This window comes from Haliotis asinina, chromosome 6 (assembly GCF_037392515.1).
Source record: "Haliotis asinina isolate JCU_RB_2024 chromosome 6, JCU_Hal_asi_v2, whole genome shotgun sequence".
In the NCBI taxonomy this organism is placed as follows: Eukaryota; Metazoa; Mollusca; class Gastropoda; order Lepetellida; family Haliotidae; genus Haliotis; species Haliotis asinina.
Genome location: NC_090285.1, coordinates 1,040,142 through 1,184,182, shown reverse-complemented (window position 1 = coordinate 1,184,182; position 144,041 = coordinate 1,040,142). Strand labels below are relative to the sequence as shown.

The following is a 144,041-nucleotide window of genomic DNA, read 5'->3' as shown; positions in this document are numbered from 1 at the left end:
GTAAGTACACATTCTAGTAATTTTGTTGGCTTGAGTCCCATCTGGGGCAGATTCATAGAGGAGGAATTTGTACATCTAAGACAGTTTGCATTCCGATAAAATTTGTTAGGGTGATGCCATTCGTCAGTTAGTTGGACGAGAGTCTAATGCATTCATTTCCAACACTCGAATCGGTGGGCTCTTTCTCTCGTCTCTCAGTGATAAGAACAACCATCCTTCCTGAAACTGTTCCCTACCCAAATGCGGCTTGAATTGTTCGTACATAACATCTCAAGCGTCGACAACGCTTATTTCACTAGCACTTCAGTCTGACATCCAGTACAGGTTCCTCCACTTGCACACTGAAATATAGCACTTCCCTGCTATACTCACCCGTATGCTAATTATATAGCTTTACTAAAACACTGCAAGGCATGTAGTCTTAATGTAAATCAACTGTACCAGCAGAAACCATCTATACATGTATTGCTAAGACACATGTTACAGTGCGTCTGTATGAAAGGTTGTTTAATTCCTCTTCTACATGTTTAGGTGCGTTTTTTTAAAGACCATAACACTTGCTGTCCTGCACAGATTCATGATAACATACATAACATCAGTATCGTGTATCAAGTCAAATTCCCGTAGGATGATTTTATGACTGGTCTGAACAACATAACTCTCATATGATGTTTAACACAGGAGATACATATTTGTGAACAACCCTTATTTCATCAAAATGTTCAGAAAGGGTGAGTCAGTAATTGCGATCTTCTTGTGACTGGTTGATTCAAACGTCAGTCAACTGTCTACACGACAACTGATGTCTTCTGTGCACCTGTCAACCAGATGTGATGAGAGTGCTGGGAAATGGTCCTATCGATATCCCCCAAACCCCAGGGGCCATGGTACTTGTACCCCGACTGCTATGGTACGTGTACCCCGAGTACCGTGGTACTGGTACAGGACCTCATTATCCTTACAAGACTTGGCCTTTTGTTCCCCGTTTTTATGCTTGGAATGAAGATTTTCATAGCACTGCTACTCTTATGTTGTGTGAGGTGAACGATAACAACTATTTTTCATCACTGACTCATGGAGTGATAGTAGGATTTAGTAGAACTACAAGTGGCAGAATCATTTCACTCTATCAACAGTATGATATCTATGCTGAAAGGATGTATCTTGAAGTAGCTTAAATGTCAAATTTAGGAGATTGACTGAGGAACTAGTTGTTGTAATTGCGGTAATGCGATAACACCTTAGACGGGAATGATAACAGTATACAGATGAAAGACTTCTTTATTACAGTGAGAGCGACGTTTCGGTGTAGGTTCTAACACCGTTACCAGGCACACAATGAACCTACATCGAAACAACACGCTTATTGTCTGTCCTCACTGCTTCAGGTGGTGGGGTAGCCTGGTGATTAAAGCGCTAGCTTGTCACACGTAAGACCTGGGTCCGATATCGTACATGGGTATAATGTGTGAATCCCATTTCTTGTCTAACTCGCCGTTATATTGTTGGAATAGCGGCGTAAAACCATACCCACTCACTCGCCCCTTACTGATCCAACTTCCTAATGCCTCAAACAGTACAATGTCATAAACGTCAGAAATAACAGATGTAAGTCTCTAGTTGGATTACTGTAACACCCACAGCACTGTTATTCACACCTCCAATGTACCCTTACGTTATGAATGAGGAGACAAGTCTATGATAGCTGTTGACACGGGCCTCTTTATTTTCTAGTTCGGAAAGCAGACTGCGAACCAGTCACCGGGGTCGATGTTACAGAAATAGTGCATTGGGCATCTCACACTATTGGGACCACGCCCACAGAACAGGTTGGACCCATGTTCGTCAGTCAATGGCGTCCCGTTATCCGGACACAGCTGAAGGCCAGAAAGATGGCCAAATCAGGACAAGTTGTCAAGATGTCTTCCTCTGACCATGTGCAGACAAGTCTTGTATTTGACATGACGATGGAAGTTTCGGGCTACTACATAGAGTTGTGTCCAGTCTCCATTTTATCATGTGTTCTTCAGTACTGCCACGATTAGTAATACCTCTCGCATTTAGTCGCGATACATGCGACCTTGAACGACTTTCTGAGAAAACATAAAACAAATCTCACTTCCAGCAGGTTTTACAAGTACTGAGTACCTCTCAAAGACTCCTTTCCAACATCATGTCAATTGCAACTCAGGGGACAAAAGATATACATTTGTATTTCTGCGAATATGTCTGTCATTACAGCTGTAACACTGCTATATGTTTCAATAAACAGAGCTGACCTTGTTTTTAGGCATCTGTGCTCCGTCAGTAGACACGTCAGCAAATGTGGGTCATAAAACAACATTCAGTAACACTTAACAGAGAGTAATCTAAGGTGTAGTCAAAAAGGTTTGTTTGTAACAAAAGGCTAAGTGACACAGCGCACACCTGGACCTGCACCTCCAGCGTTCAGAAAGGAGCTCAGTTTGAATCCACGTATATGTATTCAACAACATGACAACTGTTGCTACATACAAAGTGTCTTCATGCGATGTGTTTTATTTATACGTCAGTGTTTCTATTTGACTGGTTATGTGAGTTGGTCCACGTGGGGCTGTAGTTTGAGAGAGAGATGTGATGTGGTTTTGCAGTCTATGAGGCAGATAGTCGATGCAATAAACAAATAACCTGTACATGCAAAACACTCGACGCTAATCACATCACATGTCCATAGGACAGCTGTGGGTATTGTTCTCCTCCGATAGTATAACCGCATAAACCGTACCCAGACCACCAACACACGAGATTTCTGGTCTCAGAATTAAACAAAACAAAACAAAAACAAAAACAAACAAAGCAACAAACAAAAAAACCAACAAACAATCCCCCACCAAAGAAAAAAACCAACAAAAGCACCCCCCCCCCATGAAAAATATAAAATAAAACAAAAAATTAGAAACAAAAAGAAATAAAGAATGAATGATAAAATAAAAGGAGAAAAATATCGACTTTCATTATCCACAAGGCTCTACACGAATCACGAGTGAAACTCACACATACCAGCATAAGTACATGATTATTGCAACGCACAAGAAACTTCACAAATTAATACAACCCGAATAAGCTAAAAGAACAGAAACTCATCTAGTATATTCACACCTACCAACATTAAACCGTCAAGTCTCCTCCAGAATAAAGGCACAAACTAGTCAGACTAGGGCTGGGACGGGTAACCCGGATACCCGAGATAGTAAGGTAATGAGTTGAAGCCGGGTACCCATCTTAGTACCCGGATCCGTTATGGTCATGTGACTAATAGATTCAACAATGTAATATTTTATTCTTTCATGATTAAAGAGTTGTATTGTCTTTGGCGATTTAGACATAATTTACAGCCGTCGATGTTGAACATATTACATGGTTAAGATATTGAAAAGTTGGAAACTTTAGTCTCCGAACTGAAGAACATATTGTCATTTCTTACAAATTTGATGTCCGGAATTAGCGTAACGGCTGTCCGGGTAGAGTCGGGTTGTAGGGAGTGGGGTACCTGTGTAGAAACTGTGAACCCGTCCCAGCCGTAGATCAGACCAGTGCCAAAGTGAAAAGACTATATGCATAAACATAAGTCAAACTGGTGTTACATTTACACTGGTGTCGGCCCATACAGGATCCAACCCACCAGTCACACTAACCAACATTCACGGCAGAATAATGGACATTGCATGTTTAGTCTAGGTATATATAATACATCGGTGACGTTATACCGAACTTTGAGGAGAGAGTGTTTTCATAATAAGGGGTTCCCTTTGAGGAATCGGGTTGCTTGTGGTGCTTCAGTGTTTTTAATCACTATGCTGTTGTATTTATTTAAACATGTTGTAAGCAGTGTTGTTTTAAACTTCTAATTATTATTAGAAAAGCGCGACATCAAAGTGAACAATGGCCTTCTAAAGTGGTATGAACCGGAATATAGAGTCAACCCTTCCTGGACAATGTGAGTGTACATCAGTACAGGTTGAAGCATTTATCCGTTTCCACGCGTATTTCGTTTCACAATTCATCCTTTATAAGTAACCTAGCTCCTCCACGTAGACAAGCCACCCATATTTCTGAGTGTATAAGCGATATACTGGCATTAACAGCATTTATATGCCGGAAGTTTGTGTTTTGTTGTGCGATTGTCCATTATTGCCATGTGTGTCGTGGAATCACGTATTGTACGCATGGGTTTTTCATAACGGTGTTAATAGGCGGAAATAATTTGGCATGGCCCGGGGCTGGTGCTTGTGTCATCACGAGAGAAGGTGTTACGCACACATTCAGAAAAAAACAACATTGCAGCAAGAGACTAATTTGCATATCACATGATCGGAGTGGAGTTGTTTGTGAACCAGCTGACACAGTGCAAACCTTTCAGTGCGTTACTGTTTGGCTTAGCTCCGATATGTTTCTGCAAGTGCAATATTGAGGCGTGTGGCATCGCACAGTTATTCATTAAAGTGACTGCATCAAAATAGTGTTTCAACGACTGCATACGCTACCCTACAACAGATGTAAACAAAGTATAGCTTTAACACGATGTGTGGTCTCAACGAAACTGAAACAGCTAAACCATAATTATATATACCACAGAATGGACTCAAAGATGTGAAGAATCGTCAAATGGCGGCTGTCAAGGCAGGGTAATATGTTTCCCGTATTACTTGTCCGAAGGTGGTGTTATAATTTTAGACCGACGTGGACCAACAGTAGATCTATGAGCGGCCAACACATTTATTTGACTGAATATGAATCAGGAAGTATTATATGGTCAAAATGAACTGCTTAGATAACATAAAGGAGTAAGCGGGGTAGTGCGTTGAGCTTCTCGCGGCATTTAACATTAATACTGCAATATCACTGCGGAGGACGCTGGAAATGGGTTTCACACATTGTACCAATGTGGGGAATCGAACCCGGGCTCTCGGAGTGACTACTAGGTTACCCGTCACCCATCCAAGGACCCCCGTGACCAGCGCTGTAACTGTATGACTTGTGACCAGCACTGTAAGTCCATCAATAAAACACGCTGCCACATGGTCATTCCATGTCTCCATAGGTCAACATGACGAACCGTTAAAATAATCGAAACTACACAACAAAATCTATCTATATGAGTGTCTGTCTAAATTACATCACATTTTCCAGATGAGAAAAAACTACCCGCCCAGGCGCTGCATGGACCCAATCATGACATTGGGTCCAAAAATGTTACCGTATAAAACACACAATCAAATACAAGCACAGGACATTTCAGATTAAGTCTGACGTTGTTATGCATTGTAGTAGATTTCGTTCAACATTTACGTACGATTCTAAACTGCACTGGCTACATTTAGGAGAGACTGTCTTGCCAGCGATAAGACATTCAGCACACAGTGTCCTATCATGCAGTTAAAGTTGTCTCCCCTGCATTGTTATGAATGGTCGTCTGCTTCTGTATCAGAAGGGCCAAGAGGCTGAAGTGCTGAGATGTTTGTGAGATGTGTTCAGGTAAATGATGCCATTTCTTAGCGTTTTTTCCCTCAGCATCCCGTGTTTATCTTTTGGGGAGTTGATATGGTGCCCGAACTCTAAGACTTCATACTATGTCTCGCATCCAATGGCAGCTGCTGCGTGGACACCTTTGTTCGCAATCGTTGAATCACCTGCTCCAGTCTCGATTATTTACAGACCACGACACTGAATAAGATCGAAACCAAACCAAACTATACCAGTTTAGCATCCTGGTATAGATTATGTGCAATACTGTATTCAAGGACCTTTTCCTTCTTGCAGTTCAGAGTACATTTCATTTCATAAGTAGAGAATGTCAAATTACGACTACAGAATGCTGGATACCAACCAGCCATTCTAGTGCCTTGTGCAGTACGTATTATAGCTAAATGATCACAAATATAAAACTTACACGCCTTTGAAAACACGGAGCTTCGGTATTTTGGGAGTTGGAAGGAATGAGATTGCCAACCCTTACCCTAGCCTTAAACCTAGCTTTAACTATATTCGTTAAAGTAACCCTAAAGAAAAAGACGATAGAAAAAGATATCCAAAGGCTACAAAGTAAGCTACTCTACGAGTGGAGTTCACGTATTGAGTACTGCGTTATTGCTAAGACCTCCTTTCGATTCACCTCTTCCATCAGCTGGTGAAACTGTGAAATCCTCATTTATGAGATGTCTAGGCTTACAGAAGTTTTAGGTATTTTCACATGTGTATCTTGTATGGGTACTGAGGAAAACATAATTTTAAAAACATAATAATAAGAAGTCATGACATTCAGGGAGCAGTTGACCAGGGCGTGACAAGTGAAACATTTTATTACTGCGGTTGAAATGTAGCAATGTCAGCGTTGACGTTCTTATGAACTATTGCAGTCATTGGCAGTTGTTACGAACGTTCGTCTTGCACTACAAATACCGACGCAGTCATAGGTCTTCCTGGATCTTCCCGGATCTTCCACCACATATTACCTAACATATTGGCCAAAGAACCACGTGTCAAATATTGAAGTAGAACCGATGTTGCACCAGGATATGTCTGCCTCGTGCAAACCAATGATTTGGCATCATGTATTTTCTGAAAGTCTACCTCTCCCGACGTGTTAAAAGATGATATTTTATTACACGCGTCGGTATAGAAAACTGTCGCGCACATACTGTACGCAATCTTTTCGTGCTTGGCAGCCTTGCAGGACATTAACATGCCACCCAGAACTTTTGATATATTGTGTGAAGCACGTGAAGCACCCGTGCATTTCAGTGTGCTAGGGTATGATTGTCTGTTTGGACCAGACTTCTACAAGACTTCCCTTTGATTCAGGTCATGCATGATTCATGCTCATGTATACAGCCGTGCATTAAATGAGCACCACCCCATATTTTTAACAATTAATTTTCTCTGAAATGCAATTCTAAACGCTTTCCGAAAAATAACTGTCATTATTAGAGAGAGCAAACATTAACATTTCAAGAGCGAAAACCTCGTTGAAATTACCAATACGATAGTTGCCTATTTTGAAAAAAGGTGTGTTTTTTTGTCCTAAAACGAGATACCATATTTTGAACAGAGAAAGTAATATACTGAGTCAAAAACGATTCTTCCATCAGGGAAGTATAAAGGAACAAGAGATGATGAGATGGTTACATTCTTATTATTGTATTGCTGAGATCTGTGTGATGTACTCTGTGTGATGTACTCTGTGTGATGTACTCTGTGTGATGTACTCGATACAATGACACTGGCACAATCAGTTCCATTAGGATACACCGCCGTTCCAAAACATAGGAATACATAATGTCAAGTCACAAGAATAAAAATTCAAATGGAGATTGGCAGCACGCAACCGATTCCGAATGGTCAGTGAGGACAGTCGAACTCTAAACATCTCAGCCCTGGTTCGTATAGCCGGCAGAAATCTGTCACGTAGGTGAAAGTTTGTAAACGAAGATTTTAGAAAATCAAACTGAAGAGTGAAAAGAGTGAAATTTTAAAATGCACCAGAAAGTAAAAGTTTTACAAACAAAACAAATTGATTTTAGCTGTCATTGTCCGTATCCGGCGAGGAGAAGTGTTTAATTTCCATTCAATAAACTCCAAATGATAAAAGGTTTATTCTAGAATCTTATTAATGTTGATAATTATAGATATGAATTATTGGAAAAAGTCTTTGGCATTCGGTTTCGTCTTGATTATGCATAATTACAGATTACATTTTGGATATGTGTTATGTTGGTAAATAACAGAATTGTTATTTGTGGTTAAAGACCTTGTCTGATTGTGTATACGTAGTTTCAGTAGCGGAGGAATACTAGTAGTTATTTGGGCAAAACTTTCAGCCCCATCACATTTTCATCAACATGTTCTTTCATAAGGAAAAGAAATGGTTATGGCATTTACTACGCTGTCAGATGATACAGCTTCTTTAACTACAGGATGATTAAAGTGCTATTTATACCTTAATATTTCTGTATCATCACATTTTATATTACAAATTGGCTGATACTTAATTAACGTACGTGTATATACCTACACCATATAGCGTAGCTGATACACCCACCCAGTGTGATTCAGATTTGAGCACAGGTCGGTACTAGGGGTGACAAACAGGTTTTAGGGTTTAGACTGTATTGAAGAGACCATACAACGTACTGAAGACATGTGCATTCTTGATGAGACCCTAAATGCTACATGTGTGTCAAACATAGAAATTGGTTGTTAAGCTGCCAGGTGTTGACATGCGTTTCTTTGTAACATCTGTTAAATGAAACTGTCTCTCGCTTTGACATAAAAGTCATGATAAATGTGCGTCTATATATGTATACTGTTTCTACATTTAAAACACGGAACACCTCGCCATATCGGCAACCTCCCAGCATTCCTTACTCTTGTCTCTGGCTACATAGTGTTACAATGCAGACAACAATTTTTAGCAATATTTCAGGATTATATGTTTTTGGAAATTGGAAACGAGCCAAGGTGCAATGTATTTATCTGTCTGCGTTATCTATTATCACTGGAATAGGTAAATAATACAGACGACGATCACAATTAATCCCGTGCCTCTCTAGTAAACTGGGCGCTGGGGCAGTCTCGTGGTTACAGCGTGTGCTCGTCATGCCCGGGTTTATAATTCCCCACATGAGTACAGTGTGTGAAGCTCATTTCCGGTGTCACCCGCCCTGATTTTCCCAGAATTTTGCTAAAAGCGGCGTAAAACCGCTCTCACTTACTCACTTACTCACTGTTTAATAAACATACGTTATTGACTCAGGCTCGTTTTGTGGGTCCTCATGAGTGAGTTGATTCCCAAACTTCACGGAAGACCAAAAGCAGTCATGGCCATACACCAACCCACAAGGATTACAACACCCTGACAGAAGACTAAGTTGATCCATCTAAACATGACCTCAGACTCCACCACAGAATCTCAAGGCCTTCGCGATCCACTGGATAGGATCCTACAAACTCATAAGCATTCCTCCAGTCAGCAGTCATGAAGTCATGAACCAGCACTCGTGACAAAATCACTGATAACACCATCTCGACCTGATTACGAGCAGATGAGTGACCAACGTTGAAAGTTATATATATGTTATATATATGTGTGTGTTTTACCTTTGAAAAGACCATTACAATGAACTAATAATTACCCACATATTCTTGTTAAATGTCGTGAAAATATCATTCACGAACATTGGCTCTCACACCAGTACATGTAAGTGAGGACTGTTTATGTTATTAAACCTCTTTCGGGAACATATCTGCACATGCACTCACATGCACAAGTCTAGTATAAAATGTGCATGTGCTTGTTTTTAACAGTATATAATACAAATATCAACATCGTCAGATATACAGAAATTCGATCAAAAACACATTATATTGGCAGCAAAAGATGATGTCATTACATTTTGTGACTGCAAAAGAGTTACTCAGATTCAAGTCAGCTGCCATAACGTCATTCAATACCTTGTGTGGCCACCATTAGCATTGATCACTGCAACGCATCTCCTGCACATGGCGTGGATCAGACGACTAGTACAGGCCTTGGGGATCTGTCGACACACATCCAGGACAGCTGTACGAAGGTCATCAGCAGTTGTAGGCTCTTGTTTCAGGCGCCTTTGAACCTCATCCCACAAATGTTAGATGGGGTTCAGATCAGGTCTGAGAGCTGGCCAATGTTTTGTTTCTGAAAGTCCATGGTAACTCTCGCAACATGTAGACGAGCGTTATCATCCTGGTAAATGTGGTTACGATGTTGGGCAAAAAATGGAACAACATGGGGTCTGATGACTTGGTCAATGCAACGCTGAGGTGTGACCGTATGTCTTCGACCTTGACCAACATTCTGGAAGCACATTGGTCCAAGTCTCGCATTACGGTCAATTCCTCCCCAAAGCATGACACGGGCCCACCTCATGAATCCCTTTGGAAAACGATCTCCTTGACGTCGCCAAATTCTGACCTTTCCATCTGCATGTTACACACAAAACCGACGCTCATTACAGAATATGACACGTCTCCATTCACGTTGACGCCAGTTTTGATCACCATGTGCCCACTGAAGTCGTGCTTGTCGCTGCCGTGGTTGGAGGCTGCGTCCCTGTGGTGTCTCTAGCAATCTGGGTTGTGTCAAGAAAAACGTGTAATGTGTCGATCTTGTCGAGTAATGGTTATCCTAGGTCGGCCGCTTCGGGGAAGGTCATCTGTAGTCTGCGTTGTGTCGTATCGATGCTTGACACGGTAGATCGTGGTTATGTTGACATAAAAGTGACGGGCAACATCTTGGACAGACTCTCCACGCTTCCGATAGCCTGGTTCACCTTAAGCTGTTTTATAGGTGATATTGTTGAACAAAAAATTACTGGCCAATAATTTTGACCTAGTTTTATACCCAATGCAGATGGCGACAACTCGTGTACGTTTGATTGCATGATGAAACGGTGCTTTCTGGGTATTCGTTTTGTTCTGTTCCCACACTGGCTTTGCAAGACGCAACAGAAAATGTTAACGTCACCATCAACCATCATTATTTTCCAAGGTTGTTATAATTTTAGAGGTCTGAGTATAATTCTTCCTTAGAGTATGTACCACTTTCCTGCTGTATCCAGAGTGAAGGCTGTGGAATAAGTCACTTACCCTCTACAATATAGGCTAATATATAGAGTATATAGCGTTCACCCTGTCCTTTCGTCCCAAAACGTTGTCTGTAGCGTGAATGTACATTTTTACATGCCAGGTTGATACAGGAGTTCATCATGACCACTGATGGTAGGGCTTTTTCAAAACTGTGATATTCTTGACCTACCTCATGAGGCAGTCAAGTTCGATAGTATGTCAGGTTTCCGCGAAAAATGCACAAAATAATATTTCCATAAGTTATTAATGTAATTAGCAAATGGCAAGGCTACTATATAAAATATATATGCAGTTTGATTGAGTCAACCGCCATATAGCTGGAATATTGCTGAGTGCAGCGTAAAACTACACTCACTGGATTGAGTCAAAGTGAGCTCGTTATCCTTGTCACATTATATATGGGGCGGTGGGATAGACCAGTGGTTAAGGCGTTCGCTCGTTCCGTCAAAAACCCAGGTTTGATTCCTCACATGTGTACAACATGGGAAGTCCATTTCTGGTGTTCCCAGCCGTGATATTGCTAGAATATTGCTAAATGCATTTTCATGTCCCAAAGTGGAAAGCGGGGATATCACTTCTACACTTATAACATGTTGTACATGAGCTGCATTTTGTCCCAGTGCGATTAGACCCGTGAAGATCCGCGATAGAATAGGCCTTCAGCAACCCACGCTTGCCATGAAAGGCGACTATGCTTGTCGTAAGAGGCGACTAACGGGATCGGGTGGTCAGACTCGCTGACTTGCTTGACACATGTCATCGGTTCCCACTCGATGCTCATGTTGCTGATCACTGGATTGTCTGATCCAGACTCGATTATTCACAGACCGCCGCTGACTGCGGCGTAAAACTAAACTCACTCACTCACTCACTCCCCTGTGCGATTACATCCACACAGGAGTGGTGCTTTACATGCTGATTAGAATCGTTTAAATGTCCCCACTAATGTACACTCTGATAAGAGATCTATTTCAGTCTTCATTCTTTCCCACTCTTTTTCATTCCCTCTTACGAAATAATTGGTAAAAGACATGCACTGCTACTTGGCATATGTTTGCCAACATTTTCCTTTGTAAATGCCTCAAACTGCTCATTTCCCGCTCATTGCTCGGTCCCATTTTCACATGATGCGATGGTCCCGAGCAAACTGGATTATAAAATTTCAAAATTTCACAATGTGTGAAATGTTAGTGACGTAATTTCCTGAAATGTTTCAAAATACGACAATACTAAAACGGAACGTTTTGACAATTCTATGCAATGACATAATAAACCTGTATTGTGACACAGGGCATATTTGTACAAAGGCACACGTGATTGCTGATACATTCGTACACGTTACAAGTGTTCTCGAAGGTTTATCGTTCTGAGATGGGGGACGTTATGACCTGTGATGGCGTGCTAGTTGCACCAGTCGCGTATCATTCAGATCCTGGACACCTTGAAAGTTGTGGAGTACAGAGAGGAGATTTGTATATATTATGGTTCTGTCTACAGCCGTAGAGGGGCCTTTCAAAGGAGGAACGACAGGCCAAGCTCGAGTTGTTGGGGAAAACAATGTTAATGTGTCTTCCTGGCCCGCAAGATCACCTGACTTGTCATCGGGAGAACAGGTCTGGGATGAAATGAAGCTACGTGTACGGCGTTATCAAATCCTGCTGTAAACCAGGTGGACACACGCTCTGGTGAGTGTGAATCCTTTCAAACGTTGTGGCTCATATGCACGCCGACCTGTTCCTATGGACTGATGATCAGAACCTCAAATGCATGTCTTTCCAGGTGATAATATTCTATTCGCGTCAGTAAAAGTCTAACGTTGATTCTGCATTTCCGGTACAATCTTTTTAAGCATACACACGCAAGTTGCTGATCCCGTTAGACCGTCCTGAGAACACGAAGCGATAATTTTAGAGGTAACTTCATGCATTGTAAACATGCAAGTGAGTGCTTGACTATACGATCGTGGGAAAGTTAGGTAAACAACGAAGTGGGGCGTCTACTGAACAACCCAGCTAGACAACTGCATGTATGTTCTTTGATTAATAATCACTTGGGCACTATTTATGTTGAGGAAACTGCCAATATCAAGACTGCACTCTTGAATTTGACTTTGGTATGTCCTGATTGATAATGTCCTGATATGTATTGGGAAATTGGAAGTAAGTAATTAATATATGGCTCAGCCATAATGTTAGGGCGTTGTCATCAGCTCTCATCAGCTGAAAAGTAAATGTGACGCTTTATGATCAATCACAGAAAAAGTCACATCGCCGGCCATATCCTGACTGATAGAGGGCTTTGCTGAGATGCACCTGAAGTGCGTATCGGCGCTGTTCCATCAGCCGTTGGTCACTCCTTGGTGTGAAGAGGGAAAATGGGCTTACAGATGAAAGTAAAAATGTTGGGTACAAAGGTTCCAGGACCATGTGTCATATTTATGTCTTATTTATCCCATGATATACTGTTGTCCCATGTATGTTTTCAGGAAATTAGTCATATCGATGGTCGTTCGCCATTTTAACAAATCATGTAAGTAATGTATGAGAATGAGAATTGGTGAGTTTATTTATCAAGAATCGGTCTCAGCTAGGAGAGAAATTATAAAGATAACATATGCATGCCGAGATATCAACAAATTTGTTCTCTCCCTCTTTCTATGGTTACATTCAGTCATAGCATGGCTTCTCACAGAGCCTAGGACAGCCTCCACAGCACTTCTTGTCGCCAGGGCAGTCGAAATCACCATCACAGTACACGACGCAGGGCCCAGCCTCATACTTTCTGGCTGGACACGATCCAGGCTTTTCTGGTCTGTAGCATCTCTTACATCCTGGCTTTCCACAGCACTTCCGGTTTCCGGGGCAGTCTTGGTCGTTGTTACACACATTGCCACGGCATGGGCTTTGTGTTATCGAGGGACAAAGCCCTAAAAATACAAACAGAAAATGATAATTAATTGGCACTTTTCGGTTTTCAACTGATTTGTTATGTACTAAATAGTGGAAAGCAAAAATATACAGGTTCTGTAACAAAAGTGGTTCTTTGTCAAATCTAGTGTCCCTTGGAGTTACCTGGATCAGGAGCACCAGGGACGTGATGATTGCTTTGTCCCCACATTTGCCCCAGTTTTAACTACAGTTCAGTGGAGCGTGCATGCTGTGATTGATATGGAATACTCACAATTTGGTACATGTCGGCCACTTCGGACCAAATCCACTTTACACACCTTTTTCACGCATTAAAGATACCATACATCGCCTTGAAAATGTCAGAGAGAAGCACACTTTCACTTCAAACTGAGAGCCATTAGACACACCGGAGTTTTTACAGGATATTCTGCCTTTATAAGCGATTCATTTGACTATATCCCGCTTTTATTTACCTGGTTTGGGTTTCGGTACACATATGTTCAAGCAACCTGTATTGCAGCAGTAGTATCCAGATGCACAGTCACGGTCGCTGTAGCAGTACCGGGCGCAGATAGCAGGGTACGCACCGGGCGGACAGCCTGTAATCGACAAAGGGAATCGAAATATGCACTGTAAACATGCCCTTCTCAAAGCCATATTTAGCTGCACTGAACATGTGAACATGCACATCACACAGCACAGTTTAGAAAGAGAGTAGCTGATACAAAAATTGTTGCCCAACCACAGTGGTTTTGATCACTGGCCAGTGATTTCACCAAATGAAATACACGTATATTTCTAGCGCAATAGTCAGACACGTAGAAACAGACCACCAAGAACCGTTTTCTGTTCCAAGTCATTCAGAGATTTTACGGAACCTGGAGATGTTTACCGAAGAGAGGCCAGACATTTGTTCAAAGCAGTGTGCAGTGCTAATGTGAGGGTCACTTAGACAAATTGAATATGATGAGCAGAAAAGTAAAATCATAACCTACACACTCAACACAAAAGATAAAGTGTGGGTGATAGTCGGTCTGTCCGGTTTTCGAGCAGGTTTTCAGCATTGAGAGTATCACCCCTTGTATATGAGTGTACCATTAGTTCTAACATATTAATTTGTCCACCGATTTCATGCAAATTTGAAATATATGTTAATTATAAGATATAAAAACAATAAATGACAGCGAAAGTCTAGATTTGTATTTTGCAAACATATTGTCCAATGACTGATTCTAACGTTTGTGGTCCAGACCATCCCAGACACATTGGGATGACGCTTATTTTATTTTCCAGTACGGTTAATAACAGAATCTCACGTTGCTGGATTGAAAGGATGTATTTGTTTTTCATCAAAACGCTGATTTGTTTTTATAAAGAAAACATGATTTGCTTTACCTGGGAGCTGTGACTCATATCCAGCGGCAGTTCCCAAAACAGCGGCAGTGCAAACAACCTGTAGAAGTCAGACATATGGAATATCTACCTACAAATTCAATCAGCATGAGAACATGTTCGCCATAGAAAGATGTACCATCAACCAAATTGCATCACTAAGAAAGATTATAAAAAACCGTAGCAACATACAACAAGGGAACTAGGGTAAACCCAACTGGTAATAGTGTGACAGATGTACATACCACGCAGAGTATGAGATGCATGTTGTTGATGACGATGTCGTAGGCAGCAGTTTGCTTATATAGTTGTCTGGAATTGAAGGTGTCATGTTCTGACAGGTGTCATAGATGTCAGAACTCAGTCGTGAGATTGCTTTGTGTGTTTTTGAATTGTTTTTCGTTTTCTGCCAAATGTGCACTTTTTGATTAGTCATACAATCCCTCGGGACAAAGCAAGAGATTTAAAAACATGTGTGTGCACTGCATTGTGACGGCGTTACCGCAGGTATATAGCGCCATAATATCATTACACAAAATGGTAGCTTTGTACGTATTTCCTATTCCATTAGTCATTTCAGAATGGTAGCTTCACCAGTAGTTGTTGCATTGTGCTTAGAAATATGACTGACGGTATCAAGAGGCAATTCGGACAAGTAATATATGAAGTAACACTCGGCCATGATCACATCCTAAACTATAGAAATAAAAAACAAGAACAGCAACAACAAAAACACCACAAAACAACAACAAAACAAACAAAGAACAACAAAACCAACAAACCTGTAACAAACGGAAAAAACCCAGCCAAACAGGGTACCATATTTACATAACGTCTAATATGCTTTAGATATACTACTGTGGAGGAATTTGTAATTGGCGGGTTTGTTCAGTCCTCTTGTCATACCATTTTAATTTGTCTTGAAATCATAAAAATACATTGTATGACATAAAATCTTTGAGTATAAAAAAGGTCGAAAGCAGTCAGTACTTGTGCCACTATACGAAACTTGTGACACAAAAAGCACGAAACATTATCTCATTGTGTTTTAAGCATCGTTGGTACAAACTTAAATACCTATTTAGTTTTCTGGTCAGATGGTTTGTCAATGATATACAAAGAATAACAAACAGTATATTTACACTTCCAGCAGTTACTCGTAGTACAGCGTTAAACAACGAACAAACAAAGCAAAATCTTTGCATGCATGTTCTGAAGATTCCTTATGAGTGTCCGATTCAGTACCGACACGCAAGCTGTGGTTTCTAACTGTGTATTCCCAGTGGGACAGTATTATCAAACGACCTGTCGATATATCAGTGCTTCACTTACCAACATAAATCACGCAGTATCACACTGCCGTATGTTGCATCGGGCAATTCAGGCATTAACTGACGCCCTTCAGCAGCTCATCCCCAACGTGTCCAGGTGTAGGTCAAGCGTTGTAGAAGAGACAGACAGATGCAGATAGGCCGAACGATGATACAACTCCAGTATTACTCTGAGTATAAGTCCCCTTGTGTGTGTCCGTCAACACAACGAGTCTGATATACACAGTCACTGAGTCTTGAGCATTCCAGCGAAGTATTGAACATTTGCGATCGGCCTCGTGTTTACCAACAGTCAAAACCCACCAAAGGGAGGCAACGCTAAGGCGCTACCTTGCAGGCCTGCTGCTAAAATGCCATTACCGATGATACGAAATGTGACCCACAATAACTATCACTCAATACTCTAAACATTGTGACCCAGTAATAACTATTACCTAATAATATTACACATTACAGAAAATGCTCTCTCGTAACAGCTATGTTCACGCTAATTGAGCTAATTGAGTTATGTGTCCAGTTTCGGTATGAAGCATTCGTAAGGTGTTTAGTGGTTATGTGCATTCTTTAGCGGGCACAGGTGTGTTTGTCGTTTTGTTTGTGTGTCCAGGAGCACATTCCTGTGTTGTTGGTAGTGTATGCGCTCCTGTTTCGCTGCAATGTGTCCATTTGTTGGTTTGGTGTTTCATTTTTTTTCGGGATGGTGGTGGTGCGGGGGGGGGGGGAGGGGGGGGGGGGAGAGTGGGTTTAATTTTGTGTGACCCTTTGTTATTTGAATTTTAGCATTTACTTTGTCACCTTAGGACCTTTCTTTTTAACTAATGATAGGCTATTTGCTTTGTTGTGTTTTCAGACATGGGTATTCTTACAGTTACGGATTTACCGTGACAAGCGGTGTAAGAAATCCCCCTGTAAACCAGCAAAACAGAACAAAGACAAGTCATAAACGTTCAAATTATGTATCATTATGCAACGAGAGCAAGGTATACAAGGTCACAAGTCAATTTCACAATTCAGATTTCAAATACTACAGAGTACAATATAAGTGAGACAAAATCTAAAGCAATGGGTTACAAAATATATTTAGTAGCAAACTCACCAAAGTCTCCGTACGAGAGATAATCAACAATGTAGAATGTAAACACAGCGATCCGTCTGACAGCAGATAATGTAGATTCAGGCCTTGACGGGTTTTGGTGATCAAGCGTTGGCCGTGATGCATATCCTCCAGTTATGTGAATGTGTGTCACCCTCAACACGGCAACCAACCTTTATATATATACTCAATCAGTTCCCTAAAGTTGAATGCCCTCGAATAACTCTCCCGGAAGTAAACACATAGAAAACTAAGAGGAGACAATTTTCGGAAAACCAGAATCCTAAAAATGCTGACCATCTATTAAAACGAAATGTGACCCATCATAATTATTATTCTAAACACTAAATGTTGTGACCCAATAATAATTATTACTGAATTAATAACACAATATACAGAAAATACACACTCGCAACAATATACACACTTACTCTGATAACTAGAGATTATAAACTAATATCATACATTAGGAATACAACACCCATGGCTCGCATAATACATATATGTTATTCTAAATACGTGGTGTTAATTATATGGAAACTGCCAAACACACCACCAAGGACAGGGATTCATATGAACTCTCCCTTCTTGCTTAAGCCATGTAGATCCTGTGTGGTTTTTAGTATCTCATTTATTACAGTATTTTGTGATATTTGTTTTCTTGCTTGGAGACCAATGGGTGAGTTGTTAGAATTTAAATGTTATTGTGTTGTTTGAAGGGCGAAGTAAATATCGCCTTTTGCTTCTTGTAGGTATCTTTTTCATAAACTGATATGAATGTGGACACTGTGCATTTTGGTACATGTTTTGAAAACATCTGTAATGATTAAGTGGTAGTCACCATAATTTTTGTCTCATGATGTTACTTGGAGTTATGGCAGCAATCCCCTCTTGCAGATTCCGGGGAAGAACCCAGAGAAGACTTTTCTTGTATTTCTGACTTGACCAAGCGCTTCAAAGCAATAACAGGAAATATATTCCCTAGTTGATACTTTGTATATTTACTTTATGTTGGTATCTATGAACACAACTTTCTTTCAGTGAGTCTTCTTTTGAGTACAGTCTTCTTTTCACTTTGTTTGTTTTGCTGTTGTACGTTTCCCGACCCGTTCTCCATAATATTTATTATGTCTTTTATACATCGCAACTGGCAAACCAATGGCAAATGTGTGTTCAGTATATGGCGTGTTTTGTTTGACAGAATAAGTTTCAAATGCTCTTGTGCAGTATGTTTTATCTGTAAAGTTAGGTTTGAATTCACGATCTGTTATCAAAACAGGACTGGTTTTGCAATTATTGCGTGTCACATGAAGATATACTGCATAGAGATTGATTCAAAAGAAAACTAATCCTCCTGGTTTATCGAGCATCTGTAGCAGTTATAAATGACTCTTCGGTTTTGAAATAGAAGTTGCCTTCATGCTAAACATATGTTGATTTCATGATGTCCAGAAGGGGCACACGAGGATTGCAATCCAAATTGGTGAGAGTAGTCAGGATCACTGACTTGGCTGACACATGTCATCGCATCGCAATTCTTGCTGGCATATAGCTGAGTGAGACGTTAAATACCATCCAGTCAGCCAATTAAACTGTTGAAGCAGTCCCCTCTCAAGGTCACGTTTTGTCTCGGTGCAGACAGTTCTGTTCTGTCAACAGTTTCTCTGTGTGAAATGCGATAAAGTCAGTGATGTTGCGCTCATATTTGATATCTTATAATGATCTTTTTCTCTGTTTTATTATGAAGACGGAAATTGTTTTTATAAACTTTAATGGACTTCAATACTGATGTATGTAATTCGTATTCATTTACCATACAATGGAGGTTGTTATCGGGACAATACAGCAATCTGATAAACTAGGTAACCCATATCATAAATGTGCAATGTGCATGACACGTAGTACTTCCATTAAACTTCATTCACGCCATGCGAATCCTAAAACGTTTAACATGACATTAATGACGTTGTCGCGAGTTTATTCACAGATTTTTGTCCCAATACGTAATGAACGACCTTCACCTTGGTGTACTGCTATGTATTCTCGATTCTCTTCTAATACATTTACTTACGATTTGCTTCTGGGTTAGGAGCGATATTAATAATGCCATTGCATGATAAAGAGATTATTAACCTCTCGAGTTTCCATATAATTAACACCACGTATTTAGAATAACATATATGTATTATGCGAGCCATGGGTGTTGTATTCCTAATGTATGATATTAGTTTATAATCTCTAGTTATCAGAGTAAGTGTGTATATTGTTGCGAGTGTGTATTTTCTGTATATTGTGTTATTAATTCAGTAATAATTATTATTGGGTCACAACATTTAGTGTTTAGAATAATAATTATGATGGGTCACATTTCGTTTTAATAGATGGTCAGCACTTTTAGGATTCTGGTTTTCCGAAAATTATCTCCTCTTAGTTTTCTATGTGTTTACTTCCGGGAGAGTTATTCGAGGGCATTCAACTTTCGGGAAATGACTGAGTATATGTATAAAGGTTGGTTGCCGTGTTGAGGGTGACACACATTCACATAACTGGAGGATATGCATCACGGCCAACGCTTGATCACCAAAACCCGTCAAGGCCTGAATCTACATTATCTGCTGTCAGACGGATCGCTGTGTTTACATTCTGCATTGTTGATTATCTCTCGTACGGTGACTTTGGTGAGTTTGCTATATTATATGCTGTGACCCATTGCCTTAGATTTTGTCTCATTTGTATTGAATTTGTAATCAGCATTGTGACTATTGACTTGTGACTTTGTATACCTTGTTCTCGTTGAATAATAATACATAATTTATGACTTGTCTTTGTTCTGTTTTGCTGGTTCACAGGGGGAATTTCTTACATTGTTTGTCACAGTAAATTGTTAACCGTAACAATATTGAATCGTCTCTATTATATAATAAAGAAGTCGATCATCCATGGCTCACAACTTCTAGAAAGCCTCTCAAACAGTTCCCTGACTATCTCTTTTCTTGTCATTAATGTGCATTGGAAGTCGTCACACGTATTCGCATGCTGCATGGAAAGATAGAAGCTTATCATTACACTGCAAAAGAAACTGCAAAAATCACCTGCTCCGCAAATTCGAGAGGCCATGTTTATCTTACCATGTTATGAGATGACATGTGACGTATACAGGAAGACTCTTACAGAGCCCTACTCAGCACCAATTTGTCTCCAGATAAGGCACACATGCCACCTGCCGTGTCAAATAGAAGGTTGACAATGAAATATCTATACGTTTTAATGATAGGTCAATCCTGTATTATGTCATTCACTAAATGCATTCCCAGCGAGGGTATTTTTGCCGAATGAGGTTATCTGTCTATGAATCCTTCGCACATCTTTGTACAGTGGTTCAGGCGACAACGTCAACATCAACGAAGCGTCTTCTTTAACTACCTTCCTTTCGCACATACATTGATATAAACTAAACGTCGTCTTGAATAACGTTCCCCGTGTTGGGTCAAGTCCGTGTTTTCTATGTCCAAAGATGATCACTCCGTGTCTACTTACGACAGTTGATGGAAGCTCAGAGAGAAGTATGTTTTATTTTGTGTGCTACTGATACACCGCATCGTGGGCATTAAAGTTGTCAGTGACATTTGTTGAAAGTAGCAATCAGTCATATTCAGAGAAATCAGCGCTATTATCTCAGCGAAACATTTGTATGCAACTGGAACCAAGAGAAGCATTAACCTTGTCACCAAGAGAAGCATTAATCTTGTCACAGACACTCGACTAAGTGTGGTAGTAATATATAAGGTGTGAACTGAGGACGTAACCAGTTCCAAATTTATCATACTCATATATAGTGCCCATAGCCAAATGCGCCTAATTCTTGGCATTCTCGAAAACATGCGAATCCACGGAAGAACACATGTTCTCTTACCAAGATGTGTCGACTGTGTTACGTCGTAATAAGGTTGTTCAACGTATTGTGTTAAAAAAGTTAAGTATTGTTTTTCATTGAAATCCATTTTAACGAATTGTGTATAGGTGGACTTGTTCATAGTTCTGAGATCTCGCCATATGTAGCGCCGAATCACAGGCTGGTCTGATGACAGTGAAGCAAATACGTCTCAGACTCATGCTAGTTGCCGTATCCGTTGCAGATATCAAGTTGTGCTTTGACGGCAGGGAGCCTCTGAAGAGTAGTGATGGACAAACCCTATTGTTCTGTGGGCGTGGTCCCTCCAGGGTGAACTGTCCTGTGCAAAGTTTCTGTAACATCGACCCCGCTGACAGGTTTGCGGTCTGTTGTCTGAACTAGTAAAACACACAGGCTTATGCTCACATCTGTTATGTCAGTTTCTTTTCTTTCGTGACTGTTGCCTACAGTCAGGATTTTACATTATCCATGATTTATGTTGTGCATGGTGACTTCAATAATTAGGAAGAATAGCCCATATCTATTAAAGACGTTTTTTTCATAAATAAAATAACTATTTCATATGTTTATATATTAACTCAGAGCTACACATGGATCGACTCGAGTAAAACTGCTACAAGAGGCGTACATCAGACTGTATCAGCCGTGATATTTTCACTTACGTCTAAATTGCTGAAACATCCTATCGTCTGCCTTGCACCGACCGGCGTTAAACATGTCTAGATAAGCAGCTTTACACACTGTAATGTTTTATAACAACAGAGGATGTTACTTTTCTGCTCGGAAACCTGTAAACAATCAGCGATAAGCATTGTTGAGAGGGGGCTGGCAGTTGACATTTGTCACGAAACACAGACACGTCACATCTGTAGCTGATTAGATATGCTCAAATTGTAACACCTATATAATCACCATGCATAATGCATCAGGTTGATGAACGCCAAGTGTGTCTCCCTGTCGTCTCATCATGCTGTTAGTGCACAATATCATCGTGGGGATGACGAGTACACGACGGGGTGTTCCGCGAGTAAGAAATGTTAGAAAATAGGAAAGATGGCAACTTTGCAAACCGATGTTGTGTCGTGTAATCGATTTGTCCTCAAACCATGTTGGAGAAAAGATCCTGTAACCTTAACATGACGGTATGTATTTCTGAAAATTCGTAGTGTCTGCGTGCGATAGTCCTACAGAATACGGAGGCGATGGCACGCATTATGCAGCTCGTTGAAAGGTAACTCATTGATCATCGTGCTGTGTGGCGATAAGTAAATATATTCCCAGGTACATTAGTATACATCCCTTTCCATCATTGCAAATATCTACAAGAAGCACATTGTACGTTATGGATCTGTCATAAGCATGTCATTCTATGAATATGTCAGCCTATTCTGCGCAACCAGTGTCACCCTCAAAAACACGTGCAGGGGCAAGTCAAGCGTTGAAGATAGAGATGGCAACCTTAGTGAAATAACAAATACTGGTTTGTCTGGTCCAGACTCGATCATTTACTGGACTCTCACGAAACATGGTCCATTAATATATATCTCACAGTTTACCTCGTCAGTCCGGGCGATACTCTTCCCGGTGTGTTGACAGTGATATTACTGTCATATCTCCTATTATATTCCTATTATATGGAAGGACAGGTATAAATGCTGCTACAGCCTATTGTCAGGGGTTGTTCATACTTGGACCCATTCATCAGGCTTGGTGTAAAGGCTTTTACCTACTGGTGCTGTCCCATATTGGACTAAGTGTACTGACACTTAGACTATAAACCTAAGACTGTATGTAAAATCATGAATTGAATGTTCATTGTTTGTTTGTTTGAAACATTTAATGATTCACATTAAAGAACAGTATTTACTGATGTCTGCCAACTGTTGTCTCCATATGAGATTGCACAACGCGTCGTTAAAAATGGTAGAGGATATGCTAGGTTGTGGTTGAGGGAGGAAAATATATCTTCGCTAACAAAGACACGTTCCCACCCACAAAACTCAGAAGACTGGATTCCCGATCTAACCGTCTGTTCCGTCAAGTTACAGAAGCCTTGAAAACAACATTCCTGTTGTCCATTACAGATGGGGTCCGTCATAACACACCAACGTAACTTTGTACGGCGCATTTCGGGTACATATTGTTATACAGATTAGTGATAGTCATTTGTAACGTGGGTACATTTACCGTCACATCGGCCAGGGTAATGCTAGTTACAGGAGGCTACTAGACAAGACAAAGATCGAGTACAAGCCAAGCTGTCACCTTAAACCTCCAGATCATCTTATAGTATTATGAACGTTTCAGAATAGAACATGAGACGCATGGCTGTAGCCCATGTCCAAGGTGTCGTGAGTACACCTCTGTCTTGTATGACAATAACAGTACCATCAATACACATGTGAATGTTTACTTCTAATGTGGACATTAACAAGCAAACCACTGCAAACATAAGTGCTGATAGTTTGATAAGTAAAGATAGCTATAATAAACGTTCCCCATGATGGTTATTCAAAGCAGGGCTTTTTACACGTGCGACCACACCCATTGCTGCAGCATTTCAGATTCCCATTACAGTCGTTGTCACAGAAACACTGGTTAACACATACTCCAGCCCATCCTGATGTCACGGCGGGGCAACTGCCAGGCTTCTCAACACGTTTGTCTGCAGAAAGGAAATATGATCAGTCTGATTAGACTCGGACAATTAGATAAGTGCCACAGTAAAAAAAGTCATTTTCCACTTTTACGTGACACTTCCATCAATTTCGAAACAACACATGCCATTACAAGATGATTAGATGACACATAAGTGTGTCTGGAAAACACACAAGGATTATTAGACAGCAAACCAAGACGATTAGATGACACGCACGAATGATAAGAATGCATGAAAGGATGGTAAGATGACATGCAAAGATGACTGGATTACACACTAGAATGATAACACAGCACACGAAGATGATTAGAGGATACACAAGAATCGTTACACGTAACACAAAGCAGACGGGTTGACATTAAAAGAATGATAATATCGCGTAAGAATATTATCAGAGCACACCAAAAGACCGTAACACTGCACAGAAAGGTGACTGGAAGACACATACTGATAATACGGTTGCAATCAATAATGTTCCTGTTATACACAAGAGTGCTGTTAACACAAGCAAGGATGAACTGATAACACAAATCACAAGATACGATTGTACAGAAGGATGACAAGATAACACACCATGATGATGCGATGACACACAAGGATGACGACATGACAAATAAGGATGACATGAAACCACTAAAGGATAATTACATAACACGCAAGGATGGTTAGATAACACCCAAGGTACACCAGATAATACAAATGAATGACGAGATTACATACAAGGATGATTAGACAACACATAAGGATAATTAGATGGCATACAAGATAACGCAACAAGATGGTGACATGACACAAACGGATGACTAGATAAAATATAATGATAATTTCATGACACATGGATGATGAGATGACATAGTGGTGATTAGATGACACATGGATGATGAGATGACACAGTGGTGATTAGATGACACATGGATGATGAGATGACACAGTGGTGATTAGATGACATATGGATGATGAGATGACACAGTGGTGATTAGATGACACAGTGGTGATTAGATGACACATAGATGATGAGATGACACAGTGGTGATTAGATGACACAGTGGTGATTAGATGACACATGGATGATGAGATGACACAGTGGTGATTAGATGACACATGGATGATGCGATGACACAGCGGTGATTAGATGACACATGGATGATGAGATGACACAGTGGTGATTAGATGACACAGTGGTGATTAGATGACACAAGGATGATGAGATGACACAGTGGTGATTAGATGGATGGATGATGAGATGACACAGTGGTGATTAGATGACACATGGATGATGAGATGACACAGTGGTGATTAGATGACACAAGGATGATGAGATGACACAGTGGTGATTAGATGACACAAGGATGATGAGATGACACAGTGGTGATTAGATGGATGGATGATGAGATGACACAGTGGTGATTAGATGACACATGGATGATGAGATGACACAGTGGTGATTAGATGACACATGGATGATGAGATGACACGGTGGTGATTAGATGACACAAGGATGATGCGATGACACAGTGGTGATTAGATGACACATGGATGATGAGATGACACAGTGGTGATTAGATGGATGGATGATGAGATGACACAGTGGTGATTAGATGACACATGGATGATGAGATGACACAGTGGTGATTAGATGACACAAGGATGATGAAATGACACAGTGGTGATTAGATGGATGGATGATTGGATGACACAGTGGTGATTAGATGACACATGGATGATGAGATGACACAGTGGTGATTAGATGACACATGGATGATGAGATGACACAGTGGTGATTAGATGACACAAGGATGATGAGATGACACAGTGGTGATTAGATGGATGGATGATGAGATGACACAGTGGTGATTAGATGACACATGGATGATGAGATGACACAGTGGTGATTAGATGGATGGATGATTGGATGACACATAATAATGATTACCTGAGCGCCCTCGTTTGAGATATTTGACCCAGAATCTTGAAATTCGAGGATCAGCTATTGGTCCTCGGTAGCAGCAGATACCAGGGCTTTTACAGTAGGTGTTACTGGGGCACTGGAAGTTGGTTCTACAGGATACCTCGTTACCAAAGTAGTTCAGGGCTGGCAGGCCAACTGGACATGTCCCAGACGGTGCAGGAGAGTCACCTGTTGATATTTTAAACCATAAAAGTCTATCACATTCATTCAAAACGCAGGTGATATTCAATAAATGATATTGTATGTCCTTTTGTAACTTTGCTGCATGTTGTTTACCATGAAAAGTTAAACTGACTCCACCTCTGTTCTCAAAACAATCCCAGACTTTCTTTACCTAGGTTTATCTTTTCTACTGCCTCTAGACCCATGTTCTCTTCTTCTTATCAGATTTATATACATGAACAATCTATACGTAAAAACTAAATCGGTAAAGGGATGGCGTGTTGTACTTACTAACACAGGTTGGCACTGCCGGACAAAAGTTGTATAAACACCATGCCAGTAGTCGACAAACGCCTGCGGTGCAGTTGACATTCAACTGCACAGAAAACATAGTACATTATCGCAAAAAGGCATAAAATGACTCCAGGGTTCAATGAGCAGGGCATTGGTGTTACTTGAGATATGGACGCACACACAGGTTCATGTGGAACGTATGTGGAGGTCTATGCATTGCATAGGAAATTCTTCTAGAGGTCTGTGCATTGCATATGGATGGAGTGTTTGTGGAGGACTGTGGATCGTATATGGAGTGTTTGTGGAGGACTGTGGGTCGTACATGGAGTGTTTGTGGAGGACTGTGGATCGTACATGGAGTGTTTGTGGAGGACTGTGGATCGTACATGGAGTGTTTATGGAAGTATGAGCATTGAATATGGACTACCCGTGAGTGCCTGGACATTGTATAGGGTTAGTTTGTGGAGGGCTGTGCATTATATAGGGAGTGTTTTAGAGGTATGTGCATTGTGTAGGGAGTGCGTGCGTTCGTGCGTTATATAGGGAGTGTTAGTGCATGTATGCGTGGCGTGTGTGTGGTGTACATGAGATGATTGAGCTGTATGTGTGGAGTACATATAGGCCTTATGCGCATTGTAGGTGGAGCGGGGTTTTGGTGGAGCCTGCGTTGAGCAGGGAGTAAGTTCAAATGCATTCATGCTGTTAGCAAATCATAATAGAAGTGAAGTATTCCATGTTTGTGTATCATAGTACTTAGACACATGGACACGGAATGCATGCAGGTGTCGCCACAGCTATAAAACAACCCGACTGCTGCATTGTCCTACTTACCCCGGGGGTACAGGGGTCTTGCAGCAGACTGCCAAGGGATCCATCTGGAGAAATACCAACTGTAAAGCCAAACTATTTGATTTATGTTTAAAGAAAACGAATTTGGCTTAGTACTTTTACTTTAAATCAAACGCATTCTTGACATGCGCCTTTGCTTAAAACAGGATGTATGCGCTTTTGGAAAAGCATGCTTTTTGTTTTGCTAAAAAATGTTACCTATTTTGAGAGGTGAAAATCAGAAATGACTGTTATATGGTCGCATGACTGTCAATTTTTTGCCAAGAGAAACCTATGTTTGATATTGTTGTATAAGCAGGATTGGAAGAGATATTTTGTTTTGAAGTACAGTACTTTCATATCTGTAGCAATAATTCCTGTATTTGTAAATACAAGTTATTACGATACCTCTAAACCGTCTGAAGCTTTTCCAAATATATATTGGTGTTCCCAATTATTTTCGCCTAACATTTCCGCAGCATCATATCATATATTTTTATATCATACATTTTATACTTGGTATGTATATAAATCTCATGTAATATTCGACAGAGAAATGTGTATACGGCACCTTATGTTCAAGTAGCCATCTTTGAAGCAGATGTACTCAGCATAACTATACGAGTGCAGCGAGAGTCCAAAGACCATGGACCATGTTTCATCTGATACGAAGATGGACCCCTTGCCCAGATTTATTATATCACCATCTCTGGGTATCCCAGTACAGTACACATACAATAACAGCACGTCTTTGCCAATACTTTAGCCATTCTCAGGCACAAATTTACTGGAACCCTCCGTCAACACATGCAGGCTGTTTTTTTTTCACCTGTGGTGGAAGATGTGATTTTCAGATGACTCTTTAAGTTTAACTAATCACACGAGATATTTGCTAATACCTGAGCCTGAATCAGTGTCATAACGCGCTCCTCTTCCTGTTCCTGACCCCAAACCTGAAACTGGTCCTGATCCTGTGTTTAAGAGTGAACTTGAGAAGGAGTCTTGGTCTGAATCTCGGTCTGATCCTGAACTTGAGTCTGCGCCCAAATCTGAACTTGAGCCTGAGTCTGAGCTAAAGATTGAGCCCGAGCTGAAGCTTGAACCTGCGTTTAAGCCTGATCCTGAACTTGAGTCTGAGCCCGAAGCTGAGCTTGTGCCTGAGCCTGAACTAAAGCTTGAACCCGAGCCTGAGCTAAAGCTTGACGCTATGTCTGAGCTGAAGCTTGTGCCTGAGCTAGAGCTTGAACCTGAACTTGATCCTGAACTTAAGCTTGAGCCCGAGCCTGAGCTTGTGCTTGAGCCTGAGCTAAAGGTGGGGCTTGAACCTGAACCTGAACCTGAACTTGAGCCTGAGCCTGAACTTGAGGATGAGGTCGAACCTGAGCCTGAACTAAAGACTGATGCTAAGCCCGAGCTGAAACTTGTGCCAGCGCTTGAACTTGGTCCTGAGCTTGATCCTGAACTTAAGCCTGAGCCCGAACCTGAGTTTGTGCTTGAGTCTGAGGTGAAGGTGGAGCTTGTACCCGAACCTGAGCTAAGGCTTGAGCCTGAGCGTAAGCTTGAGCTAGAGCCTGAGCCTGAGTCTGAGCCTGAACCCGAGCTGAAACTTGAACCTGCGCTTGAGCCTGAGCCTGAGCCTGAGCCTGCACTTGAGCTTGAGCCCGAACCTGAGCCTGAACTAAAGCTGGTGCCCGATCCTGATCCTGAGCCTGAGCTAAAGATTGATGCTAAGCCCGAGCTGAAACTTGCGCCTGCGCTTGAGCTTGGTCCTGAGCTTGATCCTGAACTTAAGCCTGAGCCCGAACCTGAGTTTGTGCTTGAGCCTGAGGTGAAGGTGGAGCTTGTACCCGAACCTGAGCTAAGGCTTGAGCCTGAGCTTAAGCTTGAGCTAGAGCTAGAGCTAGACCTAGAGCTAGTGCTAGTGCTAGAGCCTGAGTCTAAGCCTGAGCCTGAGCCTGAACCCGAGCTGAAACTTGAACCTGTGCTTGAGCCTGAGTCTGAGTCTGAACTTGAGCCTGAGCCCGAACCTGAGCCTGAACTAAAGCTGGTGCCCGATCCTGAGCCTGAGCCTGAGTCTGAGCTAAAGATTGATGCTACGCCAGAGCTGAAACTTGCGCCTGCGCTTGAGCTTGGTTCTGAGCCTGAGCCTGAGCCCGAGCTGAAGCTTGATCCTGCGCTTGAGCCTAATCCTGAACTTGATCCTGAACTTGAGTCTGAGTCCGAACCTGAGCCTGAGCTAAAGCTGGAGCTTGAACCCGAACCTGAGCTAAAGCTTGAACCAGAGCTAAAGGTTGATCCTGAGCCTGAGCCAGAGGTAGAGATTGCTCCTGAGCCTAGTCCTGAACCAAATCCTGAGCCAGAGCCTGAGTCTGAGCCTGAACTTGAACTTGGACCTGAGGGGAAGTGATGTGAACTGTGATTAATAATTGCTATAGGATGAATAAGTCTTTATGACGTTCTGCTGATTATCTAGAACTCCAATCTATTATATCTACTTTAAATGAAATACATTTTCTAATGTAAAACACAAAACATGAAAATGGCGAATGACATCGGCTATGCAAACCATGTACGAGAGATCTGTTACCGGGCGACATAGATAATCTCAACCAAGCGTCTTCCGATATCAATTGCAACATCAAAAGTTGATAAAGTTACTAATAGGATATTTTCACCTTTCTTCAGCGAGTGTTGATATAACTGATACCAGTAGACACGAGAGTGAGATTCCATTTATCATAAGAAAAGCCCATTCTTTATTAGTTTTCAGTGAAAAATGTGCACCTCTCAACTCTCTACTACCATCAGACTTGCAGTGCCGCGATGTCATAGCATTGTGACTTTATCGAGTTCAGGACGTCAAAGCATTGTCAGGACATTGTATAAAATCCACTCACAAAATCATAACTCCTAGGAGATATCAAATGATCTCACATGATATCTCCCGTCGAACACAGTTTTGGTAGAAGAGCATACTAATGATACTTTGCCAGAAGAACATTCTGATACCCAGGAAAGGAGCATACGTATTCCTCGTAGACAAATGGACCGATAACTTGAACAATAACATGCTTGTAGACAAGTGGTCGGAAATCTAGTAGAAAAATATACTGGTAGGCAAAATGGCTATTACCTAACTGTCAGGAGAATATATTGATGTTTGTTTGAAGAACACACCTGGACCAGAGCCAAAACAGCATACGGCGTATTCACGTCCAGACCCTTGGACACAGTAAGTATTTAGTGGACATCTTCTCCCTCCTCGACCACAATACAGCTGCTGAAGGTCTCTGTCTAGTGCAGGTGTACCCACAGGGCAGACGTCAGGATACGGTGGAGGCGGGTCTGAGAGATGAGAAACTGTCATGAACTGGATACCAACATTTTGGATGTAATGGTTTCTGCGTGTCACATGGGCGAGGGGAAATGTTAAAGAATCATTTTTCATTGAAAGTATTTCTAAATCTCTCTAAAGACAATATTAGCTATCTAGAAATTTAACGTTTTTGGTTTGCAAACAATGATACATTGAAAAGTCTCTTATTTCTCGTTTGTTTCAATTAGACTTCATATTAGATATTCTTGATTTTTCCTTAGTAAGCCTAGACATCTGTTTTGTCCTTATTGATTTCGACAACACAAAAAGTAAAAATAACCCAAAAATAAACAAACAACCGAACAAACTATGTCACCGTGAATTAGTGTTAGTCGGGACCTACCAATGCAAGTTGGAACTACCGGACAACTAGGTAGTCGACAGTCCTCAACAAGTCGACAGACACCTCTTGTGCAGTTGACATTCACCTGGACACAATAAACAAACCTCGTTGCAATTGTGTTGTTGACCACTAGATTATATGTTACAGTATTTTAAAAAGATGAAAATGCCAGAGAAATAAGGAAAGGTATGTTAAGAAAGAAGTCCTGATATAAACGTTGTATAACGTACACCTGGAGTGCAGGGATCCACCAGGACTGGGGGCCGGGGACGTGCTGCAGAGAGAGAGAGAGAGAGAGAGAGAGAGAGAGAGAGAGAGAGAGAGAGAGAGAGAGTTACTGTCTGCTGATCATGAAGTATACATTTACATGTGTACAGTAGAATGAGTTACCTTTACATAAGATTGTCACAGAACCTACTAGAAATTGAGATTGTCTATGTTTACAGTCAATCTTTCTCTGATCATTGTACTCGCAATTGCATCTTTATTATGTCTGAATCATGAGGTGTCTTACATTACATTAAATCTAACACCTGAAATAGGAACACCTTCTGCAGTTTCATACTGATAAGACAAAGTTAACATCAAACATGGCTGTGGCACCAAACAAGTTGATTGAGAAGCAACAGGTCAACACACCTGGTGGGCTGATTCCTGGCACTCGGACACAACAGACAGCTCCTCTAAAACAATCAGTATTGAAGGGGCATGCATACCCGTCTCTGCACGAGATTTCAACAAGCGAACCATTCAGCGCAGGCTTTCCCACAGGACACTGAAGTAGGGGTGCTGGAGATGGATCTGCAAAAGGAGAAACAAGCTCGACAATTTATACTTGTATCGGAAACCATCACATCACAACCTTCTCCCAAAAGTCTATCTCTGTATATGAAACTGTTTTGACAAGGCCAGTTACCTGAATAAATCAAACATGTAACTGCATTCATCTTTGGAGGCTGATGCTACTATGACTACGACAGGAATGACATGTACTCTTATTTCCTGCTAATGTACAGGCTTGTCTTGTATGTCATTGAGCCATCATGTAAGAAATGTGTCTTTGAAAACCCCAAACCTAGCTTTGTGAAGATATTTTCTTAAAAACTCATAAGACGTTTCATTACATGAGTTAAGTTCTTTATTAAACGCTGAAATGCTCAAGAATCAATGACTGTGCATAATAAGGTTGGTTGCCCTGTTGACGGACCACACACACAGACTCGCAGTTATACTGGAGTTGTGTCATCATTCGGCTTATCTACATCTGTCTGCCTGTTCGTGTGTTTGTCAACATCGACCTACATTCACGACTGACCGCTCGCCGTGTAATATTCAATACAACTGTTCCTCACTCTCAAACCAAGATTTTGGTGAGTTGATATTATATCTGTGACCCATTACGTTAGATTTGATTCAGTTGCATTGTACTAGAAACCTCTGTTGTGAATCATTGTATCTTGTTCTTTCGTTAATACATAATATTGAATATTTTAGACTTGTATGTTTTATATTGTCCTGGTTCGTATACCGTTATGTCATAAAAGACGTGTGGTTTCATTTCCTGCTTGTGTATATGCCTGTTCTGTTTTTCACTGACCCATAATATAAGAAAGGTGTATTTGAAATTCACAAACCCAGATCTGGCCACCTATTTTCTTAAAAACACATAGAACTTTTGATTAAAGGGAATAAATTCTTTTTGAATGAAACATTCCCAATGCAGTAGCATTTCCATAAGGTTGTATCAGAAGCATTTATGTTATAAGTTATTGGAAACGTCCAGACACCTTATCGCAAAACTGAAATGGCTGCGTGAAGTATAAACATATGCTTATGGTAGTGCAATGAAAGGTCGGTGATTGTAAAATCATGCTTCAAGCCTTCAAATCACGATTAGTATCACAATCAAGCAAAAGTAAGAAATGCACGACCCAAATATAAAAAAGTGGGGATTATCATTGTGCATCGACCAAGGAATATCAAGGCATATACCGTACCAACACATTCTGGGCGCGCAAAACACGGCCAGTAGTCGCAGTCAGCTACCAGTCGGCACTCGCTTCTTGTACAGTTCACATTTACCTGCGTACAGAGAAACATTGTGCACCAACACGTGTCGAATGAATTACACAGGATTACATAAATCCAAAATATATCAGTAATTCTTATCAATCCTTCTCAGGATGATATTCTTGGGTATGATTGTCTGACAAATCCGTGTGTACTTACCCCAGGTTCACATGGATCTCCAGTGCTTGAGCTTGGTATTGGCAATGGAGCTGGTCTAGGTGTGGCTGGTGTTGGTGAAACTGGTAAGGGGAAACGAAGTTGAATTCATTTTTGTATAAAAAGGGCACTTTTTGTTTGCGATAAATGTCCCTTAATATTAGAACAGATTGTCGTTATTGTTGAAGATCATATTCATACCCGGTAGAATAACATTCTGATATGGCGTTGAGGAACGCACCGTTTGTTTGTTGTTTAACGACACACTCTGCAATATTCCAGCTATATGGGGCCGGTCAGTAAATAATCGAGGCTCAAACTAGCAATCTTTTGCTCAACACCATGGACATCGATCTGCGCAATTAACCTGCATCAGTCAGGACAGCGAGCATCCGTTAGAAGAGGATACAAAATACAAACAGGACCTAGGTCAACAGCTGAAAGTACATCACAGTACATGGTGCCAGCATGGACCTTAGTTGCATCTACACGATCCATCAACCCCCAGCGATTTTAGGGACATTTAGCCATAATTTAAAGGCATAAAAATACTACACATAAAAGATCTGGTATGTTTAAGTTTCCTTCGATATTTGGGGGACTTACGTATCATCAGTACTTTAACCTCTAACAATACAACCACTAACAATCTCACCTGTTGGAGGAAGCCAAATTTGTACTTGCTAGAGAAACATACATAGTCGTGGTAAAGGAAAATGCCGGTAGATGAACTGATTTCAAAAGGGAGGGTTTAGCAAAACATAATTATTAATGTTTGTTTGAAGAACACACCTGGACGAGAACTAAAACAGCAGACAGCATATTCATCCCCACGACCAATGACACAATAAGTATTTGGTGGACATCTTCTCCCTCCTCGACCACAATACAGCTGCTGGAGGTATCTGTCTAGTGCAGGTGTACCCACAGGGCAGACGTCAGGATATGGTGGAGACGGGTCTGAGAGATGAGAAACAGCCATGAACTGGATACCAACACTGTTGATATGTGTATGTCTTTGTGCGTGCAGCTTTGGCGGGGAGAAATGATGAATAACCATATTTCAGTAAAAGTATTTCTAAATCCATCGAAAGACAATTTAACTAATCATCTTGAACTCTTTTATGGTGCAAATAATGATAAACTGAAGAGAGTTTCTATACTACTAAAAGAAAGAAACTCATAGCTGAAAATTGTTATCGGTTTATACACTTAAGGTTCAGTAATTCAGGGCAGTCGTGAAGAAAACCTGAATGAACATTAACGGTCCAATGCTGCAAGAAACTGCACGTCACAAATAACAAGTGTCCAAAGTCCAGGTCGCAGAGCAGTCAGTATCTTGTGTGGCCACCATTAACATCAATGGTTGTCTGGCATCGGCATCCCATAGACTGGACCAGATTCCGGATGAAGTGCCTGGGAAGGACTTGGTACTCTTCCCTCAAGGCCACAAACAGAGTAGGTAACGTCTGTGGCTGAGGGTCACGCTGTCGCACACGACGATCCAATTCGTCCCACAGATGTTAAATAGGGTTAAGATCTGGTGATCGTGAGAACCTATCAAGAACCTGAACGTTGTTCTGTGCAAGGAAACCTCTGGTTATTCTTGTGGTATGCGGCCGAACGTTATCATGTTGAAAAATGACTTTCTGGTGATTCATGAAAGGAAGGACATGAGGCGTGATAATTTCACCACGGTAAGGTCGAGCTGTCAAATTGCCCTGGACGTGAATATGATCTGACCTGCCACTGTATGAGATTCAAGCCCCAACCATGACACTGTCACCACCAAATCTGTCCACTTCTTGTACACAATTTGTAGCGTGGCGTTCGTTACGATAAACACGTGCTCTTCCGTCGGGATGTCGTAACATGTTACGTGACTCATCACTGAAGATAAGAGTTCTCCACATTTGCAATGGCTATGGGAGATGTTGTCGACACCACTGTCTGCGTTGTTGCCGATGTTGACGTGTAAGGACAGGTCCTCGCAAAGGTCTTCTGGAACGAATACCAGCCTCACGTAAGCGGTTCCTCACAGTCTGATCAGAAATTGTACTGAGTCCTGGCACTACCGATGTTGTGGAGGACGCTGTGGTGAACACATGTAGTTGCCTTGCAATCGCAGACTGAGACTCCCCAGCCTCCAAATGACCAAGGCATGACTTTAACACCACATTTAAGATTGTCAACTGTCGCAAGAGCCTTGAAACCTCTCTCTCTCCCCCAACCGACTTTTATTGGAAGTGATGTATGGAATGTCCGTGCAAACGGTAACGAATGAATTTCTTCCCGTGCACAATTTATTGCATGCATTGAGGAAAACAATGTTTGTTGTGGTTTGGCGAGTTGTCCTCAATGATAATGTATTCAAACTCGGGAATGTTTGCAGACAGCGCTCACTATAGATATACTAAATTACATAGACATCAATGATTCAAATCCGGAAAGTTACATGGAAAGATACTACCTATGCGTTTCTATTTTTTGTGCAGTTTAGTTCTCTGTCGTTTCAATGTGACGTTATGATAGATATGCAATAACAGCTTTTGAGATTTGTTTGTCTTGCAAACATTGATACACTGATAGTTGTTTTAGAATAGTATCATGGCGCACATACAAAAACATCTGTGAAGTAATTCCACACATCTGTACTGCCGTCAGGTATTTCTACAGCTTCCAAACTGTCATTTATAGAGATGCCATCGCGCATTAGTTAGTCAGGACCTACCAATGCAAGTTGGAACTACCGGACAACTAGGTAGTCGACAGTCCTGAACAAGTCGACAGACACCTCTTGTGCAGTTGACATTCACCTGGACACAATAAACAAACGTCATGACAATTGTATTGTTGTCTACTAGAGTATATGTTACAGTATTTTAAAAAGATGAAAATGCCAGAGAAATGAGGAAAGGTATGTTAAGAAAGAAGTCCTGATATAAACGTTGTATAACTTACACCTGGAGTGCAGGGATCCACCAGGACTGGGGGCCGGGGACGTGCTGCAGACAGAGAGAGGGAGACAGTTAGATACTTACTGTCTGCTGAAGTATACATTTACATTCCACAGTAGAATGATGTGACTTTACATAAGATTGTCACAGAACCTACTAGAAATTGACACAGCGTATGTTTACAGTCAATACTTCATTAATCCTTCTTCACGCTAGTGTACCTTTTCCAGGCCCAAATTATGAGGTGTGTTATGTTACATAAAACTCCAAGAGCTGAAATGCGATCATCTTATGCAATCTCATAATAAGACAATGTTAACATCGAACATAGCTGTGGCACCAAACAATCTAATTGAGAAAGAACTTGGGTACCCAATAGAAACACACACCTGGTGGGCTGATTCCTGGCACTCGGATACAGCAGACAGCTCCTCTAAAACACTCAGTATTGAATGGGCATGTATTTCCCTCTCTACATGAGATTTCGTCGCCAGAGGCATTAAGCGCAGGCTTTCCCACAGGGCACTGTACTGATGGTGCTGGAGATGGATCTGTGACAGGAAGAAACATACGGCAACTGGCATGTGTATTTATGGCCACCTTTATCTGTACATAAAACTATCTGGACATGACCAACCACTGATGACCACCTGTATCTGTACATGAAACTACCTGGACATGACCAAGCATTGATAAACCTGTGTCTGTACATGAAACTATCTGAACATGACCAACCACTGATGACCACCTGTATCTGTACATGAAACTACCTGGACATGACCAAGCATTGATAAACCTGTGTCTGTACATGAAACTATCTGGACATGACCAACCACTGATGACCACCTGTATCTGTACATGAAACTACCTGGACATGACCAAGCATTGATAAACCTGTGTCTGTACATGAAACTATCTGGACATGACCAACCACTGATGACCACCTGTATCTGTACATGAAACTACCTGGACATGACCAAGCATTGATAAACCTGTGTCTGTACATGAAACTATCTGAACATGACCAACCACTGATGACCACCTGTATCTGTACATGAAACTACCTGGACATGACCAAGCATTGATAAACCTGTGTCTGTACATGAAACTATCTGGACATGACCAACCACTGATGACCACCTGTATCTGTACATGAAACTACCTGGACATGACCAAGCATTGATAAACCTGTGTCTGTACATGAAACTATCTGGACATGACCAACCACTGATGACCACCTGTATCTGTACATGAAACTACCTGGACATGACCAAGCATTGATAAACCTGTGTCTGTACATGAAACTATCTGGACATGACCAACCACTGATGACCACCTGTATCTGTACATGAAACTACCTGGACATGACCAAGCATTGATAAACCTGTGTCTGTACATGAAACTATCTGGACATGACCAACCACTGATGACCACCTGTATCTGTACATGAAACTACCTGGACATGACCAAGCATTGATAAACCTGTGTCTGTACATGAAACTATCTGGACATGACCAACCACTGATGACCACCTGTATCTGTACATGAAACTACCTGGACATGACCAAGCATTGATAAACCTGTGTCTGTACATGAAACTATCTGGACATGACCAACCACTGATGACCACCTGTATCTGTACATGAAACTACCTGGACATGACCAAGCATTGATAAACCTGTCTGTACATGAAACTATCTGGACATGACCAACCACTGATGACCACCTGTATCTGTACATGAAACTACCTGGACATGACCAAGCATTGATAAACCTGTGTCTGTACATGAAACTATCTGGACATGACCAACCACTGATGACCACCTGTATCTGTACATGAAACTACCTGGACATGACCAAGCATTGATAAACCTGTGTCTGTACATGAAACTATCTGGACATGACCAACCACTGATGACCACCTGTATCTGCACATGAAACTACTTGGACATGACCATCCACTGATGACCACCTGTTCAGTTTAACATAGTGGAAGATTCACCGCAACATTTTGTCCTGAATCTTGTCGTGGCAGAATCCCGACATAGAGGAAGTTGGAATAACCACTGGAATGGTGTTCACTGTGATGAAAACGCCTCTGATGACTAATGCCTGTGCTTCACAAAACGAGTCATAAGAGTAATGCCTGTCTTTCTAAAGGTCAGTCACATGAGCCATGCCTGTGTTTCTCAAAGTCAGTCAGATGTGCAATGCCTGTGTTTCTTAAGGTCAGTCAGATGAGCAATGCCTGTATTTCTCAAGGTCAGGCAGATGAGCAATGCCTGTGTTTAACAAGGCTAGTCACATGGCCAATGTCTGTATTTCTCACTAGTCGCATGACTAATGGCTGCGCTTCTCAAGACCAGACAGATGAATGATGTCGTTTTTATCAAGACTAATCAAATGAATGGTGTCTGTATTTCTCCAGGCTAGTAAGATGATTACTGAATGTATTTTTCAAAGCTTTGAGGTTCAATACTGGTGCCATCATAGATACGAAATCTCTTTACAACACGCTTCCCGGATGAAACTATCTTTATGTATGCATACACTTGGACGCAGCTGACTGCGAGAGCACCAGTCTGTGTTCTGACGCAGGTTAACATTCAATTTATGTGGCCATAAGTCAGATAACACGCCAACTGGGTCAAGAAAGGCGATTCAATCCTTAAGTTTAACCTTTCTTCGTTTGTACCTTTTACCGTTAAGTATCTACCACGCCCACATACATACATATACACACTTACACGCCCTCTCACTCTTACACATACGCACGCACACACAGACATACATATACATCAAACAAAGAATAGCAAGGCAAAAGATCGTACCAACACAGGTTGGGAGCGCAAAACACGGCCAGCGGTCACAGTCAGCTACCAGTCGGCACTTGCCTGCTGTACAGTTCACATTTAGCTGCATACAGAGAAAGATGATGAAATATTTACTCATTAGAAGGCATATTATCATTAATTTCCTTAAGACATGATTATCACTTTCTCGAAAGCGATATGGCATTGATGCTTGGTAAATGTACTTACACCAGGTTTACACGGATCGACTGACCCTGCTCCTCTTGTAGGACCTGGTGTAGGACTTGGTGTAGGACCTGGTGTTGGCACTGGAAGACAAAACGCAGTTGCGTATACTATTCATCATGAATACATTATTTGTGTGTTTCGTAACTGTCCCCTGAAGTTAATCCCATTGGAATAGCGTTTTTTTTTAAAGCCTGTAATATTTATGTAGGAGGCTTGAATCTAAGGTGGATTTCCATTCGTGATTTAACACATCTATTGATCTAACAAGAAATTCATTAATAGATCTATTCACATCGCCAACTGTCAGGCACAACAATATGAAACCGAAACCGTGAGAGAATAATACATATCTGACATCAGTTGACCAAGAATGTTTTCCCATACTATCTACTTTTAAGAATATATTGCAATCTGTTGTCAGGCAGATTCCGCAGAGCTGCCTCCCTTCCCTTGAAGGAAATCTCTAGTCAACGTAGGTTGACAAGTTGTTCTTGTCTGGTGCTAAATGTTTAATAAGTTTGAATTACACCTGTTTAGTTCAGTTGTTACTGTATGAGAATTGGCCTAATTCTGTATGTTTATGTATGGCGGTACGTAGCATTGGATTGTGAACATAAGGCATTGTTCAAACTAGAAGTGCTTTATGGTTCAACTACTTTATTATACAAGGTCACAACGTTTCGAGACAGATTCTAGTCTCTTCTTCAGGTGAGGTGAGGAAAAAAAACTGAAGGGTTGTAGTATTTATACACATAACAGTAGACCGATAACAATGGGTAACAAGATATACAGGTTTGTATTGATTGATGTACAGGCTTCGATTGTACTAGTCGACCACTGACTATCAGGTTAAAAGAGCACAAAACATCAGTTCAAAATTTGGATCAGAAGTCTGCCGCATGTGAACACATCATGCACAACCCCAATCACAAGATTGTTTGGGACAACACCAGGATATTAGTTAGGAACGCCAGTGACTTCAAAAAACGGAAGCTCCTAGAAGCCATTGCAATCAAGCGGAAAAAGCCCTCAATCAACAGAGACGGAGGTGTTTACTTACCCAATGCATGGAACCACCTTATCCTCAGTGACTAATCTTTATCCAAACATCTTTACCTGTAACTCGTTAACCTAATCAACACAAGCCGGTACACCAATCAGTTGAAGCCTGTACATAAGTTGAAGCCTGTACATCAATCAATCGAAGCCTGTACATCAATCAATACAAACCTGTATATCTTGTTACCCATTGTTATCGGTCTACTGTTATGTGTATAAATACTACAACCCTTCAGTTTTTTTTTCCTCACCTCACCTGAAGAAGAGACTAGAATCTGTCTCGAAACGTTGTGACCTTGTATAATAAAGAAGTTGAACCATAAAGCACTTCTAGTTTGATTCCTCCAACTTCTAAAATGCCTTTGAAACAACTTATAAGGCATTGTTGTTTTAATTTTCAGTTGTAATCAAGTTTTGGCAGAGGTTGTTAGTGTATATTAAGAATCTTAAATCAATATTTTAAATATCATATTTGAGAATTAATACACACAGGACATTTGCGACATTCACCATGTGCCACGCAGTTAGGTGTGTTCAGGCTTACATTGTGGTACATTTACAGGCTAAATGATGAACTCTTTCCATACAAAAGAAAACACCAGATCCATATAATCAAATGTCTTGAATCTGAGTATTAAATATCTTAAAAATCACATTGGGTGACATGGTTCTAACTTAACCAATTACACCTGTATTTGAAACCTTTTTTCCACGTAAAGCTAGGTTCTGGATGTATTTAGTCAAATTCATTCTGTTTGAAAACAAAAAGCCTTTACAGATTCATTAATCAATTGACCATCATAAAACCAGTGTTTGCTTGTGGCCACAGGACCACCCCTAAAAATTATTGTAATTTCCGTCTTGTTTGAATTAACTGCTAACTTCCATTCTTTAGTACAGCTTTCTAAGACTTTTAATTGATTTTGTGAACCGACCACAGTATCCGAAACTAAAATAACGTCACACAGGACACATTTAATGGATTGCAATTTCTTGAGTTTATTTTACGACGTTTCGGGGCTTATCCTAGCCCCCTCATCAGGTTGAGCTGAACTGAACAGTAAGGCTTAACTGTTAACTCTGCCCATGACCTCACAATGCTTATGACGTCACAATGATATGACAACATAATACCAGTAGCTAACATGAATACTTAAACATAATAGAATTAGTAGTGAATGGTTACAGCTAATAGGACTCATAGAATGAATCTTTTTAAGAGTTAATAAGGCCTTGATAAGGATCTATGATTTCTAATTTAATCCAAGTTCGCCAGCTTCTAAATGCCTTTGAAGAATAAAATAACGTCATCAGTAAACAGGAGAGTAAGGACTTCTACAACATCCGGGTACATTTGAATATTATGCTTTCCACCTAAAATGATATCATGATATTAATCACCAATGAAGAAGGAAAATTACCGTGTACTTAAAAACGGACATTGTCTTAAACCAAGTGAGCAACCGAAAAAATCTGCAACCCCGTCTTTGCGACGCGCACAAGAACGAAGATCAGAATCCACTGATTTCAGAATGATTATCATTTTCCATTGTAAACCCGTTTAGGACGATTGACCAAGTCGAATGTTTCTTTGTGAAATCTACCAAATCTTTGTACAACTTATGCTTCTTTTTGATAATGTTTCTTAGAGCAGTGCGTACACAGTAAACATGTGATCCGTAGTAGAATATCCCTTTTCAAATCCTGGGTGGGATTCAGGAATCTTATCACGCATATTCGCCCAGTTTAAAATTGTATTGGCCATTATCAAAGTAAACACTTTCCTCAATATATTTTCTTTAGTGATATATACCGATAATTATCTGGATCGTTTCTGTTCCCCCTTTTATGAAGTGGAATTATGATAGAGCTTGACCAGCTGCTGGGAAACATTCCATGTTCAAACAGTTTATTGAAACATTTCGTAGGGAAAGGCATAATTCCGAATTTAGAACAATTTCTTATTTCCAGTATAATATCGTCAGGTCCAGCAGCATTCCTAGCTTTAAGATGATTGCCCCTTATAATATTTCCCATTCAGCAACAGAGCTCTCTGGCAGAAACTGATCTTCTTTTGTATAACAATTATAGTTGGAATCAACAGTATTCATTACATCATGGGATGTCGAGGCTAACATCTAACCATCTGAATATACACACACCCTTGAAGTGATTGAACCTTGGAGTTTTACAAATGCATTTTCTCCACGTATTTCTTTTTTTCTTATATGACGGATATGTTTCCAATATGCAGACGGGCTGTTTTAAGATCTTTCTAACCTTTCTTGTCTGCACATTCTACTATCAAACTTATATTTTCGACAACGATCTATATATTTATTTCTATTTTCGCAATGTTTCCTTCTATCATAATTGCTACGAAAAACTCTACGAAGGCGTTTACGAGCAATGCATGACGAGCATTTCTACAATCTGTTCGGTGTTAGTGATTGACGTCTTCAAGCAAACAATTATCTGAAGTAAAATGAAGGTCTACACAGTCATTTATGGCTCCATGTACATCTGTACCAATTGTTTCGAGTACAATTCCTCTCAAAGACATTGTGAGTTACCTTTTGCGAAATTATCGTAAAGTATCTTTCCACATTTAATACTTGTATACCCATTACCATCTTTCATGCTGTGATTAATACGGGGAAATTGCAAGTTAATTCAAGAGGTAAATGGTCAAAGTAATGCCAATCCCCAATATTTAACAAGCCGATGTACTGGAAGACATCATGCGAGCACATAATATGGTCATTGACACTAGCACCTTGATTCGCACACTATATATATATTTCCTTTGTAAATCGCCATATACAATCGCCATATACAATCGCCATAAACTCTTCCATTAACGATAAACAGTTGAAATGCGTAACATATGTCTAAACGTTTCTGGACAAATCTGTTTCAGTTGAATTGTGAGACTTCTGTGAATCAACATTCACATCATCGTCTTCATGAAATGTATAGTATCTATGTAACATAACATCATCTTCATGAAATGTATAGTATCTATATAACATAGCATCGTCTTCATGAAATGTATAGTATCTATATAACATAGCATCGTCTTCATGAAATGTATAGTATCTATATAACATAGCATCGTCTTCATGAAATGTATAGTATCTATATAACATAGCATCGTCTTCATGAAATGTATAGTATCTATGTAACATAACATCATCTTCGTGAAATGTATAGTATCTCTGTAACATAACATCATCTTGGTGATATGTATAGTATCTATATAACATAGCATCGTCTTCGTGAAATGTATAGTATCTATATAACATAGCATCGTCTTCATGAAATGTATAGTATCTATATAACATAGCATCGTCTTCATGAAATGTATAGTATCTATATAACATAGCATCGTCTTCATGAAATGTATAGTATCTATATAACATAGCATCGTCTTCATGAAATGTATAGTATCTATGTAACATAACATCATCTTCGTGAAATGTATAGTATCTCTGTAACATAACATCATCTTGGTGATATGTATAGTATCTATGTAACATAACATCATCTTCGTGAAATGTATAGTATCTATGTAACAAAACATCATCTTCGTGAAATGTATAGTATCTATATAACATAGCATCGTCTTCATGAAATGTATAGTATCTATATAACATAGCATCGTCTTCATGAAATGTATAGTATCTATATAACATAGCATCGTCTTCATGAAATGTATAGTATCTATATAACATAGCATCGTCTTCATGAAATGTATAGTATCTATATAACATAGCATCGTCTTCATGAAATGTATAGTATCTATATAACATAGCATCGTCTTCATGAAATGTATAGTATCTATATAACATAGCATCGTCTTCATGAAATGTATAGTATCTATGTAACATAACATCATCTTCGTGAAATGTATAGTATCTCTGTAACATAACATCATCTTGGTGATATGTATAGTATCTATGTAACATAACATCATCTTCGTGAAATGTATAGTATCTATGTAACAAAACATCATCTTCGTGAAATGTATAGTATCTATATAACATAGCATCGTCTTCATGAAATGTATAGTATCTATATAACATAGCATCGTCTTCATGAAATGTATAGTATCTATATAACATAGCATCGTCTTCATGAAATGTATAGTATCTATATAACATAGCATCGTCTTCATGAAATGTATAGTATCTATATAACATAGCATCGTCTTCATGAAATGTATAGTATCTATGTAACATAACATCATCTTCGTGAAATGTATAGTATCTCTGTAACATAACATCATCTTGGTGATATGTATAGTATCTATGTAACATAACATCATCTTCGTGAAATGTATAGTATCTATGTAACAAAACATCATCTTCGTGAAATGTATAGTATCTATATAACATAGCATCGTCTTCATGAAATGTATAGTATCTATGTAACATAACATCATCTTCGTGAAATGTATAGTATCTCTGTAACATAACATCATCTTGGTGATATGTATAGTATCTATGTAACATAACATCATCTTCGTGAAATGTATAGTATCTCTGTAACATAACATCATCTTGGTGATATGTATAGTATCTATGTAACATAACATCATCTTCGTGAAATGTATAGTATCTATGTAACATAACATCATCTTCGTGAAATGTATTAGTATCTCTGTAACATAACATCATCTTCGTGAAATGTATTAATATCTCTGTAACATAACATCATCTTCGTGAAATGTATTAGTATCTCTGTAACATAACATCATCTTCATGAAATGTATTAGTATCTCTGTAACATATCATCATTTGAGGATGTTGAAGGGTCATTTGCATTACTAGTTCTAAAGGTTAGAATGTGAAACACTATCTGATATGGTCTATAAGGTGATCATCTGCTGATTTGTTATATTCCAACACAGAACTTACAGAGTTCCCTTGAACATGCTGTGTTCAGTGGGCGTAGTACCGGTGTCACTGTCAGCAGTGCCCTGTAAGATACGAACTGGCATCTCGCCCGAATCCCGACCTCGCTTGCCGTTTCCGCTTTTGGGTATGAACTCCAGTGTCTGGTAAGTTGATCCGGTTGCTACATTGATTGAATGGGGTACTGTCACCAGCTGGCCATCCTTTAAGTAGCCGAATACTTACCACCTTCAAAGCCTGAAGTTGCTGACGTTGATACCCGGGAAAGCCGGTATTGCCTTCAGGGCGCACACGCTATGGTCAGACATGTGCATCTTTACAATCTTTGGCCGAGGTCTGGTGGCATTAACCCTCTTAACGCCAGGTCTTTGTGAGTGGATTACGCAAGACGTTCCCCACGTTTTGAAAGTAGTGCGCTCGTTAAGGGTGGACAACGCTGTAAGCCTGCCATAGACTTCTCGCTGTCAACCTCGAGTGTACCATGTATTAAAATACTGTCACGTCTGCTGTAAGAATCCAGCCGGTCTAATTCGATATCTACGTTAGACATGTTTTCAGTCACCGAATCGACTTTCTTCCTAAGGGCATCGATGTTATCGTTTAGAATATCATGATTTTTTTATGATATCTATGTCTCCACGAATATCCGTTACAGAATGTTCGAGCTGTTCACACTTGGTACTAGTAGCACTAACGTCTTTCCAAAGAGAGGAGATCTGTGAACTTAGGCCATTTTTGACGGTAGCTAATTCTGCTTTCATGTTTTCAATTGCACGGAGTAAATTCTCTTGAACCCGTTTAAGTGTGACGGGTCCCGGGTTTGCCTCTACATCTTTCAACAGACGCTGAATGACGAATCGCACGGGAAGCGTGTCGTCCCCAAGAAGACACAAAGCACGCGCATGGGCAGCATGTGTGGCGTGCTGGGCTAGGCCACAGTTCGAGTTGGTGACATCACACGTAACTAACTGAAATGTTGTTTCTTTCAGCAACAAATGATCAAATGAGTAACTGATGATAAACGTTTGGTTACATATACCTAGGGCAGAAAGTGACAAATGTACTGGGAAGATCAGAGCGCATGTCATATCATTCCATAAGGAATAACGTCAATATCACGATGGAGTGAGTGAATGGCGGTTATCTGAGTGAATGGCGGTTACCCGAGTGAATGGCGAAAGCTCCTGTTCTGGCTCTGTGTGCGACCAGATCCTCCATAATGTGACCTCAGCACACCCATGTGTGTAGACCTTTGGTCACACACATTCACTTCAAGTTACAGTTTGTGGTGTGACTTTTCAGAAAAAAAACATATTCAGAGCCTTTTCAAGGATTCCTTATCAAATGATCTTTAACATATTTCTTTCGAAGGTCACTATAAAATGGACATAAGAACACAAAGTGAATTTCACTGTCTATTTCTATATGCATAATTGACAGATTCCTTTCAATTGTCAGTGGAAAGTTTTCTACCTTCAGTTTCAAGAAAGCTCTGATAAACTTAGACGTTATTTAGTGACCCCTTACATATTACGTCATGGGTATTGATAAATAAATTTCTGGCTTAAATAAGGTCTTGAAAGTTTTGTATTAGGTAATGTTCTTAAGTTGAATGCTATTCCTGGTAAGGATTCCTGAAGCTTATATGCGATACCCAGGTAATTTTCTCCTCGTTATCTAAATATAAAAGATGTTGCAAGACAGTTGAGGAAGATGTTGTTCGTTCACATGAAGAAGTATTTCAAACCACTAATTTGGAAATAAACATATAAGGGATATCTACCACATTCGCCATATATCGTACAATTTGGTGTAGAGGATCCAACACAAAGAACTGTTTACGTGCTAATAAGTGGACCTTCTCCAAACACCCATACGGCTGAAATCTCCATACTTCAGAGCCATATAATAAAATTGATTGCACCTGGGTATCACCTAATAAGAACATATTAATTAGTGGCATGGTTCCAACTTTGTGGACAATAAACATTACACTCATTAAGACTTTCTTTGCACGCAATGATAAAACTTCAGTGTATTTTTTAAAATGCCATTGCTTGCCAAAACCAGATTCCTAAATATGAATAATGATCCACTGCATTGACTAGCTGGCCTTGAAATACCATCTTTTATTCAGCGTGCTCTACTGGACCACCTCTCCTAAAGATCAAAATTTGTATTTTTGTCTAGATCCACTGATAATTTCCATTTCTTTTTGTATGAATTCAGAATATTTAGTTGCCTTTGGAGACCACCCGCAGTACCTGAACCTAGAATCAGACATCGTATGCAAAAAGTAACATCAAAACTTCTATGACCTCATATCACAATGTATTGCTTGACTCTATAATAGCAAACATTTCCCCCAGTAATACAACTTTCCGAAGACAATTCCATACCTTAGAGCGTTCAACTGAATCAAAAACGTTTTGGAAATCTACAAATGCTACAAACAATTTATGCTTTCGTCGTGACAGGCATTTGGGTAAGTAAGGGGTAAGTACATTATGAGTAATATATGCTCTGATGTAGGATAATCCTTTCCAACGCCAGCTTGATATTCAGGAATTTTATCACGCATGTTCACCAGTTTACAAATTCTATTAATTAGTATTGCTGTAAACACTATTCCTAAAATGTGTGTCAACGAAATACTCCTGTAGTTGTGTAGTCACATTTTTTATGCAGAAAATTATTATGGATCATGACCAACTGTTTAGGAACAAACCTTTTTTCAAATAGCTAATATAAAAGCATTTGCATAGAAAACGCATGACTACAAACCTAGAACACTTTAACAACACTACAATAATGATATCATCCCTGCCAGCTGCTTTCCCCTCTATTGCACCAAACATTTCGCTTTCCAGCGAACACAACATAACATTCCGTTAACACATGTACACTTTGCATGTCATCACCTAATATTGTTTCATTTGACCAAAGAAATGACTAAGCCACTGTATTTTAATATGTTATCTTTAGCATGAGATCTACATTTGAAGGATCATATTTCTTTCAAAAATGATGAAGCGTTGATCATAGAATTTACCAGTTTGTCTTGTTTACACCCACGCAAACGACTGTGAATGTGAACACACAATTCTGAATTTATGCCTACTTATATAATATTTATTTGGGTCACGACTAGCACGAGTTATTGTAAATCTTTGTAGTGCCTTAAGGGCGTTCCGTCTGGCAGCTCTACGTTCAGCATTAAGCGGGGATTTTTTTATCAATATCATGGTTGAATTCCTTTCAGATACAAGATGATGAATCAACGGCATTTGAACAAGCCATCAGTTGCCTCCTCAGTGTCATTATCCAGTTTACCGAAGAACAGTAGTATACTAGACTTAATACTCTCACGAAGCAGATAATTGTCACATAATTCTCAGTTCCATATTAATTTCCTCATAGTGCACAAGGGCTTGCATCGCTAGAAATAATGTTAAAAAGACATATACGTGTAAAGACCCTATCATAGTACTACATAAAAGGAAAGGAATGTAACGACGAAACCACCCTCCACCCCCTCCATCCCCAACGAATGTGGTAGACGGAACAACATTAATGTGATCAACTAGTGTCGAGCTAAACCCGTAGAGTAACACACATCTCAATAACACCCGGTGTTTCACCTGTACGTACCCGATGAGCCAGACTGCTTGTAGCAGCAGACTGCTGGTGATCCTGACGGGGCGGCAAGACACCCTGTATTGACGGGACATGGGCCTCCCCCCACACACGAGATTTCCTGTAAGTCTGGGTCCAGTGCCGAGTCCCCTATCGGACAGTCCAGTGACGGTGTAGGGGAGGGATCTATAACAAGGTTTTAATTTATACAATTAACGTTGATTATGCCTTTTTAGAGATCACCATCTTGGAAGTGTAAAAAGGTATATCAGCCCAGTTTCAAGCATGTCTGTGCATCACCCTAAAAGGTTTTTGTCGTCGTTAACGACGTGTCAGACTTTGAGAGTATTTGATGTTTTCGGTCCGTAGCTACAATTGAGGTTGTGCTCTGGCGGAGATGGGCAACGATTCCTTTGTGATACCACAGTGCACGTCCTCGGTGCATTATGAAATTGAGGCCTGATGTGATTTACCCAGACCTTGTGTGCATACATAAATGTATATCCGTATTTATTTGTTGGATGGTTGCTTTGCCATGATCATCATTATATTCTCATAAAGCATTGTCAAATTACACAAAGTCATACTTTGCTTATAACCAACAAAATCTTTTGTTCGCCCAAAAACCCGCCCAACATACCGACACACGTGGGAACAGCCGGGCAGCCGCGGATCCTGCAGTTAACCACCAGCCTACAGACACCTCTCGTGCAGTTAACATTTACCTGCAGACAACAATTTGTGACAGACGAGTGAGGTCTCGTGTGTGGTGTATCATCGTGAACTTTCTTTAGTGTTTGAAGCCAGTCGACAATTCTATGTTCTATGCCCAAAAGTTGATATGACAAGAGGTCGTATACTCACGTTTAAAGTATGCGCAGCATTAACCAACATCAAAGACGTCAGTACAGGCTGCTGAATACCTCCAACAACAGTGTACCTTGTACAGGCTGCTGAATACCTCCAACAACAGTGTACCTTGTACAGGCTGCTGAATACCTCCAACAACAGTGTACCTTGTACAGGCTGCTGAATACCTCCAACAACAGTGTACCTTGTACAGGCTGCTGAATACCTCCAACAACAGTGTACCTTGTACAGGCTATATGACGTAGGACAATACTTCGTGCTGTTTCACACAATGTATATTTTAGTTGTATTGTGGCAGGTATTGACCAGTATCTCATTTGGCGAATTAGTTTTAGAATAAGAATAATCACATCGGTGAGTAATCCTGCTTTTACACAAAATTAAATGAAAATATGAGTAAGTTACACAGTCAAGGTCAACATATAGACTCACAAAGACTCACCCCTGGCTCACAAGGATCGATTATGGATGATGACGGGGTTGTCGGTGGTTCTTGTGTTATTTGTATGGGAGATGTCTGGGCTGAAGAAAATAGTTGACATGTTACAGCGGTATCTCACGGGTGCCCCAAGGGGTAACAGTATATATCCCAGTATCCCAGTATCCGTGTGTGTCCCATGTCTTACAGCAGGACAAATATAGGGGATAAAGACGTCATCCTATAAAGACACTGATATTAGTGGTCAGGTCCACACTACTTGTAATTGTCATAAACAAGCACGACCAGGAGCCACGGAATCAGAATCAACCGTTGGGAACCTAGCATCAGTATAAGAGTAACTGGTGTCATTTTCTAAACAACATTATATATAACACAACGAGATATCATACCATGTATGTGCTGTAGCTCTTACCTTCAAGCGTGAAGCAACAGACAGCAGGGACAGATGTGGAATGAGCCACACAGCGAGTGTTGATTGGACAGGACCCCCCTCCTGCACAGGATATTTCATTACCGTAGGAATTCAGAGCAGGCTTGCCTATGGGACATTGTAGAGAGGGTGCAGGGGAAGGGTCTGTGGAAAGAGAAAAGGGAAACATTATTGCAGTAATGTAATTCGTGTAATGATTTATGAACATACTCAGAAGCTTGCAGTTCACAAACTGTTTAAGTTCTGTTAACATATGTATCCTTAAGAAGACTGTCAGTATGTGATGTCCGGTCTGTTGAAGACTGTATTAGTCAGTCTCCTGACAACTGAAATAGAAGCCTGAAGACTAGTATCCAGTTCTTGGGGTCTTAGTCAGTTTAGGCAGAGACATGTCAATACCCACTTACACCGGGTTTATCTTTTTGCAGTTGACTAATACCTTGGCAGATGTCCACTGCCTACAAGAACGCCATTCATCAAAGACATACCAACACAGGTGGGTACGGCAGGGCATCCTTGGATGTTGCAGTCAGCGACTAATCTACATGTACCGGCCGTGCAATTGACAAATTTCTGAAAGGAAATTGAAAGGTTCGGTTTTGATTTATCATTTGAAGTATTATCATTTGGGCACAGAGCATTTAACACTAAACGACAGGTAATTACATGTGTATAAGTAATTGAAGGGGAGATAACTGCAGGTGCCTTGTCACATGTTTCGAGGGTCTCGCGTGGTCGTCAGGTTCATGTGTCCGTCTACATGAGAGCATATATCAAACGGTAAGGAAACATCATGAACTGGCATGTTTGCAATGACTTGCTAATTATAAGCTAGTGTAAGTAAACCAATGAAGCCTATGCAGTTCGTAATACGTATGGCTAAGTTATATACTGTTGTAAACATTTGACTTTACTGCTATATGGGAATCTAAATAGTTTTGCTGATTGTTACAAGCCTATATAAAGTCAACTCAAGAATAAAGATATGACGTAGCAGTTGTATTAGTTGTAGAGAGACAGACATTTGGAGGGGGTAGAGAGTTAGAAAGGGGTAGAGAGTTAGAGAGGGGTAGAGAGTTAGAGAGAGGTGGAAAAAGAGAGGCAGAGATATGAGAGGGGTAGAGAGTTAGAAAGGGGTAGAGAGTTAGAGAGGGGTAGAGAGTTAGAGAGAGGTGGAAAAAGAGAGGCAGAGATATGAGAGGGGTAGAGAGTTAGAAAGGGGTAGAGAGTTAGAGAGGGGTAGAGAGTTAGAGAGAGGTGGAAAAAGAGAGGCAGAGATATGAGAGGGGTAGAGAGTTAGAGAGGGCTAGAGAGTTAGAGGTGGAGAGAGAGAGGCAGAGAGTAAGAGAGAGGTGGAAAAAGAGAGGCAGAGTTAGAGAGACAGACAATAAGAGAGAGGTGGAGAGAGGTGGAGAGAGAGAGGCAGTGAGTTAGAGAGAGACAGACAATTAGAGAGGGGTAGAGAGTGAGAGAGAGGTGGAGAAAGAGATGCAGGGAGTTAGAGAGAGATAGATAATTATAGGGGATAGAGAGTTAGAGAAAGCTGGAGAGAGAGAGGCAGAGAGTTAGAGAGGGCTCAAAAGTTAGAGAGAGGTGGAAAAAGAGAGACAAACAATTAGAGAAGGGTAGAGAGTTAGAGAGAGGTGGAAAAAGAGAGACAACCAATTAGAGAAGGGTAGAGAGTTAGAGAGAGGTGGAAAAAGAGAGACAAACAATTAGAGAAGGGTAGAGAGTTAGAGAGATAGTCGGTTGACACAATATTTGACAATTAGACTCACGCCAGGGAAGCAGGGATCAAGAGGATTTGGATCTGTTGGTAATGGCCCTATGGAGAAGAAACAGAGACAAAGTTAAAATAATTGCATACTGAATTTCAATCGTCAAACTGGTAATACGTTGTGATAGAGTTAGTCATTTAAATTGAATGAAAACGTGAATTCCAGAATATAGGTAGCCTCGAGTGTCTGTCGAAACATTCAAATGAAGCTATAGAAGCAAAATAGTTGTCTAAAGAGTGTGAATGGATCTATCAAATTTCTATTTTAATGTAGTGATGGTTTATTTGTTCCCTACCGGTTAGTGTTGGTGGTAAGACTTCGGTATCTTCCTCGTTGCAGAGTCGGTCAATGAAACATTAGTCTAAACACACATATTTACTATACATGTGTCCGTAACATGATGATAAGCATACTGTTGCTGGTTCTCTTTTACCCGTTTTTTTTCTACTATTGTGTTTAGTGATTTGTTTTTATGATATCGTACAAGTTTTAAGGATATATCGGACGTACTGAGGTATTTGTCCTTCGATGATTCGCTTTAACGTTCTATATTTGTTAACATTAATACTGATATACATTATATTGGTTTCGTCACGATATCACTGAACTATTGCCGATGTGACGATATATATTAATTCTCTTAATACTGTAATGTTTTGGTAACTATTCTAGACGAAAACAATCTGAGACATATAACGGAAATGTCTGTTGGATATAAAACCATACTATATATCATCCCTTCTTCACACTGGTCTGTTCTTACAATGTTCATTGGTCTTTAACGTCTATGCCTTGACACTCTATAACCATGTTACAGTCAAGTGACCAACTGCTTATTTCAGGACCTGTTATAACAGGACTAACTCGTAGGTACCTGACATATAGTAGATAAACTAAAGTTGATGTAAGCACATATGAGCATGTCAATGACATTAGTATGGAACAGTACATGAGTACGTCAGTGACATCAGTATGGAACAGTACATGAGTACGTCAATCAACAGGAGGGTCTTCACGCCATTACAACAGAAATCTTAACAAATGTTACATTTGGGATTACACTTTGTCAGAAAGGAGCGATTGTAGTAACTGTATTGCTTGATTCAAATCTCGGATTCGAACACACGCACTCAGAGTGAGACCAGCTACACCAAGTCTGGTAGACTAGATCATGTACTCCGTGGATCTGTCTGACTATGAGAACACGCAATACAACCCTCTTACAAAGTGTTCGAAAGGTGTCAAACACAACGAAAATCACAACAAACAGGGCCTGAGTGAGTGAGTGAGTTTAGTTTTACGTCGCACTTAGCAATATTCTAGCTATATGGCGGCGGTCTGTAAATAATCGAGTCTGGACCAGACAATCCAGTGATCAACAACATGAGCATCGATCTGCGCAATGGGGAACCGATGACATGTGTCAACCAAGTCAGCTAGTCTGACCACCCGATCCCGTTAGTCGCCTCTTACGACAAGCATAGTCACCTTTTATGGCAAGCATGGGTTGCTGAAGGCCTATTCTACCCCGGGACCTTCACAGGTCAACAGGGCCTGAAGTTCACGCCAGTGAACACAACAATGCGACTGACCACCAGGAGGTGCTGGCTGGGCTGGTGGAGCTGGTGGAGCTGGTGGAGCTGGTGGAGCTGAGGTTCCCCCTGTGGGTCTAAAACAACACACTCCTGGCCTTGCTGGGGGGCCTCGGACGCAGGCCGTGCTTTCTGGACACGAGCCATCCGGTGCACAGGATATTTCCTGAAGGCTGGTATCGATGACAGGCTTTCCAATTGGACACATAATTGATGGCTTCGGTGAAGGATCTGTTAGAAATTACACAGAACAATTTTATCTCCATAGCAAGATGAAACCATAAACATCCATGAACATCGGGTGCCACCGAGATATGGACTCGTTTCTATCTAGCAAACTTACACTATTGCAAATATAGTAGGCAGAAATATTTAGGGATATTTGTAAATTTTGAAATTACGAATAATGAAGTATTTATTCATTGGTAAAATATCTGTCATAAAAATATCAATATCCCTAACTTATTTTGTACAGTATAGAATGGATAATCTGAAACATATGCATGTATCCCCTTACCTACACATTCTGGACGCACTCCACAAGCCTGTTGTCTGCAGCCGAAGACTAACCGACATTCTCCACGTGTACAATTCACATTTAACTGGAACAGACAGACACACTCGTCTTAGAGTCGTCTCAGCAGTCGTCTAACTTTTGTTGTTCTGCTGGTGTTGTCCAGTCTGAACATGGTCCAAATTTGCTCTTGCCAAACAAACACTAAATAATGTTTGTTCTGTAACATGACATAATGGCATTTCATGTCAACAAACGCACAATATATACGTGCTGTCAATGCTTTACGAACTGATATTGTAAGCGTAAATATACAATAAATGAATTTATACATAAACCTAATCGTGAATTCACAGAATATCTTTGTTTTACACCAATGTATTTCATGATAAATGTGCGTGCCTACCCAGGTAATGATCCCGTGTCACATGCCCGTGTTCTGATCAGTTCACATTTCTGTCTGCTGTTAGGGGTTATGGCCAGTGAGGTTGTATAGGGACTGTAATGAGACCTGCATTGATCGTTGACAGTCCTTGAATATATTAGACAGCACACAATTAATGAAAGCCACTCTTTCTAAGGAGATACCACATGGTCCATGAAATCAACTGTAACCCTAACCGTACTGTCCATCAAAGTGCCTGCTGTCATAGAGATATGACATAGTGCATGAAAGCGACTGTAGCCATAGAGATATCACACGGTGCACAAAAGCAACAGTAGTCATATGGATACCACAGGGTCCATGTAAGTGATTGTAGCACTCGGTTTGTGAAAGCGATTGTAGATTCTATGAAAAACCAAAAAGCCCATTTAAATGACACATAGCCACAGAGAAACCACACAGTCCATGAAAGCGACTGTAGCCACAGAAGTACCACATGGTCCCTGAAAGTGCTTGTTACCACAGAGGTACCATATGGTCCCTGAAAGTGCCTGTAGCCACAGAGGTACCACAGGGCCCATGAAAGTGACTGCAGCCACAGAGTCACCACATGGCTCATGTAACCAGACACTGTGTATGAAAGTGACCGTGGCCCAAGCTATACCTCACTGGCCATGAAAGCGATTGTAGCCATAGAGATAATACATGGTCCGTGAAAGTGACTGCAGCCACAGTGAAACCACAGGGCCCATTACAGAAACTGCAGCCATAGATATACAGCAAGGTCCATGAAAGCGATTACATCCAGTCAGATATCACACAGTCCACGAAAGTGACCTCACCCAAAGAGATACCTTACGGTCCATGAAAGCACTTACATCCACAGAGATATCACATGGTCCATGAAAGCATATGTAGCCACAAAGATACCACAGGGTCCATTTAAGCAATTGCAGCACGTGGTGTCTGAAACGACCGTAGCTTTCATGGAGTAATAAACGGCCCATGAAACCGACTACATCCACAGAGATACGACACGGTCCGTTCATTCGACTTAAGCCACATGGATACCACACGACCCATGAAAGCAACTACTTATAGGATATTAAACGAGCTTCCCCTTTCATATCAAGTTTATTTCAAGAGGGACATAAACTTCGTAACTAACCAAAATTATTTCACTTGGGACATAAACTTGATATGAAGGGGAACGAGTTTTGGATCTTATTTATTACCCACGTTCTAAAAAGTGAAAATATCGTTAAAATAAAATAATATTTTGCTTTCCTATATAGAACCATGTATCGAGGATTAATACATCATATTGGTGATTGGAATGTCAACCGCTTCACTCCAGGAAAACGTACGCTGCGTAGAGGCAATGTATTTCCGATACGGCGCCAAATCACAAGGAAATAAACACAATGTCATTAAGACAGAATCAAGTCGTAATCAAAATTTAATTCTTTTCAGTTGAGGATTTGGTTTCAAAAGCAGTAATATAATTCATCAAAACACTTGCGAAGTGTAAATATTTTGAACTTGACTACGTGACCTAACTCTTGCCTGAACGTCAGTCGGCCATCACTGTCGGGCTAGTCGTCATGTTGAGAAGTTTTCACAAAGAAGGTTCTAGGGAGCATTTAATTAGGAGCGACAAACACAACAGCAAAGATGAATGTGAATCACAGGGAACTGTGTGTCTCAAATAGTTGAGCTTAATGTTCTTCATCGGCGGACGAATTACTAATAATAATTCGGCGACGCTTTGCGCAGGATGCCAGTGACGCCTTCTCATCGCGGCTTGGAATTCCCACTTGTCGAGATTCGATGTTTATGTTGAAGACTCCACCGAAAGGTGGGTCTGAAAACACAGCCTACAACCTCGAACGAAGACGATTTCAAGCCTATTGTGTTACGATTCTGGGACGTGCTTTTGAACCGCTAAAATGAGAAACCACGGGAGGCATGGCAGTGACAATATGTTTGTGCGGAAGGACTCGAATGGATGCGGCTGACAGTGGCAGTGATAGAGATACAAGAGCACCGCTTATCTTTTGATGTGTGTTACTGTGCAGTCCTGACAACATACACGCAGAAGGTATTCGATCTCTTGATAACATTCACAACTCTTCCAACGGTAATGGCGACGGCAAGAGGTGTTGTGCAACATGGGGATAGATATTGAAGTGTGGCGCGCGCGTATTGGGTGTTTCACTCAAAGGGACCAAAAGTGAGTTAATACATGACATTAAACTATGCGGGGGCTTACTAACTCGACAGCTGCACATTTTGTTAATTGCGGCACTTCTTCTCCTACTGAGTGGAAATGTGGAGAGGAATCCGGGTCCGAGGGCCACGCGTCAGAGTCAGCTGCATGGCTGTGTCCGCTTCAGGTGTGCAAGGTAGCTGCGACTATGGAGATATCCTTCGAGGTATAGAAGAGCAATTAAAGTCCTTGAACTCGAGGTTTACCAATTTCGAAACATCCCTACAAACAATTCGTCACGAGCAGAGCGAGATGTGGCGAGAGGTGGACAAACTTACAGACGCAAACGCAGTATTATCACGTAAGGTGGAGCAGCTAGAATCCCAGTCAAGGAGAAAAATCTGCTTCTCTTCGGTATACCAGATGATGGGGGAAAGGAAAACTGGAATGACTCTGAAAACAAGGTGACAGACTTTCTGAAAACTAAACTTGAAGTAGAGTCAAGCCGTGCCGATGGCATACCCATCGAACGTGCCCATCGCCTACCCACCAAGCGACACCCGCGGCCCATAATTGTGAAATTCTCTGCTTTTAAAGATAGAGAATATGTTAGTAAAATAGCCAGGGAAAGACTTAGGGGTCACAGTGCGGTACGGGTATCCCCCGACTTCACCCAGGCCGTAAGGGACACACGCAGAAAACTGGGAACGTTTCTGCAAACATACAGAGAAAAGAGGGAGGATTGCCACATATCTTATGACAAACTCGTGGTTAATAACACGGTCTTCACATATGACTGGGATAAGGACACATTGTGTGAGATGGGAAGACGGCGGACCTCCGCAGGCATCCAAGCCCCGCCCGCACCACCGCCCCCTGCATCACCCCCACCAGCATCACCCCCACCCTCCAGTCCACGGGACCGGACTAGCCGGCGACGAGACTCGCCGAGACAACAAAGCAGACGACGTGAGTCTCCGGACAACTCGCAGCACCGCTAGCAATGTGGCCGAGGCCAGGTACCAGCAGCCTGTACGAAGCTAAGTACACATTCTTTTATAGACGGAAATCTCAACAAAACGACAAAGTTTACAGTTAATGGCAGTGATAACGATAACAACGATGACAACAGTAAATATAATTCATGTCTGTGTTGGAATATAAATGGCCTTTATTCTAAATTAAGTCAACTGGCTAACCTCACAAGGCCATGCCAAACATTTGACGTCATCGCCTTTGTAGAGACATGGGCAAAAACCCCTACAGATGTCGCTACTCTGTTTCCAGGGTATATCTCCTACCAGTGTGTGCGAGAACGCACCCACCCTGTCGGACGATTCAGTGGCGGCATTGCTGTGTATGTGAGACAGTCCATTGCTTCAAGTTTAACCCGTATGCACGATGAGTGGTCAGACTGTATACTTTTTCGAAGTGAAATTAAGAACGACCCCGCCAATAAACCCATGTTATGTGGATTCATATATGTGACTGACACAGAGATCTCCGCTGATGAAGGATCGGAGTGAGTGAGTGAGTGAGTTAATATTTAACGTCACATCGGCAATATCTCAGCCATATCGTGACGAGAACATTTAATACTAAAATGAAATATATGTCTATTATAAAACCTGTCAGCGAAGGACAGTAAAACAACTAGAATATCACAGAGTAGAATATAAAACTAGTAACTATACCTAAAACAATTTATCTATACAGGACAATACAATGTAAAAATGGGCTATAGATTGCTAACAACTGAAGGTAGATCACCATACTAGGGACCATGGGGACTTACAGTACCTTTGCTACCTGCATGGACCCTAGCTGGATTTACATCATTCCCTCAGCCGTCAGCAATTTGTGAAATCTAGCCATACAATAAAAAGACGCATATTCTACGATTAAAAACCTGGAAATTTAGAATTGACTTTGACTGTTTGTGGACTTACGTACCCTCTCAGGAGGACAATAATTTTACAATACTTCAACCCCCTTTGAGGGTACAGCCACTAACAATTCTAGTTACAAATCTAAACAACCAATAATTAAAATACATCTATTTACAGAACACGTTATTCAAACTTCTACCAAAAAATCAATTTCTTTTAAAAAACCAACGATTAAATGAGAATTAATGTTAGTAAAAAGATCCTTTACAGTTTTGACATTGAAATATTTATCCCTTGTGATGGAGAATTCGACACAGTCAAGCAGAATATGCTTGACCGTGACTCTCTCATCACAAGGGATACAAAACGGAGGATCCTCACCTTTCAATAGGTATGCATGAGTATATCGTGTGTGGCCAATACGACATCGTCTTAAAATAACCTCTTCAAATCTGGACTGACAGCCCAAGTAGGTGTAACCAATATACGGTTTTATTTCATGTAAATGAAGGATCGGACTCCTTGAGAGTAGGCTATATATTCTAACCCGAGAATACCCCGATGCATCGCTTGTTTTATTTGGAGACTTTAATGCTCGTATAGGCGATAAATAGAACACGACTCCACGAATTATTTACCTATTGCAGATATAGATTACGAGAGTGATCCATTTAACATCCCTAGATCATCAAAAGACAAAATAGTCAATTCAGAGGGACTAAAACTCCGAGATATATGCCGCAAGTTTAACATGCATGTTCTAAATGGGAGAAATGGGAATGATAAAAATGGAGAATTCACATTCATTGGACACCAAGGTAACAGTGTTGTAGACTATTGTTTGGTTTCCTCGTGTGTATATAGATATTTCGAAAGCTTTGATGTTCTAGCCAATTTTCATAACCAATTTTGCTGTATGGTTCTGAAATATGGGGTACTAAGATAAATAAATATATTGAAAAGGTACATTCAAAGTTCTGTAAGTTCCTGTTACGTGTTGGTTACAGAACCGCGAACAAGGTTATTTTAGCTGAATGTGGACGTTTTCCATTATTTATTAACGCCAGCTGTCGGATTATATCATATTGGCTAAGATTGATGAGACAACCAATTTCACGATATTCACAATGCAGTTATGAAAAGCTTAAAGCATTAGATGATACAAGAGATACCAATTGGGTTTCCTTCGTCAGAACTACTCTTTTTAGTCATGGTTTTGGAAATGTATGGCTCGCTCAAAATGTAAGCAATGCAAAATATTTCATCAAAGTATTCAGACAGAGATGCAAAGATATTTATCAACAAGACTGGTACAATGAAATAACTTCATCTACGTCTGTAAACTTTTATACAGAATATGAATACTGTATTAATACAGAAATTTACTTTTCAAAGATTAAATCACCACAATTTAAGCGTGCGCTCACTAAATTTAGATGTAATGCCCACAATTTCCATGTCCAAGCTGCCTAATTTCTTTCATAACCAACGCTCGAGACAAAAATTCTGTATGCTGCTCCGCACAGAAGATACGGACCTATCGTTTAAGGTAGCTCTTGCTTTGTACCACATGCTTAGGTTCAGAGAAAGCAATGTAAATTATAAATGAGTGTCTAGAGATGTTTTTCATGTAACAGCAACACACGAAATTACAGGTTGCGCATATATGCATTGTAAAGATTTTTCTCAGATGTACTATTGGCCTTAGGACCACATATACAAATAAACTGTCTGTCTGTCTGTCTGTCACAACTCTTCCAACCAATTGTCCGTCAATTTGGACGAAATCAATAACTTTTTCGGGCGACGCCATATTTGTTTACACTCATGAGACGTATTTGTTTACGTATTTTTATAGAATGTTTTATTTTCGTTTTTATTACAGAAACTTGAGTTATCATAGAATTGAAAATAATGCTAGTAACCACACTAAATGAAATAAAATTTATCTAATTCCATAGAAGTGTTTTCGTTTTACATGCTCTCAGGTGTGAAAACGTGAATGAAAATCATGAATGGAATTAGTGATACTCTATAACAGGGATAGGTCACTCGCTTGCTTTCTTTACCATTTGTACTAATTAACGTGTGCCTCGTCATGCTCCAACGCACACAGTGACTTTGCTCGTTCCCAGTGCAACTTCAGTTGTGTTTAACCAGGGAGACTAGAGAGAGTATATACGTTGTAGATTATCCCTGGTTGAACAGAACTTAAGCCAGTTTATTGTATCAGTCGGAATGTTACAATGAATGAATGAATTATAGTAAGAATTAAGAGCAAGAATTGTGTGAATGAATGAACGAAATAGAGAAAAAAGAATAAAAGAAAGAAGTACATGCATACTAGTACGTGAAAGAATTAAAGAATAAATGATACAGCGCGGCCTTCCCTCAAAAACATATTAAAGAACGCAAAAGTATCGCGAGAACGCGGGTTAACGTCAGCTGTCCTTTTAACAAATCTACTTTGAAACATTTTTGTTTACTTTAATAATTAATTCAGATATCTTATTGCATGTGGGGAATGGAATGAACATTAACAAAATGTTAACTGACACTGTCACACTGCCCTCAAAAATAACGTGTAAAACTCCCACAAAGTGTTCTAAAACACCTTTCCAGTTTTGTCAAATAATAAGATCAACAGGAAAGAAAGAAGTTATGGAACTATAACCCTCAAGCATCAATGGCGAATCAGATCAGATCAGCAATATGTCACATTTTTCACACACCTCCAATACACCCTAACATTTTGTTTTAGATTATGAAACTATCACAGTTACTTGCAAAGACATTTCACCCGATAGTATATTCCCCTCATATGAATTAAAGGTGTATGTGAAAGATGTTTTTAAGGAAGTAACTAGGAATACTCAAACAAAGCCGTATAGCATTTCAATGGCGAAATGTCATATTTTTGACACACCTCAATTACACCCTAACAATTTTAAGTCATGAAACTGTCACTATTAATTGAAAATACCTTTCAACTAAAGGTATGTTCTATTGCAAGAAATTAAACGAATGTGTGAAAGAAGTTTTTATCGGCACAATTTAGTCTATCTTCGCGGGGAATCGAGAATAGAAGCCAGTGAGCTATAGCATACTGACTTGAAACTGTACTACAAATCTACTGTCCTAATACGGACACTAATACCATTTATTTGACTTAAACTGAAGTGACAAAATAGTTAATCTATCTTCTACTTGTTGGATTTCAGTTGTTACAACACTCAGCGAACTTAATCAGCTGTTGAAAATAAACCTGGCTCAGTCTTAAATACTACACTGCCACCATATTGGCTACACTGGTTACATAACGACCCGAGACATACATTCAGCGGCTTTTCGAGGAGTTTCTTCTCCCCCTCTATATAGGCTCCCTGATGGAATGAGTGATGAAAGTAGTACCAGTAATGTCAACGTTCACGTATTAGCCAGTCAAATCACTCGAAGGTGTTATGACACGTATGTGTCATAACACTTTGTTGTGAAACACATTTACGAAGTACCACGTGGGTAATAAATAGAGATATCACACAGTCCGCGAAGGCGACTAAATCCCCAGGGTTACCACGTGGTCCATGAAGCGACTGTAGCCACAGAGATCCCACATGGTCCATGTACGAGATTGTAACAGCGACTGTACGGCCCATTAAAGCAACTACATCCACTGAGACACCGCATGAAAGCGACTACAACAACAGAGGTATCACCCGGTCCAAGAAGGTGATTGTGTCCACACAGCACCCTCGCGGTTCTTGAAAGCAGCTGTATCCACACATATAACACACCTTCATGGACGCTATCCTAATGTATCACCCGGTCCAAGAAAGTGGTTCCTTCCACAGTGATACCATACAGTCCGCGACGTGTCCACTGTAGTTTTCAGGAGACATCACAAGGTCCGTGACACCCACTTTATCCACTGGGATACCACGCAGATTGTGTCAAAAACACATATACTGTAGCTTCCGATCTAAAGCACTGCATGTACTTCTCTGAATCAGACACGTGTCTTCAAAGATCCTAGTGTTGAAGCACTTACCCCTGGTGTGCACGGATATTCCTCCACAACATGCGCATCTGAAGGAGAGACACGTGTGGTCAAAATAATCATTGTAACATGGTGAAAGTAAAAAAAAAAACAGTCAACGAATCCTGATGATATCTAATTGGATACATACAAAGTATTGTAAATCCCGAAAGTGTCAGTCCTGATTGTTCGAAACGTCCAAACTGATATCAAAGGACAGGTCAAAATTACTGTCTCAATGCATATACGATATACAACTTTTGCTTACGGCTATTATCACTCTGTTGACTATATACGATACATAAAGAGACTGTCATGAATGTTACAATATTGTAATGAAAGTAGGTTAATGCTCCTTATATAAACGCTCGAACTGTATGAGTCAAACACAATGTACATATCAAACGGTGACACTTGAAGACCCGAGTAGATTTGGTTTTGGTTGTAACAGGCGACACGGGATATGGTGGTTGGTTGATGCACGTAAGGGTATCCCAATCGATGTCCATGATGTCATTCACTGGATTGTCTGGTCTCGACACGATTACATACACACTACCAACACAATATGTTGCTCAGTGCGGGGTTAGACAAAAGACAAGTACAACAACCAAACAGAGCTGTACTTACAGGTGACAGAAAATCCAGCAGCTATACACAGGACCTTTCGAAATATGGCAAAATAAAACAAAGCACACAGTCAGACACGTCTCATCGAATTAAACTATGTCGTTCGTGATAGACATTTAATCTTGATATTTTTATGAGTTTTGCAATCAAACAATTTTGGAAGAATGATCATCAGTTACCTATGAGTCAATACGTTAAGCATCAGAGTAACGTGGTACATACCCAGAGGAAACTCTCCATGACTTTCAGTGTACAATCCGCACTGATTCAGCCCGGGAATGGCTTATATATCACCCGTGCAGTCCTTAATCTGCCAGAGTGTGGCAAGTGTCAGTCTAACGGCACTTCAAGCAAACCCTTTAAATTTATTTACCAAATGTCACCTGGGTCAGTTTTCGAAACTAAATGCAAAAGATTTATCTCAAGGAAAACTGCCCGGGAGGCTTTCTTGCAGAACAACACCTTAAAACCAGATGCCACAGAGTAGACCTGGAGGGTCCAGCAACATCCTCATCACAGATAATTATCTGGCGTGTATAATAATTACAGATTGCAGAGTGGTCTGAAACACGGATTGTCGAGTAACACACACAACGAAGAGTTGATCTGAAGCCGGCAAAAACATCCACACCAAGAGCAACTTTAGTTTGTCTTGTTACACTCACAAACAGAAGAACTTTAGATTGTTTTCTGACAACACACCAAGAGGAACTTTAGATTTTCTTCTTCCACCTGACGAAGGGGCAAGAATTAGCCTTGAAACGTCGTGTTAAAAGAATTAAAGAAGTTGTCATCCATAACAGTGTCTTGCATTTAGATTTTCTTGTTACACCCACTCCAAGAGGAACTTTAGATTGTCTCTTGACACCACACCCAAAGGAATTTTAGATTGTCTCTTGACACCACACCCATTTGTCTTATGTGTGTTAATGATTTTACAGTGTCCCATAAGCCGACCATTTATGTAAGTCAAAAAACATTTCAAGTAAACTGAACACTAATCGTTGAAAGTGTGTTCTTTTTCATGCATGTCTAGAACTGGTGGGGATGGAAGGACGACTCCCGCTGGTTTAGCAGGTGTACATCAGAAAATGTGCTAATTAGTGTGGGGCAGATGGACAAAAATGCATCTGTTCTTAACAACACGCTAAGGGTGACATAGAGGTAACAGAACAATGCTGTGTTTCATCTAATTTCAGCCAACAGAAAATACATTAAGAGACAATTAGGAGAAATTTCATTATTACAGTTTGGACCTCTCAGTTTTCGATTTGAGGTTTGGAACGTTTGCATAATTCATTTTGTGGTGAACGGCAGCAAGGAACTCTAGCTAGACAGCGGTTAGCATTTCACAGTCAGCAGAATACATGGCTTGGATGTAAACTGTCAAGCGAGAGAAAGTACACGCCCATATGTGGTGGTTGCTTAAATGACACAAACTATAAATGGTTATGTCACAGGAGAAAATGTTGTGTTTTTTTGCGATTAACCTTTCCGGCACACTTCAGAGCTTATGGCTAAGGAGTCCACTTTATTTATTGTCTGAAAGGTACAGGCGATTTCACATCCAGTGCTAGACTAACATCTACATTTTTGGAAGTATTATTGAACTGAAGCTTCCACATGTTCATGACTTTACGAGCTTCTACAACATGTCTGTTTGGTCGCTGTTTTTTAAACAATAAAGTTGTTCCCGCGTCGTATTTTTTCCGTTCAGCTTAAAGATTCTCAGTTCACATTGTTCCGATAAATACCCATTAAGCTGACATTTATACTTTGGCGATGCAGTTCGTAAATGCCAGAAAAACATGTCTTTGTGAAGTTTGCATTTATTCACAATCAGTTGCAGCACATGTTCCCTTATTCTGGGTGAAATCATACTGGATATATCCGGTTTCAGACTTGAACAACAGTCTCTTCCTTGACTTTCTGAAAGCAGACACGTTTGTTGGCACCGTGCCCTCCCCTCTGAACAAACGCTTTGCTGGACATTTTATTTCAAGAATCTTCAAGCCGTTCTGTGCCGCCGTACTCTGACACGTTTTGTGCGCATGCAAAGACGAAACAAGACAAAACAAGACGAAACAAGACGAGACGAGACAGATTTTCCAATAAATGTTCTTTATATCGCGAATGTACGTACAACATAAACCATAACAACACAATGAACGTATGAGATAAACTACATGAACACGATGAACGATATTTATGAAAGAAGATAAGCATGTTAAGTTTTGTTCACATCCTAACTTTAACCGAAGTATAATCACTAGTGAAGTCATGTTTGTTCAAACATCAATCTGCTTAAGAGAAAATGGCAAATTTCCGCCCCCTTCCAACAAAGTAGACCCACGAGACTTGTTTAGTATGGAAAACCAATGACTTCACGAGTTGTGTTTAGAAACTATAATATTTAGATTATGTTTCTTGAAGAGAGCGACTGCTGGACAAACAGAGAAGAAATACAGTCGGTATTCTGTGAATGAAATTTGGTCAAAAATGTCCAGTTAACCTAGAATCAATGATACATGTATTTTTAACAATTTTAATTTCTGCAATTTGAATTGAAAGCAGGTCAGTTGATGATTCAGGCCTTAATAATTAACATTTGGAATATGCTCTGTAGGCATTCTGGCGTCCCCAGTTTACCTCATGCATCGAATGCTGTGTATTTGTCAGATTAAGTCTCGTTATGCCTTCAGGGTAGTTGAACACGTGAGACTGCACATAGAGACATATAACTTTGGAATGGACTTTTAGTTGTGTCCAAGAAGACATTTTCTCCTGTCAGCTTTCAATAGGCTTTCTCTCAGATACAGGCCAGTAGATCCCTTAGACTTCAACATAGCCTGCTTATAGTGTAGCTTAGAGCGTCCCGCTTAGTGAAGCCCTGTTAATGGAACTGCTTCGGGTGGGACCCGGGTGGAACAACATACCATATGGCTACAGGTGATGAAACACACGTGTCAAACATGCACCAGACTAAGTCACGAAACATCCAACCTTCCGAGTTAGTTGCACTACTGAATAACATATAAGTAGCGTCAGCTATAGGCTTCGAGCGAAGTCACGTGAAATGACCTCGCAATTCAGAAGAATATGGCAGCGGAAGGTTAACTGTGACAGGCTGCGTTATTTCAGTCTAGTATTGATATATCCGTAACTATTTTACCTTCTCACCGTATCCAGGGACAGAATGTGTTTTGTTAGCCTCATCGTCGATCACATGTACTTGCGTCTTTCTGCTGTGGCAGGAATGATAAAACGTGTTACCAAGCTGTCATTACATCTTCAGGGGTAGGGAACTGATACAAGCACATGACGTGAGACCACTTTACGAGAACATAAATGTACCATACCGCACGAGCTGCTATCGGCGCCTTAAACGTAAATTTAAGCGTATTGTAAGCTGCGTATTCCGTATGCGCGAACACTATGTATTGTCTCATGTTTTGTAGCCCCTCATGGGAAACATAACGTCTCCAAGAAAAACCGCAAAAGTAAGTAAAATGTGGAGAAAAACAATGACTAGCAGTGTAAAGGATTATATTTATTAACCATCAGCCAGTGTCACGTGACTAACACTATCTCAGCACCAGTATGTTTCAGACGTTGAACACCGGGTTTATGTGCTTGCTCTGACTGATTACACAAAGTTTTGCACATTTGACCCAACTCCTCCTAAGCCGGTGTACATGGCGACTTCCGTGTGAAGCACGCCTTCTCTGACAACAGAATATAACCAGGTAACGCAATCAACCTGCCACGTTATGACAAGCGACAGCAAAGTCTGACAATTAACTCTCATTACCTCACCTTGTCTGGTTGCAACAAACCTCCATTATCATTTAAGGCAACGTATGTTATACTGAAGATTGCTCTTTCTCAGCGAATACGAGATTCCACAAATATTAGGGAATTGCCTCACACTGTCGGCTATCTAACCCACCCAGCCACCGTGACTTCCACAAAGGGATGGTATCCAAATGACATACCTCATGCACCCTCCGGCAAGTGTAGATCGACACCTCTCACATGGCAGATGCTATGAATACAACAGTAGTAGAATACAAACATTGCTAAGGAAGTGTAATCCTACATTTAAGATGCTTCATTTGATCACTTTCTAAGAGGTAGTCACATCATCTGACATGTAAGACTAGCGACTACACAACTAACCACATGACTACCCTACATACACTGAATGGTAGTTGCCAAACTGAGACCACCCATGGCTGGAGTACTACTACAAGTACTCACACATCATCAGACTATATTTGCATTCTTGCAGGAACTAGGTTCGTTTTCGCACTCGTGTGATTGTAGATAACGGAATGTGATAACGGTAAACGCGACCATACCACACGGGCACTTGGTGCGAACACGGGAAACTGCTGGTGTTAAACATCAGCTACATTCTTTTACAGAATAGGTTCCTGTTATAGGTTCCAGACATTTGTTATAGATTCTAGATGTGTGCTATAGATTCCAAACGTTTGTTACATACACTAGGTGTCTGTTATAGGCTCCAGACATCAGTTATAGATTCCAGAGATTTGCAATAGGTTCCAGACACATTTTGTAGGTTCCATATTCTGTTATAGGTTCCAGTAATCTGTTTTGAGTTCCAGACATCTGTTATAGGTGCCAGACACCAGTCATGGGTTATAGGTGCTTGACACCTGTGCTAGGTTCATACATCTGTTATAGGTGCCACACACGCTTTAGAGGTGCCAGACACCCGTTATAGGTTCTAGACATCTGTGATAGGAGTCTGACACCCGTTATAGGTTCTAGACATCTGTGATAGGAGCCTGACACCCGTTATAGGTTCCAGGCATCTGTGATAGGAGCCTGACACCCGTTATAGGTTCTAGACATCTGTGATAGGAGCCTGACACCCGTTATAGGTTCTAGACATCTGTGATAGGAGCCTGACACCCGTTATAGGTTCTAGACATCTGTGATAGGAGTCTGACACCCGTTATAGGTTCTAGACATCTGTGATAGGAGTCTGACACCAGTTATAGGTTCTAGACATCTGTGATAGGAGTCTGACACCCGTTATAGGTTCTAGACATCTGTGATAGGAGTCTGACACCCGTTATAGGTTCTAGACATCTGTGATAGGAGTCTGACACCCGTTATAGGTTCTAGACATCTGTGATAGGAGTCTGACACCCGTTATAGGTTCTAGACATCTGTTATAAGTGCCATACATCCGTTATAGGAGCCAGACACCAGCTATAGGTTCGAAAAATTCATTTGAATAACTGAAGTTTTGAAACTGGGTGTGTAACATGATTTGTTGAATAATCTTTTGAAAAAATCCAAAATACCCTCCCCAAATCTAAAGATTCCCTCATTCTTGACATTTCAAAACATGACATGTTCGTCATTTAAGCTTCGCAAATAGTGTATTTATACTCTACCATCATTCTTGGCAAAGTTGGGGTGAATTAAGTTCTAAATGCCAAATATGAACTTCAGATTGCTACGAACGTGTACGTGTACAAAAAATACGCTCATGGAGCTATCTTTTGAGAAATCGCATTTTCTAACCTTACAAACACAATAATCTTTCATATCAGTTTATTAATATGCGTACATCCACATTGTGATTTGACATTACAAGGGCACAGGAATCCTAAAATAGATCAGAATAGCTTCTGTGACAAACAATTGATACTGAAATAAATAGTTATTGAAACGCCTGTATCGGTTCAAAGGTAATTTTCTTCGTATTCCCATAAACCATTGCAACTTCTACCATGGCATTCTCTGCATGTGCTGGTGCAACGCAGACCATACATCGATCACATTCAGAATAGGCTGTACCAGACAGTCACACGGTGCTCGTCAGCTCTGCACCCTCTACCGTCGGATGTTCCTGCAAGACAACAAATACATAATACACAAATGTATCGGTAAAGAAAACACGATTACATGACTAATATACAATACAGGATATGGTACATGTGATTCCGTGGAGTGGATGTACAATTAACGTATGTAGTAGCAAGGTGTTCCTTTGATGCAGTATATTGTATAACTGTTGTATATGTACAGCGATGTAGTATATTGTATAGCTGTTATACAGCCATACAGTATATGTATAGCTGTTGTACATTGACGTAGTGTATTGTATAACTGTTGCATAGTGTAGTGTATTGTACAACTGCTGTACAGTGATGCATATTGTATAACTATTGTACAGTTATGTAGTATATTGTATAGCTGTTGTACTGTGATGTAGTATATTGTGTAGCTGTTGTACAGTGGTGTAGTATACTGTAGAGCATTTGCACAGTGATGTAGAATACTGTATAGCTGTTGTACATTGATGTAGTATATTGTATAACCGTTGTCCAGTAAAATAGTACATTGTATGACTGTTGTACATTGATGTAGTATATTGTATACCTGTTGTAAATTAATGTAGTATATTGTATGGCTGGCGTACATTGATGTAGTATACTGTGTAACTATTGTGCATTGATGTAGTATATTGGATAGCTGTTGTACATGGACGTAGTATAGTGTATATCTATTGTACATTGATGTAGTATATTGTATAGCTGTTGTACATTGATATAGTATATTGTATAGCTGTTGTACATTGGTGTAGTACATTGTGTAACTGATTATAGTGATGAAGTATATTGTATAATTGTTGTATATGTACAGGGATTAATATGTTGTATAAGTATTTTACAGTGATGCAGTACATTGATGTAGTATAGTGTATAGCTGTTGTACATTGATGTAGTATAGTGTATAGCTACTGTACATTGATGTAGTATATCGTATATCTGTTGTACATTGATGTACTATAGTGTATATCTATTTACATTGATGTATATTGTATAGCTGTTGTACATTGACGTAGTATACTGTGTAGCTATTGTACATTGCTGTAGTATAGTGTATAGCTGTTGTACATTGTTGTAGTATACTGTGTAGATGACGTACATTGACGTAGTATATTAAATAAATGTTGTACATTATGATGAGAACCTACTAGGAACAAACTGCACTGTTGATGAAACGTACCCTGGGTGTATAGGTACACGTCTCCTTCACGTTCCTCGGTAGACATGGAAATAGTGTCTTCATGACTGGTATGATCAAACTGGGGTCGACTGTAACGTCTTTCCCATAACCTGTGGACGTAAGGGACGGTTCAGTGAGATACTGAATGACAACCAGTCATCAACTTTTAGTTGTCCTTGCATTAATAACGTTTATGGAAGCATAATATTTATCTGTCTGTCTGTCTGTCTGTCTGTACTCCTAAGGGAACTGTACTTACAATTGTCGAAACTGGGAGATATATGGGATTGAATCAGTGTTGATACAATAATAATGGATGTTTTGAGAATGCATCACCACATGGATTTCATTCAAAGCAAAGCTGTTCGTGCAGTTATCATCCTTGTTAGGTGACTCGGGTATGACATGAAAATTTCAAGTGTACAGTTTTCAGTCAGGAGTGTGTGATTTGACCTTGAAATCCCAGGCCATGCACAGATGCAAGAGAATTATAAAAAAAATGGTCCACAGTGATTTATCAACCGGCCTGAAAACGTCAAAAAAAATATAAAAAAATAATGACACCCTATGCACGTGTAGAAGGTCCCCACGTTGCGCGCGTGCTTCCCATGCATTGTGTTTGGTGATAACGTGAAATAATACGGCATAAAGATGAATGACATTGTAACGTTCCTCAATGGGTTTTCTTTCTACCAGACTTCAAGGTTCAGGTTCCCCTACCTTTATATATATAAACGTAGAGGAACCTGAACTTTCAATATAACATGAAGATTTGGGTACTGTGTGTGGCTAAGCTCCATCTGGGATTTGAACCTTCGTCAGATCACTGAATGTATTTCTTTTTATAGTTGTTTCAAATCCAGAACAAAAGATAACTGTCTTCAGGTTTAGACTGAGAATGATGAGCTAACTGTGATGAGAATGATGAGTTACCTATGATGAGAATGATGAGTTACCTGTGATGAGACTGATGAGTTACCTGTTATAAGGCTAATGGTGATACCGACAATAACGTTGATAAAAGCCCCTGTCGCTGAGTAGTAGAGAAAGGAGAGCTGGTAGACGGCGAGAGCGTCGTTTCTAGAAGCAAGTATTACATAGTCGTCAACTGAGATACACCGCTGGTTCAGCGGCATACATTCTTCCTGGACGCCAAAGGCGGTCGAATGTTCAGAAGCACAACCTCTAATTGATAAAAAAACAAACCACATTGCTTGACAAAACAGATGAGGCCCTATAATGTGATAGGCATCGCCATTATACGCGCACGGCCACGCTGTATTGGTTACCCAGGGAAATATACAAAAAAATGTCAACCTACACTTCTGTTGACGTGTTGTCATTCACTGAAGAGGTTGGTGGTGGCACGGTGGAGTTGGTAGCGGTCCAGTTGCAACCCTGTACCGAAAACTGCGACATGGGCGCGGCGATGCCGCGGACTAAAGCTCCCACCGCGATCCATACCAAGACGACGACGCCAGTCAGATAGCCGCACAGAGCACCCTGTCATTGGTGAAACAATTACTTACACCATTTCCACGACCTCATAACAGGGAAATATCGGTTTGAGGGCAATACCAGTGGAAGCACGACCTGATATCAGTGCTATATAAATACATGGACGATACAGCAATCACGAGGCTGTAAATAGGCCTGCCAAGACATCTGACTGAGTGTGGTTTTACGCCGCTTTTAGCAATATTCCAGCAATATCGCGACGAAGATACCAGAGGAGTGTTAGTGTATCTGTGCGTGTTTTGTGTGTGTGTGTTGGTGTGTGTGTGTTAGTAGGTGAGAGTGAGTGAGTGAGTGAGTGAGTGAGGTAGTGACTGGGGGAATGTGTGTGTGTGTGTGTTTTATGTTCTATGTGTCTATAAGGACCCCCGAGGTAAAAGCGTAACACTTGTCGAGATCGTGCGGTCAAAGTTCTTTCATTTCGCTGTACATGTGTTGTCACAAGAGTCACGAAATGTTCTTCATTATCTATAAGAGATTTGCAAGCACCTACAGGTATATCTTAATCCTACATGTCGTGTTGTACTGATGTTTACTGAGCTATCTAAGATTCATGAATATATTTAACAGCAGTGACACATCGCTACGTACGTGTGGATGACTCACCCATTTATTAGCTTGGGGAAAGAACATCCCAAGTATGAAAACTCCAAACAACGGCCCATCAATGACACTTGTGATGTAAGAGAGCTGGACAAAGTTGTAAACATACAATTAGACGGTGAATAACACAGGTCCTTTTCTGTTTACGAGAATCTCAACCCACTGTTGACATATTGATGTCAACCAAGGACAGATCAGAACCACAACTACCCTAACACGAGATTTCTCAGGTGGACAGTGATGGAGGCTAGGAAGTTATTTCCCTGACACTAAACCATGACATATCAGTGGTGTGTTAGCTGGTTGCCAGTTCCATCATCTCACGGCAAGATGCAGTTTGTAACCTGTGTAAGTCATGGAAGTCATCATGCTTGATTATCTATTGGAAAGAACGCCATCGTCAAATTTATTAAAGAGCTTAAAATTACTCATACATGTTTCTGTGCCTGGTGTCAAGAAACAGTAGCTTAGAATGCCTTGATCAACGATCATAATTTCAGAGAAATAATTGCTTTGTGTCTTGATTACATGAACCATAAATGTTTTCCATTTCACAGCTCTGTGGAAGATCATACCGACTTGATCTCGAAGTTGAAAGTCCAAATACAATCTCCACAACTCCAGTTTGTTTGAAACTACAGAGGCAGATATATAATTGAAGTTCATCATTAAGAATGAATATAAATGTGATTTATTGCAAGTTTGAATTGACATCACATAGATATGCCCCTAAAATCTTGAGTTAGTTGAAGACTCGTTTACATTGTTATTTAACATTGTTTGGGTGTGTGTTTGGTGGTTTTTTTTGCATACCTCAAGCAAATTACTGACTCCTGAAGCAAGAAACGCGATGCCAACACACAGGGCTCCACATCCTACAGCTGAAATCAAGCGTCACGTTTATCTGTTTGCCATATCTAATGACCGACCTTGATGGTAACTACTTCTAAAAAACATACACACACTGAACATGTTAACAAACAATACACACACTGAACATGTTAACAAACAATACACACACTGAACATGTAACAAACAATACACACACTGAACATGTTAACAAACAATACACACACTGAACATGTTAACAAACAATACACACACTGAACATGTTAAGAAACAGTTGCTCCATGGATCTGTTGCTGGGTGAGCTTAACCGCTCAGCAGAAATTAATATTCTCACGTTTATAAATAAAACCGTGCATACTAATTTGACGAAGAGGTTTTATCTTGAATTTATATCAATTCCTTTATACAATATATGTATATGACTTTTATAGAAATCAATTTCCAAAATGTGATACGACTGGTTGCCTAATATAATTCACCTCTGTTTCTCTTTTAACTATTTATTTCCAATTTCCTCTCTCAGAGTGTGAGTTGACTAGTGCACGTTTTGGAATGTTTATGTTTCAGCCACCCTGGCCTGCTTCATATCCAAATCGCGTAGTTTCCCCTTCATCGGATATCCCCCACTACGTGTATGACAGTCCATAGGAATGAGTATTTAGGTACATCAGATGTGTTTCCTTTCATTTCCTGCTACAAAAATATGAAACGGTATCACAGGCCTGTTAATATGTTGTGACTGACAGAAACGAAACTGTTCCATTGTTTCCGCCATGATGATGCCCACGACCTACTTGTAACCTTGGTGATGACAGTTGCTGTGAAGTTGTTGATGCTACAGCTGCAGAAAGGTCGGAAGTAGTCCTCTAGCACCACCGCCGACACAGCATTCATCCCGGATGAGAGAGTGCTGGAAGTGATGACATGAGGCAACAGGTGATAACAGAAGACTTCAGGGTGTCAAGAAGCTGTTAGACTAAATTGTATGATAACACCTGGTGAGAGAGCGCTGGAAGTAATGACAGGGGATAACGGGCTGTTATTGCATGTTTCATATGCACACGATATTGCATGTTGGATACTGTTGTACCTGAGTAAGTGAGTGATTTTAGCCATATCGTGACGAGAACATGTTTGATATTGAAATGAAATGTGCATACGCTATAAAAACCTGTCGTCAGAGGACAGTAAAACAACTAGAATATCACAGTTACAATTTAAAACTAGTGTGGAAAGTTAAAACTAATATCACAATTTGGACAATATAAAATACGGGCTATGTATCACCAACAACAGAAGGCAGATCACCACACTAGGATTCATGGGGACTTACAGTACATTTGCTTGTTGCATGGACCCTAGCTGGATTTAGATCATCCTTTCAGCTGTTATCAATTTAGGAAATCTAGCCATACATCAAAGAGACACATATTGTTGTACCTGAGGTTGTCATTGTATGTTGTATATACATATGATATTGTTGCACCTGAGACTGTCACTGTAATTTGTACATACACACGTGATATTGTTGTATCTGGGACTGTCATTGTATCTTGTATATGCACATATGATACTTTTGTACCTGAGGCTGCCACTGAAGATACAGGAGAGGAAGATTCCAGGTAGACCTGGCAGATGTCCCAAGATGTCCATCACGAACAGAGGCAGTAACTGCAATTTTCATTATATCACATTTCAGTCACTTTTTAATAGTTTCGTTTCCATATAGACTGGATAATTACTTTCATGAACATAAGCTTAAGCGAAACGTGAAATCAAACCAATTTGAGGTGACGGTTGCAGAACAGACACACACACGTGCTCAGCTTGAAGACATCAGTAACAATGTCTAGTGGGAGAACACGACATAACGTGACATAACATTAAGAAATACACCCTGACGGGGACGACACTGCCATAAGTCAAAACACAAATCCTCCCTCAGTTATAGCTATATAACAGTTGAGTCTACAATCAGACAGGTTGGCCAGCAATCTGAGGATGATATGAAAATTGACATCCAAGAACGAATTTTTGGATAACAACCGCATAGTGGGTGAGACTTATGCATGTTACCAACACTGCATTTAGTAAATTATATCGCAGGCTTAGTTCACCTCGTCCGTGTTGCTGACGAGGTTGTAGTGGAGGGGGTTGCAGTCTTTGTAGAAGGCGAACAGTAACACCCCGACCAGACAACACAGACTGACAATCACGACCATCTGGAGGCCGCTCAACCACATGGCTCTGGAAGACACAGTAGGATGTAAATGAAACATTGCTCGGAGTCGTCCGAATCACCCAAAATTGAAATTATTGTGGTACTTCCACGTCAGCTTGTCTTTCAAACATGAACACGAACTGAAGTTGATATTATACCGTGTTTCAGCGTGACAATTTCTGGTGTGAATGAGTCCAGATCTGTACTGGTCGTTGGCCGGTATACAGAGTCGGGTGTGTGACTGTCAGAATTGTGTATCTTTATAACGTATCATGACGTGGGGTGTTGTCTAATAGTGATACGAAGACAATGATTAATGGAAGTATATTGTTGCCTGACGGTGATACGTTGAAAAGTATTACAGAATAAATACAGTGCCCAGATTGGTCATGTACGAATATAGCGACGTCTGGTCGGGTGATTGACAAGGATGTAAATGTGTTTTAATCCGAGTTGTCGCTATCATTACAGCGTTAATTCGTACATAAACGCATCTTTACAATATCCCTAAAATATAATTGACATTGGATAGTAGAGACGGCGTTTTGCATTGTGTATATAAAGCGGTTGTATTTCCATGTACACTAACACAAAACAGTTACAATTAATGCACGAGTTTGTTTACACCTCCAATAGGTATTGGTGCAAACATACTACTGGTGATCGGCCATTCGGATATACGAGACAAAGCTTTAACGTTTTGTATGTGAAAATGACCGTCCGAATGCAGAAACTGGATTTCCGAATAAATGAGAAATGTACAAAATTGTGCATTCGTTTTAAGGAATTTTTGTTCGGAAAACGACTTTTCTGGATATCTGAGGTTCGGATAAACGGGGCACGACTGTATATATCATACGTTCCATTCGTTGAGACTTACATCTGAGCTTTCCTTTGTGTCGGGCAGGCGAACAGGCGTTGTACCTGACACTGGTTGACCGATAAGAAGGACATCCACATTATTCCCCCTCCCACCACCGCAGACCACACAGACACCCGGGTGCCAGGATCTACACTGAAACTGAGCAACAGCCGAATCAGTTAGATATCCCAGGTTGGTGTCCCATGCACAGAAACATCACAGCTAAAGATACGCGAGAACGTAAGGCTGAGAGTGTCCTGGTTAACAAATCCGAATAGTGTCGAGTATACTGCGACCTGATTACAATGAGCCCGTGTATGTTTCTGCAGCAATAAGCTGTTTGTGGGATATAGACAAGCAACAGAATTATTGCTTTAACATTCAGTTAAGAAATAACAATAAATACTGAAATTCAAACTGAGCATAACTGTTCTCGTTAGGTTGAGTAGCAGATCCAACAGGAACGATCCTAATGTTATTTCATTGTCTTTGCTGACAAATGATCTGTTTGAATACCAACCAATGAATACCAACATTGTTTATTATATGTCTCTAGTATATACACACACACACACACACACACACACACACACATATATATATATATATATGTATATATGTATATATGTATATATATGTATGTGTGTGTGTGTATATATATGTATGTATGTCGACTAGAACTCATATATGTGTGTGTGTGTGTGTGTATGTGTGTAACGTATGATATATTCTAACACGTCACAATTTAATTCTGGACTCACAAAAGTCCAGAAACTCTCAGCACTGTGGCCACTCTCTCACAAGGGATTTCGCAAAATTAAACAGGCAGCTGTTATGTATATGTGCTAAGGATGAAAAAATGAAAAAAAAATTTTTCAAAAACTCAAAATTTAAACTCGCTCGCCCATGGGCACGCCCATGGGCGAACAGTGGCCAATGGGTAGGCACATGGGCAGGCCCATGGGCGAAAGTGTTTAATTTCATCCAGAATAAATGTTTTGGAGGTTGTAAATGAATGAAAAAATGTTAATAAGTATCATGACACAAATGTCAGCTTGTTGTGACTTGACTCTGCTAACTGACAGCGATTTTAAAAAATCTCGCCCATGGGTGAAAAACATATTGGCCCATGGACGAGAATAATTAATTTCATTGAAACTACATGGTTTTTTTCCAGGCTTTGCAGTTTTTCAATAAATGAACGTGTATTTATTATTGTCGTGACACGAAATTAAGCTTAGTTTGACTTAATTCGGCTAATTTAAAGTGATTTTTCAAAAAGTCTCGCCCATGGGCGAAAACCATTTGGCCCATGGGTGAGAATATTTACTTTTACTCAAAATACACCTTTTCCCATGTTTTGGAGGTTGTGAATGGATGAAAGTATGTTCGTAAGTATCATGTCACAAAATTCAACTCATTTTGGATTAATTCCGTTAATTTAGAGCTATTTAACAAAATCTCACCCATGGGCGAAAAACATTTTGGCCCATGGGCGAGAATATTTCCTTTTACCCCAAACACATCTTTTCCAATATTTGGAGGATGTAAATGAATGAAAGTACATTTATGAGTATCATGACAGAAATTTCAACTCATTTTGACTTAATTCCTCTAAATGAGAGCAATTTTGAAAACTCTCGCCCATGGGAGAAAGACAGTTTGGCCCATGGGCGAGAATATTTGCCTTCACTCAAAATACATCTTTTCCTGTGGTTTTGAGGTTGTAAATGAATGAGGATATATTTGTAAGTATCATGGCACAAAATCCAACTCATTATGACTTAATTCTGCTAATTGAGACCGATTTTCAAAAACATCTCGCCCATGGGCGAAAAACATTGGGCCCATGTGCGAAAATATTTCCTTTTCACTTTTTTCTAATGTTTTGGAGGATGTAAATGAATGAAAGTGCCATTATGAGTATCATGACACAAAATTCAACTGATTTTGACTTAATTTTGCGAGATCAGGAAGATTTTTAAAAATATGCCAGAATAATTACTTTTACTCAAAATACATCTTTTCCTGTGTTTTGGAGGTTGTAAATGAATGAGGATACATTTGTATGTATCATGGCACAAAATTCAACTCATTTTGACTTAATTCTGCTAATTTGTAACAAGTACAAGAATCTGGACTTCCACTTAAATTTTCATAGTTTTTTTTATTGTCTTGGGGGTTGTAAATATATGAATGAAAGTGTGTTTATAAGTATCATGACCAAAAAAATGAAATCATTCCGGTCTTAATTCGACTAATCTCGCTCGTGGACGAAAATATTTTCGTTTGCTTGTTTTCTTTATTTTGCAAACATGTGGTTTAAAAATAGATGAAATTCTAATGACAATTCAGTGTAATTTCGTGAGATTAGTTTTATGTCGCACTCAGTAATATCCCAGCAATATGGCGGCGGTTTCTAGATAATCGAGTTTGGATCAGACAATCCAGTGATCAACAGCATGAGCATCGACCTGCACAATTGGGAACTGATGACATGTGTCAACCAAGTCAGCGAGCCTGACCACCCCATCCCGTTACTCGCCTCTTACGACACGCATAGTCGCCTTTTATGGCAAGCATGGGCTGTTGAAGCTCTTTACTTCCAGCAACATATACAGTACACTTAGAATACTAAGCCTTGAGATTCTTTTGAATTTAGGTATTCAACCTATATCTATGAAGTTGAAGTTATTTGTGAAAGCCCTAATCAAGAGTGACCAAACTCCAGTGACTATGCTGGGACCTAGCAGTTTTAAGTGTACCTACCCAGTTTAGCATGTTTCGTTTTAATAGTGTGGTCTCCATTTTAGTAATTCCCGTTTGCCAGTCCCGGCTTTTCTTCGTCCGAGGTTTTATGGGGTATTCTCCTATTTGTCAGACCAGAAATTATCTACAACAGGGGTAGGTCACTCGCTTGTTTTCTTTACCATTTGTACTAATTAGTATGCGCCTCCTCGTGCTCCAATGCACACAGTGACCTGATTCGTCTCCATCGCAACTTAGGCTGCGTTTAACAGTACTTCAGCCAGTTTACTGTATCAGTCGAAATCTTACAATGAATGAATGAATGAATGAATAGCAAGAAGTATATGTGAATGAATGAAAGAAATGATAAAAGAAAGAAGTACATATGTGAATGAATGAGAAAGATATAATAAAAGAAAGAAGTACATATGTGAATGAATGAAAGAATAAATGATACACCACGGCCATCCCTTCCAAAAGAACGCAAAACTATCGTTAGATCACATGTGTTAACATCAGCTTGTTATTGTCTTCCTGGTCAGACGTAGCAATTGTCAGACAGGTTAAAACAACAAACTATCTGGTTGACTGCACAGCTGCCTGTTGACGTAGTATACCCACATCACCTACTTTTCCTGCGTAACCTTCATCTACATCACCACCCTTAATATATTGAGCAGAGAGCACAGAAGGCCCTATAGCTGTAACCACTGAACCGTGGCGTCTCTCTGCTCCCAAGTTCCCAAGTGGGGGTGTCCTTCTCTACCTCTTCCATTAATCTTAAAACATCTAACAAGCTCAACGCATGCATCTTTTTATTAAAATGTGATGTTATACATAATCATAAGAGTATTTTTATGTATTATTCAGTTGATAAATTATATATATGACACGCTGGACAGGTTTAGGGCATTTTGCGTTAATTTACCATTACCATTTTCATAATGCTTAAAAAAGACACTCATTAATCTATCACAGAGTTTTGTCATTCCTTCACTCCAACATGGTTGCTAAATCCCTATGATCATAGTATATCGTCTCTACCATACCCAATTCACCTAATCCTGAGAAATCAACCAGTCATGACATACCCACATCGCCTAATTAATTTTCCGTACCTATCGAGTTAAAAATACATAAAATGGGAGGACTCCTTGTTAACTAATGGGAGTGAGCCTTGTAGGGAGTACCCTCACTCTCACAAACCCACATATTGAGGAGAAGCGGCCGTGTTTGTCGGGGATTTTTCTAGCTTTGCTAAATAAATCGTACATAAACATGTAAAATATTTTGCTTTGATTCTGTAACTACCCACATAATGACATTGAGACCATTTTGATTTATCGAGTAAAATACGATTGAATAGTTTTGAGTTTGAATCTTGCCACTTTAGCGCTCTATCTTTTTAAATGATGCATGCATGTTAATATTTAGGTGGTTTTTAGTATTCCATCCATTTGTTTAAATTAATTGATTTATCTGTTTTTGCTTTGTTTGGTTTTTTTATTGCTAGTGGCCCAGCGAGTGAGTCTGCCTTGGTACCTGTAAATTTATTCTGACGTTTGACGAGCGGGAAGTAAACAAGAACATATATAATGAGCCCCTGCATCAATACGTATTAAAGCGTTTGAAACATTATTCTAGACCAGTATTTGTACACAACTGATGAGATGTACCTGAAAGATCAAGGTTCATAAGAACGTACAGGGCACATTTCTCCTACCCCATTTAAGAATGTCCATTTCTGATTGGTTCACGTGGCCTTGCGAGGGATAATAGATCATTAAGTTTTACCCCGCCACGTGGGAAAAGCCTGCATACACGGCAGTCAGTGAACTGTAAAGCAGTGGTTCGAATCGAGTATAGTTAGTACCATCTTAATATAATACATGGTTCCAGCTTGTTTTGATGCTCTATTTACATAAAGTGATATTTAAACATTCGTTATGGTAAATACTGTGTAGCAATGTGATGAAGAGTATGCGGGTTTTCTTCATCCCATTTCATCCACCGATGAGAATGGTGGTATCCTCTTTTGGTTCACACCCGGATTGTCGATTGTTTTATCAAATACACAACAGGACTGTCGAAAAGCAGTGGAGTGTGACAGTGCTCAACACTGTTCTAATGACACCCGGAGCGTCGACTGCCTTGGAGAACTTGTGCCCGAGAATAGCAGAAGACTCGTCTCTACGCTAATTAACGAACTAAAACACATACACGAAGACATCGGTGAAAGAATGAGCTGTGGAACCAATTCCTGAAAGATAGTCGTCGCACGAACAGTAGTCGAGAAAGTTGGCGTCATCGTGAATCGAGGGTCTGTGAGCATTGTAAACAGCATATTGTGACACAGTGGCCACAATAAAGAATAAAGAAGAACTTGACAGAAGGCTTCAGCGTCTCAACGAGCAGCTCCAAAGACAAGAGATTTCCGTAATGAGCTGTGCTCATCAGACCGTCTGCCTCGCTCATAGTGACCACATTACTGTACTTTATAACGTATTTGGTTTTCCTTCATGTCCGGAACGTCGAACGCCATAGTGTTGACACCTGATTATCTCCTCACGTAATACCCGAAACATCGAATTTACAAAAAATTCAATTCAATTTTAGACAGCCCAGGCAAGTCGTTTGTTTAAGGAGTAAGAGGATTAGGAGACATGGTCGACTAGATTTCTTTGTTTAACTAATCCCACACGGCCTTCACCAATAGAGGGAATGATTTCTGTTCAGTTATGACATTGCTGTTCTCCATATGTCTCTATTTTCTCCACACATCTCCATGTTGTTGTATATTTGTGTGTTTTGGAACTCTGATTGGGACTGGTGAACAAGCTTTACAGTACCTCACCCATACAGCATATAATACAAAATATAAATGCAGCATGTGTCGTCATCCATATGAACTATCATATAATAACATATGCATACATATCATTACATAAAATACAACTATCATATAAGTAAACATGAAAAATAGAGTTATGGTTTGTTGTGTCTGACTAGCTCTTTGTAGAAACACTGAACATTTGTGAGAAGGTTTTTGACAAGTTAATTAGTTTCCTCTTAAAAAATTAAAAATCAAGCTTTGTGTTTTATGATAAAATCGTGGACGGATTCAACTATTTTCTGGTTTTCACAGTGAATAAGTTCTTTTCCGTTCACCGAAGTCATCATAGACCACTGTGAGAAAAGGTCGATCTTCAAGCAGTAAGGAAGACCATGATAGCGTATGGAGTACGTGTTTCTTGGTCATCTCCTCCGTTACCCCCTCCCCCGAATCCACACCCCACCAGGGCGTGTAGGACTTGTCTCGGTGGATAAAAAGGGACTCCTATAACCCCATATACCCCTAATAACAATGCTATAATTTGTCGTGTTTGTGTATCCGGTTTTGTGTATTCTGTAATATTGCATAGTACTGGTGAAGTGTTAATCAAAGCAATATTTTACTTGCTAAACGAACCACGTTCTTTGAGAATCAAAATATGTTTTAAGCACATTTCCAAAACTGAAATGCAGCATGCACACAATAACTAAATTGGAAGGAATATCGTGCCGGACAAGGTTTTCCAGAGCACATGCACATAAATGTCAATGTCTTTCAAACACTAATATGTGCAGGTCTTGCAAAAGGACAAAGCAGGTATGCTTGACAAAGTTCTTGCAAAGGAGGTTTATACACAACACCAAAACCAACTGGTCAGCTCGACACCTTATAAAACAATCAATTCGAGATTTCCTTTGAATGTGAGATATTTGGCTGCGCGTCTTGCGCAATCAGACTTTTTCATCCATATACATTCACGAACACCTGTTCATTTCAAAGCTGGTGTCCCCTAATGACCTAATGTGATCCATGGATGAATTTTGTATATGACAAGTAAAATACACTTGAAAGCGGCAGCTGTTTTACTCCAATAAACAAACCAGCGGACGAGACATGACTTTCGGTGGAAATTGTCGTAGGCGCTTTGCGGAAATTACGTAAGTGAACGCGGAAGAAACAGAAAGCGTCATCGTTCCGCTCTGTTTCCACTGTTTTTGCGAGTTATGCTGAGATACTCAACAAACTGAGATAAAAGTCAAAATGATGAAAAAGTGGAAATCAGTGTGTGGATTAGAACTTGAAAATCACTCATGAAGTCTTTGACAAAGTAATATCTGTTCAGGCCATGATCATTTGGAAAAAAAAACGAAAGTTCTATGGATATACAACTTCTTATAAGGTAAGCAGCATTTCGGCGTAGCTGTTAAACTCGTTATCAAGAAAGGGATATCTTACAGGTAGTCCTGTCAGTTAAAACTTTGTTTTAGGTCGAGGTCAAAATCGTTTGGTGTAGTGACAACGGTGTTGTTTTATGGGATTAGACACGGATTTTCTATAAAAAAAAGTAAAATGTGTGTCCTCAGGAAACGAAATAAGACACGTGTACCAGAATGTAAGTGAATCGATGTTAACGAGTTCAACCAGTGACTTCAGTTAATAAAATGGGCTTTCAGTTCACTCCTTCCATTAGTAATGAGTTATTTAGTTTCTTGATAAAATTGCTTGCAAGGTGAATGTTGAAAATGACAGTTTTCAGGATCATTTTAACAACTTCATTTATGGCAAATGCGCTGCTATGCTATGTCCTACTTATTTTACGGGAAGATACCTTTGTGTAAACAGCTATATGTTCTTTTTGAGAACTGGTAAAAAGGGAGAATATATCTCGTGAAAATGAATTTTGAAAGACTGCAGATCAACAGTTCTAGTTGTCTCAACAACATAATTTCTGAAATACTTAGAGACCACAATCACGAAAGCCAAAGTAAATCTTTTCGAGTGTTTTGCTAATTTAAATTTGAAAATTTATTTAAAGAATAGAAAAGTAAACGCAAAGTCAATCTTGATTACATTACGTATTCCTCATAGCCCGATATAATGATTACACATTAATAGTATGGATACGGTAATCTATAGTTTAAATTAATCTCCTCAAGTAATCGGGACTGGATTGGCAAGCATAAACATACATATCAATGCCGCTCCATACCAATAATATAATTACATAACATACATGATAACAACACTTCATGTTTCGCTCGTCAAACGTCAGAATAAATTTACAGTTATCAAAGCAGACTAACAGGCCCACTAGCAGTAAAAAACAAAACAAAACAAAACAAAAACAAATAAATTAATAAATCCAAATGAATAGATGGAATGCTAAAAACCACCAACATATGCACGCCCCCTTTAAAAGGGCAGAGTGCAAAAGTGGCAAACCGGTAAAATATGCCAAGATTCAAACTCAAAACTATACAATCGTATTTTACTCGATAAATCAGAATGGTCTCAATGTCATAATGTGGGTAGTTACAAAATCGAAGCAAAATATTGTACATATATGTATCATGAAATAATAATTTATCAACTGAATAATGCATAAAAAAATACTCTTATGATATGTATAACATCACATTTGAGTAAAAAAATGCATGCGTTGAGCTTGTTAGATGTTTTAAAGATTAATGGAAGAGGTAGAGAAGGACACCCCCACTTGGGAACTTGGGAGCAGAGAGACGCCACGGTTCAGTGGTTACAGCTATAGGGCCTTCTGTGCTCTCTGCTCAATATATTAAGGGTGGTGATGTAGATGAAGGTTACGCAGGAAAAGTAGGTGATGTGGGTATACTACGTCAACAGGCAGCTGTGCAGTCAACCAGATAGTTTGTTGTTTTAGCCTGTCTGACAATTGTTACGTCTGACCAGGAAGACAATAACAAGCTGATGTTAAAACATGTGATCTAACGATAGTTTTGCGTTCTTTAGCATGTTTTTATTCTTTCATTCATTCACATATGTACTTCTTTCTTTTATTATATCTTTCTCATTCATTCACATATGTACTTCTTTCTTTTATCATTTCTTTCATTCATTCACATATACTTCTTGCTCTTCATTCATTCATTCATTCATTCATTCATTGTAAGATTTCGACTGATACAGTAAACTGGCTGAAGTACTGTTAAACGCAGCCTAAGTTGCGATGGAGACGAATCAGGTCACTGTGTGCATTGGAGCACGAGGAGGCGCATACTAATTAGTACAAATAGTAACGAAAACAAGCGAGTGACCTACCCCTGCGAGTGACCTACCCACGAATAGGAGAATACCCCACAAAACCTCGGACGAAAAAAAGCCGGGACTGGCAAACGGGAATTACTAAAAATGGAGACCACACTATTAAAACGAAACATGCTAAACTGGGTAGGTACACTTAAAACTACTAGGTAGGTACATTTGGCGAATGTCAGTGGAATTGACAAGACATATTTCAATACAGTTTAAAGATCTCACAACACCGTTTTTTAATGTGTCCCAGCATAGTCACTGGAGTTTGGGCACTCTTGATTAGGGCTTTCACAAATAACTTCAACTTCATAGATATAGGTTGAATTTTGTTATATTTATAGAATACCTAAATTCAAAAGAAGGCTAGGTATTCTAAGTGTACTGTATATGTTGCTGGAAGTAAAGCTCATAAAACTAAACTCACGAAATTAAACTGAATTGTCATCAGAATTTCATCTATTTTTAAACCACATGTTTGCAAAATAAAGAAAACAAGCAAACGAAAATATTTTCGTCCACGAGCGAGATTAGTTGAATTAAGACCGGAATGATTTCATTTTTTTTGTCGTGATACTTATAAACACACTTTCATTTATAAATTTACAACCCCCAAGACAATAAAAAAAACTATGAAAATTTAAGTGGAAGTCCAGATTCTTGTACTTGTTACAAATTAGCAGAATTAAGTCAAAATGAGTTGAATTTTGTGCCATGATACTTACAAATATATCCTCATTCATTTACAACCTCCAAAACACAGGAAACGATGTATTTTGAGTAAAAGTAATTATTCTGGCATATTTTTTAAAAATCTTCCTGATCTCGCAAAATTAAGTCAAAATCAGTTGAATTTTGTGTCATGATACTCATAATGGCACTTTCATTCATTTACATCCTCCAAAACATTAGAAAAGATGTATTTGGAGTGAAAAGGAAATATTCTTGCTCATGGGCCTAATGTTTTTCGCCCATGGGCGAGATGTTTTTGAAAATCGGTCTCAATTAGCAGAATTAAGTCATAATGAGTTGGATTTTGTGCCATGATACTTACAAATATATCCTCATTCATTAACACCTCCAAGCCACAGGAAAAGATGTATTTTGAGTGAAGGCAAATATTCTCGCCCATGGGCCAACTGTCTTTCTCCCATGGGCGAGAGTTTTCAAAATTGCTCTCATTTAGAGGAATTAAGTCAAAATGAGTTGACATTTCTGTCATGATACTCATAAATGTACTTTCATTCATTTACATCCTCCAAATATTGGAAAAGATGTGTTTGGGGTAAAAGGAAATATTCTCGCCCATGGGCCAAAATGTTTTTCGCCCATGGGTGAGATTTTGTTAAATAGCTCTAAATTAACGGAATTAATTCAAAATGAGTTGAATTTTGTGACATGATACTTATGAACATACTTTCATCCGTTCACAACCTCCAAAACATGGGAAAAGGTGTATTTTGAGTAAAAGTAAATATTCTCACCCATGGGCCAAATGGTTTTCGCCCATGGGCGAGACTTTTTGAAAAATCACTTTAAATTAGCCGAATTAAGTCAAACTAAGCTTAATTTCGTGTCAAGACAATAATAAATACACGTTCATTTATTGAAAAACTGCAAAGCCTGGAAAAAAACCATGTAGTTTCAATGAAATTAATTATTCTCGTCCATGGGCCAATATGTTTTTCACCCATGGGCGAGATTTTTTAAAATCGCTGTCAGTTAGCAGAGTCAAGTCACAACAAGCTGACATTTGTGTCATGATACTTATTAACATTTTTTCATTCATTTACAACCTCCAAAACATATATTCTGGATGAAATTAAACATTTTCGCCCATGGGCCTGCCCATGTGCCTACCCATTGGCCACTGTTCACCCATGGGCGTGCCCATGGGCGAGCGAGTTTAAATTTTGAGTTTTCGAAAAATTTTTTTTTCATTTTTTCATCATTAACACATATACATAACAGCTGCCTGTTTAATTTTGCGAAATCCCTTGTGAGAGAGTGGCCACAGTGCTGAGAGTTTCTGGACTTTTGTGAGTCCAGAATTAAATTGTGACGTGTTTTCTATTGTTAGAGAAATGCTTGAGACTACCAGTATATATTTTGCCATACTCATCAAAGTAGATCCTGGAGTGTGTACTTGCTATCTGCCAGGCATTCCCAAGTCCTCCCATGACAATGGAGCCTTGTATGAGTACTAACAGTAGGCCAATGATGATCAGTCCAGCCTGGAAGCTGTCAGTCCACAGAACAGCCTTCATACCACCCTGAACACAACACAGACGTACCATCCTGTACTATAACACACACATACAACCCTGTACACAACACAGACATACCACTATATAAAGTTTAGTTGCCGTTTTGTCGACACGGATACAGATTAACTGAAGTACAATTCTACCAATCTCCGCCAGCGCTTGATCTACATAACCGCTGCCTGGCCAATGGCTGTGTTACATTCTGCATAACTGTTTCTCACTCTCCCACCAAGAACTCGGTGAGTTGACATTGTATTTGTAACCCAGAATTAAAGTTCTATTGTACTTGTAAAAAGAATATTGATATTCTTAGACTTGTCAATGTTATTTTTTGCTTGTTCTGTGGGGATTTCTTACACCTTTTGTCACGGCAAATCTTTAACCGTAACAACAGTGTCACCGTGATATGTCATCTGGAACTCACCAGTGTTGTATACAGTGTCACCAAACACCCTATGGTGACAATAGATATCCACAGCTCCATGCCTGTAACTGGAAGTTGAAGCATGACATTAGTAAAATCAGTATATACATTGATCTCTACACTGGTATACAACAAGCGGAATTCAGAGCTCAGTGCTCGTTTTTACCTTTGACATAATCAGTAAACACGCACTTGTAAACACGCAAGTTTGCATGGTGGGAGTACCTCTTTGATGAGATAAATACTATAGAAATTGCAAAAGATGTTTTAATGTTTTAACATCATCGCTTTCACTCTGAGAGTGGCACGTTCCGGTATTACCTGCCTTCAGCGCCAAGGCTGGTCCATACAACACAGTTCCCATGTAGAATATCTGCAAGGAAAGCAACACTCTAAACTCTGAAGACGTTTAGGTGCATATAGTGCTAAACTGCACACCTGCCAAATTACGAAGGCACTCATTTTGTGTCGCCCTCATCCATTGAGTTAACTTTTGATAATCTTTAATGTGCATCACAAGTGGCGACAGAAGATTATGTGCCCCTGAATACATGACAAGGTGCTAGAAAGTGCCTCATCTCTGTAATGTCCTTAGAATACATATGCCATACAGAAATCTTACCTCAGCTTCGTAAGTGGAGCATATATGCATATTTTCGCGTGCCTTACAGTACCAGCAGGAAAACCTGGTGTAGGAAACTGACGAATTGTATCCTCGCATACTAAGGATGACTGGTGAAGTAAATCTTACTATTATCAGCACGAACGATTTCGAAATGAGTCATGTCATGGAAATAAGCGCCTATGGTCACTATTGCGTCATTAGATGGAGACGGGTCACATACTGACCATGTACATACAAACACTCGCCCAGGACTCCAGACCTGCATACACAGCATAGACAAACATCGAAATTGCTAATATCTAAACTATCGCAAATTCCATTTTTGCACGATAAGGTCCATTTTACATTTTAAACAATAAAATTATATATGGTATTCATATCGCTGGATAGACATTGCTGTTGAACAAATAACGAAACATGCGACTTTATGGAGGACAGCTTCGTATTCATTGCCGAGAGCCTGACTGACTCATGGCATGTTAAAGGTACTTTTCCTGAAAACTGGTCTGTCGGTATAATTGTTCCCATACATAAGAAAGGTGACGTAAATGATGTCTCCATTTATAGAGGTATCACTGTTCTCAGTGTTTTTAGTAAGTTATACATTTCAATCATTAAGGAAAGGCTGCAAATTTGGTCTGATGCTTTTGGTAACATTTCTGAGTCGCAAGCTGGATTTAGAGCTGGGTATTCCACTGTTGACAATGTTTATATTTTATATAATATTGCAGAAAGAATTCTTTCCAAAAAACAAAAAATGTATGTATTTTTCGTAGACTTTTCCAAGGCTTTTGATTTGATTAATAGGTCAAAGTTATGGTTGATTTTGAATAAAAAGGGTCTGTCTCCTAAAATGGCGAGGTCTATTAAGTCTATTCATTATAGCGTCAAATCTTGTGTCAAAGCAAATAATATGTTTACAGAAAGGTTTCAGTGTAACATTGGTGTACGTCAAGGTTGTGTGCTAAGCTTATTTCTTTTTTCCATATTCATTAACGAGTTGGTAGAAAATATTGAAGCCGTGTGTTATCCAGGCATCCAAATGCACCCCGAGTTGACACAGTTATTACTCCTACTTTTTGCTGATGATGTTGTCCTCTTCTCTGACACAATATATGGTCTACAAAAGCGTATAAATGTTTTAAATCAGCATTGTATTGATAATGACCTTACTATAAATTTAGATAAATCAAACATCTTAGTATTTAGACACGGTGGCAAGCTTTCAAAAAACGAAAAATGGTTTCTTGGAGATATCCACATTGATTGTGTATCTTCTTACAAGTATTTGGGTATTCAATTTTCGCAAACATTAGTTTGGTATAAACATTTTGATAACTCAGCTTTACAAGCTACACAGGCTTTGTTTATTATACTCAGATCTATTTCCAAATTGCAATCTTCGAATAGTCACTTCTTTGTAAAAATCTTTGATTCTAAAGTTATGTTTATTCTGCTTTATGGCGCTGAGGTATGGGGTCTAGACTGTGATCTCAGTTCTCCCATTGAGACTGTCCATACTTTGGCTTGTAAAAAAGTATTAGGTGTTAAAACTACCACCTCTAACCAGGTTGCTAGGGGGGAATGTGGAAGATTTCCTGTATATATTCTTGCGTATAAGCGCTGTATTAAATTTTGGCACAAGTTGTTGGAAACGCCATCATCACGTTTTCCCAGAAAATGTTATAATTTAATGTTATTGGATGTATCCAATGGTAAAACTAACTGGGCTGCAAAACTTAGAATGTTGTTATATAAGATGGGGTTTGGGTATGTGTGGGAAAGACAATGCATTAATAATATTGATGCATTTTTATCAGAATTCGTGATGAGGGTGGAGAATATGTACATCCAGGGTTGGTATGAATCTCTGTCATCAAGTTCTAAAAGTTATTCTTATTCACTATATAAACAAGTATTTAGACAAGAACTTTATTTACAGTGTATACAGGTGAAGAAATTCCGTTTTGCTCTTGCTCGCTTTCGTTGCAGTTCTCACCAGTTAGCCATTGAAAATGGTAGATATCATAATATACCTAGATATTTCAGATATTGTAATATGTGCTCAGGTAACCATATTGAAAATGAATACCACTTTCTCTTAATTTGTCCAGGATATAATCATCTACGCACTCTTTATATTCCTCAATATTATTATAACCCTCCTACTCTGTTTAAATTCAATGCATTGATGTCTGTAGACAACCCAGTGGGATTAAGATATCTTGCAGTGTATGTCTTACAGGCAAATGAACTGCATAAAAGCCGTTTGTTGGCTGCAAAATAACTCAAACAATGCTGTGTATTATGGGCCGATGGCCTACATACTCCTGAATAAAAAGAGAGAAAGAGAGGCTACGAACAATGAGATAAAGGGGTTGCTTGTCTATTAATTATTTAATCAATGAGCATGTGCACAACGGGGTGATTTGGTTGATCTGTGTTTTGTTTATTTGTTTATTTTTTGTTGTTTCTTTTTCTTCTTTTTTTTTTGTTTGTTTTGTTTCTGCTTTTTTATGGGACTCAACTTACCACAAAGAATCTGTACTTAGGTGGGACAGTGTAATTCCAAATATAGAATGTGTAAATGAATATGTTATTTCAAAAGGAGGCGGAACAAATACAGATCTAAGTTGAGAGTGAGTAGTATCTACATGTTGATGACGTCATTCCTTGACGTGCTGAAACTGATCTACAAGTGTACACTGAACGTGTTTGATTCCTTCTCGATGTGGGAGGAACACTTTCGGAATGTCATTTATAAGACAACCCAGCATTTTGAAGGATACTGTCTACTACATTTAAGAGATCCAACTGAAAACCCAAACAAGTGGACACATTAGCCATTACATTATATACTATATGAGGTAATGGCTTTACACCAGTAACATATTGTTGTTATTCTCACCATTGCTTCACAGACCGTGGGTCGATATCTTTAGGGCCTCTAGACATAGGAGAGTGTATATATACTTGGTGAATACAAGAACCATAATTACTCAATGTACTATAATTGCTACTTTATTAAGAAAGCGTAATCCCAAATATGACATATGTTAGAGGAACAATATACCAAAATGATCACCAGGACGTGCTCTTATGAATCAAAGACCCGTGAGGGTCCCGAGATAGAATAGGCCTTCAGCAACCCATGCTTGCCATAAAAGGCGACAATGCTTGTCGTATATGGCGGTGGTCTGTAAATAATCGAGTCTGGACCAGACAATCCAGTGATCAACAACATGAGCATCGATCTGTGTAACCGATGAAATGTGTCAACCAAGTCAGCGAGCTTGACCATCCGATCCCGTTAGTCGCCCCTTACGACAAGCACAGTCGCCTTTTATGGCAAGCATGGGTTGCTGAAGGCCTATTCTACCCCGGGACATTCACGGGTCATTTCCTAAAGGATTAACTGACTAAAATATATTAAGTGTAAGACTTTTTAACAAAGTTTGTAATCTACCCCTCTCTCAGTTGTGAGTAAGATTCAGAAATACACAATACATGGAATTCATCTTCAATATAGGTTAGATGTGTGTCACAACGGCTGATGTGATGTGATGGCAATCGCAGCGATCGTGCTTGCATCCTTTCGGTTTCAGCTAACACCCCTGATAAGCAATTTGACTGTGGAAAGGGAGCCGAGTACGTAAGACTTCCTTGCCAGAATAGAGCCTCTCCATCAGCAAGTCTCATGTGGTGCCTCCCCGTGGCGACACAGGGGATAAACCTGCGGCCTTAGGATAAACCTACAAGGGCCTACGGAGGAAGTGTGGCTCCCAAACATGCGGCATGCAGGCCCACGGGTACATGGATATGCCCTGATGGCCATAAACCAAACCTCAGCTATGGGTCGAATAGATCCACTGCCTTGTGGACGTCGTTGACCGGGCAAAGGGTAAGGGAGTATATCCCGACAGAATATCGGGGATGGAGGATCTAAGGCTCATGGCCATGCACTGCGACACCTTCCGCAACTCCTGTAGCTGTGCTTGCACCGTCGGACCCTGTCAGTAATGCCGAGAGGGGAATTCTGTGCACCACAGCATCTCCATACTACCCGCCCAGGCTTGCACCCGGAGAGGCCATTCAAGTTTCGCTGCACCAGACACAACACGGGGAGCAGGAGTCTCACAGTTATCAGCTCAGACTCGTTTGGCGTAGACCGGGCGCTAGGGTCTGTTCCTGACAGTGGGAGAAATCCTCGTATTCCACCGGGCAGTTACCGTCCGCTTTATCCCGGGGCAGCTCCCGAGCAGTTAGGTACTACCCCGCCACAACCTGCTTACTCCAGGCAGGCCGATTGTAAAACCAAACACCAGGCAACAACCAAAAGACAAAGAAACCAACAGCCATGCGGCTGGCACCCTGAAATGTCACAACAATGTGTTCTGGTCTCTCTGAGGACCTCCAGAAAGTGGACGACATCCGACAACTGCCATCATGGACCGCAAGCTTCCCAGGCTTAACACTGACATCATTGTCCTTCAGGAGACACGCCTCACTTCCATTGGAAGCCTTAAGGAGAAGGACTTCTGGAACCAGACGAGATCCGACTTCATGGGATCGGGTTTGTAGTCCGAAACCCACTCCGGTCATCAGTAGAGTCTCCCAAGGGGTTACATCCTTTCTGTCCATCTTACAACATCCTTAGGGCCCAACACATCTTCAGCATCTACACTTTGCTCCACGGGTGAAACCAAAGACACATTCCATGACGAGCTTCAGGCCAGGGGCAATGAGATTTCGCCAAAAGAACACCTGCTCGGAGCCTACTGACTACAGACTTCACCTCTTGGTCACGCTACATGTGACATTTCCGCGTCAGCAGGCTCAGGGGCCTTGAACTTTGCTCTCATCACGACCTGAAGAGGGAGGATTAATTCAAGGCGGGGATCGAATAGATGAAACCCACAACAATACAAAGAGGATCGCCCGCAAGTGCGTCACTGACTACCGGATGAAGCTATGCACGGACATCCAGACTGCGGAAACATCCGGGCCATGTACGAGGTCACGAAGAAAGCATTTGGCTCCAGCACCATCACGACCATCGCCCGGGACATCATCACAGACCATGGCAAGCAGATGGAGAGAGGGGCCGAGCAATACCAGGAACTATTCTCACGAGAAAATGTCGTCACTGACACAGTCATTGAGAACACCACACCTTTCCCTGTCATGGAGGAGCTCAGGAAAGCCATCGACTCTCTCTTCAGTGGAAATGCACCAAGCAGTGATGGAATTCCACCAGAGATTGTGAAGGCAGGGAAAGAGAGTTCCCTCCTGAGCCACTTCCATGATCTCCTCCTCCTATTCTGGGTACAAGGCACAATGCCAAAGAACACGTGGGACGTAAAGATCGTGACGCTACAATACCAAGTGCTACAGCAGCGATTGTATCAACTATCACGTATCCCTCCTCAATATAATGGGTAAAGCATTCACCCGAGTCGTCCTCAACCACCTCCACCTACTCGCCAAGCACGTTTACCCTGAGTTGCAATGTGGGGTTAAGCAAAACGGTCAAAAATTGACATGGTGGTCTCCCTCAGGCAGCTACAGGAGAAGTACCGTGAAAGGAGACGCCCCTTGGTCATCATCGCCATCGATCTGATCAAGGCATTCAGCCTAGTCAGCCCGACAGGCCTCTTCGCCCTCCTACACAGGATTGTATGTTACAACTTCTTCGAGTCTGAAAACGGCATCCTCCTCCACACAAGGACTGACGGAATCCTCTACAACCTCTGACGCCTCAGTTCACTGGGTCCTCATAGGGAGCTTTTTGCAGGTGCTGGTGCGATCTGTGTACACCCCGAGAAGGCCCTCCAGTGACTTATCACCTACTTTGCGGTGGCAAGCACAGAGTTGGTCCTCACCATCTGCCTCAAGAAGACTACACATTCAATCACCAATGGAGGTGGTGGATAATTTCACCTATCTCGGCTCCACTATCTCCAAAAAGCTATCCCCAGATTCCAAGCTGAATGTGAGGATTAACAAAGCAGCGACTGCAATGGCCCGCTTAGCAAAGAGGGTTTGGGACAACACAATGCTGATGCTCAACACAGAAATGAAAGTAGGCACCCTTATCCATGGCAGCGAAGCATGGACTCCTTACTATTATTAAGCGCAGGGGCCGAACGTCTTCCATATGCGCTGCCTGAGGCAACTCCTAGGCATCAACTGGTCGGATCACGTCACAAACGCAAGCGTCTTGTCCAAGGCAGGCGTACCAAGCATGTTCACCGTTCTCACCCAGAGACGCCTGTACTGGCTTGGCCACGTCTACAGAATGGATGACTGTCACATTCCAAAAGGCATTCTTTATGGAGAGCTCGCCACCGGAACGCACCTAGCTGGACGTCCCATACTGCGATACAAAGACACCTGCAACTGCGACTTGAAAACTTGAAACAGTCCAGCATACCTGGAAGCAGCGGAATGATCGCACAAGCTGGCGATCCACCGTCAAGGCTGACATTCAGTTAGCCGAGGACAGGAGGAAGAAGCGGTGGGAGGAGAAGATGACAACCATCGACAGAGGCTCCAGCACTACCCCGCCCCTCCCACCACAGACTACGCCTGCAACAGAGAAAGCTGCCGAAGCCGCATGGGACTTTACTTTACAGCAACAGTCGGCGCTGCAACACAACACCGAACGGACCTGGGTGCAGATTCGCCATTGTGTCGCCAGACAGAAGGACGCCAACAACAGGTTAGATCTTTGACCACACATGATGTACAGAATCTTTGATTACAGTCATTGTAGATATAATGCCCTGTTTCTACAACCATCTTAAAATTACTTCACCTAAATTGTGCTAAAACTGCTCATAAATGGGTAGGATGGGTATTTTTTTCATACATATTTTTATTTAGTTCAAAAGTACACATATATTTGTGTAATCTTTACATACATTCCATTGGATCCATCCAGATACATTTCAGTGTCAAATGTATAAGTATCAAATACATTTTCAAATACTTTTCCAACCAAGGGGTATATTCAGACTGGAACTATTGATCACAAAGCATACCCACCAGTGATCTCCATTTTTGCTCGAATGTGTGTTCTTTGTTATTCTTTGTTGCAATATATCTTTCTATTTTTATCATCTCTTTGAGAGATTTCTTGATTTTCCAAAATTTTACTTTTTATGTTCATATTATGCGGGTATTTCTTGGCTAGGAGATTGATATGAAATGTACGATAATCTGAGTTTTGGGAACCAGTTTGTTAAGACAAAGTTTGGTATGTTGTCTTTCAAAAGGGTTTCAAAGTGAAAACAAAAGTGTTTCGTATGCTGACAGTAATAATATACATGTTCTATATCTTCTCTTTCTTCCGTACAAAATGAACAAACATCAGCATGAACAATTTTCGTATACAGCAACTCACATTTGTTGTAAATTTTGTGAATAAATCCGTATTGAAAATCATTTTAATATCCTTAGTACATATTCTAATTTAATGAATATAGTTTCCCATTTTCATATCTTGGGTTTTCCATTTCAATGCATATTACCTTTCAATCTTAAGACAAATATGGCTTGCATTATACTGTACTACACTACAATAAAATGTAGAACATTAAATATTGCTTATCAAAGAAAAACATCTATTTTTAATAGAGAATTCATCGGAGAAAATATCAACATTCCTGTACCCTTAAGAAATATGTTAAAATATAATGTATTTTATTCTGTTATTTCCATGACATGACACTTTGAAATATACGCAATAGTGCCTTTTGAATAAAACATGTGATGACATCGAAAATATAATTTGTTTGCAACGAACGTTTTCGATTATTATATTTCAGAATTAATTCCTAATTTTTCGTCGTGCATTTGTTTTTGCCGATACCAATATACGAAATGAAGGTCAGGTAATTATGAGATATCGGTAATATGACTACTGAAATCGGTTTGCTCTTATCTGACAATTTATTGGAGTCCTAATATAAAACGCATTCGGCTGTCAACCAAGTACTTCAGGTAAATTCTGGAAAATTACTTTATTTATGTTTGTCTAGTAATTAACCTCTGTACGTTTGAAATTATCTGGATATTTTTTTTTAGATAATGTTTATTTTGCTGTCTAGTATTAATGAGCCGAATATTTTTTCAGTTGTTCCTTATTTAATGACACACCGACTGTTTGAAATCACACACCCTCTTATCAGCGCCTTATGCTGAAATTGATTCAGCAGGCTAAAGGTTAATATAAGGATTCATATTACCATATCAAGTGTCAGGTTCTGGCTAACCAAAGTATGCAATCGCACACATTTCCTTTGGGTCAGCTTAATAACTTCCCTTCAACTGGTTATTTATTAAACATATGAGCGGGCGAAGGGAGCTGCAGACAGTTTGAGCCGTCAAGAGATGGCTGGCAAGTTGTCACTCACATCGGAGTTATGCAATATGTTGTGACTCTGATCACGGCTTGCTGTTCCCTGAGCCCACAACAACATTTACAATTAACAATATTCAGTTGTGCTGTCAGTAACAGAAATTTGTAAAAATTCTTGCATTCGCAACCTGTTAAATTTACAATACCAAATAGGTACTTAAGCATAGCGTTGTTCTGCTGCTTAGTTTTGCTGCGGCAAATTCCTCTATCATAAAAAATAAAATCAATTATTCGGTCATAAAATCAAAAATAAAACATCACAAATACGTGTTGATCAGTTTTAAGGTGAAACATGAAAAAAGTTAACCATGACTAAATGAAGTGATTAGCATTGAGATGTGCGACATCTCGCCAAATAAAGAGTTCATTTTACAAGCTGAAGGTGCAAGCACGCTCTCTCGCGCGCACGCACGAATACATTTACACTTTTAGTTCTCTCTCTCCCTCTCTCTCTCACATACAAACACACACACACACACTCATATACACACACACACTCACACACACACACTCATACACACACTCACATTCACACACACGCACACTCACACACACTCATACACACACATTCTCATACACACTCATACACACACATTCTCATACACACACACGCACACACACACACACACTCATACACACACTCGTTATGCTATTTATTGTACGAAACAACTCACAGTTTGAAATAACCAGCCAATGGTTAGAAATGACCTAACGGTTCTTCCGAATCGCATTTCAATGTACTGAAATATAATAAGGAATGGTATTTATAAATGTAACGTGTTTGAAAAAGGAACGGGTAAATAATGGATAGTTGGTTGTTGTCTTTCATAACATTGCACGGTCATTCATCTGAGCCTCTTTTGCATCTGATAAAGATTTCATCCGTGTTACAACAGAAAGGTATAACTGCTGAGCAACAAAAATCCCCACTGTGTAGTAAATATTTCTCTGAAAGGATAAATACATAATACACAAAAAGGAATTTAATATAAACTACTTTAAGTAGTTCTTGAGTCATTTGTTTATGCAAATTATCATGTTGAATTATACATACAAACAGGCTGAGGGATGTGACATACATTACCTCGTACACGCTGGTGATCCCGATGTTGTACAGCACAGGATTGAACACGTGGGCAGCTCCAGCTACTGCCAGAACCATCCCCAGAGCCAGCCACCAGAACATCGTGTTGTAGTTGTAGATTTCAGCCGGAAGTCCTAGCAAGGTCAAGGCCGATAGGAAGGTCACAGCCAGGGACAAGGACACCGGAAGTACCCCCATACTTCTTCCTGCTACCAAATATTGAGCTGGATCGCGATTCTTCTTGTCCTTCATTGCAAAATATAGTCCTATAAATAACATGACTGACAGTGTGCTGGCAAACACCACAAAGTCCACCACACCCAGGGTCTTAGTCTCTCCAGTCTGGATGCTGTACGACGTCTCCATACTTCTTTATGGCGCCGATTTCATGCGAAAATGAAAACACAATCCATAATGAATAAATACGTTCAAACAGATGTATTGTCTCTCGTTATGACGCTATTAAAATGCATATTTGTAGCACCTGTGTGAAGAAAAGTTTTGCCATTACTTGTGATGTTTGAATGACCACTTGTTTTCCTCTAAAAATCATACAATACGACCAACTGTTTCTGGGTTCCTGTTCTGACGATATGCTGGACACATCTAAGCGCATCTCGCATGCATTTCACGTACACAAGCCCCATAAAGAAACTGTGCATACAAACATTTAAAATTGAAATTTATCAAACCTGTGTAGAAACATAACATAAACACTAGAAATTAGTGACATCTATCCAACATACATGCACGTGCAAGGTTCCGTGAAGTCAGTGGTTTCGTCATTGAGACGTGCAATACGTTATTTCTAAGATTTCTAAATTTACAGACACTCAATATATCGTTTGTCCGAAATATCGTGTCTTTTAAAACCGGTGAGGTTCCAAGCTAGAATTGGTCTTCGGCAACCCATATCTGTGATAAGAGACGGAGTACCCCTAAATCACATGTACCCGATAATAATCCACTCCGGGTAGCCGTGAAGCAGAGGCAGCATATCGAGTCGGGGCATTGCTGACGGTTGCATAAAACCAAACTTTCATAATCCTTAAAAAACGGGTGATGACTGGTTAAAGCCATTAGATGGTGGTGAGGTGTTTCACCGTGATATATCCTTCCCTTAAGACAGTTGTGTTATATTGACTCGATCGTGACAACACAGCCAAATCTCTGCATTGTATTTTAGAATACAAAGAAACAACAGTCTTCTAAGATAACGCCTCTAAGTTTCAACAAACGGATATAAGCGACGTTACAAATAGTGTGTTACCTTACTGACTCTCTTCTGGTTCTGTACGTCTTGCGAGACTCTACGTCCCGGAGTTAGCTGGTTCCAAACTTCATTTGTGTACGCCACATTGTGACATTCAAGAACCAGTTTTGATTTCAAATTTTCATGAGACCGGACGAAGTGTATATAAATGCTTGACTGTTACAAATGTTGCAGTCGTGATACGTGCCTAGTTTGTGGATGGTTAGATCGGATTTAGATTTGCTACTCTTCAAAATATTATCGGTTCCTTACTCTCACCCGACAACCATGAGGCAATCCATAAAGACATGAAAAACGTTTCTTGTCTTCGGAAGTGCTAAGGTCTTGCAAAGGCCGCTGAAAATGTACGGCTGCTGTGGCTGACAGGTTTCTAGACGTTGATATCGATGCACAGTATGAGTGAGTGTTAAGGTATTCTCATAAATTGTTTGCTGAAGCTGGGTAGATCCTGGCCACTGAATGGAGTTTCGATGAATTGTCCATATCACGTTAATGGAAATATGTCAGCTGCACGTTAATCAGACTGAGTTGAGTTGATCTGAGTTTGGCTTTATGTCACACAACGGTTATTCCAGCTATATATGACGAGATCAAGTTTCCAGTCATAAACATGTTAAGTCCAAGGTTCAAATAAGTTATATTTTGGATAACCTATGTGCACGTTTCATTACTATTAACAATGACGTCATCACGTGTTGACTGACAACCCAAGTATGTAAACCTAATCGTTGGCTTCTATTCATGGAGTATACTTCTTCTACTTGGGTGTTTAACTGTTTGAATCATGTCCCGGGTATAGCCACACTGGAAAGAGACCGGTAATGATATAAACATAATCAACGTACAATACGTTTCTTAGCGTCTTTTAACGATTGTTGTGTCAGCCTATATGCGTACGTACAGGATGACTTCTTCACTGAGACCCGACGTCCCTTATGTTTTGCCAGGTACAGTTGTCTTAGTGCCTATGCGCTATCTGCAAGTAAAATCCACCTACCTCTCTATCTGCCAGGGCGCCTGTCAGTTGTGACGTAAGCTTTACATAAGCTCCACGTTTACATAGCTCCGCCTATTTGTTTGTATGTCTACCTCGCGGTGTCAGGATTACCTCCCCACAGTATCCACAACGCTGGCAGGACACGGGTTTAGGTGCCCATGTGAAGTGAGTGTAGAGTATGTACTGATGATATATAGTCTAGTCTCTCCCCGTGCATCACCAAGTCAACCACTGCCACGTCCAGCATTCAACGACTGTTTACAATTCATCCCTCTACTATTTAATCGGGTTGTAACTATACATCGAACTAGTGATCCATTGCAACTGTTGAGTCAGATGGTAGAAACGAAAAAATGTTGATGCAAGGATGGTATGTGTGACTATGGACAGTTTAGTAACTGACTTCCGGTGATAAATGCGCAGAATACAGACTGTTTTGGTGCAGACTGTCAGCTTCGTTGAGTTTGTTTTGACTGGTTACGTCTCTGGGTTTCAGGCTTCCTGTCACTCATTAAAGAGACTGCGTTCGTTTATATTGCCTAAAACTGTACATTAATGTTGACTTGAAATACGACAATTCAAGGTGTCAAGAATATAGTACTACTATTGTAATTGTTAGCCACAATAGATTATCACTGTCGCAGTAGTTGTCCCCCGTCAATAGTCACCCCTACTGTTTAAAGGTCATCTGCAACCAAAAAACAAAATCACAAACAAAGATGAATAAAACACAATTTTGACTTATTTGCGACATATCATACACATTGCCCCAAAGAAACAAAACATAACATATAAACAACATTATAAGCGTGTAGTCGCGAATCAAAAGTGCACTATAGTGTACATGGATTTACTTCCCTCGAACCCAGTCATAGCGGATGTGTTTGCACTCAAGTGTAACGAAGACTTTTCGTCGTCCTGTTTATTTGCCGATACTCTGGGGGATGATTGTGTGTATACAGAGATGATCTGTTTGGTTGGCGTGTTAGAAGTAATAATAAAGTAAGATTTGTTATGAATAACAACTTCCTTTATTGTATATGAATCGTTGTGGAAAATATTGTCCGTCAAAGTACAGAGCAAAACTTGAAACTGTCAATGTGAGTTGGCACCGGTTTCCGTCCGATCCAGTCATCCGAGAAAATGGATGCAGTTTGTTTGCAACCTATAGACATAACAACATGTCATGTGTACAAGTATCACACCAGCCTGTCTGTGTATTTACGTAATGTAACAGAGACAGAACTCTTTTGCTATAAATCAATGTATTTTGTTTATGATGTATAGCCTAATAGGTGTAAAGTTCAAACTCGATATGGTCATTGACTGAAGCTGTGTATTTCATATTGTCATTACCAGACTGACAGGGAGACACATGGGTATCAGTAAACAGACATTGAGTTTTGTATGTTACAGCGACTGCTTGTCACAATCAACATATTTTTCTGATTCCAAAGACATGTATTACAACATTTCAGTTTTCAAACTGAGCACTTTTTAGCAATAAGACTAGTATTTCTAAAGCAACATTTTCTTAAGATCTAAAAGTATGAGACCAGTGTATTTTTATTACTGCTACGAGGGTGTGTTTGTGTAATTTGTAAGATTGGGTCACAATGTTTGGAGTTTTGACTCATAGTTATGATGGGTCACATGTATCACGGTAATAGTATTTTAGCGGCACGCCTTTTAAGGTAGAGCTATAGAGTTGCCTCCACTTAGGGGCTCTTCTGCATATGAGGATGTGTTTTTGACTGTTGGTAAACTTGAGGCCGGTCGCGAAGTTTTGGAATGCACAAGAATCAGTGACTGTGTATACATAAGGCTGGTTCTTGTGTTGACGGGACACACACACTGACGTACACTCAGATTAATATTCGGCCTATCTACGTCTGTCTGCTCTTCGCCAACGTTGTCCTACACTCAAACCAAGAAAACCACCGAAAACCAAGACTTTGGTGACTTGATATTATATTTATGACACATTACATTAGATTGTGCTCAGTTGTATTGTACTAGAAACCTCTATTATGAATCTTTGTATCTTACAAATTATTAAATATTTTAGACTTATCAGTGTTATATTTTGCTGTTTTTATACCTTTTGTCACTGCAAAATATCAACCGTAACATTACTGCAGACCCAAGGTGCTTGAACGCACAAGAAACATCTCTTGTTCTCAAACTTCTACTTCAGCATGGTATACGTAATACTCAGTAAGGGGCAAGGGTATGCTATAAACTGAAGTACAAAGGAAAGTACACACCCCTAAAATGTCATATTTTTTCAAAATGGTTCCCCAAAAGTGTTTCAGTCTTGAAGTTACAGTATTGCAACGAACGCAATCAATGATAACACGGTGCCAAAACGTAACTTTAGCATTCTGGTTTCTCAAAAAGTGCATTTTTCGGAAAGGATGATTTTTTTTCCATTTGCACGTGCATTTTGTGCAGAAAGGGTATGAAAAGCGGTGTATTCTACCGTTCATTACACTTGTGAGGAAAAACACACAGAGAAATGCCACGTCTTACAGCAGCGGAGCGAGAGAGAGTCTCAAACAGTGAGATTGCTGTTGGCTGCACAAGATAAACCATTATCCGACTCTCTCGTCGTTTCAACCATACTGGCCAGACATCCGACCGTCCAAGAAGTGGAAGACCGAGAGTAACAACCCCTGTGGAAGACCGACACCTGCGCACTCTACATCTGCGCAACAGATACCTCACCATGACGTCATCAGCAGCGACAGCGCTAGGTGACTTCGTCAGTAGGAACACAGTCATGAGACGACTTCGGGCTGCTGGTATCCGGGCATATCGTCCATTCCGTGGGGTGACCTTGACCGCTCAACACCGCATGAACCGTCTTCGCTGGGAAAGAATGATGAGACGCTGGCAACGTCGGCACTGGTCACGAGTCATCTTTAGCGATGAAAGTCGGTTCAACCTCTTCCAGGCTGACGGTAGAGGCGAGCTGCTGGCTCCAGCATGTGTCCAAGAAGTCGTTCCCTTTGGCGGCGAAAGCGTTATGGTTTGGGGTGGCATATGCGAACACCAGAGGACGGATTGGGTGGTTATTCGCCAGACCCTAACAGCCCAAAGGTACAGAGACCAAGTGTCGCAGCCGGTGGTGATCCCCTTCATGCAGAGACAACGGCAAGGGATGATTCTTCAACAGGTTAACGCCAGACCCCACACTCATTATGGACTTCCTGACCCACCAGAACATTCAGCTTTTGCCTTGGCCGTCACGCTCCCCTGACTTGTCACCAATTGAGCACCTGTGGGACCACCTCGGGAGGCAGTTGCGACGTTGACCTCAGCAGCCAACTACCATTCCTCAGGTGGAACAGGCTCTGCTAGAGGAGTGGCAGCGGATCCCTCATGACGTCATCCGGCGGCTGACTTTCTCCATGAGAAGACGTGTGCTGGCCTGTATTAATGCAAACGGGGGTCATACGAGGCACTAAGAACACTTGCATTGCTTTCACACCTGGGACTGTCATCATTTCTAGACGACATGTGACATTTGCTTTTATACCCCTTATGGACGCAAATGTAAACAAAAGTGCTTCAAATTGGAATAAATCTCTAAATAATTTCCGAACACGTTTGAAAATGACCCAGCAATAAAATTAAACAGTTGAATCTTATTTATGTTTGGTCTGATTTTATTTATGGACAAATTAGTAGGGTGTGTACTTTCTTTTGTACTTCCGTTTATTTGCACATGTTTTATTTTTTAATATTTGTCTTAATATTTGTTGCACACGAATTGTCTGTCTAAACAAAATGTGATAGTATCCCCAGAATTTGGTTAGTTTGTTAAGATGGATCATCTAAAGGACCGTTGAATAAATATTTGTACCTAGGTTCATCACAGTATAGGAATTGGTAACCTTGACCTTCATTTCAAGACCACAAGGGGACTTTAACTTTTTACCCTTGTCTCGAAATATCTCAAGAACTGGTCACTGGATTTTCTTGATATTCAATACCAAGCTTTATCCGGGGAAGGCACAGGGCTCAGTTGATTGTGGTGACCTTTACGTAATTTTCAAGGTCATGGTGACACTTTGAAGATTTCGGCCTGTTCAGCATCATGTTATGTTTGTCAACGAGATATCTCAAGACCCATGCACTAGATTTTCTCATATTCAACACCAAGCTTGGCCTAGTTAATGTTCCAGTCGTTTTTGGCAGCGTTCACATTATTTTCAAGGTCACTGTAACACTGAAGATTTCAGCATATTAAACTGCATGTTAAGATTGTCAGCAAGATATCTCAAAAATGCTTCACTGGATTTTCGTCACAGACTTTCAAGACCTCCCTTGAATGGTTTTCAATAAGCACTTTCTTATTACTACTTTCTCATATTTATTACGTTAAGACATGCATGCGAAGATCAACGTTTGTGTTGAAAATATTTGTGTGTACGAACAACTACAAAGCAAGATTTCAAAATAAGCTGACTTCATAAACTATGACCTTCACTTTCATTACGTTTTAGGTTTGATAATTTGCGGCGGGGGATAATGTCACCTTAGTGACAATGCTTGTTATAGAAAGATCTAGAATCTTTTTCCAAGATATACAAGTGGAGTTGTATCTGCTCTGCTGTGATTTTTGCACTTGTATTGTTTTACCGTTAAACTTTTCCTGCCTATTTAATTTGTGCTAACTAGTGTTGATTTGTGAAGCTTAATTTAGGGTGAGATTCTGAATTATATCACATTTCTGCCGTAAACCGTTTAGTATCAACTCAAGAACCAACACGTAACAGAGCCGGTTGTCAACATTATTGAATAATATATGATATTATGCAATAACGTGTGACACCAGCAATCACTAATGTGTTAGGGTAGAGACGTTTATTAGCTGTCCTTCAGTGCAACATGTCCCGATGATGGAAATGTGAACTGTGAATTAGTCAAATATTATCAACTACTTTGGCCTTGATTGAGAAAATACATTAAATTTTCCTTTCAGAGTGTAAACGTGGAAAGTCCGGATTGAAGAAAAAAGATATTTCTTCCTGAGAAAGTAAGAGAAAAATCAACAGAGAAGAGATTCAAATGGAACAACGCGAATCACAAAGCCATCTTTCTCAGCAGGCGATAGATCGGTTGATCTGTCAAGGCAGATAGGCTCGTTACGCATTCGTTGTAATCCTTACGGGTTCTTATCAACACACTGTTAGGGCTTGAGTTTTGAAAACTTGTAAATTGGTTCCAGGAGCGTACAAGTAAAAGCATAAAAGCATTTCTATACCAAGAAAAGGAATGGTTGTACTTTATTTGAATTTATCAAGGGTAAGTATACTTGCTATGTTTGATTGCTGGTGTTAGTCAAAAGAGGTTAATGATTTTGATATTTGGAGGGAGTTGGGTTTGATGAGAACTTTAAGTAAGGTGTGTCAGGAGACATGTTGATGAGCTGAAATCTATTCAGTTGCTCTCTCATGCCTTTTTTGCACGATTTGGTGGGGGGTTATTTTGCTGTAATAGGGATATTTTCGGACATTCGGATTTTCCATTCAAGAAGCCATGAGGTTTAAAACCAGGAAAGGATACTTCTCGTGATTCTCTTGATTTCAAAGGATGTTTATTAATTTGTTGAATAAAGATCAAATCATGCACCAAATGGTTCTAGAATTTTCGTCAGAACCTATTTGTGATTTTACAAGAGTTCTTTTCCATTCAGTGAATTAACAGGATGACTTGGTGTCAGATATACAGTAACACTCTGAAATCAAATCATTTTAAATTATTTAAACAGAAATCTTTTGAAAACATGTTTTCTTAAGTCAACATTTTGTAGTCAAAAACATTGAAAGTACACTTCAGTATGCTCACTGTTTCAGTAAAGTGTTCAGTCGATATATATAGTTCGCCATTGTATCAAACGTTGGGTTTACACACAATGACCTTACACTGGTCCAAGGCATTTGATTTTGTGTTTGCCTTTGCGGGTACCCGAATGATATCCCAGAATTCTTGACTGAGATTCGATCTTTGCTGGTCAACACGCAAGCGCAGTTGGTACTATAAGCATAATATGTATATCCTTAATTGATTAACAAAGATGAAAGTTTCTGTGCTCATTAATGTTTCTATCTTCATTAAAATCATGTCTCCAAAGGTTACTTGGCGTTTTTGATCATATTTAGATAACGCAAGATTTTCGGCTTTCATGGTGAAAAGTCATAGTTTTTCTTATTTCAAAGCCTGTCAGGGATCATACAGATCCATCAAATTATAGACTTATTTCATTAACTAACTGCGTTTGCAAAACCATGGAGCGAATTGTAAATAATCGCTTAGGTTTTTTTTTTTGGTTTTGGAAACCTACGATATGACCACTGATATACAATGTGGTTTCCGTGAAAACCGAAGCTCAAATGGCCACTTGGTTCGTTTGGAATGATTTGTTAAAAATTCATTCATAAAAAAAACAACATGCAGTATCAATCATTTTTTATCTTGAAAAAGCATATGATACTACTTGGAAGCATGGTATGTTAAAAGATTTACATTCTTTTGGGTTGGGAGCTCGCTTGCCTCAATTTATGTCTAATGAGTGAGTGAGTGAGTTAATATTTAACGTCACGTCGGCAATATCTCAGCCATATCGTGACGAGAAAACTTGAATGAACACTTAAATGAAATATATGCATATTGTAAAATTCTGTCAACGAAGGACAGTAAAACAACTAGAATATCACAATTTCAATTAAAACTAGCATGGAAAGTTAAAACTAATATCACTAATATACTATTTAGACAATACAATATAAAAACAGGCCATAGATCGCCAACAACAGAAGGTAGATCACCATACTAAGGACCATGGGGACTTACAGTACCTTTGCTACCTGCATGGACCCTAGCTGGATTTACATCATCCCTTCAGCTGCTGGCGAGTGTACAAAATGCTAGCCAAAATTAAAATAACAAGAATACTACAATTAAAAACCTGGTAGATTTAAATTTACATAGAATGCTTTGGGACTTACGTACCCTCTCAGGAGGACAATAGTTTTACAATACTTCAACCTCCCTTGAGGGTACCGCCACTAACAATTCAAGTTACTAATATAAACTACCGATAATTAAAATACATCTATTTACAGCACATACTACTCATAATTCAACCAACAAATCAATTTCCTTTAAAAAAACCAATGATTAAATGAGAATTAACGGTGTTAAAAAGATCATTGACAGTTTTGACATTGAAATATTTATCCCTTGTGATGGAGAATTCAATACAGTCAAGCAGAATATGCTTGACCGTGATTCTCTCATCACAAGGGATACAAAACGGAGGATCCTCACCTTTCAACAAGTATACATGAGTATATCGTGTATGGCCAATACGACATCGTCTTAAAATAACCTCTTCAAATCTGGATTGACAACCCAAGTGGGTGTAACCAATATACGGTTTGATTTCATGCAATTTATTTACACCAACTTGGGTGTCCCACTTCTTCTGCATCAGATCACGGATGTATGTTCTAATGCTAGCTTTGTAATCACTGTAAGGAATAAGAAGTGGTGTCACAGATTTGTTGAGTGCTGCCTTAGCAGCAAGATCGGCCATTGTGTTACCAGAAATGCCTACATGGCTGGGTAACCAACAAAAGACGATGTCGTATTGGCCAGTCGCAAGATTATTATACAATTCAATTATTTCAATTAAAAGTGGATGTTTACAAGAAATATTTTTAATGGCCTGGAGGCAAGAAAGAGAGTCGGAATAGATTATATACTGTTTATGTTTCGGGTGTCTTTTAATATATTTAAGAGTTGTCAGTATTGCGTTAGCTTCAGCTGTAAAAATGGAGCTGTTACCTGGAATTCTAGAAGATATTGTTCTGGATCCAATGACAGTGGCACAAGCAACTGCACCACCGTCCTTGGAACCATCTGTAAATAAGGGTTTGTAATTGCTATATTTATGTTTTAATTGATGATATTTTTGTTTATATTGTAATTCATTAGTTTCTGATTTTTTAAATGAAGTTAATGTTAGATCAACTTGTGGCCTAACCAACTGCCAAGATGGAGAAGAAAGAAGACGGGAGGGAGCTATGTTTTCCAGCTCAATGCCGGCCGAGGAAAGAAAGGGTTTAATTCTGTGCCCAAGAGGGGGAACAAGAGAAGACCTCTTGTCGTATAAATTTTCATGAAGTGGATTAAACACACAATTATATGCAGGATTAGATTCATTAAAATATAATTTAGTAATGTACTGTAAAGACAATTTTATGCGACGTTGAGTAAGAGATGGTTCATCGGCCTCAACGTAGAGACTGTCAATAGGTGAAGTTCTGAACGACCCAAGACAAAGTCTAAGGCCTTGATGGTGGACAGAATCAAGAAGTTTAAGGTTGCTTTTGCAGGCTCAACCATATGCGATGGAGCCGTAATCGAGCTTCGAACGGACCAGTGATCGATATAGGTGTAAGAGGGTAGTTTGATCCCCTCCCCACTTTGAGTTGGAAACAACTTTTAACAAATCTAGTGCCTTCAGGCATTTAGCTTTCAGGGATTTAATGTGCGGTAAGAAGGTTAAATGAGAATCGAAAATTAAACCCAAGAACTTGGCCTCCTTAACAACTTTGATGGGAGTGCCATTTAAAGATAGTTCAGGGTCTTTATGCGGTTTATATTTTCTACAAAAGTGTATACAATTAGTTTTGGATTCAGAAAATTTAAAACCATTTTCAAGACACCATTTGTTTATTTTATTTAAACACAACTGTAATTGCCGTTCAATAGTATGCATATTCGTACCGCGACAAGAAATATTAAAATCATCCACAAAAAGTGATCCATCGATTGAATCAGTTAAAACCTTAGATAAACTATTGATTTTGATACTAAACAATGTAACGGACAAAATACTACCTTGTGGAACACCCTGATCCTGATTATAATGATCAGACAGGGTAGAACCCCCTCGGACTTGAAATTGCCTGTCTTTTAAAAACTCTGATATAAAAAGAGGCAAACGACCTCTTAACCCAAAGTCATGTAAATCCTTTAAAATGCCATGCTTCCAGGTGGTATCGTAAGCTTTCTCAAGATCAAAGAAGATCGATACAGCATGTTGTTTATTCACTATAGCATTTTTAACGAAGGATTCTAAACGTACCAAATGATCTATGGTACTACGGTTTTTCCTAAAACCACACTGTATATTTGTGATCAGGTTATTGGTTTCAAGATACCAAGTTAATCTGTTATTCACCATACGTTCCATGGTTTTACAGACACAACTTGTTAAAGAGATTGGTCTGTAATTAGACGGATCGCTATGATCCCGGCCAGGTTTTGGAATGGGGACTACAATGGCATTACGCCATGAAGTTGGGAAATTGCCTGTAGTCCATATCGCATCAAATATATTAAGTAGAGTTTCCAGACATGATTCGGGCAAATGCTTTAGGAGCTGATAATGGATATCGTCGGCCCCTGTCGCAGTATCATGAGCTTGCTCAAGAGCAGTATGGAGCTCATGTAATGAAAATAACTCATTATAATCTTCGCCATTATCCGAATTAAAATTTATCCGTTTCTTCTCTTGTTGTTTCTGGTATTGTTGAAATGCAGGGACGTAATTTGACGAAGAAGAATGTTTGGCAAGAGTTTCACCAAGCTTGTTGGCAATATCAGCTTTATCCGTTAACAAATTGTCATCATCCTTCAGATGGTGTACCGTCGACTTGGAACCTTTGCCCTTAATTCTTTGTATCATATTCCACACTACGGGAATTGATCTTAGATACATAGTTTCTCCAAGACTGACGCTTATTCTGCTTAAATGCACGTCGAGCCTTAGCATTGAAAATTTTTACTTTATTCAAATTATGAACAGTAGGGTGGCGTCGAAAATATTTTTCAGCTTTCTTCCTACTCTTTCTGGCCTGCTGACATTCACTATTAAACCATGGTTTACGAATGTGTGGAACTGCAGAGGATTTTGGTATAGATTGGTCAGCAATGTTGTTCAGCATATCTGAAAATAACAGTATAGGATCTTTGCTGTTCGCGAAAAGGTCATGTTTTATGTAATAAGTACATAGTGTCTTATATAATGACCAGTCAGCCCTGGCGAAGTTCCGTCGTGACAATGGCGGATCATCACCAGGGTGGAGTGTTTTAAGAATGGTTGGGAAGTGATCACTCCCACAGAGGTCTTCATGGACCATCCATTCAAATTCATTAAATAAGGTAGAATCGGTGATTGACAGATCCAGGGAAGAATATGTCCCCGTTGCTGGATGCAAATAGGTGGGTGAATCATTGTTAAATATACATAGGTTATTGTCTGAAATAAGTTCCTCAAGGATTTTACCTTTATTATTAGTATGGGCACTTCCCCAAAGCGGGTTGTGTCCGTTGAGGTCGCCCATGATGATACAGGGCTTCGGCAGTTGATCATACAGATTTTGGAGATCCGACTGTTGAATAGTAGAAGATGGAGGAATATATAAGCTGCACAATGTCAGTGCAATGTGAAGGGTCAGTCGAACAGCAACAGCTTGAAGATCTGTATTTAAAGTGACTGGGCTATGTATGACACTCTGATGAACCAAAAGAGAAGCGCCTCCTGTTGCTTTTTCACCAGAGGGAGAAAAGGAATGATAATTACTATATCGTGTTAAGTTAAAGCTGTCTGTGTTTTTCAGATATGTCTCCTGGAGACATAAAGCTGCCGGCTGATAATCTTGTACGAGTAATTGCACTTCACTGAAGTTATGATTCAATCCTCTACAATTCCATTGAATAATATTGACCAATTGAGTCATGGTGCTACAACCGGGGACCGTTCACGTGAACGTGAGGAATTTTTCCTCTGTTTGTCCTGTGAGGACAAAGTAACCTCCATATCTAGAGGACCAAATGTGTTTTCTAAAGGAACCTCTGGTGGGGAGGGGTTGGTAGGTGTTTGGTTCCTGTTTAGTTTCTTTTCTTTCCTTTTTTTGGAATTAGTAGTTACTGGTTGAGAAGAAGACGTGTCAGGTTGATTTTCAGATAAACTCTCTGTCTGGCTTCCACACGTAGACTGACTGGCTCGGGACGTAGATGCAATGACCGCGGACTGAGGTGAAGCATTAGAAACAACAGGTCTTTCTGACTTGACCCAAGTCAAGTCAGTCTGACATGCTATAGAGGACGTTGCTACAGGGCGAGAGACTGCAGCTGAATAGGTTAAATTCAACGGATTTGAGTTTTGGTTTTGCAAGAGCTTTTTAGCATCAAAGTATGAGATATTTTTCTCACATTTCAGTTTCATGATCTTCGCCTCTCTTTGCCACACAGGGCAAGACTTGGAAAAAGTAGGATGTGAGCCATCACAATTTGCACACCTTGGATCTTTTTGGCAGTTAGTATCCTCGTGGTTGTCTCCACAACGTTGACACACCACAGCGTTACGACATGATTGTGAGCCATGACCGAATTTCTGACATTTGTAGCACCGGAGTGGATTGCTGACATACACCTCCACTCCGATATTGAAATACCCTGCCTTAATTGAAGTTGGAATACTAGAACGAGAAAAAGTCAAGAGGTAGGTGTTGGTGTTAATAATGACTCCTTCTCTCTTAGCAGTAAAACGTTTCACTGATGTGACAGCCTGTTCCCGGAGCTCCGTAGCAATGTCCTCTTCAGACATGTCAGAGAGACAGCGTGCTTTATCACGAATGATGCCGCGACAGGAATTTAACGTTCTGTGCACAGACACAACAACCTCAACGTTAGCAAATGTTTTGATAGATATCAGATTCAGAGATTGTTGTCTCCGTGCACACTCGACCAACAACGAACCACTGCGAAGACGAGTGACATTGGACACTTCCCCACATATTCCAGAAATGGCCTTAGAAACGGCAAACGGATTAAGCTTTAAAGGTTGTTTATCTTTGCCCTCGATTACAAGGAATCGAGCCCATGAGTCAGCATTAGGAGATATATGTCCAGAAGGTTGATCAATTTCATCTAATCGTCTCTTCTTTTCATTACGAGTTGAACCAGATTGCTTGGGATCCATGATGAAAAAAAAATTGTTCAACACCCCTGCTCCCCATCCACCACGGAATGCCAACATGGACAGTGTCACAAAGCACCGGATATCCAAGATGCTAACACTGGGGATACAGGGGTGGTATACTCCAGAGACAACAACACAAATAGCTGTATTTGTCTACCAATTTCATGCCCGACTGGTTCGGCCCAAGGCAAGAAAGTAGAGACATACATCATTTGGAGGTTATTATCACCAGATTGGCCCATGAGCCACCGCCTTCTGGCATAGGACTCTAGGCAGTTCAATATATAAATAGTTTAGATATTTGAGATAGATATGGCCAAGACCCAGTAGCAATTTACATGTGCAAAATACAGCCTCCATGCCCAGGGCTTGGCGTGACCAGCCGATTGATAGAATCGGGCCAGTTCTACCACCCGTCTAGGTGAAGTAAGGGCCAAAGTGGTGTGTTAGGCAATAGGAACACGGTTCCAGGCCCCTATTGCCCTCAACCACCAGGATCCCCTCCTCCGCCGACACGGGCCGCAACCCACGGCAAACGGGTTGGTGGACCAAATATCCCCCCGGGTCCACTACGGGGGTGTCGGCGAGCTCTTGGCGTTACCCAGCACCCACCACGAGGAGGTGGCTCGCCACGGGTGCCTTATGTCTAATGTATTAACTGAGAGACAGTTTCAAGTACGTGTGGCATCAACCCTCTCAGACTAGTTGAAACAACGAGTTTAAATTTTCTATAACAAAATCAAATTGTTTGCATTTCTGCAGAAAGTATAAACCGCATAAATATCTATCCCCACCTATACAGATCTCTCATCCGTTCCAAACTTGATTATGGAAAAGCCTGTAAAAGCAACCTCAAAATATTTGATTCTATCCACCATCAAGGTCTACGACTTTGTCTTGGGTCATTTAGAACTTCTCCTATTGACAGTCTTTACGTCGAGGCCGATGAGCCATCTCTTAGTCAACGACGTATAAAACAGTCCTTACAGTATATAAGAAAACTATATTCTAATGAGGCCAATCCTGCATGTAACTGACCTGAGAGTGTTTTTAAACCTCTTTATGAGGATCTATACAATAAAAAGTGTTCTCTTATTTCTAAGAGTGAAACCCTCTCTTTCTGCTGGTGGCATTGAGCTATCAAATATATCTCCTTCCCGTCTTCTTTCGTCTCCTCCTTGGCAGTTAGTTAGACCCGAAGTTGGCGAGGTTTAAAAAATCGGAAACAAATGAATTACAGTATAAACAAGAATATAATCAATTAAAAGTAACTATAGTACATGCAAATGTTTATTTACAGATTGGTCCAATGACGGTGGCGCAGTTGCTTGTCCCACTTTCATTGGATCCAGAACAATATCTTTCAGATTACCGGATAACAGCTCTATCTTCACAACAGAAGCAAACGCTATATTAACGCCTCTTAAATACATTCAAAGACATCCTAGACATAAGCAATATATAATCTATTCAGACTCTTTCTTGCCTCCAGACAATTAACAACCTGTCATGTAAACATCCACTTTTAATAGAAATAATTGAATTGTATAGTGATCTTGTTAATGGCCAATACGATATCGTCTTTTGTTGGTTACCAAGCCACGTTGGCATTTCTGAAACACAACGGCTGATCTTGATGCCAAGGCAGCACTCAACAAATCTGTGACACCATTTCTTATTACATACTCTGATTATAAAGCTACAATTACATCGTATATCCGTGTTCTAATGCAAAAGAAATTGGATACCCAAGTGAGTGTAAATATAGATTACATGCAATAAACCTTACATTGGGTATACCTTCTTGGGTTGTCAGTCCAGATTTGAAGAGGTCATCATGCGCCGATGTCGTATTGGCCACACCAGATATACTCATGAATACCTTTTGAAAGGTGAGGATCCTCCGTTCTGCATCCCTTGTGATGAAAGAATCACAGTCAAGCATATCCTGCTTGACTGTGTTGAGTATTCCATCACAAGGGATCAGTATTTTAATTCACGAACTATGAAGGATCTTTTTAGCACTATTAGTCCTCGTTTAATTATTGCATTTTTAAAGGAATTAGACTTGTTAAATATATTGTAAATAGATAAATATTGTATAATTGGAAGATTAAATTAGTAACTCAAACCGTTAGTGGCTGTACCCCCAAAAGGCGGTTGAAGTACCATAAAATAATCGTCCTCAACGGCGTCAGCTTATTGGGCCATTATTATCAGTGATGTCGAATGCAATTCGACAGGGGTAATTAACCAATCAGATTGCAGGAAACACTCACTATTGGTTTACAATTAACTCTGTGATGTTCTAGTTAGTTTTACTGTCCTTCCATGACAGGGGTTTACAATGTATATGCTGTTCATTTGTATTTTTATAATTAATCGCTCTCGTCACGATATGGCAGCAATATTGCCGATGTGACGTTAAATACTAACTCACTCACTCACTCATTCATCTAATTGTTCAGCCATGCGCCTACTTAACTGAGGAAGTCCAACATTCCTTGCTTGAGTATAAGATAAATTATTTAATACTTGACATGTTCAATTATCAACTTGAGTTCACGTCTTCCACTTGAATTGCCACATATGTGTTAGAAACCATGTATAGTACTTTATTGTTTATATAGAATGTTGTAAGTGATAAACACACTTGAATGACACTACCATTTGTTCGCTGTTGTATTCCAGGCCACCAGTCTATATACTTGGTAATGTATGAAATAGGATACATGTAAAACAAATTGATATGGCAACTAATATCATCACGTTTTATAAGCATATCTGGCGTCATAGAAATAACACTGATTGCTATCTGTCATACTACCGATTATAGCTTTATGATAAAGGTATCTGAAATAACTGCAACTACAGATATATATCTAGAACCTAGGTGCTCAGAGACTGCCTTTTGTATGTAAGCATACATGAATATGTATTTAATGAAAGCGATAGTTTTCATTTCTATAAGATATTTCCTCTAAAACCAGTCCGTTGTACACGTATGACTAGAGTACTTTGGGTTTGTTCAGTGCATCACAGCTATATTACAGCTGTACGACAGCAACCTGTATTTTTATCGAAACTAGAAAAGACAATCCATGACGGCTCCTGTTCGCGTAACACGGTAAAGGTGAATTATCCTGCCCCACTAGTGGGATCAGTCATAGACATGTGCAAAGAAATAGGGATCTAAACGGTGCATATATTTGGTGACAGAAGCATCAGGTTTTGAGGTATCCTCCACATGTATTCCATACAAGTTTCCGAGAGCTTTAACGAGGTCTTCAATATTATACTAAACTTGATGGAACAACTTCAGAGCAAGAGTGATGTGAAATCGTTTTAAAACGGGAATGCTCGATTGTACCTTCTAAGTTCAGTTTCAACAGCTAAGGATGGGAAGCTGGAGTCATACAGTGTTGTTGGGAGTTGGCTATCAAACAGAATCTTCATGCATAGATCAAATATGTGAAATACATGTTAAGTCTAACGTGTTCAGGTAGACCACCTGAAGCCAAGTGGCTATTTGACTGTTACTGAACATCTAACGATTTTAGATGCACCAGAAGCCTACGATAAACTCTAGGACCCACTTACATTATTTGATTCTGCCAAACTGATCAGAAATATTTGATTCATTTGTTTAAAGAAAAGGAGGGGAGCACAACTAGTGGCGCTGGGGATGCCTACTTCTTGTCTGCCTGTTTATACGTAGATGCTACCGATGAAGAAGGAGAACGTTTGTTTCCTCAGTAAACTGACGTGAGCCTCTGAAGATGGGTATGTAAGCATATCCTTGCTTACCGCGTCTATTAAGTGCAATGGCTTGTCAATAGATTAACAGTGGGTGAGGGAATCCACTATTACCCTGGGTTTGGTGCATTTAATCGAGATTTACAGTTGAACACGATTTACAGAATGGAACTTGGGATGACTTATAAACATCCAAACCCGAATTAAACATGTGAGGTACATTTCTATTTTGACAGTAAGATAATTGTTTCAACAGATATCGTTTAACGAGTATAGTATAATAACCTGTATTTGAGCGTGTAGCAGCCGGGTCTTCAGTACAGCTGGAAGTTTGAAACAGTTACCGGCGATACTGTATATATGGACCAACCCTAGAACGTATGTGATTACATGGCTTGCTTACATCTGTTGCCGCCTACATTACGTCACGTATTGATCCAAACATATCTACAGCGTCTTCATGTGGAAATGTACATGTTGGATCTTATAGTGTGACTGGGTTTTGTTTGTTTGTTTGTTTGTTTTCTTTTATTCTGAGTCACTTACATGACCTTGAATGATGTGCGTCCTTGTGGCATCATCTGCAGCGAGTCACTTACATGACCTTGAATGATGTGCGTCCTTGTGGCTTCATCTGCAGCGAGTCACTTACATGACCTTGTATGATGTGCGTCCTTGTGGCTTCATCTGCAGCGAGTCACTTACATGACCTTGTATGATGTGCGTCCTTGTGGCTTCATCTGCAGCGAGTCACTTACATGACCTTGTATGATGTGCGTCCTTGTGGCTTCATCTGCAGCGAGTTCGTGTCTAGGATAGGCGGAAACAAACCTGTACCCGTTGCTTGTTTGATTGATTGTTTAACCCTGCACTAAGTAATATTCCAGCAATATGGCGGGTCTGTCCATAATCGAGTCTGAATGAGGGAATATAGTGATCAACAGCATGAACATCGGTTTACGCAATTTGGATTCACGTGTCAACTATGACAGAGAGCCTAACCACCCCGTTAGTCGTTAGTTAGTTAGATCCCGTTAGTCGCCTCTAACGACAAGTATGGGTTACTGAAGATCAATTCTCACACGGGTATTCACTGGTCTAAACTGTACTGAATTAGACAACAGCCCCACTGCGTTCATCCCCACTCTCGACCTATATAACCCTTCTGTGGTAATGCCTATCTGACACTACTATATGTTCAGAGTAAATATCTGAAAATATGAGGCATAATGTATCTGATATACATGTGTATGAAAATGTAGGGCAAACAGCTGCGAATAACCACGGATAAGAATTTGTTTGGAGATCATTTCCAGATTTAAAGAATGTATTGTCATAACTGAGTGGTGAGTTTTGCGCCGCACTCACCAACATAGCGGCATAATTAAGTGATTTTGTCGATAATTCCACTGGAGTTTAAAGAAATGCATATATCTCTATACATATTTCCGATTTAGTCGGAGACGCGAACATTATACCAGACAAAGAAGAGTCGGTGCTTGTGAAAAAATATTAACTGAGTCAAAGTAATGGATTAACATACCTTTATTTCATAAACTTCCCGCAACATTGATTTACAGTAGCATGTGCATGTTACTCCGTCTTGATATGTGTACACATACACTGGCACTGATTAGTTATTGATTAGATATTGATTTGTTATCAGCAAAGGTGTTGTCCGCCCAGACTAAAGAGTTTTAATGGGAGCAGTTCACGGGTGTTGTGACTGAGTGAGTGAGTGAGTACATTTGGTTTTGCGCCGCTTTTAGCATTATTCAAGAAATACCAGGGCGGTTGACACGAGAAGTGGGCATCACACATTGTGCCTATACTGGGAGTCGAACACGGGTCTTCTGCGTACTGAGCGAACGCTTTAAGCATAAGACTACCCGAGCTCACTTCGGGTGTTTTGAACAGGGATACATTGACATGGAGATGTCGGGAAGTGGGGGCGATGGCCGATTCCTTTTCAAACCGGAGAGGAGAATGTGAGTATAATTTATGTACATCAGGTACCGTGATTAGAGATGTGTGTTCCAGGCTTTGTCTGTCTTTAAAAACGACAAAAAAATCTGTTTGGGGCATTTTCATATTTTCTTCACGTCTTTTCTTCAGTCAAGCGCTTGTTGCCACAATTAGTCTTGGACTAAACCAGCTCTGTGCTTGTTCCCTGGATCTATAGAACGGGAACATACATCGATAAGAATGTGTGCAGCATCATACAGTTAAGGCTAACCAAACAAAAACAGTGAAATGTTTCTCAGGTATCGACGCGTCACTTTTATTTGTGCACGTAACATTTTTTATTGCTATTTAAAAACAATAATGTTTACTCAGCCGCGTCCCGGTCATCCATCTGTCCACTATAAGAATGAATGTCAGCAAGAACGAGTGTGACTGAATCTACAGCTCATTAACGCGTGCTAAACTTTCCAAGCTGTATTTCTTGGAGTGAAAAAGTGTGTTCCTCTTCACTTTGTTTCTATATAAAAAGTAAAAACTAAAACTAAAACAAACCAGTCCTACGGCCCTCGTCACTTTTGAGAAAAATGTACCCGAGAAACATTTAATTTTTTATGCAGCCTAATATGCAGTAAAATGGCGAATATGGCTGTCATCTCCAGGAGTCAACTAAATACCAAGATAACATGCTACCTGTTAGCAGATCAGGTTTTCTTTATTTGCATTCCTTGTCAGGTCACACAAGTTGAAGTGGTACGTATATTAAATGTGTTATACAGAATCAGCCTTTAAGCTAGCCAGGTGCAACAAGAGGAGAGATCACCCCGAGTTGTCAGTGGTGTCCCCTACCTCTGTACCGGTGGCTGTATTGTCATGTTTCTTCGGCCGACATTGGAAAAGGTAGTTGACGATAGGAGTGATTAGTTCTGGGTCTGTGGAAACTGGGTGCCAATAACCTAAAGAGAGATATAAAAGAGGGTTGTAAGTGATGCTGGAGGTAGTCCAGAGCTGTACTTAGGCTTGTATCCTCACGGTATGTGTCCAGAGCCGGGAAAGATAATCTAATAATTTTAATCTTTTTTTTTTCATTTTAAAAACAAGATGATCCTATTGTGATAGTGATGTTAGGTCCATTTGCTTTTCCATTTGCCGATTTGCTTTGTCAGCCTTTAAAAGTACAGATCTCTGTGAGACTCGTATGTGGATGTATGGAGACAGTGTTCTGTGTATTAGAAGAATTATTAACGGAATTCTAAAACACTACCCATTCTTGGCTTTCAGATCACTGACGTTGTACCTGTAATTAGACTCACGACCACGCCTACGATAACGTTGACAATGGCTCCAGACAAGGTGTAGTACAGAAATGACAGTCGGTAGATGCTCAGGTATGTGTCGTCCCTGAATAAAAATACACAGATCACTTTCAATTTTGTCCTCTTCCATAGATCATCATAAGTTTGTTTTATTACGTATGAAGGTCACCGGATCGTACAATTACTGAAGTAGCACAGGTTGAAGTTTGTTCTGTAGACAGCATTGTGTGACACGTATAATGCACACTTTCAGTAGGTGGAGACAGCCGCTAAATCAGATGCCTTTCGTCTACACCAGCATGCATCACATGTCCAGTGTCACCACACAGGTGATATACAACGAGTAATGGATGAAAGCACAGGTACACCTACCCTTCAGGTGACGCTTCGTGGGGCAAGGTGGTAGTTGGCATCGTGAAGTTGGTAGCGTTCCAGTTGCAGCCGTGGACTGACAAGTGTAATGTTGGGCCGGTGACGCGATTGACGTATGCTCCAACAGAGATCCACGTCGTGAAGGCGAGGCTGGCCATGTAGCCACAAACAGCCCCCTGCATCACAAACATCCGCGTCATCACTGTCATGTATCATCAAGTTTTGAATGTCAGCGAAGGGAGGTTGTATGTACATGAGGGGATATTCAGTGCATGTCTGATAGTCATTGTGGGGGAGAAGGGGGAGGCTGGGTGGGGGTAGTGATGTTTTAGTTTACATGTATTACTGCTGCCGTCTAATTCGCTGTAGGCATTTGAAGTGATTTGTGAACGTTTTAATCTCAGAAATCACGTTTTCATAACATCATATTTCTTTGTTGTCTGTTGGCCTTACACTTAGTTCTTTAACTCTTACACTTTCACTCTAATTCCAGGTAAACTGCAGTATATATTTTAAGGTAGGAATCCACACGCAACACAGTACATGCTTATACTTAATTGAAAGGCCTTGCTTTTGATTCAGGGTCACACATTTTGCACTATTGCAGTCCACTGAAACATCTGTACAGTTAATATGTTAAAGGCATGTATTCCTCATGCAGTCCTTTACCATGATTAAAATTAAGACGATGAATCTGACGATTGTCTCGAAAGTTGAACTCACCCATTTATTGGCTCGCGGGAAGAACATTCCCAGAATAAAGATTCCAAACACAGGTCCATCGAAGACACTCATCACCATGTAGGAAAGCTGAAAACACATACAGTTAGAGGAACATTGTTTAGCAATCACCTCTAATGTGGTGATCATCCATTCATCAGAATCATCTCACAGTTTCCTGTACTTAACATCTACACCAGGTGTCGCCAAGAGGAGACTGTACTTCTGGGCAACACCAGGTGACTCCAACAGGAGATATTACTTCCGGTCTACACTAGTTCCTTCACCATGAAACTGTACTTCCAGGGTAGACCAGTTGCCGCCAACAGAAGCATGTACTTGTTGTAAACAACAGGCAATGCCACACTTCAAGTCCACACAAGGTGCCATCGGCATGAACTTGTACTTCCGGTTTACGCCAGCTGACACCTATCCAAGTACTGATAATCTCCTAGAGGCCTACCCTTACCAGTAGCACCGTGTGCGGCTGAACTCAGCAGTATGACACCATAGTTACTTCACTCATCTACACTATGTGATATTGTCAATGGATCTACTACGATGATGTAATAAATACACTACCCATCCATACTATGCAACACGAACAGGAGCCGACTGATAGAAGTAAGGATGTTCTCACACTTACCTCGTCATCCAACGTCAGTAACGTCGGGACTAACCAGGGATGGTCTCATGCTTACCTGTAACATATTCCCATAGTTTCCGGCGAGGAAGGCAAGTCCGATGCACCCGAATCCACAGACTGCAGCTGAAACACACAGAAGATTGACACACAGTAGACACTGCACATCCAGTGCTCCACAACCACTTGTTGTCTAAGTGATGTGGGTGGAGACGTAGTGTTGTCGATTAGGGCCAGTTTATATCTCACCATGTTATTTCATACTGTTTCTACAAATACATTGTTTCTACTACTGACGTGCCTGCCTGCGACTGATTATACAGAAGCTGATTGCACTGTGTAAATTGCACCTGCGTGTTTGTTTTTGCTGTCGTTATGGATATTCATACTCTCGTTTACATGAGAATCTGCTGTAATCGGCACATTTTAGATTTGTGTGTTACAAGCAATCGAGACAATCACAGGATTAATGATATGAGTATCGCCATGGTAACTGGTGTGCGATACCATGCATCACTGAAGTTAGCGAGGCATACATAACATATGGCTTACGGTTATATTATGTTCCCAAACCTGAACACATCACCAGCATACATGTCCAGCAAGGTAACGTAGTGGACGTACGACCTACGCAGTACACCGACATTGCAGCTCACCTGACACTTTGGTGATGACGGTCGCTGTGATGCTGCTGATGTTGCGGGCGCAGTGAGGTCTGATGAAGTCCTGGAGGAGGACCCCCGACAGAGCGTTGATGCCAGACGACAGGGTGCTACAATGATAACACAGGTAGGGTCAGTCTACACTGATGTTTGACATCTATGGATGTTGATGTACAAACTGATGGAGTAATGTTGTCATACCTGAGACACCCACTGAAGACGCAGGAGAGGAAGATTCCAGGTAGACCCGGCAGGTGTCCCAAGATGTCCATCACGAACAGAGGAACCAACTGAAACCCATGAACCATCCAAGTGAAGAATTTAATCAACTTTCTGAACAAAGTATTCGTAATTGTCAACGCAATGGTACACCAACACACGAAACGGAATGGTGCACCAACACACGAAACGGGATTGTACCCCAAAACACGAAATGGAATGGTTCACCAACCCCTGACGCCAGTAATCGTTACACTGGTTTACATACGGCTTCATGGCATCGGTTTAGAACCCGATATAACATCGCTTCATGGATAAACGAGGCTAGCACCATGACAGCGTCAAATGGCCGCATCATAGCTTTGGTATGACATGTGGGCCTGGGTCACACATGTGTATTGATATTAGCCCTGGGTGTGTAGTGGTATTAGTACTATGTATGTACTGGTATTAGTACTAGGTGTGTGTACTGGTATTAGCACTAGGTGTGTGTACTGTTATTGGTATTAGCCATATGTTTCTGAAGTCACTTTCATTATCCAGTACACTTGTGATTTTAAATTTGAAAGAGACTGTATATTAGAAACCTCTCGTCGTGTTTATTCGAATTAATCTTCAGCAATCCATCTGCCAATGAAAGGCGACTAACAGAAGCGGGTGGCCAGGTTCGCTGACCTGGTTGACAGGTGTCTCAGTATCCATGTTGATCATTTAGCAGCAATATTGAAGACAGTGGTGACAAACAGACAAACCCCCCTCTTCTCTTCGAACCATGAGCTTAAGTTCGTATATGAGAAAATACACCATGTTAAATGTAGTTAACATGTTCCACTTGTCGAGGTAAAAGGTAAGAAACAATACGTAACTCCAAACTGAATCCATTTCTCAAATAACCCGTCAATCACTCATTCATTCATAGTAGAATACTTCTGTTTGATTGGCTGTTTTAAGGGGCATAATATATGATACCGGTGATGCAAAGATTTGATGGTTGTGTGCCCCAAGTATCCCACGTCAAGAATGCATATACAAATGTTTGTATCAACATATTTGCAGTGTGCAGTTTGATACTTGCAATACGGAAACACCGTAGAATAACGGTCTCGGTGTATTCATCAATTACACGAGTCTATGAATGTCTTCTGTATTGTGTTTAACATGGCGTATCTGTGCTACTTCTTGCCCCTTATTCAGGTGATAGGTTTATTGTAACAAATGTCAAACAGCAACCAGTGATAGCGGCTGATGCTAGCGATCATCACTGTCTAACCAAAATGAACATTCCTTATCACCAAATGATGGGGGATGTATAGAAGTGTACCATGTCCTTACCTCATCTTTTCCGTCGACCAGGTTAAACTGTAGTGGATCACATTCCTCGTAGAAGGCAAACAGTAACACGCCAATCATACAACACAGACTCACTACAACCGCTAGGCCCAGGCCGTTCAGCCACATTGCCCTGTACAACAAACAACACACTTCGCGTATAAAAGTATAACATACAACAGATACTGGGTACAACAGTACAACATACAACACAGTCTCAGTGCAACTGCTAGGCCCAGGGCGTTCATGCCGTTCAACCATATTGCCCTGCACAACGTACGACACACTTCGAGTACAACAGTACAACACACAGCAGACGCTGAGTACAATAGTACAACACACAACACAGACGCACTACAACCGCTGGGCCGAGGCCATAAAGTGGCATTGTCCTGCACAAAAGCTGAACAAATACAGTTAAAAGGCGTGTTTTAGGCAATTGGTGTCAGAGCGAGTAGGCAGTGATTGGCGGTATCGGACCAACTCCCCGTACTATGAGGCGATGATTGACCACGTCATTCGGAAACCCCATTGTGTGATGTAGGTTATATTTATCACCCAAACAATACCAATCACTAAGTGCTATGTCGTCCAAACGTCTCCCCAACTGGGCTAATGCGGTTGATATCCTACGCTTGTGCTTTCTTGAGTGATGGACAGGCGAACACCCGCTGTATCTGACATTGGTTCACGGAGTAGTAGGCCATCCAAGTGGTGCCGCCGCCCACCGCCACTGACCAGAAGGTGAGGCGGGTGCGTGGGTCGACGCTGAAACTGCAACATCACCGAGTGAGAAACAGACTGGGTGGGGTCATGGAACAATCGATTAAGAAACATGATTTCTGAAACGAGCTGAATTTGAACTTTGCAATTTTGGAATTGTTCAAGTTTTGGAAGGCGTGATTGAGGTCCCTGTAACTAAGTCGCCACTTTGCTTTATTCAGCTGTCTGGTCATACAAACACAGGCGACCTCTCTACAGTGTACAACAACAACTTTGGTCAGTTCCACCATTGCAGCGAACAATTAGCTACTGCTAGATATCACACCCGTAAGAACTTAGGATGCTCTGGAAGTGTGTGCCTCTAAATGGGCAAAAAGATAAACCTGTTTAATGTCTGTGAGACAGGGTTAAGTCAGTGCGCGATGTAGTCATTGGCGGAATGCACAACTGAAAAAGAGAAAAGTGAATACATATGCTTCTTCACGTAACATAAGACAAGCGTTGTCTTCTGGATGATGTACGCTGTCAGCCCCACCAGCAGTCACGCGATAATATCTGGACGTTTTTACATAACCTTTTCAAGAAGACATTGGTATTGGCTCGACATCGGTGTCTGAATAACACCTCTGTATGAAATCAGTGATAGCGTGCTTCGTTCTCCGCTTTGAAAATCAGGTAAATAGTCTGTGAATGTCTTTACTCATTAGTTAACTAGCCAACGAAATGTTAACGTCAATAGTGCAGTAGTATATGCTCTTGCTGGTTTTCTTCAGTGCACCCAATTAATGACAATTTCAAGCAGTATTCGCCGGGAACACCTCAAGAAGTACTACTCGTTACAGAATGCATGTTGAATGGCAACATCTACTGGCAGGTAGTAGCAGACATAATGACACCCTAGCCACAGGCGTGAATCTACTCGCGTTCCTCCAGATGTAGATAGATTACGATGAAGGAAGGAAGGAAGGAAGGATAAATCAGTGAGGTTGATCACGCATACACACGTAAAATACACGTTGTAGAGGGGTCATAATTATATGGACATGTGATATTGCAATGGACTGTTAAAGAGCCCGTGAGAGAATACTTTTTATTCGATTACTATTGGAGAGAAATGAAACATAATGAGATGGAATGTTGGGATTTGAACCAGTTAAGGAGACCGGAGATTCAATAATCATAGTTATGCATTACTTTTTGAGATGGAGTCTGTGCAAACAGCTTTTTCTCATTATCCTGATTGTCCTAAATGATAATAGTTATGTCCCTTTAGAATCAGAATCACACACAATCAGGTATTTCAGTATGAAAGGACAGGGAGACATTAAGTAGCTTGTCCAGAGCGCTTTTGTATGAGATATTGATGACAACCTGCCACCTGGTTTTAAGTAGTATGCATTGTATTCTTGAGGATAATGTCTGTGTACCAAACGTTTCCCTGTCAAATTACACTTTACGAAATTTTGCATTGTTTATTACGGCAGGTACCACATGTGAGCAGAAATACACGTGTAACACTGGTTTCATGTACAATTTAGTATATATATTCATTAATGTATCGTGTCTGTATCAATTCACCCGGTGAAGGGGTTAGAAATACACCAGAGACGTCGTGACATACAGTAATCAAGAACTTGTCGTCCACATTATTTGCCTTTTACTTCAATACCAGCTTCTAAATGCCTCTCAAGAATCTTATCTCATGGTGCGTCACAATCAGCCGTGTCATTAATATCTGACTGATTCACAAACACCCGGTGTTGTCACTATCTGATAGTGACTGACAAACACACGGTGCCCTCTCGATCTTATAGCGATTCACAAAAACACGACGTCGTCATTATCTGATAGTGATTCACAAACTCCCGGTGTCGTCAATATCTCATAGTGACTCATGAACACACGGTGTCGTCACTGTTAGATAGCGACTCATCTTCATAATATAACATGTATATACCTAGGCCTCATGGTTTAGTACAAATTTCCAATGAAACGTGTCTAGTTGCTATTGTTCACGCGTTATTTGCAGTAAACAATATCGTCATGTCTTCATGCATATCTTGCAAATCATCGTTACTCGAGAATCACCAAAGCCAGAATTATTTTCATAAAAATAATGTGATTGTGCACGTCTGATACGTTCATGAGCTGAATCTACATCCTTCTGATCATCTAGAAATCAGCAGTGTATTTACTCTTGGAAGTCTATCCTGGAGTGTTCGTTAGCAATCTCCCACGCTCTTCCGAACCCGCCCACCACGACTGATCCTTGGATCACCACAGACAGTAGGCCAACCAAGATGATGACAGCCTGGAAACTGTCCGTCCACAGTACAGCCTTCATTCCTCCCTGAAAAAAGATCATTCACATGGCTGATGAACCGACAAAGACCATGCCATTGGATCAGTAGTAAAACGTGTAGTCATGGTTCCAGGATGTTATATAGTTATCCCCATACCCTTACATCGAATGGCGACACCGGACTGGCAAAAGTCTTTCACTATACATAGTCAAAAAGATACATTCTGACAAACAGATACACTCAGAACACATATGGAGGTAGTGTGGATTAGGCCTGTCACACTGCAGCTCTCTGAGCAGAAATGCATCGTCTCAATAAACCGGAAGCTGCAATTGAGGGTTCAGAGCCCAGATTATATGGCTAGGTTTCTCAGTACCAAAGAGAGCTGATGTTCGACAACATCTAATCACCTCGGGTTACCTACCAAATAAGGTTGACGCTCACTCAAACAGGCACTGAGAAACCGACTGGCATAACTTCAACTATAATATTCGCGACATACACACATTTACGGAAACACGTATATTCATCAACACTTACGCACACGCACACGCACACGCATACGCCCACGCACACACACACGCACATGCACACGAGGCGTATCTTACCACTGACGTGTAGAGAGTGACCAGGCAGCCCACAGAGAGTATAGACACCCACATGTCTAGGCCAGAAACTGAAACAGCAGGAATTGAAATGTTTGCATGCCATAGCTGACAACCCAGAACTGAGATCTGACAATTCCCAGCTGACAATAGTATTTGCATTTCTGTCGTCTGCGTGTGTATGAATTGAAACATACAGCGCAAGGTGTCTTCATTAAAAGGACTGCATGTGTAATGAATCTGTTTAGAGGTCTTGACTTACCTGCCTGATGCACAAGAGTACCAAGGCAATCAGAGTTACTTACATGTTTTCAGTGCAAGCGATGGGGCGTAGAGGACGCTGCCTAAATAGAACAGCTGAAAATCAAATGGAACTTGTTTCCATCGTCATTTGTCAACGGCATTCTCATTTCAAGTATCTCCCCAAACTAAGTTTATGTGAAACCTTATTTATCCTTCAATCACCTACTCTATAATCTCTCTGTCTACACACACACACGCACGCACGCACGCACGCACGCACGCGCACGCACACGCACACGCACACGCACACAAAGAAAAAAGAATTAAAACAACCACAACAACATCCAGTATTAAATGGACGGCTCCTGACAGTTGCAGGTCATAATGTGGTTTCGTGTAATACCAGATAAACAAAAGGTCATCAGACACCGGTGAGCTCCCATCACAAGTCGGCAAGGTCAGTTATTCAATTAGTGTTCAAACGTCACAACTTACTGTTTGAAATAACCAGCAGAAGGACACAATCAGTCTCACAGTCGCCCCAAATCGCAATTCCATATACTGAAATGGAAAGGCTTAACTTTCACCGTCGAGAAAATCTACACCTTAATACATCAGAGATATAATGTTCTGTCTCAACTATTGACCCTTTGTGAGTGGTGTGTGTTTGATTCGGTATCAGCAATGTTGCAACTATTTGCGACAACATTTCAGTGATTAGGACAGACGGTACAATGGTATGTACAGTTTCTCGATAGTCGGTGCATGAACTGATATTTTATGAAGCCATGCCATTTGAAGTAAAATATCGTTAAAATATTTTATATAAACTTGCCATTTCCTCACTACATGTATACCACTTTGCATGGAAAAAGAAAGCATGCGTTTTTCACCTCATAAGCGCTTGTTATGCCGAGATTGTGCAGGACGGGGTTGAAGATGTGAGCTGAGCCTGCCACTGCGATCAGCATCCCCAAGGCCAACCACCAGAACATTGTGCTGTAGGTGTATGTCTCAACTGGTAATCCTAATAAGGTCAACGCTGAAATGAACGTGACAACCAAGGACAATGTTACCGGAAGTACGCCCATACTCCTTCCGGCGACGAGGAATTCTGATGGGTCTTGACTTTTCCTGCTCTTTATGGCAAATGCCAGCCCTATACCCAGGGTAAAGGCGAGAGAGGCACCACACACAATGAAGTCAGACACACCCAGAGTCTTCGCCTCCCCGGTCTGGATGCTGTACGGTGTCGCCATGGTGACTCCTGAACATACTAAACAAAATCAGTTAGCTCGCCTTATTACACCTGTTTCAGGCTCCATAGAGAAACAGTTACACACTCTATAGGTGACTATTACTGTGTACACGCTGCTTGTGACAACGACCTATGCGACATTAGTACGTTTTCCACAAGTGTCTACTCTTGAAGCCAGGGTAGTGTTATAAGCCCCCTTTTATTTTGATCCAGTTGGCGAATGATACAGATGACGTATGACTGTCGCGTGTACTCGCCTCAGGTTCATCCACCAATTCTGGTCAGTTTGGCGTAGAAGACTGTAATGTGGATTGAAGCAATTATAGCTCATTTACTCAACAAGGGTGATTTACATAACCACGATGATTATCGAACGGGTTCTCCTGAGCTCACTCGATAAATGAAAGACAAACAAAATCGTCATCTGCTATGGATAAAGTTGCTCCATACCAAACCGGATTTCGGCAGGGCTATTAAGTCGTTGACCATGTATTCACACTTACTGCTATAATCGAAAACAATCTGTGTAGAAGGGAAAATATGTACATTGCTTCTATTGATTTTAGAAAAACTCTCGACTTTGTAAATGCAGATAAACTTTCATTTGGAAATTACTCTTATCATACGACCGGAGTGTAGCCGGTAGAATATGACAAACTCTCATGAAATACTTATGGTGTGATCGTGTGTCAGAGTACAGTCTGGGGAGACTGTAATAGTCCATGGTCCACGTCTATGATATATGTTGACTACAATGTTATTTCCATTATCTCCACATGAAATTTCTGTAGAAGTCAAAACTCATGCAAAAAGTGGAGTGAAATTGTTTTATTTTTATTATTGTTTGAGATATTACTGTTGATCTTCAGTGACAGCTAGACACTAGACACTTTGGAATCGTCTGCAGGTAAGACTGGATTAACTGTAAATTTAGACACATATAATGCTTTATTTCTTAGGAGAGGCGCAGAGCGAAATATTGGATGTATATTGGGGGTAAAATTTAAACAGTAAAGAGTTACACATTGTTATTTGTATTTTTATATATCTATAAATACTGTATATTTTGTATTGTAATGTACTGGAAGCCTGCGGTCTTATTAAGGACTGAAATAGAGATGATCAGATTATATATTTATAAGGTTTGTGTTCACTTCTAGTTGTAGGCTCAGACAAGCAGTCTTGGGAATTTCTATCCTCGATAATCTCAAAGGTACACGTTCCAATACGTCTCCACTAGTACTACATATACGACTAGGCCCGATAATTCTATTACCGCCCTTTACTGTTTTTTAAACAAACAGGTGTATATGCTGATTCAATATTATTTTCACGGGTCAGTGGTTGGGGGTTAAATTTCAGCATTGAAAGGCAATCACTTATCAACATTGGGTGCGAAAACACCAAATGATGTAATATATGGAGAATGTGGTTACTAGTTTATTTCAATGTTCAAAAGATGAAATATTAGTTACGTTGAGTTTAACGAGCATGCATGAAGTACGCATCTGTAAAAACGCGTTATTAATCGGTGATCAGTGGGATGTTATGCACATTTCTTAATAACGCCTTGTCAACATGTTCTTGCTTACACTTAAAGAGTAAAGCAGAAATTAAGGTCATATTGATATATCTTTAAGACATCTTTCAGTATGTAAAGCAGATTTAGAAGATGAATGTCCGGCTTATTAGTGAGTGAGTATAGGTTTACGCCACACACAGCAATATTTTCCAGCCATATGGCGGCGGTCTGTATATATTCGAGTCCGGACCACACAATCCAATGATGAACAGCATGAGCATCGATCTACGCAATTTGTAACCACTAGAACATTTTAGGCCGTTAAGGCACTAGTACTGTTTAGTACACTAGGACCGCTAACAGCACTAAAGCCCTTTAGGCACTAGTACCGTTTACTGCACTAGAACCGTTTACTGCACGGGAGCCGCTTACTGCACTGGAGCCGCTTACTGCACTGCAAACGTTCAGGCACTAATACCGTTTACTGTACTAGAACCCTTTACTGCACTACAACCTCATACTGCACGTCAACCATTTAGGCACCAGAACCGTTTACTGCACTAGGACCGTTTACTGCACGTCAACCATTTAGGCACCACAACCGTTTACTGCACTAGGACAGTTTAATGCAATGCAACCATTTAGGCACCGGAACCGTTTACTGCACTAGGACAGTTTAATGCAATGCAACCATTTTGGCACCACAACCGTTTACTGCACTAGGACCGTTTACTGCACGTCAACCATTTAGGCACCACAACCGTTTACTGCACTAGTACAGTTTAATGCAATGCAACCATTTAGGCACCGGAACCGTTTACTGCACTAGGACCGTTTACTGCACGTCAACCATTTAGGCACCACAACCGTTTACTGCACTAGTACAGTTTAATGCAATGCAACCATGTAGGCACCAGAACCGTTTACTGCACTAGTACCATTTACTGCACTAGAACCGTTTACTGCACTAAAACCGTTCCTTCATGCCTGGGCGACATATATATTTTCCGATGCAGAACAATGTTTACATTCTTCCACACATATTCTATATTTGTGGTCGTTACTTTCAGTGCAAAATATCAAACTCCATTCATCTCGAGCTTCAAGTTAAGAACGTTTAGGTACATAAGATTGTTGCATTAAAGAAGAAAATCTGTTGAAAACACAGCATGTATACACGGCTACAAACTTGTAACATATTTGTTCGTTCCACTTTTCCATTTCCGTTTGTTTTCCAACGTTTGACCATTTAGACTCGTGCTCAATGGAACGCTGATATGGAAAATGTGTGCAAGTGTTTTCCTTAGGTAACGCATGTGGTGTATTGTGTGAGCGTCAACGTGTTGTTGTCTAGTAGCTGCACCCCGGAATCTGTGACTGGGCGTAACAGCAAATAATTCAGATGGCTGGGTTTCCCAAGCAAAAACGTTGGACAGGGTGCAGCTTCACGAATTGTTAATACGTAACAACTGTTTTTGTAACCTTTTTTTCCTGGACAAGGGTCTACAATGGTCGTCATGGGAGTCAAAGGGATTTCAAACCCACTAACAAGCAAGGTTAAACTAAACACATTCAAAGCACGTTCTAGTTAATCGATAAGACTAAGGGGCTGCAATGTTTCAGTGGGCACTAGAACGTTACCATCTGTCTGTCTATCTCCGTCTTTTCATGCTGTTATCCTGAAAGTGATTATTGTTTAACGTCGTCTGTAGTTATTGTCGACAAGTGTTCCCCCAAATTACGTTTGCATGTTTTTCTGAGTGGGGTCAAGATGGGTTACATTGAACAATGTTATTTTATTGATAAATCCTCCACAAAGACATATGTTATTTTATATGTTGTCACTGTAAGTCGATCGCGCGGTACGTGCAAAAGTTACCATAACCCTTCACTATAACGCTAGTGTATGTCCGTGTATGTTCCTATCTTATTTCGGGCTAAGTTCTACAACTAACCAATGGGACTGTGGAAACAGAAATGAGGTAGGTGTTTGTAATAAATGATAATGTATTGATACCCGCCAACCTACAGACAGTTGGATTTCTGGTAACACAAACCGGTTTTGTGAACAAGGCTCAGTAAACACAATTTGCTTTCAGTTACTTGCAAACCAATATATGAACACTTTAAATAACGGAGCAGTAGAACCACATCATGCGTAATTAACTGATGTAACCATGTTTCCAGCTTGAGAACAAAAAAAACATGTTTACAAAGCTTTCACTAATGAGCGAATTCAATAATCACTTGCTTCCCTGCACTGAACAGCTTATCCGTGTCTGTATTGCTTGGTAACTAACTTTTTAAAAATCCAATAAACTGGAACAAGTTAAAAATATATTTAATATGAAAGCTAATGTATATGGTAATATGTGCGAGGAATGACAGACGTATGCATGTGTTTCAGTTGCTTCACTAGTAATTTAGCCGCTTTATTTTGCCAGCCATGGTTTATTAGCGTGTAACAAACACTGTATGACATAAGGATGTAAGTTGTAACACACGGAGAGGGGGCCGTCTTCATCAACGTATTGCATTGAACTGATGTAACATTGTAACAAACATAATCGAACAATAGAAATGTTTCTACCTATATCCACGTACGATGTTGTACAACACATACGCTGCTAAAAATACTGTATCATTATCATCATAAATTGTTTTATAAACTATCGACTGGTGTGAAACAATTCTGGCACGATATTTTCTAACGCATATTTTCAACTTCCTGGTGCACATCGTGTATTATCTGTATGTCTCGATCCGATTTCTTTATAAATTTGAGGCCCTATGTGGGTTATCCAATGTTTCCGGTATCAACAGTTTTATGCCACACCGACTTGCCTGTTACTGAGAGATGTTATCAACCAATAATTACAGCTAGACTTTATAAAACATCAGCTCGACAAAAGAACCAGTTAGTAATTTCATTAGGAACAATACACAACTTAGGTAATAATTACATTTTTTCACTGAATCTTTGTGATGGCCCAAGGTGATCACAAAGGGGTCATGGTTTGAATGGTCAAAGTCAGTACATAACTCTAAGCTCTTATACTTTTTGGTGGCGATATGGGCCTCAGTGTTCCATGAATAAACACCCTGGGAATGTAGGGTTTCTCGTACACACGCGCTTTGAGAAGTTCCACCATGTAGGATTGTGTCAGACAACCATCACACCGCAACACCACTGTTTTCAAATAACATATATTCCAACATTTAAAGAGTTTGGACAATTAAAGGGATTAATGTTATCCCATTATGATCAATATCGCACGCTATGGCCTTGTACCATGTACAACGATGTTTAGTATGGACCAGTGTGCATCCTGTTGGGGTCGAGGTACTGAAGACAACGGCAAGTCTCTGTTGGGGTTGTCACCGTCACTTGATTTGCACAGCTGCAGAAACATATGTGTAGCACACGCGCATCGTGCGAACGTCGGAAACACCATAGACTCCGAAACACGGCTCGTGATGTGCTTTCTGTGATTGTAGTGGCATTCCGAAATTTGTGACGAGATATTGGGGCTGACAGCTCTATCCAGGGAATGTTCCACAGCGAGGTGCGCTACCCACCAAAGCACTTTCTCCCTGGGACCTTCAGGCAACTTTATTTGACCGACTTATGTCTCCAATAAACATATAACACAATATGTCACACCGTTGGCGCTACTATGGCATTCAAGCAACATATCATCACTGAAACCCCTTTGTTGTAACAATCCCAGTAGAACACACTTGTTAACCCCTTTGATGTTAACAGTCCATATACAAGACGCGTCTGAACCCCCTTGATGTTAACAGTCCATGTAGAACACTCGTCTTGGCCCCCTTGACGCTGACAAACCATGTGCTAGACGTCATAAACACATTGATGTTAAGAGTCCATTTAGAACACGCGTACTAGTCCCACTGTTGCTGAAGGCCCATCTATGCCACACGTCCTAACCTTCAAGATTCACGTGTGCAAGAACTAGACATAGAACATGTCTTAATCCCTTTCTTGCCATAAGCACTCGTAGAACACGCGTCTTAATAATGCTGTTTTTATAACTTCATATAGAACACGCGTTTTAATAACGTTGTTTCTATAAGTCAATGTAGAGCACGCGTCTTAATAACGTTGTTTTTATACTTTAATGTAGAACACGCATCTTAATAACGTTGTTTCTATAACTCAATGTAGAACACTCGTCTTAATAACGTTGTTTCTATAACTCAATGTAGAACACTCGTCTTAATAACGTTGTTTCTATAACTCAATGTAGAACACTCGTCTTAATAACGTTGTTTCTATATGTTAACGTAGAACACTCGTCTTAATAACGTTGTTTCTGTAAGTCAATGTAGAACACTCGTCTTAATAACGTTGTTTCTATAAGTTAATGTAGAACACGCGCCTTAATAACGTTGTTTCTATAAGTTAATGTAGAACACTCGTCTTAATAACGTTGTTTCTGTAAGTCAATGTAGAACACTCGTCTTAATAACGTTGTTTCTATAAGTTAATGTAGAACACGCGCCTTAATAACGTTGTTTCTATAAGTTAATGTAGAACACTCGTCTTAATAACGTTGTTTCTATAAGTTAATGTAGAACACTCGTCGTAACCCATCTGTTCCTTTAAGTCCATGACTGTGGAAGAGTCCCCAAAGGTCCGCTAGCCAGAGGCTAGTGAAACTTCAGTCGGGCCAGTAACGCTCCAATGTCACTGGTCCAACTGGCCAGTGCATTTTCATGTGGTCACTTTGTAAATATAGCACTCTCTCCGACTTGTTAAATCATAATACATTAGTATATATAGTATATGTGCGACGTTGTGGCCTGATAAAAATATTCATCATATCAGTAGCATTATGATGAAACCTGTGTCATGGCGACAATGTTTTATCCTCATCTATGTTTATAATCTTTTGCTTAGTTTTGTTACGAAAGTGTACTTTTTGTAAATTGTATTATTAATTAAGTAATAATTATTGTTGGGTCACATTTCGTATCATAAATGTTCAATGCTATTAGTATTAGCAGACCTTAATGGTAGTTCTGTAGAATTACTCCCTTTGATGTTTTGAAATAAAGACGAGACTGTTAGAAGATTCTACGATGATGGAGATACTGTTGACTATGTATGTATGTATGTATGTATATATATATATATATATATATATATATATATATATATATATATATATATATATATATATATATATATATATATATATATATATATATATATATATATATATAAAGGCTAGTTGTCGTGTTGTCGGACACGGATACACAGATTAACTGGAGTACAAACTCTGCATCTCCGTCAACGCTTGATCTCCATAACCGCTGCATGACCGCTTACATTATAATTAACATTATAATTGTGACCCATTACTGTAGATTTGACACATTTGCATTGAAACCTCTCATGTGAATTTGCATATTTTTGCCTTTGTTTGCTGAATACAAGAGTATTGAAAAAAAAATCTGTTATTAGTGAAGCATTGTGTATTGTAATAATCTTCAGGCATGCATAGCTAGCCCAACTGGTTAGCACATATATTAAATGTTATAAGATATTTATATAACGCACATACCCACGCAACTAGTGCTTGCTTGCTGGTACTTTCCCCTCGATCACTGAATGTCATTCTTAACGGCACATCGGATTATCAGTCAACCCCGTGGAAGTAAGCCTCTAAGCGCACCGAGTTTATTGTGGCTTTCTCATCCTAACGATGTATTCATTCACAGCTGGGTGACTGGGATACATAGTTACAGTTCTGTGTCCAAGTTCACTGCGCGTTACTGTACTCTGATTAAATGTACATGTATTCATGTAGCCATCATCTGGTCATATACCAACGGATTCATGTGCTCCTTGAAGTGCATATGGTTGTATACTGCACACCAAGGGTTGTGATAACACGAAAAGAGTCTGCACACAAAATCGCCCACCACGCCCATGACTACTCTGCTCGCTGATTGTTATACGTAGATATATAACACGCGCCTTAACCTCCTTGGTGCTGGCGAAGATGTAACAGTACATGTACCCCTTTGATGCGTCTAACATTTGGTTTCTGTTGTGACAGGAAATAGAGAACTCACTCTGCCCTCATTCTCTGGCTGATATTCCCAATGTATGTGGCATGGCTGTAGGAATGTCCACTGCAGCACGTGGTGTGGCAGCCAGTGGTTGAACATACAGTTGCTACCTATAGTCTCAACAGGGTACACTTTTTTTCAGAAATAAATAACAGAATATGTACACTTACTTTGCTAAGTCCTGAGAGTAAGTCCCTTCCTTGAATGGAACGTCCTCAGTTTGGCATCGTGTATGGAGGTTATCTGAGACGGTCTTGCACATGTGCATGTCATTGTTGATATGAAGGTGAAGGTCAGGTAGGCGCATTGTTTGCTTCTACAACTAACACGGCCTATATGTAAGGGAAAAACACGTGCTGAAAATAACTTACACACTTCTACAACTAAGTGAACAAGTAACATGCATCTCAACTTTAGTGAACAAGTAGCACGCCTATTCAACCTTAGAGAATAAGTGACTTTAGTGAACAAGTGATGTACCTTTTCAACTTTAGTGAACAAGTGATGTGCTTTTCAACTTAGTGAACAAGTGATGTACCCTTTCAACTTAGTGAACAAGTGACACGCCTTTTCAACTTAGTGAACAAGCGACACGCCTTTTCAACTTAGTGAACAAGTGACACGTCTTTCAACTTAGTGAACAAGTGACGCGCCTTTTCAACTTAGTGAACAAGTGATGTGCGTTTTCAACTTAGTGAACAAGTGACACGCCTTTTCAACTTAGTGAAGAAGTGATGTGCGTTTTCAACTTAGTGAACAAGTGATGTGCGTTTTCAACTTAGTGAACAAGTGACACGCCTTTTCAACTTAGTGAACAAGCGACACGCCTTTTCAACTTAGTGAACAAGTGGCACGCCTTTCAACTTAGTGAACAAGTGACGCGCCCTTTCAACTTAGTGAACAAGTGATGTGCGTTTTCAACTTAGTGAACAAGCGACACGCCTTTTCAACTTAGTGAACAAGTGACACGCCTTTCAACTTAGTGAACAAGTGACGCGCCTTTTCAACTTAGTGAACAAGTGATGTGCGTTTTCAACTTAGTGAACAAGTGACACGCCTTTTCAACTTAGTGAAGAAGTGATGTGCGTTTTCAACTTAGTGAACAAGCGATGTGCGTTTTCAACTTAGTGAACAAGTGACACGCCTTTTCAACTTAGTGAACAAGCGACACGCCTTTTCAACTTAGTGAACAAGTGGCACGCCTTTCAACTTAGTGAACAAGTGACGCGCCCTTTCAACTTAGTGAACAAGTGATGTGCCTTTTCAACTTAGTGAACAAGTGACACGCCTTTTCAACTTAGTGAACAAGCGACACGCCTTTTCAACTTAGTGAACAAGTGACACGCCTTTTCAACTTTAGTGAACAAGTGATGTGCCTTTTCAACTTAGTGAACAGGTGATGTTTTCCACCTCAGTGAAGAAGTGATGTGCCTTTTCGACTTAGTGTACAAGTGGCACGCCTTTTCAACTTAGTGAACAAGTGATGTGCCTTTTTAACATAGTGAACAAGTGACACGCCTTTTCAACTTAGTGAACAAGCGACACGCCTTTTCAACTTAGTGAACAAGTGACACGCCTTTTCAACTTAGTGAACAAGCGACACGCCTTTTCAACTTAGTGAACAAGTGATGTGCGTTTTCAACTTAGTGAACAAGTGACACGCCTTTTCAACTTAGTGAAGAAGTGATGTGCGTTTTCAACTTAGTGAACAAGTGATGTGCGTTTTCAACTTAGTGAACAAGTGACACGCCTTTTCAACTTAGTGAACAAGCGACACGCCTTTTCAACTTAGTGAACAAGTGGCACGCCTTTCAACTTAGTGAACAAGTGACGCGCCCTTTCAACTTAGTGAACAAGTGATGTGCGTTTTCAACTTAGTGAACAAGTGACACGCCTTTTCAACTTAGTGAACAAGCGACACGCCTTTTCAACTTAGTGAAGAAGTGACACGCCTTTTCAACTTTAGTGAACAAGTGATGTGCCTTTTCAACTTAGTGAACAGGTGATGTTTTCCACCTCAGTGAAGAAGTGATGTGCCTTTTCGACTTAGTGTACAAGTGGCACGCCTTTTCAACTTAGTGAACAAGTGATGTGCCTTTTAACATAGTGAACAAGTGACACGCCTTTTCAACTTAGTGAACAAGCGACACGCCTTTTCAACTTAGTGAACAAGTGACACGCCTTTCAACTTAGTGAACAAGTGACGCGCCCTTTCAACTTAGTGAACAAGTGATGTGCGTTTTCAACTTAGTGAACAAGTGACACGCCTTTTCAACTTAGTGAACAAGTGACACGCCTTTTCAACTTTAGTGAACAAGTGATGTGCTTTTTCAACTTAGTGAACAAGTGACACGCGTTTTCCACCTCAGTGAACAAATGATGTGCCCTTTCAACTTAGTGAACAAGTGACGCGACTTTTAAACCTAGTGAACAAACGATTCGCCACTACACCTTAGTGGACAAATAACACACCTTCTAAACCTTAGTGTCCTTCTGTGGATATACTTACGTCCCAAAACATTCTAGGTAAATTTATGCTTACCATATTTGCAGTATTTGTGTTATTATAAATGATGGATGAATTTGCCTGCAATCGTCAACGGCTGAAGGGATAAATCCACCCAGATCGTATCACCTATTGCAGCACGGCTCCCTTGGGAGCTGCATTCGCCGCCTTACACGCGCATCCTGCACGTCATTGGATAGCGGGACCCTTGCGCGTCACGTAAAATTTTTCCGTTTCTTTTTTGGCAAATTTATAGCCGAGCAATTAAGGTTTCTGTGATTTTAGGCCGTCTGAATTTCTTCCACAGGAGTCTCGGTGGAAGACTTTTCTTCCACCCAGCCTCCGGTGGAAGTCGCTCGCGCCATTGTATTTTGGAAGCCTTTTACTTTGTGATATCTATGCATGTTATACATGGTTGGAAACCCGATCCAACGCTCTCTCCAAAAATGCAAACGTGATTCTAATGCTGCCCCTGGTAACCAGTCCAGATTGAATCTCCGACATGATGGTTTGTGTAATTTTGTTGAACTTCAATTCTTCTATATCACAGTAGTCATCATGCCACCATAGTCCGGTCATGATGTAATGGCAACCACTCTTACGATTCACCTCAGAAAATGCACCTCTATACTGCATTTGAAAGCCAGTTAAAGCGTGTGTCAGACAGTGTATAAAACGCACACGTTGCGCATTTAGTGGTGGAGCTACATGGGTATTAATGTGCGAAATGCAACAAATACCGCAGGTGATATAGATTGGTGGAATTTAGATGAATCTGTTCACCGACTATACCGGCGTCGTTAATATTTACAACTACAAAGCATTTGCAAGGTGATTCATGTGGGATTCTGGAAATGTGTAACATGCTGGTGTGCAACATTAGACATTCGCGCTACACAGCAATCAATATACTTGACAGACCTAAAGTTGCAATAAATTGGAATAAAGCCATAAAAGCAATGCCTGTAGTCTTAATATATATACTTTCACTGTGGTGGAAAGCCATTGAAAGTACGGTTCTGTCAAGGTGTAATGTGCATTCAAGTCGCGTCTGAGAGTCGGGCAATGAGTGTCATTATGTAAATGCACTTGCGCTATTGGCGAGTAAAGTGGTCGGGGATATGGCGCACGTCGCCCGTCAGTGTTACGGCAGCTATAATTTCACGATCCATCATCCAAAATTTAATGTTTAAAATGCATCTGAAAGCACTTGAATGTACGGCTTTGCCAAATTATAATGTGCATTCGAGGAACGTCAGATAATGAGGCAATGCACGTCATTATGTAACTGTCCTTGTGGGACTGGTAGGTGAAAACGGGGATCTGGCGCGCACCTTCCGTCAGCTGTTATTTCAATATCCTTAATCCAAAATCAAAGATTTAAAATTCCTTCGAAAGTCCTTGAAAGTGCGGTTCTGCCAAAGTGTGCTTTCGTGTCACCTCAGACAGTCAGACCATGCGCGTCATTATGCAACTGCACTTGTGCTCATGGCGGGTAAAATCGTGGACCTGGCGCACGTCTCCCGTCAGTGTTACGGCAGCTATAATTTCACGATCCATCATCCAAAATTTCATGTTTAAAATGCATCTGAAAGCCCTTGAAAGTGCGGCTTTGCCAAATTATAATGTGCATTCGAGGAACGTCTGATAATCAGGCAATGCGCGTCATTATGTAACTGTCCTTGTGCGTGTGGTTGGTAGAAACGGGGATTTGGCGTGCATCTTTCGTCAGCTGTCATTTCAATGTCCGCCATCCGAAATCAAAGGTGTAAAACGGGTCGGTAATACCTTGAAAATGTGGATCTGCCAAGGTATACTGTACATTCGAATATACGTTCCATCATATAACGACGCGCGTTAAATAACTAAGCTGGCGCCCAGCTCTGACAGCTGTAACTTATCCCAAAGGTCGCCTCTGTCTGTTGCCTTCGCAAATCCTTATCATCATTATTTTCTTAACTTCTTTCAGATCTGTCCGCATGGATTGATTGTATATACATGCACTTCTCTAGCTTCCTGTAAACTTAATTATTACCTGATTACCTGTATATCACTCGTCTGTGTTCACATCTCCTTACCCTGGTGGCACCCGTGGCGAGCCACCTCCTCGTGGTGGGTGCTGGGTAACGCCAAGAGCTCGCCAACACCCCCGTAGTGGATCCGGGGGCATATTTGGTCCACCAACCTGTTGGCCGTGGGCTGCGGCCCTGTGTCGCCGGAGGAGGGGATCCTGGTGGTTGAGGGCAATAGGAACCTGCAACCGTGTTCCTGTTGCTCAACACACCACTTTGGCCCTAGCTTCACCTAGACGGGAGGTAGAATTGGCCCGATTCTATCAATCGACTGGTCACGTCATGCCCTGTGCATGGCCAACGTTTATTTGGAATCATCACAGCATGGATATGTTGATTACAGATTGTGACAACTTTATTAAATTGAACTTATATTTTGCCTAGAGTCTTGTGCCAGAAGGCGGTGGCTCATGGGCTAATCTGGTGATATAGACCTCTGAATTCTAAGTTTCTTAGGAAGATTGTCATGGGCCGGACCAGCCTGATATTTCTTCTTTTGGATTTCTTAGCTATTTATGTCTGTATTTCTGGAGTATAGCATCTCTGTAGCTCTGATCTTGCAGTTTGGTTTCCACTGCAGGATCGCCCTTGTTGACACTCGATGGCGAGTGGAAATCAGGGTTGCTGAACATCCTTATAGTGCCATGGCTAAACACATTCCCCCTGGTTCAAAAACGAATAACCGGAGACATCTTTCAACATCTTCTGATGATGAAGTCTCTTCAGCAGTAGTGGATTCTTGGCCAAGATTCTTAGTCATTGAAACAGCAGATGGAGGTCCATTGAAATTAAATCCCTTTGCTATATCTATGGGTATCAAAGGTATATGCGGAGAGGTAGCCAACGTTACGCCTTTGTTCTGGCTCACTTCTTGTTGCATGTGCCCGGAGGCAGCAATCTGTAAACTTGCTAGGATTACAAAATTTTGTTGATACACGGGTTGTTGTCTCTGTGCACAGGACATTGAACTCTTGCAGAGGTATTGTTCGTGACCGATCTTGTTGTCTGGCGTACATGACAAAAGAGGAAATTGTTGATGCATTAAAACACCAATGAGTAACTGCTGTTAAACGGTTTACCAGGAAGCAGAATGCAGATATCATTAAAACTAATACTTACATGTTTACGTTTGTTCTGTCTTCTCTACCAAAAGCCATTAAAGCTGGCTACTTTAACATCCCAGTTGATGTATACATCCCAAATCCGCTGCGATGTTTTGCCAAACATTTGGACACGGTGCCAAGTCATGCACTCGGAAAACAGTATGCTCCCGTTGCAGTGGGTCTCATGACAACACTGACTGCACAAGAGACATCAGATGTGCTAATTGTAACGGTGAGCACATGGCATCGTCTAAAACATGTCCTAATGTTGAACTCGAATCAAGGATTCTTAAAGTCAAAATCACTAACAACCTCTCCTACCAAGACGCCAAAAAACTGATACCCGCAGTCTCAAATTACTCCACTCCGAACATATTCATTCAGCCACTGTTTCTTCCCTCGTTCATCCTCCAGTAACCAAAGTTTCAACTTCATGCCAAACAGACATATCTTGGGTAAACGACAAACAAATTACAGTCAATGAATTCACTCAGTCCTCTCAAAATGAGCAAAGGTCGTCGACATCTGCCTCACAGACTGAAGAACCAGAGACACAATCTAATCCAGGAGGTTAGTCAGTTGTCAAATAAAGAAAAGAAACAGCTGCGAAGGGCAAAGGCTCTTCAGCATTTAGAGGTACCATCAACATCAACAACATCAGTGACGGTTCATAATCCGTTTGGACCTCTTGATATGGAGGTCACTCCTTCGCAGCCAGAACGAGGGAGTAGACGTTCCTCGCGTTCAAAATCCCTGGTTGAACCGCCATGAACAGCATTATTAATTTAATTCAATGGAATTGTGGAGGCCTTCGGAATAATTTTAATGATCTACAATTATTAGCTCAAGATTTTAATCCATCGGTTTTTAGTTTACAAGAGACACACTTGAAAAGTACTGATAACTTTGAATTGCGTCGGTACAATTCATTCCATTCCTTCTCACCTCCAGGTGACAGAGTCACCGGTGGCGCTTCTATTATCGCGAGGCAGGATGTTATCCACAGCCCGGTTCCTCTCAGATCACCTTTACGCTTTGCTCTTTGTATATTTCTCCTTCTACAGCTCTTGGACAGTCCGATCTTCAGGATCTCTTTGACCAACTTCCTCGACCATGTATAATCATGGGTGATCTTAATGGACATAATCCTTTGTGGGGAAGTACCGACACCAACAATAAAGGAAAACTCCTGGAGGATTTCATTTCAAACAATAACTTATGCATCTATAATGATGGATCTGTCACATATTTACATCCTGGTTCGGGAACTTATTCTGCACTCGATCTGTCCCTCGCAGACCCAACTGTTTATAACGAATTTGAATGGTCCGTTCACGATGACCTGTGTGGAAGTGACCATTTTCCAACAATACTTTCCGCTATAAATCAGAGTGATGACTCATCTGCCACACGGTGGAATTTTAATAAAGCTAACTGTCCATTATTGGCGTCGTGTATGAATTTGGCTGATTTCAACAAGGCACGGTGTGTTGTCGGGAGGTACCAAATTTCTTTCATGGACCACAAGACGTCCATGAGCTTCCTGGTCACCCTAAGCTTGTGCAAAGAGGACTACGACATGTTCAGGGATTACCGCCAATATGTACGTGGTGACATGCCTAAAGATGCTCAACCGTAAAAATCGCTTTTCTTCAGGAGAGTGGACGGCACTGAAGTAGAAAACATGTGCCTCGAGTTGGCCCGCTCTCAGAGGACAAGAGGTTTCCTTAAGACCAACCTAGAAAACGAACGTAGGACATTTACGGCCACGGATGTTCGGAAAGCTTTGGAGACTGAAGTGGCAAGGCAGCATCCCAGTGATGCTGCAAAACGTAAGATGGCCAGTGACTATCTTGCACATGGCCAAAAGACAGTCAATAAGGCTGCTAGTGAGTGTGCTTTTGTACAAGCAGCGGTACGTCAAACGCTGAGGAATCTGTATCGGCGTCAGTTTCA

General features: G+C 40.4%; 5 protein-coding genes across 8 annotated transcripts; all 5 read right to left on the bottom strand.

Annotated features, from left to right (window-relative positions):
• Positions 1–13,203: 13,203 nt before the first annotated feature.
• Positions 13,204–15,265, bottom strand: LOC137287104 (perlwapin). Its single transcript, XM_067819240.1, has 4 exons — positions 15,209–15,265; positions 14,967–15,024; positions 14,045–14,170; positions 13,204–13,588 (listed from the first exon to the last, which is right to left on the bottom strand). Exons 1-4 carry the CDS (start codon positions 15,227–15,229, stop codon positions 13,329–13,331), a joined length of 465 nt encoding a protein of 154 aa, XP_067675341.1. The 5' UTR covers positions 15,230–15,265; the 3' UTR covers positions 13,204–13,328.
• Positions 15,266–23,694: 8,429 nt separating this feature from the next.
• LOC137286265 (uncharacterized) lies at positions 23,695–63,826 on the bottom strand. Of its 4 annotated transcripts, none has more exons than XM_067818020.1 (29): positions 63,764–63,826; positions 63,542–63,575; positions 62,924–62,961; positions 54,396–54,480; positions 53,879–54,109; positions 52,287–52,333; positions 50,997–51,081; positions 50,491–50,652; positions 50,079–50,158; positions 49,407–49,491; positions 48,782–48,952; positions 39,156–39,235; positions 38,946–39,030; positions 36,504–36,665; positions 36,119–36,162; positions 35,889–35,973; positions 33,950–34,117; positions 33,161–33,240; positions 32,929–33,013; positions 31,571–31,732; positions 31,162–31,205; positions 30,932–31,016; positions 30,390–30,557; positions 29,474–29,605; positions 28,112–29,443; positions 27,216–27,274; positions 26,382–26,466; positions 25,893–26,096; positions 23,695–23,965 (listed from the first exon to the last, which is right to left on the bottom strand). In XM_067818020.1, the coding sequence occupies exons 1-29, from the start codon at positions 63,779–63,781 to the stop codon at positions 23,808–23,810; spliced, it is 4,254 nt and encodes a 1,417-aa protein (XP_067674121.1). In that variant the 5' UTR covers positions 63,782–63,826; the 3' UTR covers positions 23,695–23,807. The 4 variants fall into 4 exon arrangements, with proteins under 4 accessions (XP_067674121.1, XP_067674122.1, XP_067674119.1 ...); XM_067818021.1 differs by having other exon boundaries at positions 27,216–27,259; XM_067818018.1 differs by having other exon boundaries at positions 28,112–29,605.
• A 5,290-nt stretch (positions 63,827–69,116) lies between these two features.
• LOC137287425 (sodium-dependent multivitamin transporter-like) lies at positions 69,117–116,785 on the bottom strand. The gene is made up of 16 exons (XM_067819695.1): positions 116,711–116,785; positions 98,336–98,702; positions 97,926–97,991; positions 88,526–88,577; positions 88,205–88,272; positions 87,632–87,786; positions 76,663–76,803; positions 75,679–75,808; positions 75,144–75,232; positions 74,356–74,471; positions 73,526–73,593; positions 72,716–72,799; positions 71,916–72,097; positions 71,574–71,674; positions 70,595–70,704; positions 69,117–69,431 (listed from the first exon to the last, which is right to left on the bottom strand). Exons 2-16 carry the CDS (start codon positions 98,699–98,701, stop codon positions 69,387–69,389), a joined length of 1,773 nt encoding a protein of 590 aa, XP_067675796.1. The 5' UTR covers position 98,702; positions 116,711–116,785; the 3' UTR covers positions 69,117–69,386.
• On the bottom strand, positions 111,422–112,669 carry LOC137286707 (uncharacterized). The gene has a single exon (XM_067818689.1). The coding sequence runs from the start codon at positions 112,667–112,669 to the stop codon at positions 111,422–111,424; it is 1,248 nt and encodes a 415-aa protein (XP_067674790.1).
• Positions 116,786–117,952: 1,167 nt separating the features above from the next.
• Positions 117,953–128,781, bottom strand: LOC137287098 (sodium/iodide cotransporter-like). Its single transcript, XM_067819233.1, has 15 exons — positions 128,416–128,781; positions 128,018–128,083; positions 127,585–127,636; positions 127,283–127,350; positions 126,567–126,721; positions 124,282–124,422; positions 123,652–123,781; positions 122,302–122,390; positions 122,095–122,210; positions 121,497–121,564; positions 120,799–120,885; positions 120,076–120,251; positions 119,685–119,788; positions 119,237–119,343; positions 117,953–118,601 (listed from the first exon to the last, which is right to left on the bottom strand). Exons 1-15 carry the CDS (start codon positions 128,779–128,781, stop codon positions 118,572–118,574), a joined length of 1,755 nt encoding a protein of 584 aa, XP_067675334.1. The 3' UTR covers positions 117,953–118,571.
• Positions 128,782–144,041: the final 15,260 nt, after the last annotated feature.

Excerpts from the sequence above, each read along its gene's own strand:
- LOC137287098 (XM_067819233.1), bottom strand. The coding sequence starts at position 128,781 with ATGGCGACACCGTACAGCATCCAGACCGGGGAGGCGAAGACTCTGGGT. Across the intron at positions 124,423-126,566 it reads TCCAGGATAGACTTCCAAGA|TTTCAGCGTCGACCCACGCA; the intron begins GTAAATACACTG and ends GTGATGTTGCAG. Across the intron at positions 122,211-122,301 it reads GTCTTCAGTGGGTGTCTCAG|CACCCTGTCGTCTGGCATCA; the intron begins GTATGACAACAT and ends TTATCATTGTAG.
- LOC137287425 (XM_067819695.1), bottom strand. The coding sequence starts at position 98,701 with ATGGAGACGTCGTACAGCATCCAGACTGGAGAGACTAAGACCCTGGGT. Across the intron at positions 87,787-88,204 it reads TGACACTGTATACAACACTG|GGTGGTATGAAGGCTGTTCT; the intron begins GTGAGTTCCAGA and ends TGTTGTGTTCAG. Across the intron at positions 72,098-72,715 it reads TTCCCCAAGCTAATAAATGG|GGTGCTCTGTGCGGCTATCT; the intron begins GTGAGTCATCCA and ends CACCAATGACAG.
- LOC137286265 (XM_067818018.1), bottom strand. Across the intron at positions 54,481-62,923 it reads AATATCCGTGCACACCAGGG|TTAAATGTGAATTGTACACG; the intron begins GTAAGTGCTTCA and ends TGTCTGTTCCAG. Across the intron at positions 39,236-48,781 it reads CAAGCAGTCTGGCTCATCGG|TGCCAACACCAGGTCCTACA; the intron begins GTACGTACAGGT and ends TTTGTCTTCCAG.
- LOC137286707 (XM_067818689.1), bottom strand. The coding sequence starts at position 112,669 with ATGGATCCCAAGCAATCTGGTTCAACTCGTAATGAAAAGAAGAGACGA.
- LOC137287104 (XM_067819240.1), bottom strand. The coding sequence starts at position 15,229 with ATGCATCTCATACTCTGCGTG. Across the intron at positions 15,025-15,208 it reads TGCATCTCATACTCTGCGTG|GTTGTTTGCACTGCCGCTGT; the intron begins GTATGTACATCT and ends TGACTTCTACAG. Across the intron at positions 13,589-14,044 it reads TGTACCGAAACCCAAACCAG|GGCTTTGTCCCTCGATAACA; the intron begins GTAAATAAAAGC and ends TTGTATTTTTAG.